Genomic DNA, 144,179 nt, shown 5'->3' with positions numbered 1-144,179 from the left:
CTTGAATAGGTAATCTAATATTATTTTATTATTTCCACTATTATTTTATAATATTCCTTAGGAGGCCCATTTTGTACCTCAAAATTTTTGTAATGCTAATTTCCTACACAACCATTCTCAAATCCGAATAATAAAGTAACTCGATTGTAATTCCTCCTCCCACATTAACCCACTTTTACAAGCTCTCTAGGGTAAACATGAGTTGAGTGTCACTATGATATGATCCAAACTCCAAGTTATAGTTTTGGATGTGGAGCCTTCTAAGAAAAAACATATTGCCATTCATGAAGGACCAAAAATCACCTAGGTGTTTGACAGCCACCCCTCGTGATCAATCCCTAAGCCGAAACTTATTTTTCTCAGGCTTGACGCCCCAACCACAACCATTAAACATTTTTCATGTAGTTATAATGCTCCAAAAACACCCACAATCCTTCCTACATGCGAATATGACCAAAATCTTCCATTTATGTGCATGTAGTGGTGAGATCTATGCCACTTTTTTAGGGATGGCCTATAGGACACTGCCCAGAAATGAAAAACTTTAAAGAGACAATTATCATGTGATAACAAGTCTAAAAAACCATCGCTCAAGAAATATATTGACTAGTACATGCCTAATACATGATACACATTTAGTCAGATAGATAGTAAACATAGAAGCTACAGGTCATGAATGCATATCTGATCATAAAAATATGAACGTCACCAAAGAATTATCAAGAAGCTCCAATTCCCTCTCAACGTAGTTGAAAAAAAAATTGTTAGAGAATGCATTCATCAACCATTCAATAACTTATCAAATCATGAACAAAATCAATAATAAGAGCACATAGTCTAACCAAGCATATAACCAAAATAGAAACCATGAAAAATCCACTATAAGATTAATGTAATAACCAATACATGTGCTCATTAATGACAATAAGAAAAAACTCATATTAACATATGAAAAACCCAACCAAGTCAAGGAATTCCACATATCACCCGACCATATATTGGGTTGAACCAAATCTCTCCTTCATCCAATCACTCACGGGCCATATTCTAAGCATGAATATGGGATCATATAGGTTAAACCAAAATAAAACCAACCAGGGGTTCCGAAGGCAAAACCACCTCAACCCTCAACCATAATGATTTCACCTAACCAGTCTATAAAACACTAATACCAAAACAAATCTTGTATGCCTTTGATTTCCTTCATCAGGTATAGAGTAATTTTCCTATCTCCACCCATCCATCAAGAGTTCCATGAGAAAGTTCACCTCCACCCTTGACCCTTAGGAATTTTCCCGAGACCACCTCAACCAGGATCCAAGTCTACCGGCCATCCAAATCTAAATCAAATAGAGAACCCACTACATCATGATTAACTAGGAATTTGGAAGGAAAGGATGAAACCACTGTCAATCCAAGAAAATCCCATGTCAATGAAAACAAAAGAAACAAAGACAAACATGGATGTACCATGTATCCAAATCTCAATAAGTAAATTACACATGCAATCTATTACCTACAATGAAGTCCAGTTGTAGCTATTAATCCATCCTTCTTTTCTCTTGTCCTCCAATTTCGTGCTTGTTCTTTGCTTTCTTCTCTCCAAGTCCAAGTGAATGCTAGGATGCTCCAAGAATGATCTAAGTGTGCAAGAGTGTAAGAGTATGGAAGAAGAGAGCCAAAATCTAAACTGAAAAAAAAAAAATTGAATTATTTCTCTTTGGCCCTTTCATCATTTATGTCTAGTCTCTTCTTTTCCTATTTCCTTTTTCTTTCATTTTCCTTCATTTTCTTTCTAATTTCCTCTACATGCATATTTTTGTCTCTTCATATCCCTATTCTAATATTTTTCTTTATTTCTCTTAATTAAATGTCATTTATTTCCTCTTTTCCTTTTCCAATTTCCATAGCCATTATTAAACAACAAGTGATTCTCACTATAATGTTTTCCAACCATTCATCTTGGAATAAGTGTCCCATGACCTTCATCTTATTTTATTTACATGGAAAATCAATTAGGGGTTGTTACAAGCCCCTCCCCCTTGGGGGAACATTGTCCTTGGTGTTCGATGACACTTATGACCAATAAACAATACTTCCCATGGAGCTTTATAACACAACCCATTGTAGTATTTACAATAAAAACTACTAAAAACCATGACCAACATGACTAACATGACAACCTTATCGCTTATTGGAACTTTATAAACACAAATTGATGTGGTATACACACACACACACACACAAAAAAAAACTCATTTTCTTCAACTAGACAATAAATATATAATACCCACATCTGATCAACCCTTCATCAGGACCAAAGTGATTCCACTACACTTTAACCTGCTCTATCTTGGTTCTAGAGCATTAGTTATTTCAACTGCAATATGCATCATTTCTTTGGATGGAACTCTCCATATAGTTCCAACTAAAATAAAAACCAATCAATCACATGATCAACATCCTACCCATATCTCTTAAGAAATGAAACATGGAAAGCATCATGGAATTTCATTGTTGGCGGAAGTGCAAGTCAATAGGCCACTAGTCCAATCCTCTCAAGGATCTCAAAAGGCCCACAATAACGAGGTGCCTACTTGGCACATGGTCCAACCCTCAAGTAGCTCCTCTTGGGCTTGATATATAAATACACATACTCTCCAACCTGAAATGCCTTCAATGCTCTACGATGATCTTCATAACTCTTCTATATTTCTTGAACTATGTTCAAATTCCTTCTAATAACCTGCATCTCCTACTCCATCTCAACCAACATATCTGCTCCAATCAACACCATGTTCATTGGATCACTCTAGCTGAAAGAAGTATTATAGCTCCGTCCATAAAGGTGCTCAAATGGAATCATTTTTAAGGATTCTTGATACCCATTATTTTAAGAAAACTCCACCAGTGGAAGATACTCCTCCCACTTCCTCTATTGATGCATGACATACATCCTCAACATATCTTCAAGAATCATGTTAGCTCTCTTTGATTGTCTATCTCTTTAAGAATGATAAGCTATACTAAAGGCTAACTCTGTCACCAAGCCTACAAACAACTCCTTCCAAAAGTTTGAAGTGCACTTGGCATCTCTATCTGATATGATCTTCTTTGGAACACCTTGCAACCTCACTATCTCCCTTATGAAGATCTAATCTCCCTCACTAGCTAAATTAGTAGAATTCACTGCAATGTAGTGAGCTACCTTGCTCAACCTGTCAACCACAACCATGATGGAAACATGTTGCTTCGATGTCCTTGAAAAACCTATAATGAATTCCATGGAATTGACCTCCCAATTCCATTTTGGAACCAAAATAGGCTATAATGGACCAGCGATATTCTTACAATTTTCTTTCACCTACTAATAATCCAAGCATCTTGCAACAAACTAAACCACCTATTTTTTCAAATTCGGCCAATAGTAGAACATATTGATAGCTTTCAAAGTCTTCTGTTATCCTAGGTGGCTTGAATACAACTTGACATGAAACTCCCTCATGATAAGCTTCTTGAGCTTACTACCATCTAGTACATAGATCTTGTTCCTAAATATGACGAAGCCATATTTTTTGAGGTGATACTACTCATCTCTATCACCTTCACCCTGTTGTTGCAATGTCTACTTCAAATACTGTTATTTCTCATCATGTTTTCGTTCCTACAAGATCTCCTACAAATATGTCCCATAAGAGCTCACAACTGAAATATGATTCACTTACACTCTCCTACTAAGAGCATATGCAACCTTGTTCTCGTTGCCCTTAATGTACGTGATCTCAAAGTAACAATCACGGAGGGTAGGAAAGCATCTAGATTTCCTCAAATTCAAATTGGGTTGGTCAAACAGAGACCTGAGTGCAGTGTGATCATTCATCAAAATAAACTCCCTTCCAAGGAGATAATGTCTCCACATCTTCAATGCATGAATGATAGCCGATAGGTTCCAACTGATCAAGATCATGAGTCACATTGTTCTTCACACGCTCATTCAACTTCCTTGATTCATAACAAACCACCTATCCTTCCTACATCATGACTCCACAAAGTCCTTTCTTACATGCATCTCTATAAACCATAAACTTCTTTTCAAGATATGGAATCTTCAAAACCAGAGCATTTGTAAGAAGATGCTTCAACTGCTCAAAACTAGACACACACTCCTTAAACTTCTTTCCTTTCCTCTTCAAAGATGTAAGAAGATAGCCAATCTTGGAGAAGTTCCTGATGAAACTCATATAATAACCTACTAGCCCCATGAATGATCTAACCTCATCCACATTCCTAGGATCTGGCCACTCCATGATAGCTTTAATACTTTTTAGGTCCACTGTTATCCCTTCCTTGGAGATAATATGTCCTAGTTAATGAATCTAAGTCTGAAAGAAATTGCACTTGCTAAGCGTAGCACACAACTGATGCTTTTTGAACAAACTCAATATTCTTGCTAGGTGGTTTGCATGCTCTTCCTCATTCTTTGAATATACCATTATTTCATCAACAAATATTATCACAAACCTATTCAGATAAGGGTGCAACCACAGGGGCTTCATTGACAAACCAATATGATATCATGTGTGTTCATATTGGGGCATAAAAAATGAGGAAAACATAAAATAATATATTGCCTATATAACAGGGGTTTAAAAGGTTTTTATATATTATAGAGTAATATGTGTATTTAAGATATTTTTTATTTGGTAAATTGGCCAAGCAAAGGAAAAAAATAGGCGGAGTAAGGGAAAAATTAGGCAGAGGCCGAGTTCTAGGGTTGGAAGAGTCAATTTTCTTAGTGGAATAGAGGCCACAGGTTTTCTCTGTGTATTGGGATTGCAAAACCATGGTGTTTATTTCTGGGCTTTGAAGAGTTGGTTTTCTTAGTGGAAAGGAGGTCATGGGTTTTCGAGATTGCAGAACCATGATGTTAATCTTGTTGAGGCCATGTTTGTGATCCCTAATTAGTCAAGTTTCCTTCAGAGTTGGAGTTTGAGTTATATATTTGTTCCTGGCCATAACTAGCCCACTCAACAATTGAAGAATGAGTTTCATAAGAGGTAGAGCTATACCAAATTCTCTGAGCATTTGTATCAGCCTTGAGTGGAAGTCCTGTAGCATGTCTTAGATAGAGCGAAGTGTCAAAGCGAAGCAGTGGAATGAATGAAGTCATTAAATATTATATATATATATATATATATATATAAACAAATCTTTGAGTTGAAGCATCACTGGAATCCTTAACCAAGTTCCTTTATTCCCTCTGTTATGTATTTTTGGCTTTGTTAAATGTGAAGACCATGTTATTTCTAGTTCATCATTTGTTATAAATTTTTACCAGTGAACCTTGTCAATTTCTTGAGTATGGTATGAAATATCAGTCACTGGTATGAGGTTTGCCTCCTCATATGTATGTCATTATATGTTTATATTTAGTACCAATTAATTAATATAATACACTTACAATAATATGTTCATGTTTGGTAAAATTCCTCACTGAAGAGAGCTATTAAACTCAGAAAATCCTTGACCCTTGGGAGTATTTCCTACTTGGAATCTGTGATGTAGGTAATGTTCCCTCTGCAGACAGAGGCAACCCCTCTAGCCATAGAGTGGGTCTAGTCACAGCAAGGCAAATACAATAGCTAATTTCCTTAAATAGTCATCGTTGAAAGAGCCTACCTTATGCCGGTGTTCGATGTAGTCTTCATTACGCTGCTCCAGCTATCGTTCCCTTCTCCTTAATGAGTGACTCACCTGAAACTACACAAGAGAACAACGAAACACATAATAGAGCACAACAATGAACTATTTACTTACAGAGTCAAGGAACCATAAGATATCAAATATATTTCATACAAGATATAGTAAAAAACCATTGATTGTATTAACATGAGCAAAAGTAAAGCTTACAACCATGCCTTGACATCGCAAGCTTCCTTGAAGGGTCCAGTTAGTCTGTCTCTGTAAGCATTCACTCTCAACAGTCTCCCAAAAAAGATGATCACCGTCTCTCTCACTCAAAAGCACTAGTATTAGGCTAAGGCAATCTTCCTTCTTAGAAAACCATTTTACGCTAACACTCCACAACCAATTGCTATGCTATCAGCAACCCACACTACAAACTATCAATCCAACACCAAGAACTTGCTAATTTGCTCACACCCAAAAACTAGTTGATCATAGCAATGGAGGATGCTTTTATAAGAGGAGGAACCTCCATAAATGAGGGAGAGGTAGCTTATCTTAATGGGAGGTTACTCAAAAGGCAAAACCACCATCTCAAAGGAGGAAAGGCGAACTTCCTTGACCCAACATCCAGTTCCAGAACCACCCAAAAGCATTTTGTTCGAACTAATTCGCCATATCTAGGTCGTCGCGAATCAAACACTAGGACTCAGAGATGACGTTGCGAAGCCACAATGTATTTAGAGCTATCGTCACAAGCAGGATGCTAATGACTTGCGACAATCTCTAAAATCCGACCATCACAGAGAACAGATGTATTCTTGCGATAGTGTCTCGAGGTTCTGGTTCACTTTGGTCCATCATCGTAGACAGAACACTGGTGTCTTGCGACGATCTTGAAACATAGGAAAAAGGGGTCAACTTCAGTATTAATGAACATGGTTGATCTTCTTGAGTGATGTGGAACATGTGGACACATATTTTGATGTATGACACAAAACAAATGCCATTCAGGGACCGGCTCTACCTGGTATCAGGGGATGCGGGGTTAGTGACAAAATACTATGTAACAAATGCGCCCTAAAGCATGAAGGCCAAGAGAGTGGTAGGGATGAAATGCTTTAAAAAACCATAACTAAACCGCAACATCATCGCGGAGAATCTGCACATGTAAGTACAACTGATATATCTGACAGTGAAATAAATACATGTAGTCTAGGTATGGACGCAGCCATCTAAAAGACAGATAGAAATGGTCTGTGGTATGGACACAACCATCCAGTCGATAAGACCATATGAAAATATAGGTATGGTCGCAGCCATATAGAAAGACTCAGGTATGGTTGTAGCCACCTGATCAAAGAGTCATGTATGCAATCATGAACCAATCCATGCAACCCAAACTTATGTAATCTTAGTCTGGGGTCTTGAATCCTGACCTGTCCATTGTACAATTTCTAATATGAAAATAAATGTGTTGAAGTAGAACATACTAGAAAATTTCTTGATTATTGGCCAATGATGTGGACTACTAACAAGCATGAGAGAGACCGCCAGCAATGTCCATGGTTCTCAAGGTATTTCTAGTACAATACATTAATTGTGAAGAATGATCTGGATCTGAACACTTGTGGAATCACCCAATCGAAGACCAATAATGCAAGTCTATTGTCAAATGCAAAGAACTTGCCATTGAGGCATGCAAGCTCTAAGGTACCCGAAAGGAGTCTCTAGATCAACTTCCTGGATAATGAGTTGATGTCGATAGGAAGCGATCCGTCGTAGGAGGGACATAATGTTTTCCACATCAACGACATGAGAAAAAGGAACAAGATGTAGATGGATGAAATAGAGAATCATGGGAGGATGTAAGGGTGCAAACTGCAGAAGGATTAAGCTCTTGACCATATCGGCGACACAACTCCAGAATGTGGCAACATTTTGGTACCAAGCAATTGACGGTCATGCGAAGACAGTAGGGATCGAATGGAAGGAGGAAAAATGAAGAACCCAAACCTCGGAAGGTGAATGACAAAGTGAGGCTGTCCCAAACCTAGCAAGAAGCAACAAAGGTGTTGATGTTCAAGAGCGACAAGCTGCCATAGTTAATCAATATAATATTTCCAAAATTTCCTCCCATCATTGTTGGTGAGTACCCCAATTATTTTTGAAACACAAGCTTGAAGGGGATAGCATATGTTTGCAATACAAGTTTGTCCTTCAGAAAAATCCAACCCAGTGAAATTTTAACAAGCCCTAGGGAGGAGAAGCTTGGGTCTCATCATGGCGATGAGTCTAATGTCGTCAGGGTTTAACGAGTCCGACATAGGTAAAAATTGGAGTATTTGTCATGTTTAGAGAGTTTGAAAAGACACGGAAAAGAAAACTCCAAAGGGGCCCTTTTCGTATGTTTGTGTCTCTCAAGTCCAGAAAGGTAGAAACTAATATCCAAGGCAACCTATTGACCATAAAAGATCAACATATACCTTTTTCGTAAATAATCTATCCCAGCCCAAAAGAGGGGTAAACATATACTAGGTAGATGACACTTTGCAGCCTTTAATGAGTTCAAAGTGACAAGAGCTTGACGATATTTTCAGTTTTGAAAGGGTTAGAAAAGAGCTTGAAAGCGTACCCCCCATTTTATTTCTTTTACGAGTCAAAAAGGGAAAAATACGTGGCAATATTTTCATTTTTTACGAGTTAGAAAAGAGCTTAAAGGAGACTCATCCTGGAGGAACGAGTGGTATAAAGGGTGGCAACTGTTTTCGGCAATGGTGGAACTGCTCAAAACATGTAATGGTCAAGAGGCTGGCTAATAAAACCACTCATCACTATAGTCCCTCAAGAAAGGACAAACAACTAAGTGAAAGCATACGATCGACAAAAGAGATGGTGATGATGGAATGAAACAACCAAGGCTCATCTTGCAGAATTTAGCAAATAAAAACGGTAATCATGAGATGTAAATTGGGTATGGGTTCATTTTTTACACAAGCTTGATCCATGGAGTACTCTACTTGGATTCGGTTTCATGTTTACACAAGCTTGAAAAAAAAACTATGCTTGTTATAACTTCACATGCCCCATCATAATGACTCAAATCAAGGTACATGGCCCCCAAGCTTCATTTCATTCAAGGAGTTGGATGGAATGAAGGTTCACTTTCGAGATCTTAGAAAGACTCGACTTAGATTTTACGAGATCTTAACAAAGACTTGATTTGGAAAAGGGAGTTGTGTCATTTTTTTAATGAGGTTGACACATTAAAAGAACTATCCTCATAACCCTTGTTTCATTTTTTAACGAGGTCAACACAAAAAAACTATCCTTAGGACTCCTTGATTCATTTTTTAATGAGGTCAACACAAAAAAAGAACTCTCCTCAGGATCCCTTGTTTCATTTTTTAACCAGGTTGACACAAGATTATGAAAACTATCCTCGGGACTCCTTGTATCATTTTGTAACGAGGTTGACAAAAGATCACGAAAACTATCCTCGGGACTCCTTGTCTCATTTTTTAAGGAGCTTGACACAAGACAAAAACTATGCTCAGGACTCCTTGTTTCATTTTTTAACGAGGCCAACACAAAAAAGAAACTCTCCTCAGGATCCCTTGTTTCATTTTTTAACGAGGTTGACACAAGATCATGAAAACTATCCTCAGGACTCCTTGTTTCATTTTTTAATGAGATTGACACAAGATCACAAAAACTATCCTTGGGACTCCTTGTTTCATTTTTTAAGGAGCTTAACACAAGACAAAAACTATGCTCAGGACTCCTTGTTTCATTTTTTAACAAGGTTGACACAATATCACAAAAACTATCCTTGAAACTCCTATTCATGGGACATACGAGAACATGACTCCCAAGAGGTCTTCACTAGAGGGAAGAACCATGCTCTGGGAGGAATACATGTCATTGGGCACCAACGAAAGATCGGGTTCTAATGCCCCAAGTACATGATGTACGAGACCATCTACATGATCATCAAGAGATGTGGAGATGGAACGGGTAGCCACATAATTGACCTGTGGCGAGGGAGGTACTGTTGGCAAACAAGAACTGATAGGGGATGATGGTTGTACAGGAGGTACCTGGTGACCAAAGAATGACAACTAATCTATAGTCACAATTCTTCTGTCATGTGGAAAACAAACCACACAGAAAAGTGAAGAAACAAGAGCTCCCATGGCATAAATATAGTCGCGGCCAAGGAGAAGACTAAAATCCAATGCACCTTGGATGACCATCACATCTATACAGATAGTTTTTCCTCCCAATGTAACCGGTAACTTCGGAAGGATACCTAAAGGTTGACTAGTTCCTCCGTTCAAAGCCAACAGATTTTGGGTGACAGGCACAAGCTATGGGAAGCCCAAAGCTTGCCAAGTAGTGGAAGGCATGAGGCTAACAGACACATCTTCATCCAAGAGAGTGCTAGGTACTGCCTTATTATAGGCGTGTACTATAATCTGGAAAGGCACATAATACGGGAGGTGGAAAGCAGCCACTGACTCCAATCAAAGGAAACGATAGAACTACTTGGTGGGGGTATCGTATTGTTGCCCCCATGCTCTGCAGGAATCAAAGAAGGACTCCATTGATCAGCTGGGAAAGGAGGGTCACTCTTTGATTTAGGAGAATCTGATGAGACGAGAACAATATGAGCAATATGATCATTATGCTCTTCCAAACAGAATGAACAACTGGTTGCGAACCAAGCCAACACTCTTTTCAACCAATGGTTGGTCGGGAATAGACATGAGAGAGTCTTGCTCAAAGAGAGCAGGATAAGCAAGAGATGGATCCAAGTCAATCTCTTTGTCAATCGAGAGAGGGTTAGAAGAATGCCTCAGATAACAAACTGGAAGTTGGGGTTGGGGAGCTGTAATATTTTCCAAAATGGTGGAAGCTTTATCCATGAGAAGACAAAGGTGAAGAATATGTTCGCCTTCACATAACCTACAGGGGAATCTAATCTTCCATTTCTTCTTACCACTGCTAGTTGAGGGTGTAACATTGACATGATCTTCAGAGGGTGATGAGGATTGACGAGTCAGATCTTGAGACCATGCTTCTAAGATCCTAGGAATACCAGGACAATCACGAAGAAAACAGTCACCCTTGCACAGCTTACAAGGAAATTTAACCTTTCATGGAGGATCAGAAGGTTTTTCTACTGAAGGTGTACTCAGAGCAATAGTTGCATGGGTGGCCTCTCGCTTATCTAGCTTCTTCTTCTTCGTCTTCCTCTTCTTCTTCTTAGCCTCCTGGTTACTAGATTTAGAACTTTCACCAAGTGAAGTAGGAGAGGAGGGTGAGGAAACAGGGGAAGAGGGTGAAGGCTCAACCCTAGAATCATCATGTCATGATTCAAACGAAGGAGATAGCAGAATAGGAGTCATGACGCTCAGGACCACTGAGGTTGAAAACAACCAAATGGGCAAACCGATGGTTAACCCAGGAAAGGACAACATTGCGATATAAAGAGCACCAACATTTTCAAAAGAAGGAAAAGGACCAAGACTCCCATCCGAGGGGAGATCTTGACCAGTAGACTTTGGAAAGGTTGTCATTGGGATCGACCTTGAAAGGAACTCTAACTGTAACCAGGGATATTCCATGGGTAGTAAATTTTACGACATTGAAAAAAAACTACATCTTTTTTTCATAGACAGAGGTTTACCGGACAAATTTCAAAACTACATATACACCTTGGTGATCAAATGAAAGAGAAATGACCAAGGACTTTTCGTACAACAGTTAATCTTCCCAAATGCTATGTTCGGTGCATTACGATTCATAAGGCGACAGACTCAGCTTCCTATGGATAATAGGATGATAAGCTAGTGGGGTCTCCCAATAGATACTCGACGGTATGGGGAGCACAAATCCGTACTAGTACCTATTGAATCACAAAAGGAGGAATCACCCAACCTTAGTGAAAACAATAGCAACTAGGTTTAACGACGCCAGAACAAGTCTCTAGCCTAGACCTCTAGATATGTGTGTGTTAGGTTCCAATGCGTTTTTAAGTTCATTCAATAGATTTTAATAGTTAATGTTGAATTAAGTCTTGGTTTCAAGGCCCTACCGAATGTATTTCAACAATTCCTAGGATGTAATTACAATGAATATAAAAACCATTCCTTTCAATGAACAACTACCTAAATGAGGGTAAAGAGTTCATTTCCAAGCGAACAAAAATGATAACAAGAAAATGTAAGAACAACAGTGCATGCAAGCATTCCAATCACTAGGAAACAAAATGCATCAATTTCGCTTATCTCACAACTACTTATGATGGAAAATGAAAGATTTGAACTTTGCCTTTTAATTTCTCAATCATGAAAAATCCACTAATGCAAACATGCTTTCTCTTTTGTATTCTAAATGAGTGCAATGTTTTTGATTTCTTGGACTTAAGAGAAAACAATGAGGGTGAAGAAACAGGGGAAGAGGGTGAAGGCATTTTCCAACGTTGATCGCAAAGATGTGCAAGAAAGCGGTACTACAGCCTACTCCAACTCAAAATATCCAAATGATGAGGTCTGAACCATGTGAAGAGGACCCCAATGTGAATATGGTGCTTAGAAGTGGTGCAAATATAGGGGACGATAAGGGAAAGCAACCCAAGGATGATACATGGGTTCGCAAGCCCCTATGAGGGAATTTGAGCTTGACTCGGAACTCGCAATAGAAACGGTTATGGAAGCTAAGAAAAGCGAAAGGCCACCCATGCAACTATTGCTCTGAGTACACCTTTGGTAGAAAAACCTTCTGATCCTCCACGAAAGGTTAAATTTCCTTGTAACTTGTGCAAGGGTGACCAATTTCTTCATGATTGTCCTGGTATACCTAGGATCTTAGAAATATGGTCTCAAGATTTGACTCATCAATCCTCATCACCCTTTGAAGATCATGTCGATGTTACACCCTTAACTAGCAGTGGTAAGAAAAAAGGGAAGATTAGATTCCCTAGAACTTTCACCAGGCGAAGTAGGAGAGGAGGGTGAAGAAACAAGGGAAGAGGGTGAAGGCTCAACCCTAGAATCATCATGTCATGATTCAAACGAAGGAGATGGTGGAACAAGAGTCATGACGCTCAGGACCACTGAGGTTGAAAACAACCAAATGGGAAAACCGATGGTTAACCTAGACAAGGACAACATTGCCATAAACGGAGCACCAAACATTTCCAAAATAAGGAAATGTTGGCTTATTGGGGCTTGACCCAGGTTTATAAGTGTTTTAGCCAAACAATTCCCACACTACCGGCTCTTTCGGCAAAAATCCACAGAGCGCGGACTAAAGTCTCACTCGAGGTAGTATGGGAGGGTCTTGGAACTAGGTTTTCACACCCTAAGGATGTCTTGATGAGGTCTGGAGAGGTTGCAAATTGATATGCACACTCTTGCTACGCGGCACAGCTCTCTGGCCCTCGTGTAGCTCTGCGACGAGGCACTTCCTAGATTCCTTATTATTATAGCATTTATTATAGATCTGATCCAAGTCTTACAGTCTTAATCAAGCATTCAATAGTATAACCAGTGCGTGTAATCATAAATCTTAAATATATGCTTAAAACCATAACATAAGAATAAAAATACAGTTTTGCGACCAGATGAAAAATAATTCAAAAAAACTTATCTTTATTAATCTTTTGGTTCAATACAATCCAATTCTGCCCTGCGCACTCAGCTGCAGGGGTCTGCGCACATAGCTGCAGACTCTACCAGGCCTCTACGCACATAGCTGCAGAGCCTGCACTAACAACTACTGACCACGACATAGACTTACAAACTCAAAGCAATCTCACCTTTACAAACCCATAACACTTGTGATCTTCGCCCCAAAAATTGACTTCTAAACCTAGAGCCCTAGTCTATTTATACATTCCCATGGTCCGTAGACCATGGGCAGGCTGACTCGCTTTCTATTATCTTACATTATTTTCAGGCAAACAACCCTTTGACTTGACTCATTACAATTCACGCTCCACGCATTTCATGGAACCCTTACCATACTATTACCCCAACTTGTGGGCTTTAAGCCCCGAAATCGTTACGTGGGGGATCCACTACCCAATAGGCCCCCAACACAATCATCGTGCCTCATCTTGAGTCACTCGGCTAGTGCGGCAATCGTTTCTCGGAGTCCATCCAGCAATGTCTGCATTGTGCTGACATCTACCACACATTCTTCCGTTGTCCACTGTATCAATTATGCATGGCTTTCTGATGCATTATCGGAGGCACCTTCTTGCCTTAGTGCATATGTGTCCTGCAACAGAGTCATCTTCCCCTCAATCGTAGTGGTGATCGTGAATGCTTCCTCAAGCCAAGGCTAGATGCGTGCTTTAAGCCCGGCTTCTTTCTGGCGCGCGGTGTCCACCTGTTCCTTCAGGGCTTGGGCCTCCCTCATCTTGGCTAAGCGCTGAGTGAGGGTGACCATTTGCACAATCCCTCGGACATTATCATAAGCTCACTGTAACTCCCATGCTTCTATCTCTACATTCTACAGTGTTGGGTCTTCTTGCAGTGATGTGAGTGTAAGAAGGGATTGATCCAACAATCTCGTGTAGTCCTCTACAACGCGGTCTATCACTTTCAACCTGGCTTGAATGGCGCCGTGGTGCTACTCTCTGAATTCCAGTGGTGTAGGGGGCATCGCTTTCAACCTTAGCTCTGTGATCTGCAAGCTCAACTCCAGCTGAGCTTTCTCGGCCTCCTCTTGGGCCCTACGGAATCCTACCACCATGTGGTGAATCTTCTTGGCTGTTGGGAGTTCTACTGGCACAGCCAGTTCTGGTACACTGCTACAGACCTCTGCCATGGCCTATTCCAATCCTTGGTTGTGTGCAACCAAGTCATCACACTGTAGACTGATCTGCTCCAGATTTCCCTTTTGCTCCATTAAGACCTAGAGGGCACAACCTTCCCAACTGCGGAGCTCAGTAGTTACCCCATCCTGCAGCTGGTATAGGGTCTCTCTAGGAAAGGTGGCCAAATTCAACCCCCAACCCCTCATGTCACCTTCAGCCTCTGCTAACACAGTGCCTGCTGGTAACACTAAAGTATTCATTGTGTGGGCACGCACCATCTGCTCAGCTGTGAATGTACCTTCTGCAATGTGTGGCATCATCCCTTCTGGGGGTCGCACCTGTAATGCCTACAACTGTACTCTGAGCAACCTCAACATAGTTGTCTGATCCGTCATCAACTCCTCCAGAGCACCCTTAGTGACATCACGTACTGGTTCGCTTCTAGCAAGAAAATCTCTTTCCAAGGTCTTTGCTGTCTTTGTCTTTTTGCATGCAGGTGGCTGCTCATGGACGTGCGGCCTCTTAGGTTGGGTCAATGCTTTGATCAAATCTGTGCGTTCCTGTGTCTCCACTTCCTCCTGTATGTCCTTCTCCATGGACATTTCTTGATCCCCCATGATATCTTCAGTGGGCATAGTGGTGGTTTCTATTACTTCCTCGGTCGCCTCCCATTGGGTGACTACTTTCTGTTCCTGGCACATTCTTTCCACCAACTTTGTTATGTGCAGCTTGATTTCCTTCTTCCACTACTGTGCTACAATATTTTCTAATTCGGCCAAGTCCAGGGCACACCACTGTGGAGGCCATGCCACCATTGCCTCAAAAATTGCATCATCCGTTGCAGTGAATGGAAGCTTTACCCATGTTTGAGTTGGATCCTTTCACGCCCAAATATACAGATTATGCATGTCCACCTTGAATTCGGCTGAGCTTTGTAGACTGTTGTATACTATCAGGGATAACTGCAATCTGCAGTTGATCCATGTCTGAATACTTGCCTCCATAAGTATCCAAAACACTTTGATCTCACAAACCCTCGTGGTGTCTTTTGTAGCCTAGAGCGAGTTATATATCACAACTTCAGGTAGGTTATTCTCAATGTTGGGAAACTGGCTACCCTTCGGTAGCTCCCCTGCAACCAGTAGGATTGACAGGAGTAGCCATGCGTAGTGGAAAGTCTTACCCTGCTCCTGGTCTTCCCTATAATTCGTCAAAAATTCGTCGCAGAGAAACTGTGCCCAGTTGAACTGAACCCCCTCTACACACTACACCGTGAGCGCAATGATAGATGCTGGAACCTTGTCTGCACAAAACTTCCTCATGAGCATACCTGCCAGTAACTGGGTGGTGATGTGCACCCCTCAGTATTTGATACTTGCTATTACATACCCTTGCTTCTGCTTCTCCAGCTTATATTTAGCCTTCATGGCTTCTGCGATACCCACATTGCTACTCATTCCTACTATGGCTGCAGGGTCATTTCCTTTAGTAGGTAGCTGGGAAATTCAGTGTATTAAATCGATCGTGATGGGAATAAGTTCCTCCAGCCAGAGATACCCATCATGTACTAGACATAGTAGCTGTCAGATAACAAAAATGGTGATGGTCGCGTGGTGATAGTGGGGTACCCACCTTAGATTGAGTAATCCCGCCTTCTCCACACCCCATAACCACTTCTGCTATAGTAATTTTTCCACAACCAATTGGGAGAACTTCTCACTGTCCACAAGGTCCCAATCTTCAAACCTGATATTGGTATCCAACCCAACGACAAACTGTCGAACCTTATTTCATCTGAAAGAAGCGGGGTCCGGAGCGTGTTCTTCGTGGCCTCCATGTCCTTCAGTATCTTGGTCATCCATTTCCATGAGGAGATGTATGGTGGTAGCATTATCACAGAAGGTACCTGGGAAATATTTTCCTCTTCCTCGTCTTGTGCTTCAATCTGAGCGATCAGGGCTTATAACTCTTCCTCGTCCTCCTTGGGTTCAGTGGTGATAGCTTTTCCCTTTTCACCCATTGATAGTTTACTGAATCGTGGTGATACCCGGATAGGCCCCATAGTCCAGTTGTCTTTCTGGGGTCACGATGTGCATGGAGACTTTGGCACTTATGGGGTAGTGACCACTTTTCTAGGCTCCTCCTAAGTCAGATGGGGCTGCTCCGTGAATCTCACTCTGGTTCTAGCAGCTGACATGGTTTCTATCCTGGATTCGCTCAAGTACTTAGTCACGGGTGGCAAGGTAGCTTAGTGCTTACTGCTCTGTACTGGCTCGAATCTCAAATATCCAAGTGTTGTTGTGAGGCTATCCCAAGGGGTTTAATAGTAACGTTTGACTTTGAATTCAACCATTCCCTCCACTTCTGAGTCATTAATATCTTCTTAGCTGCAGATCTTCTCGTATCTAGCTCTGAATTTCGGTCGTAATGGCCTGTCGCTCGCTCCTTTCTATCGTAAGTCAGACTTCTTGTCATGAATAGTGACATCAATGGTCACCTCCCAGCCTACCCACATGGCAGCACAGCCTCTTATGCGTGACCGCGATCCTGGTGACCTACTGGCCCTGCGCGGAACCTCCTGTCTGCGCAGCTCTCCTGTAGACTTATTTATAGTCCCGCACCTTCTCTCAACTGCTTGGAGCACTGAGATTGTGCTTTCCATAGATTCTCAGGTGGTTGCACCCCAGGTGCAAGACTTCAACTTCCCTGCTAGCCCGGGCTACAGGCACCCTTCACCTACCCTTGTGTCCATTAGTGCATCTCGTTCTTCTTTGTATGGTGCACCCCCCTGTTTGGTAAAGTGCGGTCGCAGCCATGATAGTAGGGTCGCAACTGTTTTTATAATAGTAGGGCTAGCCAAGCCTGGTCTCATCATACCTAGTCTCGAGTAGCCCGCTTGTGTGACTCCGGTTTCTAGTTTGTTGATTCCTTCACCCAATATTACTCTTTCCTCCTCAGCCGTGCCCATTCTTCATCGAGTGCGCAGAGTTTCAAACTCCCTTGTTGAATGGCTTCATGTAACTATTGTATTCCCTTACCTAGGTCCCAGTGTTCAGTCTGAGCTGCTGGGGCTGTGGTCGGGGGACTTCTCTTCGTCTTCCTGGTTTCATCTTGTCTGATCACTGATAGGGTCATCTTCACACACCTCTTTTTGCTTATGGTCCTATAGGCCCATCGAACCCTTGGTATGCACAGATTCCAATTGGTTTGTTTCATCCGGTGAACTCTATTCAAAATCCTGCATGTTTTCTGAATGCTCCATCGTGAACAACTAGCGGCATGGGTCACCTTTCCTATTGCTGCGTCAGGTTTTGATTTTTTATTCTTAGTTGGGAAGGTGGTTGCACAACATATGTCTGCATCCCTCACCATAGGTAGGTGCTCAAACCACTTCGTCCTTGTTGTCCTGAGTGCGGTCGATGCTAGGGACCTCCAAACCGTACACGCACCCACCTTCTACCTTTGCGCTAGTTCCACTTAGTCTTCTGATGCGTCCTCCACCCCTGTGCAGTTGTTGCGTGCAGTGCCCCTTTTTGCACACCACGCTACTTTGGTTTCGGCATTGGAATTTCGCAACGGTCTACGAATTCCACCATGATCGTTGCATCCCCATCTGTTGGTAGTTCCCTTGCTTCAGTCATCATGCATCACAGTGATCTAACCATCATATTACAATTCAGCGTTGTTACTTCATGCAATTGGTTCTTCCATCGCTCTATTTCTTCATCCAAATTCGATGTGCAAGAACTATCATGGTCCCATGAGATCCTCCCATCCACTGTCGGATTCACCTAATCCTAATCTTGCGTTGTTATCCAATAGATGCAATCCAGCTCATCGTTGCTATCATCTTCGTGCACAGGTTTGGTGTAGCACACCCCTTCAGCCAGATCAAGAGGAACTACTACCTGTAAGGACTTTTTCTCAAAAATCATTTTCTGCTTCTTCAGGTTGATGACACCATACATATCTGTGGCCTAGTCTATCCTTAACAATGTGGGCCAAGGGTTGCTATCATCCACAATCTCTATTACCTAAAAAATTAGTCTGCGTGCTCGCACCTTCGATATCCACTGTTACCCCTTGCTATCTTCCCATGGGAATGATCTTTTGTTGGTTCACCATCCGTAATTGAATAGGAGACCACTGTAATGCGGGCCTACCCATGCGTTCCCTAGTCTGCTTTGGTTACATGTTGGCATCCGAACCCAGGTCGAGGACTACCTGATCCATCTCATATTCACCAATTTGCGCCGTCAACTGCATTTCCCTCCTACTGCGTAAAGCATGCTTCCCCATATTTTGAACTACGCGTGGTTCCCCTAATCTTGCGTATCTAGTGATCAGCTCTTGAAGTCCTTTAACTGCCTTATTGTCTCGTAGCAGCTTCATACATGTCTCTAAAAAGGTAGTAAGCATAGACAGATCCATTCCTCGCTCTGGCTGATCCTTACTACCTAAAGTAGAGGCCTCCTTGAAGCTCTTCTTAGCTTCCATCACCAGTTTTGTTGCGCATTCTGAGTCAAGCTCAAATTCCTTCGTAGGGGTCTTGTGAACCCATGTATCGTCCTCGGGTTGCTTTCCCTTATCGTCCCCTATAGTTGTACCACTTCTAAGCACCATATTGATGTTGGGGTCCTCTTCGCATGGTTTAGACCTCATCATTTGGATATTTTGAGTTGGAGTAGGTTGTAGTACCCCTTTCTCACGCATCTGTGCGATCAACATCGGAGAATCTACTACTTTATGATCAAACTGATAGCAATACAAACAACATAGTCTATTCAGATTCATACAGTCACACGCATAGTGCTCGGATCCTCTGCAATTCTAGAAAATTAACTGTTCTCGCCCTCGTTTAGGTCCCATTCCTCCTCATCCTCGACCTCACCCATGAAATCCCCCCCGCGTGATTGCTATAGTTGGATCAAGGCCTCACAATTTTGTCTGCATTCAATAAGCTGAGGTTCTATCCATCATTAACTCATAGCTCTAACACATCTGCTCATCGTGAACCAATGATCTACAGAAATTATAGTACAGTTGCTGCGGAGTCTGGGTATACTTCTGCAACTGGTGGCAGTTGTCCGTCGCATACTTTAGTCCCACCTAAAAAATTGCGCACCAGAGTGCAGGTGCCACACTTGGCCCTACTTGTGCTTCTGGTCTCAATGGCATCAATTCCCCTCTTGCCAAATAGTTTGCAAATACAAGATAGTGATCCTTGTTGTGACCGTAGCCTTTACATTTTATACACCACACTTCTTCGCGTGCCTTTGGCCGGAGCACCCTATCCTGTTTCAAGCTTTGCATCTCTAAGCATAGGGTTTGTAGTTATGTGTGGATTTGTTGGACTCCCAACCCCGGGTCCTATATCGGTGTTTCATACAACCTCATCGCTGTTTCCAAGGCCTCCGCCTGGGTTGAGAGCTTCTAAAGTGACAGTGTCATCCTCAGGTGTGGTGTTAAAGACACCACAAACCATGCATGGTGCTGTGCATCTATCAGTGTCATATTAGCCTCGCGGATAGTACTTTTCAACCTCTGAACCAGATCCTAAGGGGTTTCACCTGGAAGCATCGCGATCTCCTTGAATCTGATGATCAACCGTGTTTCCAATTTCGGCTGGCTAAATTCTTTGTTCAATGCAATCTAGATCTCCACTATTCTAGCATTCGGGTGATCATTCGAGTGCTTGATATACCATGATAGCATGCAATCCTGCAGCACACTTACCAATGTGGCCTTCTTGATGTTATCATCCGTAACCCCTTTTGCTTCCCATACTGCTCTTATTATCAACCAAAACTGATCTGGGTCCTTGTTTCCTATTCCTCTGAATACAGGAACCTTGATCACACTCACCATGCTAAACTACTGGTTAAGAGGAGGTGGTGTGGGTGAGGACGGAGGTGAATGAGGTGATGTGGGTGGCGGTGTATGTGGGGATGGTAACTATGGTATGCATTGCTTTATCAAACTGACTACACTCCTTGGAGAAGCCCAAGCACGCTCTTACTCGCCCACTCATGGAGGTGAAATTAAAGGAGTATTTTCTAACCCTTCGATACCTTTGTAGGCCTTTGCACTCCGCATCGTTCCACTCATTAATGTATTCACATCACCCATTTTTCACATAACAGCATATGAATCTAGGTATTCAAAGACTTGATGTATTTACCTCACAGTCCCTTGAGAAAACATCTCTCTGCTTTGCTATAGCTGACAAATGTATCTACCACAAATTCAGTGATAAACCCTCCTATGATCTGATCTAGCCAGTGGTCTATAGCTCACACGATCTTATCTTCAGATGCTTCTAGCCTACGCACCAACTCTGTAGTCCACACTATAGGTTGATCAAGCTTGCACCCTCCTTGGTTGTCTACTAGCCTCGTGATCCACTCATATAGTTCTGAAGAGAAAGACACAAAGAAGATCTCATCGATTTCCATATATACATAGCAATCCAACCACCTCTTTTCAAATATCTACAGGGTTTTATTTTCCTGTACCACAAACTCGTGAAGCTTTTGATCTAACCAATCTTCAATTTCTTTCTTCATAGGGTTCAAATGTTCTAACATCAGACATCCCTTAGGCAGATCCTGGTCCCGGCAACAGAACCATTTGCTGTCTTATTGGTTCTTGACCGAGGTTTGAAAGTGTTTTAGCCAAACAAATCCTACACTACCGGCCTTTTCGGCAACAATCCACGGAGCACGGACTGAAGTCTTACCCGAGGTAGTATGGGAGGGTGCTAGAACCAGGTTTCTGCACCCTAGGGATGTCCTGATGAGGTCTAGAGAGGTCGCGAACCGATCTGCACACTCGCGCTACGCGGCATAGCTCTCTAGCCCTCGCATAGCTCTCCGACGAGGCACTTCCTAGATTCCTTATTATTATAGCGGTTATTATAGATGTGATCCAAGTATTAGAGTCTTAATCAAGAATTCAATAGTATAACCAGCGTGCGTAACCATAAATATTAAAGATATGCTTAAAACCATAACATAAGAATAAAAATACAGATCTACGACCAAATGCACAATAATTCAGAAACACATATCTTTATTAATCTTCTAGTTCAGTACAATCTAGTTCCGCCCTGTGCACTCAGCTATAGGGGTCCGTGCACATATCTGTGGACTCTACTAGGCCTCTGTGCACACAGCTGCAGAGCCTACACTAACTACTACCGACCACGACATGGAATTACAGACTCAGAGCAATCTCACCTTTACAAACCCATAACACTTGTGATCTTTTCCCCAAAAACTGACTTCTAAACCTAGAGCCCTTCTCTATTTATACATTCCCATGGTCCATGGACCATGTGGAGGCCGACTCACTTTTTATTATCTTACATTATTTTTGGGCAGACAACCTTTTGACTTGACTCATTATGATTTGCATTCCACGCAGTTCGCGGAACCCTTGCCATACTATTACCCCAAATTGTGGGCTTTAAGCTCTGAAACCATTACGCAGGGAATCTGCTGCCCAACAATGGTCACCCTTGCACAACTTACAAGGAAATTTAACCTTTCGTGGAGGATCAAAAGGTTTTTCTACCGGAGGTGTACTTAGAGCAATAGTTGCACGGGTGGCCTCTTGCTTATCTAACTTCTTCTTCTTTCTCTTCCTCTTCTTCTTCTTAGCATCCTGGTTACTGGATTTAGAACTTTCACCAGGCAAAGTAGGAGAGGAGGGTGAAGAAACAAGGCAAGAGGGCAAAGGCTCAACCCTAGAATCTTCGTGTCATGACTCAAATGAAGGAGACGGCAAAACAGGAGTCATGATGCTCAGGACCACCTAGGTTGAAAGCAAGCATTCAGGCAAACCAATGGTTAACCTAGGCAAGGACAATGTTGCGATATATGGAGCACCAGCATTTCCAAAAGAAGGAAAAGGACCAGGACTCCCATCCAAGGGGAGACCTTGACCAGTAGACTCTAGAAAGGTTGTCATTGGGATCGACCTTGAAAGGAACTCTAACTGTAACTAGGTATATTTCATGGGCAGTAAATTTTATGACATTGAAACAAAACTTCGACTTTTCATATTTTAAGAGTCGAGAAAAGGACGAAAAGGTGACTCTATCGCTTTCGAAGTTTAATGAGACTGAAAGGACAAGTTCTCAAATGATCCTTTTACTTTTAAAGAGTCGAAAAGGAATTAAAGTGACTGCTCTGGAGTACTAGATGAGGTTTACCTGACAAATCGCAAAACTGCATATACACCTTGGTGATCAAATGAAAGAGAAATGACCAAGGACTTTCCGTACGACAGTCAATCTTCTTGAATGCTATGTTCAATGTGTTACGATTCGTAAGGCGGCAGACTCGGCTTCCTATGGATAATAGGATGATAACCTATTGGGGTCTCCCAATAGATACTCGACGGTACGGGGAGAACAAATCCGTACTTGTACCTATTGAATCACAAAAGTAGGAATCACCCAACCTTAGTGAAAACAATAGCAACTAGGTTTAACAACACCGGAACACGTCTCTAGCCTATGCCTCTAGATATGTGTGCGTTAGGTTCCAATGCGTTTTTAAGTTCATTCAATAGATTTTAACGGTTAATCTTGAATTAAGTCGCAGTTTCAAGGCCCTACCGAATGTATTTCAACAATTCCTAGGATGAAATTAAGATGATTAAAAAACCATTCCTTTTGATGAACAACTACCTAAATGAGGGTAAGGAGTTCATTTCCAAGCAAACGAAAATGATAACAAGAAAATGCAAGAATAGTGGTGCATGCAAGCAATCCAATCCCTAGGAAGCACAATGCATCAACTTCACTTATCTCGCAACTACTTATGATGGAAAATGAAAGATTTGAACTTTGCCTTTTAATATCTCAATCATGAAAAATCCACTAATGCAAACATGATTTCACTTTCGTATGCTAAATGAGTGCAATGTTTCTAATTTTTTGGACTTAATAACAAACAAGAAAATGCAAGGCTAACTAGTCAAAACAAATGTAATCTATGTTCGATAGTGAACAGAAATCAAATCACCACAACAAACTGGTTCGATGACCAATCACTACAGACCAATCAGAAAGGATAGACAAGCAGTAAGGGAACAACTTCAAACAAGCCAATAAGATGTTTGTGGATGTAGCTCAGAATCTTGGAAGGACAAGCAACCCAAAACACGTGACTTCTTGACGAAATCCAAAAAGACTTAAGTCACTCAACCCAAACACCAAAACTCATACAAACGGAACCAAGATGTTGAAATTTGGTACCGGAGGACAGGTGGTTCCCTAAGGCTTTGATCTTTGGCCTAGGGAAAAGTGTCCAAAAGAATTTAATTTTTCTCCTAAAGTAACTTTATAATTTTTATAAAGTTAAATCTAATTTGAAAGTGACTTTAAGTGATAAAGTTACTAAGTCTAATTTTAAAGTGACTTTATAAAGTCAATGAAAAATTAGAAAGGAAAAGTGACTTTGGAAATAAATGACTAAGTGGGTCTTTATTAAAGTGGGGTGAATTAAAAAATAGAAAGTGAGATTTAAATGAGCATTTAATCTCAGCCATTGATCTAAATCTATTTCAGCCATTGGATTTAGGGATCACCCAAAAGTCATTTAGGGTTGGGTTAAGGGAGGAAAAGGAGGAAAAGATCATTCATTCTTTCATGAGCAGATTGGGAGAAGGAGAGCAAGAGAGCAAGGGAGATTTCTGGACAAGGAGGAGAAAGAGGCAGCAGTTTGGCACACACACCAAGGCAGCACTTCAGCAAATCCGAACAGCATAAAGAACAAGCAGAAAAAGGCAGTTTTTGTGAGCAAAATAATGAAAAAAATTATTTTTCAGCACGAATATCGAGGAGGCGATTTTCTGCACTTTTTCCGAGGGCTGTCCGTACAAGTCCGTACGGCCGTCCGTACAGTCCGTACGGTCCGTACGTCCGTACAGTCCGTACATCCGTACGGTCCGTACAGCTCTTCCAGCATTTTTCAGATTGTCGTTTGGGCTGAAAACAGATAAGTTTTGCTTGCTGGAAAATTTCTGTTTTGCTGATTTTTTTGCTGAAAAATTTTCTCTGTAAAAGGCATTTTCCAGAAATAAAGAAGAGCTCTCAAACTGGTTTTCCCCAAGAGTTGTAGGGGGTTTTTCCAGGGTCAAGTTGACCAAAAATCACTGAGTTTAAATGTGTTTTAATGGCTGTTTTAATTGCTGATTTTTTATTTCTGCAATTTCCAGCACTCTGAAAAATTTCCAGAATTTGTGTTTTCAGCAATATTTATTTTTTTCAGTCTGTTAAATGTATGGCTATGGGAATGGGCATTTAACTATATGGGAGAAATAAGGTGAAACTGAAAACCGGGGTGGGAAACAGAAAATTTTACATGGTATCAGAGCTTGAGTGCTGAAGGGCAGTTTGGGATAGCAAAAGAGAAAAAATACAGCTGCTGATTTTTCACTCAGAAAATTCCAGCAAGCTGATTTTTCATAAACAGCAGGTTTATCTTTACCAAAGCAGTGCTATTTTTCAGTTTTAGGACAGTAAGATGTCATTGGGATTGAGGGTGGAGGATAGGTTGGATGGGCATACAAATTACAGCGTTTGGAAGGAGAGAATGCAGAGTATCTTTGAGGAGGCAGAAGTCTGGGATATCATGGTGCATACAGCACAGCACCCTGTTGTTGTGCCTACTGATGCTACTCAGTTGGCAGCTTATAATAGAAAGAACAACAAGGGTAAGAGGCTGATTCTAGACGGAATCAAAGACCATTGCATTCCTCATGTGAGAGGAAAGAGCAATGCCCATGAGATGTGGACAGCATTGTCCAATCTCTACCAGAGTACCAATGAGAACCGGAAGATGGTCCTGAAGGAGAAGCTGAAGAACATTAAGATGGGGAATGATAGTGCAGCTGGATATCTCACAAAGATTACCAATGTGAGAGATGAGTTGGCAGCGATTGGAGAGGCCATTCCATCCACTGAGTTGGTGCGTATTGCAGTGAATGGCCTCCCCCGTTCATGGTTGAACTTTGCTGATGGGGTTTGTGCACGTGAGACCCTTCCCACATGGGAGAGGTTTTGGGATGATTGTATTCAGACAGAGATCAGGAAAGGACAGCTTGGGGCAGCCAAGCCAGTTGAGCAGGATGAGGACGTAGCACTGGTGGCAGGAGGCAAGAAAGGCAAAGGGAAGAAGCAGGCTTCCACAAGCGGTGGTGGAGGCAAAGGCAAAGGTAAAGGTAAACAGGGTAACTCACAAAAGGACTATTCCAAAGTGAAGTGTTGGAATTGTCAGAAGATGGGACACTATGCAGTTGTGTGTCCGGAGAAGAAGAAGAAGAAGGGGAAGAACCAGGATGTGGCAGCTTCAGCTGAGATTGAGGACTTTGCAGGTCGTTTTGACCGGGAGTTTGCGTTCACTACATGTGAGTCCTCTAGTGCAGGATCACCTGCCACACAGGTTCAGAGGGAGCATGCTTTTCCCTCGATTAGCGGAGCATCTACAGGTATCTGGTATGTGGACAGTGGGGCTTCACGTCACATGACAGGAGTCCGGGAGTACTTCTCAGAGCTTTCAGAGAGTGGCACTGATATTGAGGTAGTACTCGGTGATGACAGAGTTGTTAGAGCAGTCGGGGTGGGGACAGTGACATTTCAGAGGGAGTCCAAACCTCCCTTGAAGGTGTCAGAGGTTCTTTATGTGCCAGGGATGAGGAAGAACCTCATATCCGTCTCAGCTTTGGAGGACAGAGGATATGAGGTACTGTTCAGGGAAGGACAGGTGTTGATGTATCCCAGGGGCTCTCCAGCTGATTCAGCTAGAGTGATAGGTGTACGCCATGCAAAGGTGTACAAGTTTGCATTCCAGCCCCCTTTGGCATTGAGCTGTAGTACCGACAGCAGAGCTAGTAGTTCTGAGCTGTGTGAGATTTGGCACCGCAGGATGGGACACATGTATCATGGAGCCTTGAGGACATTGCGGGAGATCACCACAGGTGTGCCAGATTTCAGTACTGATCACTTCGATACTTGCAGAGGTTGTGCGATGGGCAAGTTTGCCAAATCCCCTTTTCCCAGCAGTGACAGCAGAGCGACGGGGATACTTGATTTGATTCATTCCGATGTGAGCGGTCGGATGTCTCATGTTTCCTTGAGTGGATATGAGTACTATGTCTTATTCATTGATGATCACTCCAAGAGGACCTGGATTTATTTCTTGAAGACCAAGAGTGAGGTCTTCAAGCGATTTCAGGAGTTCAGAGCTCTTGTGGAGACTCAGACAGGTCGAAAGATCAAGTCCCTGAGGTCGGACAATGGAGGAGAGTACACCCTTGGAGAGTTTGTTGACTATTGTGCGGAGGCAGGCATTAGGAGGGAGTTCACTGTTCCTTACAACCCCCAGCAGAACGGGGTTGCGGAGAGGAAGAATAGATCCATCATAGGGGCTGCCAAAGCCATGTTACATGATCAGGGGTTGCCATTGTTCTTGTGGGCAGAGGCCTGCAACACAGCTGTTTACTTGCAGAACAGGAGTCCGCATCGTGCCTTGGGGCACATGACTCCGGAGGAGGCTTTCTCTGGGAAGAAGCCTGATCTTGGTCATCTTCATATCTTTGGATGCATTACATACTCCTATATACCCAAGGAGGAGAGGACCAAACTAGAGCCCACCGCAGAGAAGGGTATCTTTGTGGGCTACAGTGAGACCTCAAAGGCCTTTCGGATTTACATTCCTGCACAGAGGAAAGTTGTTGTCAGACGGGATGTGAAGTTCGAGGAGGACAGGGCCTTTAGGAGGTCACGGGAGTTAGAGTATCTGGATCAGCCAGACCCTCAGCAGCAGTTGAGTCAGTCGCAGGGATCCAGTGGGCAGGGATCAGGAGGATCCGGAGGTACATCTATGAGGATGTCAGGTCCATCAGTGAGCAGTGGCTCGCCGAGCCAGAGGGGTGGTGCTCCGGGCAGCATGCAGAGCAGTTCACAGAGCAGTTCACTAGGGAGTCCACTGATGGACAGTTCACACGGTACCTCAGCTTCTACAGGTTCAGGTGCAGGCAGGAGGACAGCAGACAGATAGTCAGGAGTTCAGGCTACTGATGGGGATGAGGAGGAGGAGTTTCATTCTCCTATGGGAGAAGCATGCTCAGGGAAGAGGAAGCCCAAGTGGCTTCAGGACACCTTGAGAGATGCCACATCTGTTGCTGAGCCGAAGAGGCCGGTCAGAGAGAGTAGACCACCTGAGAGATTTTGTAGCTATATGGCGATGGTTACCAGCATCCTTGACTCTGAGCCTTCTAGCTATGAGGAGGCAGCTAGCCAGCAGGTCTGGAGAGAGGCCATGCAGGAGGAGTATTCTTCTATCATGAAGAATGATGTTTGGGAGGTGGTGCCGAGGCCTGAGGGCAAATCCGTGGTTACTTCCAGATGGCTTTACAAGGTAAAGCATGCTGCAGATGGCAGCATTGAGAAATTCAAAGCAAGGTTTGTGGCTAGAGGGTTCTCCCAGGTAGAGGGAGTTGATTATGAGGAGACCTTCGCTCCCGTGGCTCGATATACTTCGATCCGCTCCATTATATCGATAGCAGCAGAGATGGGTTGGAAGATCCACCAGATGGATGTGAAGACCGCATTTCTCAATGGCTTCATACAGGAGGAGGTGTACATTGAGCAGCCACAGGGCTTTGAGGTGCATGGGAAGGAGTCCCATGTGTGCAGATTGAAGAAGGCCCTTTATGGCCTGAAGCAAGCTCCCAGAGCTTGGTACTCCAGGATAGATGCATACTTGCAGGGGATGGGTTTCACAAAGAGTGAGGCAGATCCGAACCTTTACTTTATTGTGATTGGTGAGGAGCCCCTCATTCTGGTGCTGTATGTGGATGACTTGATCATTACAGGTGCAGAGAGACTCATAAAGCACTGCAAGAGAGATCTTGCGGCGGAGTTTGAGATGAAGGACATCGGCTTGATGCATTACTTTTTGGGTTTGGAGGTGTGGCAGGAGGAGGGGCATTTCTTCCTGGGGCAGGGGAAGTATATTGTGGACATCCTTAGCAGATTCCACATGGAGGATTGTAGACCCATGTCGACACCGATGATCACCAACTGGAAGAAGCTTCATGCTTCGGATTCCGAGTTGGTGGATCCCACATTGTACAGGCAGCTGATTGGTTCCTTGATGTATTTGGTCAACACCAGACCAGATATCTGTTTTGCAGTCAACACGATGAGTCAGTTTATGTGTGAGCCTAGGAAGGTTCACTGGGTGGCTGCAAAACACATTTTGCGGTACTTGCAGGGGACAGTGGATTATGGTCTGGACTACAGGCAGGGAGATGGAGTGAGATTGGCAGGATACACTGATTCTGATTGGGCAGGTTGTGCTTCTGATAGGAAGAGCACTTCAGGGTGTTGTTTTGGGTTGGGTTCAGCAGTAGTGTCATGGTTCAGCCGGAAGCAGCAGTCAGTAGCACTGAGTTCAGCGGAAGCAGAGTATATGGCAGCCAGTCTAGCTAGTTGTGAGGCCATCTGGCTTCGCAAGATGTTGTTTGGCTTATTTGGTCAGCCTTTGAGACCTTCAGTGATTTACTGTGATAATCAGAGTTGCATTAAACTCACGGAGAATCCAGTATTTCATGACAGGTCAAATCATATCGGGATCAGATATCATTTCATCAGAGACTATGTTCAGAAGGGAGCTGTGAAGCTTGAGTATATTTCCACTGATGAGCAGGTTGCAGATATTCTTACCAAAGCCTTACCACGGGGCAAGCATGTCTACTTCAGAGACAAGATGGGTGTGGTGAGGAACACCTTCCTCGGTAAGAGGGAGTGTTGAAATTTGGTACCGGAGGACAAGTGGTTCCCTAAGGCTTTGATCTTTGGCCTAGGGAAAAGTGTCCAAAAGAATTTAATTTTTCTCCTAAAGTAACTTTATAATTTTTATAAAGTTAAATCTAATTTGAAAGTGACTTTAAGTGATAAAGTTACTCAGTCTAATTTTAAAGTGACTTTATAAAGTCAATGAAAAATTAGAAAGGAAAAGTGACTTTCGAAATAAATGACTAAGTGGGTCTTTATTAAAGTGGGGTGAATTAAAAAATAGAAAGTGAGATTTAAATGAGCATTTAATCTCAGCCATTGATCTAAATCTATTTCAGCCATTGGATTTAGGGATCACCCAAAAGTCATTTAGGGTTGGGTTAAGGGAGGAAAAGGAGGAAAAGATCATTCATTCTTTCATGAGCAGATTGGGAGAAGGAGAGCAAGAGAGCAAGGGAGATTTCTGGACAAGGAAGAGAAAGAGGCAGCAGTTTGGCACACACACCAAGGCAGCAATTCAGCAAATCCGAACAGCATAAAGAACAAGCAGAAAAAGGCAGTTTTTGTGAGCAAAATAGTGAAAAAAATTATTTTTCAGCACGAATATCGAGGAGGCGATTTTCTGCACTTTTTCCGAGGGCTATCCGTACAAGTCCGTACGGCCGTCCGTACGGTCCGTACATCCGTACGTCCGTACAGTCCGTACATCTGTACGGTCCGTACAGCTCTTCCAGCATTTTTCAGATTGTCGTTTGGGCTGAAAACAGATAAGTTTTGCTTGCTGGAAAATTTCTGTTTTGCTGATTTTTTTGCTGAAAAATTTTCTCTGTAAAAGGCATTTTCCAGAAATAAAGAAGAGCTCTCAAACTGGTTTTCCCCAAGAGTTGTAGGGGGTTTTTCCAGGGTCAAGTTGACCAAAAATCACTGAGTTTAAATGTGTTTTAATGGCTGTTTTAATTGCTGATTTTTTATTTCTGCAATTTCCAGCACTCTGAAAAATTTCCAGAATTTGTGTTTTCAGCAATATTTATTTTTTTCAGTCTGTTAAATGTATGGCTATGGGAATGGGCATTTAACTATATGGGAGAAATAAGGTGAAACTGAAAACCGGGGTGGGAAACAGAAAATTTTACACAAGAAGGATATGCCTTAGCAAATACAGTCAAAACAAGCTTGATAAGATACAAGAGATAGCAAGGGACAAACAACACTGGCTAATTCAGGAGGTAAGGCTGTGAAAAACAACCTTACAGGAATTGTCACAGGGGTTAAACTAGTAACCTGAGATGAAAGCCAAATCATCACAGGCACAAAGCTAGCAACTGAGTGACGTTGTCGCAAGAGTACACCTGTCTTTGGCAATGGTCCGATTTTAGGAATCGTCACAGCTGTATGACGGGATATCCACGATGTATAGCTTGATCAAAGCAGACAGGCGCGACTCATCACGGCCGTTAAGAGCTAAACATCGACGATCTCAATTAAGAGGAAAAGCAAAGCAAAAACACCTGAAAGACACTAGACTAATCTCTCAGACAGTGAGAGGGACTACTAGATTTACTCAAGTAACCCAGAACACTGATGTTTCAGTGCCAAAACCAAGAGACACTATGTAATTCAATAAAAAACAAATCAAGAGAAAAACAAGAGACAATACACAAAGGACTCCCCAGCGGAGTCACGAACTTGTGATATAGGTAATGTTCCCTCTGCGGACAGAGGCAACCCCTCTAGCCATAGAGTGGGTCTAGTCATAGCAAGACAAATACAATAGCTAATTTCCTTAAATATTCATCGTTGAAAGAGCCTACCTTATGCCGGTGTTCGATGTAGTCTTTGTTACATTGCTCCAGCTATTATTCCCTTCTCCTTGATGAGTGATTCACCTGAAACAACATAAGAGAACAACGAAACACATGATAGAGCACAACAATGAACTATTTACTTACAAAGTCAAGGAACCATAAGCTATCAAATATATTTCATACAAGATATAGGAAAAAACCATTGATTGTATTAACATGAGCAAAAGTAAAGCTTACAACCATGCCTTGACGTTGCAAGCTTCCTTGAAGGGTCCAGTCAGTCTGTCTCCATAAGCATTCACTCTCAAAGGTATCCTATAAAATCTAATGACTCTCTCTCTCATTCAAAAGCACTAGTATTAGTCTAATGCAATCTTCATTCTTATAGAACCATTTTACACTAACACTCCACAACCAATTGCTATGCTATCAGCAATCCACACTACAAACTATCAATCCAACACCAAGAACTTGCTAATTTGATCACACCCAAAAAATAGTTGATCATAGCAATGGAGGATGCTTTTATGAGAGGAGGAGCCTCCATAAATGAGGGAGAGGGAGCTTATATTCATGGAAGGTTACTCAAAAGGCAGAACCACCATCTCAAAGGAGGAAAGGCGAACTTCCTTGACCCAACAACCAGTTCTAGAACTACCCAGAAGCATTCTGCTTGAACTAATTCGCCATATCTATGTCGTCACGAGTCAAACGCTAGGACTTAGAGACGACGTCGCGAAGCCACAGCGTATTCAGAGCTATCATGGCCAGCAGGATGTTGATGACTTGTGACAATCTCTAAAATATGACCGTCACAGAGAACAGATGCACTCTTGTGATAGTGTTGCAAGGTTCTAGTTCACTTTGGTTCATCGTTGAAGACAGAACACTGGTGTCTTGCGATGATCCTGAAACATAGGCAAGAGGGGTCAACTTCAAGATTAATGAGCATGGTTGATCTTCTTGAGTGATGTGGAAGATGTGAACACATATTTTGATGTATGACACATAATAGATGCCATTCAAGGACCGACTCTACTCGGGATCAGGGTATATGGGGTCGGTGACAAAATATTGTGTAACAGAATCTTACACCAATATCCCTTGAGGTTACAACATAGCATGGATTTTCTATAATTTTGGCCAGGCATCCATTAAGATTCTTTAACCTAGATTATGGCTTCCTAGTAGCTCTATTTTTTGTCAGGTTTCCTTGTTTGGCATTTCCAGATTCTACTAGAAATGTGTAAGAGAGTTGGGAGGTGCTTGCATCCCCCTATAGCAATTCCATGGGGCTTGCAACAAAAAATGAACCCAGTAAACTCTAGTGGTTTCTTCCTTTCTCTTGCTTTTCCCCAAAATTTGTGCAATATTTTTGAAGTTGTGGATGCCAATCAACAACATTTGCATTTTATTGATTGCTAGAGTCATTGAACCATGAAAAATTAACATTCTAAAAAAATAATTAGTCAAGGTCTAGACCTCCAGTTCTTTTATGCTTTTGTTACCAACTCATCCTTTGTAAATTCCAGTCTCTAGAGTATCCCTCCAATCTATTTCCTAAATTATTCTCTATTTGAATAGCAAGAGTAGTTACAAGGGAGCTGGAGGATCCACACTCTTCCTTCAATGTTGCCATTTGCATGGATTTTTTAAATGGAAGAGTGATTAACCATTGGATTGTGGCTATGAGTTGACCAAACTAATTTTTTGTAGCTTTACAAAGCTAGGAGGAGTTTTGATTCAATGGGCTGGCCTGTGATCAACTTCCATAACCTCTCATGATGCCTTAATATTCATAAGATTGGAAAAATCTCCAGCAAAGTGATAATTCTTCGAAGGTCAGAGGAGTTGGAAAAAGGGAAATACCAAATTAGGTAGTTGTTGTCCCTCAGGAAATTAATCATTTGTTGGAAAAAGGGAAATAAGAGCTTAAGAAACAAAGTTGCATGGGAAAAGTAAGGAAATATGATGGGATATAGGGTGGAGGAGGATCCTACAACCACATGAAGTAAAAATAAACACTAAAAGACAAAAACCTAAGCCTTCTCAACATTATCTTTCACTTTCTATTTGCAATATGTAGATGTTGAGACCTTAGTTCTCTAAGAGCAAAAATGATTTGGAGAGAATTAGCATAGTCATAGTGACAATCTAACAACATGCATTTGTAGAGAGGATTTGGCATAACGACACTCTCATTTAGTGAGTTTGAAGTGTATATTTGGCATATTAACACTCTCATTTGTTGAGTTTGGAGTGCAACGCATATAGAAATCTTCTTTTTCGGGTGAAAATCCATCATTTCTATGATATGATTATGATTTATGAATATATGATGTAATTTATAATTGCTAGTGGGGGCCCACAAATTCAACTCCCTTAAGATACTGGTTGATCTACATGGACTATCTGTAATTCTAATGCTAGAAATAATGATTTTGGGAAAGAAAGCAAGACAAACCTTTCAAAATCTATGCCCTAGATGGAATGTATATTCAAAAATATTTGTGATATTGGCAAGAGGGCTACTCTCCATGTAGGATCACATGGTTGCTAATTTACAGGCCTTTTCATCCTCAATAGGAATCATAATATGAGGTTTTTAAAGGGGTTTGTCACATCCTATAAACTTGGCCAACTGTTATGGGACTTATGGATAGATAAGTGGTTATTGGGACCATATACAAGCTAGTGATTTTCTAATGGATCAATCCCTTATTATGGTAGGGGATCTGAACTTCACTACCTCTACTAGGGAAACTTTAGAGGCTAGAGCCCATTATGATCCCCATGATAGCCTAATTTTCAGAGATGTTAAAAGAACAAAATTTCCTTGATGTTATCGCTAATTATTTGGAATCTAACTAGAGAAATGGAAGGGTTGGATGAAGTAATAGCTAATATATTGGAAAGGTTCTTGAAAGTAGGCCATCTTGCTGCAATTTTTATAAGATATAGATCATGTACTAGTCCAGAAAGAAGTTTAGATTACCTCTTTGTTTTCCCTAAATTTGTATTTCGAAGATCATAATCTTAAATACCCTTTTAAATTCAACCATTCATGTCTTGAATTGGATTCTTTAGGTCACTAGTCAGGAATTTATGGCATAATAGTATGTTATTAATTGATTCTCTAATATGTACTCCCTTTTTTGGAAATAGAAGAAACATAAGAAAGTTTTTGTAGGTTGGAAAAGAAAAAGAAAAGTAGAGTTGAAAGAAGAATTGTTAACCCAGGAGGATGAATATGCAAAAATCTCATAGTCTTTCATTAATTCTAATTTCTCAAATTTCTCAAATTTTGATCAAATTCGGTTGACCAAGTGGGACATGTTTTTCTTATCTGTTTTAGAGACCTACTCTTTTGAAAAGGGATCCTTATTGGTCACATGCTTATTAGTTTGATAAGAGATTGGATCCATTGCTTAATCAATTTGATCAAGTTTGATTGATGATGGAGACAAAAATAACCCATAGTCATTCAAGAATGACCTAGATTAGGGAGAATTATTTGTTTGAAGAAAATATTGAACCCCCTCATTCATAAGGTGGAACCTATTTCATTTCTAGATCGAGTGCCAATGAACCAATAATAACTCATCCAAATGTAGGTGTAGATTTAGGGTACAAATGATTTGTGGTTGATCTAGTTTTGGTAGCTTGTACTAATGAAAACTTCCACATAGTCAATCTCTTCTTCTATAGAGGTAAAAATATCAACTAAAAGCTTAAATGTGTCCACGATTTAAATTCCAAGCAAGCCCTAGCTTTCAATCACATCTATATTGGTATCTAATTGTGTTCAAGAATCAATCAAATTTGAATGAAAAATGCTCCTCAATGCATTTATTCATTATCTTCACTCATAAATTCTTTAGTGACTTTTATTATTTCCATCACAGTTCTAGGATTCCCACAGTTTGTTTCTAAACATGCTTGAGTTGTGGAGCAACAAAGTTGTGAGTGGAGACAAGGAAAGGTGATCCAACAATAACCCCAAAGTTGAAAATTATTTCCTCTGAGAAGAGTTTGTGACCTGTTCGAGGTATGTTGGGCATGGGATCCCCCGCAGCAAGTTTTGGGGCTTAAAGCCCAAGTTTTGGTCAAAGATGGTGTAGAACTCCGTGAAGTACGAGCACGGAGCGTGAATTGTATAATTGAGTCATAGGGTTGTTTGCCCTAAGAATTGTAATTTAATGTAAAGTTGTGTTGGCCTACCCATGGTCCATGGACCATGGGATCATATAAATAGAGTGAGGCTCCAAGTGTAAAGATAGCTTAGCTTAGTAGAGAATAGATAGAGATGCGAAGGCATGGTTAGAGCCTAGAGTGGAATTTGAAGTGTACTTGATCATAGTGGTAGAAAGAGGCGCTGCAGCTAAGTGAGCAGAGGACTAGTAGAGTCCACAGTTGAGTGCGTGGACCCTTGCAGCTGAGTGTGCAAGGCGGAGTCGGGTTTGTACTTGGAATTGAAAGTTAATAAAGAGAAGTTTGTTCTATGCACCTATTCTTGAATCTATATTTTGATGTTATGCATTACTTTTACTCAGTTATTTACTACGCGCACCTGATGAATACTCATATGAATGCTTATATGTGAATTTAATCTAAGTAATCAACTAACGAAGACTAATTAAGGAAGACTTGCGTAAATAACATGGGTCACATTGTGGCTAGAACTGCACGGAGATAGTATCACAGGGCGCGGGGCACCCGCAGTTGCGCGTAGCACAGTAAGTTCAAAGGTTGGACCGCGTACCAATCACCACATATCAGACATCCCCAAGGTGTGGAAACTTGGTTCTAGCACCCTCCCATACTACTTCGAGTGAGACCTTAGTCCGCGCTTCGCAGACTGTTGCTGAAAGGGATAGTAGTACCAGGATTTTCTTTGCTAAATCACTTCCGAACTTGGGTCAGGCCCCACTAAGCCAACAAATGGTTCTGTCGCCAGGATCAGGATCTGCATAAGGGATGTCTGATGTCGTGCCACTGGAACCCAACAAGGAAGGAAATTGAAGAGTGGTTGGACAACAAGATTCATGAGTTCGTGACACAAGAAAACAGAACTTCGCAAGTATCTGAGAAAAGGTGGCTGGATCGCTACGTGTATATAGAAATCCATGAGATTTTCTTTACATCCTTTCCGTCTGAGCTATATGCGTGGATTGCAAGGTTAGCCGATAGCCAGGGAAGGTATAGTCTCGACCAACCGATAGTGTGGACACCAAAACTAGTGCGTAGACTAGAAGCATCAAAAGATAAGATCGTGCGAGCTGCGGACCATTGGCTCGACCAAATGATAGGAGGATTTATCACTGAGTTCACGGTGGACATGACCGTCAGTTACAGTGAGGCAGAGTGATTTTTCCTCAAGGGACTGCGAGGTAAGTATATTAAATCTTTGAACACCTGGATTAAGATGTTGTTATGTGAAAATCAAGTTATGCGAATAAATTAATGTTTGGGACTACGTGGAGTGGAAAGATCTACAAAAATGGAAGTAGCGAAGAGTTAGAAAATGGTCCCTTAATTTCACCCTCGCGTGAGAGCAAGGATGAGCCCGCAAAGGTTTCTCTGAGAAGCACGGTCAGTTTGGTAAGGCAGCGGATTCCGTAGCTACCACCTCAACCCACACCGCCACCCGCTCCACCTCCCTCACCTCCATCCCCACCCACTCCACCTCCACCACCTCAACAGTTCAGTATGGCAAGCGCAATCAAATTACCAGTGTTCAGAGGAGTAGGGAATGAGGATCCAAACCAATTATGGTTCATGGTAAGAGTAGTATGGGAAGCACAGGGCGTCATGGATGACAATATTAAGAAGGCTACATTGGTGAGCACGCTGTAGGATCATGCATTGACATGGTATATCAAGCACTCTAACAACCACCCAAATGCAGGGATAGCAAAGATCCAAAATGCGCTGAATAGGGAATTTAGCAGGCCAAATTTAGAAACACAATAAATCATCGGGTTTAAAGAGATTGCAATGCTCCTAGGCGAGACTCCTGGGATCTGGATCAAAAGCTGAAGAGTACAATCCGTGAAGCCAATATGACATTGACAGATGCATAGCATCATTCATGGTTTGTAGCATCACTAGCACCACACTTGAGGACAAAGTTATCACAACAGAAACTTTCTACCCAGTCCGAAGCATTGGAAATGGTGATGAGATTACATGAGACCCCGATACAAGACCCTGGGTTGGGAGTTCAACAAATCCACGTGCAAGTACAGAATCTGTGTTTGGAAATGCAAAGTTTTAAGTAGGATAGGGCACCGCGGCGAGAGGTGCGCGAGAAAATATGGTGCATAAAATGTAAAGGATAGGGTCATGACAAGGATCACTGTCCAGTGTTCACAAACTACATAGCAGGAGGAGGGCCAATGTCATTGAGACCAGAGGTGTAGGTAGGGCCAAGTGTGGCACCTGCTTTATGGTGCGCAATCTATCAGATAGGAGGGAAACACACGACGGATAATTTTCATTTGCTACAAAAATATACACAGACACCGCGACAATTGTTTTATAGTTTCTGCAGGTCGGTAGGCCACGATGAGCACACATCCCACAGTTATGAGCTAATGATGGATCGGACCCTAGCCTATAGAATGCAGACTGAAACACGAGCTCTTCACCTAGATGCAAAGATGGTGCGTGCTATATTTCAGGGCTGAGGTCAAGGACGAGGTGGAATGGGACCAGGAAGAGGCCGCAGACAGTTAATTTGTTACAATTGCGGAGGACCAGGGCACTATGCCCACAATTGTACCAACCCAATGATGATATCTTGTACGTATTGTGCTCAGTTCGATCATGAAACAATAGACTGTCCTATGTTGATCACAAATATGCATGAAAAAGAGATATTCCAACCTCCACCGACTCAGAATATACGAACGATGAGGTCTGAGTTGCGGGAAGAGGACCCGAATGTAAACATGATGCTCATAAGTGATGCGACCATGGGAGAGGATAAGGGGAAGTAGCCAGTGGAAAGTACATGGGTTCACAAGGCTCCTGCAAGGGAACCCAAGTTTTACTTAGAACGTGTAAAGGAGACATTCATGGAAGCAAAGAAGAGCTTCGTGGAGGCCTCCACTTCAGGTAGTAGGGATCAAGTAGAGCTAGGAATGGATCCTTCAATGCTCACTACCTTTTTGGAGACATGCATGAAATTGCTGCACGAAAACAAGGCGGTTAAAGGACTATAGGAACTAATCACCAGGTGCGCAGGGTCAGGGAAACAACGCATAGTCCGGAAATTGGGGAAGCATGCATTGGGCACTGGAAGGGAGATGAGGTTGACCGCACAGATTGGTGAATATGAAATGGATAAGGTGATCCCAGATTTGGGTTTGGATGTGAATGTATTACTGAAGAAAACATGGGAACGCATGGGCGGGCCTGCATTACAGTGGTCTCCTATTCAATTACGAATGGTGAACCAATAAAAGATTTTGCCCATGGGAATGTTGCAAGGGGTAACAATTGATATTGAAGGCACGAGCACACAGACGAATTTTGAAGTTATAGAGATTTTCGATGACAACAATACCTATCCCACGTTGTTAGAAATAGACTAGGCCATCGATATGAATGGAGTCATCAACCTGAAGAAGTGCAAAATGATCTTCGAGAAAAATTCGCTACGCGTAGTAGTCCCACTGGACCCAGCCGAAGGAGTGAACTACACTGAACCAGTGCATGACAATGATAGCGACGATGATCTCGATTATATTTACAAGATAACGGCATGAGACTAGGATTGGGTGAATCCGACGGTAAATGGGAGGATTTTGTGGGAGTGTGAAAGCTCCTGTACTTTGGATTCAGACGAAGAAGTAGAGCTCTGGCAGAATTGGTTGCATGAAGTGACAATGCTGAATTGCAACATGATGATTAGATCACTGTGTTGCGTGACAACAGAAGCAAGAGATCTGCCGACATATGATGGATTAACAGCGGTGAATGAATTCCTGAGCAAATTTGAAAGTGCAGTACCAGAACATCAGTGGTTCGATGCGTTGAAATGGGCACTGCGTGAAACACCCAGAAGATGGTGGGATACACATCAAGGAAATTTTGAGGACTGACACAGATGTATAAGGATGATGCACCTATGGTTTGGAAGCCCCTTGCTTCGAACAAAAGTTGGTCAGCAAGGACAGAACAACTTGCGCACCCACCTGTCTCTATGGGTACATACATGTGCTGTGCAGTCCACACAAGCACATCCCATATTCAGGATCAAAAATTGGAACAGGACACAGCATCAGGAGAGGAGACATGCACCACAAACGATCCACATAGAATCATTCAAGAAGGTAAGCGGAATCTTGAACAGAGTTCACCAGGCGAGACGAACTGATTGGGACCTACACGTAGAAACGGTCTGATGGGCCGATGGGGCCATGTGCAAAATCCTAACCATGGAGATGATTCCAAAGTTGAAGAGTAGGGTCAAGACCATAATTTTGGAGAAAAGGAGTCCTCATGCAATAGCTCCCACAATTGGGACAGTACAGGAGGACCAGAATGAAGGAATTATGTAGCTACGTGAGGGCAAACATATGCAGATTTAGGAAGCCATTCAGCAAGGGAATCTTAAGCTTCGTGAACTCGAAGAGGATCAGGTACGAATGAGGAAGAAAAACATGTTAATGGATGCGGAGATCAAAAAACTGGAAAACAAAATCACGTAAGCATGTCGCGTCAATAAAATAACAGGTCAAGATATGGGGCAGCCATACTACTACGTTAAAAGATTCTCGTTGAGCAATTGTGACTTTCCCACCATGGCTACGACCGCACCTTACCAGACAAAGTAACTAGGGGAGTACACTGCATAAGGAAGAATGCATGGCACTGACTATTGTAAGGATAATTAAGGAGTGCCCATAGACTAGGTTGGAAGGTGAATTGAAGTCTCACACAGGTGGTGCAACCACTTGACTAGCCATCAAAAGCATAGTCTCAGCACTCCAAGTAGTTAAAAGAGAGAACGAGACTATAAAAGAGTCTGTGTGGGAGCTGCGCCATAAGGACATTGTGCGCAAGATCAGTATGTCACAGGGGTCACGCCTGTGCATAGGGGGCTGCCTTGCCATGCAGGTAGGCTGGGAGGTGACTGTTGGTGTCACTGTTCATGAAAAGATGTCCAATTTAAGGCAAAGAGGAGCAGGCAGTGAGTAATTAAGACACGAATTAAGAGCTAGATTTGGGATGATCTGCCACCAAGAATGCATTAATGACTCAGAAGTGGGGGGAATGGTCGAATTCAAATTCAAAAGATGCTATAAAATCCCCAGGGCTAGCGATGAGGTAACACTTGGTTGTTTGAGAATTGAGCAATTACAGAGTAGTAAGCACCGCGTACTCTTACCACCTTTGACTGTAGACATAATGATTGCTACCAGAAAAAGAGTGTGATTCGTCGAAGATACCTCAGAGTCCCATATGGCCCATGAGGAGCCCGGAGAGGCAGTAGTTGCACCAGAAGTTCCAAAATCACCACAAACACTACGGACAAAGAAAGATAAGCAGACTATGGGACCAGTCCATGTATCCCCAAGAAACCCACGGTTTGGTAAATTGTAAATGGAAGAAAAAGGAAAAGCTATCACCGTTGAATCAGATGAAGAGGAGGAATACTTGCAAGCTGTAATTGCTCAAATTGAGGTGCAAGACAATGTGGAGTAGTATGTCTCACCAATGTCTTCCGCAACGAAGTTACCTACATACGTTCCCCCATGGAAAGGAAAAGTGAAGATACTGAAAGACCTGGACGCCATGAAGAGTGTGCTCTAGACCCCGCTCCTCCCCAATGCTATAAGGTTTGAAGGTCCACCTTTGGTACGAGTACCTACCATGAAGTTCGAGGATTGGAACCTTGCGGACAGCGAGAAGTTCCTACATTTGGCCACGGAGAGTTTAATGAAGCAGAATTCAGAGGGGCCCGAGCCGCAAAAATGGTTGCATGGTGTGGAGAAATCTGGGTTACTCCATCTGCGATGGATACCCCACTACCACCGCACACCCATCACCATTTTCATCATCAGCTAGCTAATGTGTCTAGTGCATAATGGGTATCTCTGGCTGGAGGATCCTGTTCCCATCATGGCCAACCTATTTCATAGAATTTCTTGACTACCCTTCAAAGGACACAACCTCGTAGCCATAACGGGAAAAAGCAGCAACCTGGCCCTCGCAGAAGCTATGAAGGCCAAGTATAAACTAGAGAAGAAAAAGTGGGGGTACACAATTGCAAGCATTAAGGACAAAGGGGTGTGCATAGCCACCCAGCTGCTGGCCGGCAAGCTAATGAGGAAATGTCGCGCCAATGAAGTGCCAGCGTTTGTGATTGCACTGGTAGAGAAGTGCGCGGAGGGGGTATAGTTCAACTGGGCATAGTTCCTCTACGAGGAGTTTCTGACGAACTGCAAGGAGGCCCAAGAGCAGGGTAAGACCTTCCACTACACGTGGTTTCTCTTATCCATCTTGTTGGTTACAGGGGAACTACCGAAGGACAGCTAGTTTCCTAGTATTGAGCATGATTTGCCTGAAGTTGTGAGGTACACCTCGCTTTGGGTTACAAAAGATGCAAAGAGGATTCGAGAGACAAAGGTTTTCTAGGTGTTCGTGGAGGCAAGCATCCGAATGTGGATCAACCGAAGGCTGTTCCTATCTCCCACGGTTTGTAACAGCTTGTAAAGCTCGGCAGAGTTTAAGGTGGATATGCATAACCTGTATATCTAGGCATGCAAGGATCTAGTACAGAAATGGGTGAAGCTTCCATTCATCACAACGGATGATGCGATCTTCACAGTGATGGAGTCATGGCCTTTAGAGTGGTGCACCCTGGAGTTGGCAGTGATGGAGAAGGTTGTAGCCCAGCAAAGGAAGAAGGAAACCAAGTTGCGCATAGCACAACTGGCTAAAAAGAGGCGACAGGAACAAGAAGCAGCTACACAGCAGAAGACAGCTGATGCAGCAGTAGCGGCACAAATGGTAGAAAGCACAATAGCGCCAACAGAAGAGCCCAAGGAGGGCTAGGAGATGTCCATGGGGCAGCAGACCAGGGAAGTGGATAGGACAAAAGAGTGCATGGACCCCAGTTCAGCATCGACCCAACTCGAGCGGTCACATCTCCCTAAGAAAGCAGCTCCCAGGAAGAAGGTGAAGGTGACAAAGAAGTTCGTTGACTCGATCACGCTCACAGAAGGTGATATGTTTGACATCAATGAAACGGTTCGTAAGGTCACAAATGACATGCTCCAGGAAATGAGGATGGAGCAGAACACTGTGTTGGGGGCGCTCAGCATGGAGCTACAAGGCTTATAGGTACAACCCCCCCAAACATGTACAATGGCTCCGTACATCACAGCAGGAACCGTAGAGGTTGAATAGATGCTGCGCATCCGTAGGGACAACCCTTTTGTGTTTCCCGAAGTTGCCCTAGTAGCAACAAGCAAGGTTGACCAAGTTGCGATGAGCAGCATGAAAGACATCGGCTTAAACTTGGCAGTGCTGCTGCGTGAAACCCTGTACTAGTTATAGGATGGGGTCATCACAGAGCTCCGCGCCAGGGGAGGCCACATGATCCAGGTCTTGAATAAACAGAAAGTCAACATGGATCAGCTAAGCCTCTAGCGTGATGAGCTGGTTGTGCAGGCTCGCAGACTGGGGAAGGCGGTAGAGGATGCATATAGGAGCATCTCAGAGTTGGCAATGTTGGAAAAACTACCAGCAGCAGAGCGAGTCCACCGATTGGCGGCCAGATTCTGCGAGGCCAAGAAGGAAATGGCGAAGGTTCAATTGGAGCTGAACCTACAAATCGCCGAGCTACAGTTGAAGGCATAGCCTTCCACACCCCCAGAGGTCAAAGAGCAGCATGCCCGCGCTACCCAAACGGGGTTGGAGCAAATTGGCCAAGCAGTACAGGACTGCACAAGGATGTTGGATCAAGCATTAACCATGTTTACATACATGCAGGAAGATCCAAACCTACAACGCCTAGAGATAGAGGCGCGCAAGCTGCAGAAGGAGTATGATAGTGTCCGGGGGACCATGCAGATGGTTGTCCTTACTCAACGACTTGCAAAACTCTAGCAGGCATGGGCACTAAAGGACCAGTTAGACGCCACGCAAAAAAAATAAGCCTTGCTTAAAGTGCGCATCCAACCATGGATCGATGAAGCTTTCACAATTACAGCTACCATTGAAGGAAAGCTTGCACAAATGTAGCGAATTAATGCGGTTAGACAGGAATGTGACCCTGCTCACGAAGGTTCAGAGATACGTGTGCAACAAGTACAGTAGATAGCAGAACAGTGTGCCATGGACACCCAAGCTGCGCGAGACCAATTGGATGGACTACGCGCAAATATCGCCGCACCAACGGAGTGACTCGGGATGAGTCACAATGATTGTGTTGGGGGCCTGTTGGGCATGGGATCCCCCGCAGTAGGTTTTGGGGTTTAAAGCCCAACTTTTGGTCGAAGATGGTGTAGAACTTTGCGAAGTACTGGCGCGGAGCACAAATTGTATAATCGAGTCATAGGGTTGTCCGTCCTAAGAATGGTAATTTAATTTAAAGTTGTGTCAGCCTACCCATGGTCCACGGACCATGCGATTGTATAAATAGAGCAAGGCTCTAAGTGTAAAGATAGCTTAGCTTAGTAGATAATAGATAAAGATGCGAAGGCATGGTTAGATCCTAGAGTGGAATCTGAAGTGTACTAGGTCATAGTGGTAGGAAGAGGTTCTGCAGCTCAGTGCGTAGTGGCCTAGTAGAGTCCATAGCTGAGTGCGTGGACCCCTGCAGCCGAGTGCATAGGGCGGAGTCAGATTTGTACTTGGAATTGAAAGTTAATAAAGAGAATTTTGTTCTATGCACCTATTCTTGAATTTGTATTTTGATGTTATGCATTACTTTTACTTTGTTATTTACTACGTGCACTTGATGAATACTCGTATGAATTCTTATATGTGAATTTAATCTAAGTAATCAGCTAAAGAAGACTAATTAAGGAAGACTTGGGTAAATAACACAGGTTGCACTGCAGCTAGAACTGCACGAAGACAGTATCACAAGGCGCGGGGTGGCCGCAGGTGCACATAGCATACTAAGTGTGAAGGCTGGACCTCGTACCAATCACCACATATCAGACATCCCCGAGGTGTGAAAACCTTGTTCTAGCACCCTCCCATACTACTTCGGGTGAGACCTCAGTCCGCGCTCCATGGATTGTTGCCGAAAGGGCCAGTAGTACCGGGATTTGCTTGGTTAAATCACTTCCGAAACTGGGTCAGGCCCCACTAAGCCAACAAGGTAATTCTACCAAACTTGAGTTGTAATTTATGAATTGTCTTTCTAGTTGAATTGTAGTAAGTAGGTTCTTTTTGGTAGAAGCCAACACCCCTCATTTGTTGATCTCGAATTATTGAGAAAATGACTCAAATTGATGAGTTATTAGAGTTACTGAATACTCTAATACTCTCTGCTATCAACAAAACAAACACACTCAACAAAGCAACTTTTATATATGTCCTAAATTGTTTACAATATTTATAGAACAAAATTGAATTTATCCATCTTGAATTATAGCTTGAACAAGATGAATTATATTAGAAGAATAAACATTATAAACTAGTACTTGTTTAGAATGATTCTTTGTTTGAGTTTGAGAAAACATTCTATGAATAGCCACTACATGATCAAATCAGTGATGCCACTTTAGGAGCACATTCAAATAAACATAAAAAAGTCACCTCACTCTTCCTAATGTCATCATCATATCTTGGGAAGAAGTCATTAGCAACATGTGTATAATTAACTCTTGGATATGAAAATAAAGTGATATTTAACATTTTAGACTGCTCCAAACCAATCTAGCTCAAGAGTATTGGGTTCTTTCAAGAAATCTCATCTTTACCCACTCCACTTTTGCATCATATTCCTAAATTCCAATATTGTCATCGAAATGGCCACCTGAAAGATCAATGTTTCAATATTCATTCTTGTGAGTATTTTAGAAAGCATAGCCATCCTTCATATAGACTTTCCAATCATAAAACACCTACAAGGGTAAATATTCACCTTGATTGGATCACTTTTTTTATGAATGACCATAGCTAGAACTAGAGTTGGTAGCCAAAGCCTAGAATCTTGAGCGCAATTTGGTTTGTGGTCTTCTAAAAATCACCATTCAATAGAAGACTTACAACTTCTACTAGACAACAATTTGTGGTCATCTTTGAAACAACATTAGATAACACTTTCTTTTTCGCATAAGACATCAATTTAGAACTATATTTGTAATTATTCTAAGAACTATTTCAAGTTAAGTTCTAAAGTTGCTAGTTAACCTTAAACAATCATTCATCAAAACAATTTGGCTTCTCCTACCATTTGTTTGTGATCTTCCTTAAAACAACATATTCCTATAATATATTTATTCCTAGAGTATATTTAACTATTGGATACTATCTGCTTACATTTTTCAGCTCTATTTTTTCACTCTCATACACCTTAAAAGAAAAAAGGTTTCAAACCTTATATTTAAACATTATGGAAAATTTACATTATTCATCTGCGAGGAATATGAAAAGTCATAAATGAACTTGAATAGTCTTTGAGAATCCCAAAGGCCTCTTAAAAAAATAAAACGCAAAAACTAAAAGTCACATAATATTATATTATATTTGAATCTATGTATCTGGTTAAGACTTATCCTTCCATTTATGCCTACCTGACACTTTTCTTATCCAGCATAATCTCAAGGACTCTTTGTAAAAATTAAACATTTTGTAGAGTCAAAGAAGAGAGAAGCAACTGAATGTCTTTAATATAAAATTTCAAGCACATTTATCTCATACACCTTCACTTTTGAACTTTGAAAATGGTGGACACTCTCTCATAGGTTTTTGAGTTGCCAAACTATTTGATTGAAGAGATGTTGACATGTGTGCTAGTAGAATATATCTGGAAACTAGGCACCCTCCACAATGAATGGAACAAAAGTCCATGGTTGATCGCAAGTGATGTGAACAACAATTGGGATTGTGAGGCATACTCCACCCACTCAGGAAAATGGAAGAGCACCCCTCTATCCCTTCCCTTCATGAATTTGTATCAAGAAGATGCAAAGCAAATTCTTGCTCCCTTCAGTTAGCTAGCATCAACCACAGGGTTGTTCTTGTTTCAAAGAAATGTGAACCACTCCAAATATAGTTTTAAATTTTGGAGAAGGCATTTATCTTAGCAAGTGCAGATTCTGAAATATTTGAAAACTTTCAATTACGCCATCAAATTTTCAAAAATTCTCTTTTTCAAATTTGGATTTTGAAATATTTCAGAAATCCAAAGTATATCATCAAACTTTCAAAAATTATTTTTTTCCTGATACAAATTCTGAAATATGTCGAAAATGTTTAGTACACCATAGGAGCTAAACTTCCTCGAAATAGTTCTCTGAGCATCATGGCTAGCTAAGACTTGGTTGTCATAGGGGCTGCAATAATGCTACAATAATCTTCCCCATTGGAGCCGTCCAAAGTGGAATTTGGCCCTAGTTGCCAATTTTAACAACTATTTACGTGGTTGAAATAATTTCAAGATGCATAGATGTTTGGCCTATCTAACTTAATAATGGGCAATTTTAGAAAAGCATTTGAAATTATGGTTACAAATCATGTTAAGATTATGAATTAAAAATAGTTGTATAATGTTTTGTCAAGTTCTGGTGCAACAATAAATCAACTCTCAAATCTATTTTAGTAATATGTTTTATTTCTAGTTTTAGTTCCATTTGAGGAATCCACTGACAGTACATTTTGAATTAAGGTGTTTCATCCAAATAGTAATATTTCTTCATGTTTTTTGGAGCTTTGAATTGAAATTTCATACCTTGCCAATATGCTTGTGGAATTTTACTTACCTTTTCATTTATTTATGTGCAAAAATAGACGGAGTTCTTTTATAAAATTACTATCAGTGAAGAGAATTCTATCGTTGGAGTGGCGAAGTTTCGAGAAGGTTGTACATTTGTTGAAACTCGTGATTTGCTTTTATCTAGGATGGAACAAGTTTAAATCCAAAGCAATAGAAAAAATGGAAAGTTTATACAACACTTGTAGGCATCACTAGGCACATTTGATGTGGAATAAGAGTGTTGAAATGTAGTGGAAATAATACCAATGTTTGAAAACATTTAAGTGAATGTGGAGGGACCTATGCATAAACAACCAAGAGTTGAAAATATTTCTTTGTTAGTGGAACAATCCATAGTTGTTATCCTAGTGTATTGGCATCTTGGGAAAAAAAAAGTTAAAAGTTTAATGGAAGAGTTTGTCAATGAGAAAATTACTCTCAAAGTATATTCAGAAAAGGCAGAATCTAAAATATAGAGCCATTGTGAAATTTGTGGCATTGATTATGGAACAGGTGATGTATCCTTGGTAGTGCGAACAACACACAACTTGAAAAACCATCATATGAAAGCAAGGTCCCATCGATAATGCCTATCAATGCCAGGTGGTACTGAAATTCCTTCATGTAACGAAGTACGATAGACAATGATGGTTGGAGATCAATTTCATATTGATCAAGAAATCAAACTTCTAGATGATTTCAAAAATACACAAGAGCCTAATTTGTTCAAGGCGGTGGAAGCAACACTTGCATACTATAAGGAAATGAAAAAGTGAGAGTGGAATGTACACGATGCAATAAATGGTTTTGTTTAATGCCAACAATTGGTAATATTGTCAGTTCTCTAAATGAACATATGAAATCAAAAAAGCACACTGCTACTACTACAAATGAGGGTTCACGTGAGGAGATTGGGCTAAGGAGTGTCATAGTTGGAAGACCCAAGAAGCCTACCAATGATAAGTCCCAACAAAGTTTGACTAGGTTCTTGGTCCGATTATCACCATCAGTATTACATACACTAGTACAAAATGGATAATTAATTACTAAAAACAACTAAAATCTGCATATAAATGACCATTTATCAGTTGTGTTACACTAAAATTTGTCACCATGACTATTTGCAGTTAGTATGGCTCCATCAATAACCATACTGTCCTCCTTGGCAAGTCTTATACCTCTGCTCCTCATGTCAAACTCCAAAAAAGAGAGAAAGCCTTTAAAAAATCAATATAACTCTGGTTCCGCACTTTCTCTTACTTTTACCTGTGTGCCCACACCTCAAGTACATGATACCTACGTACTTGTACGCTTTGTCTGTAAAGGGTTGGGTGCGTACCCCTGTAAAAGTCAAAAGGCGCAAGTTTTACTTCAAAAAACTTACTTGCGGTCGATTCTAGAGCATTCTAGAAGATGGTTTGACGTGGATTGAGCGCCTCCAGATGGTTCATGCATCCCAATGAAAGAGGAACTTATCCCATGAAGAGGGGAGCTATCCCTTTGAAAGAGGGGCTTATCCCATTGATGGTGGACCTGATTAACTTCCTCCAAAGCATTATAAATACAGGCATTGGGCTAGAGGCAAGAGAGGTTGAAAGCTGAACATTCCTAAGGGTAGATGCTGCTGAAATTAGGACTCCCTTATAGAGCTTGAGAGGAGAGATGACATTCCTTTCTTAGCTTCATTTGGAAGTGGGTGAGCTGATCAAAGTAGAGGAGAACTCTTGCTGGACCCTGGGAGGGACCTGCACAACACCAAGGCATTGGTTGTAAGGTTTCTTTTGTTTCCAATTAATACAGGTGTCCGCGAGGATAGTTCCTTTTCCTGTGCCAACCTCGTTAAAAAATGAATCAGGTGCGAGGATAGTTTTTTCCTGTATCAACCTCGTTAAAAAATGAAACAGGCTAGTATGAGGACAGTTCTTTTCCTGTGTCAACCTCATTAAAAAATGAATCAGTTGTTATGAGGACAGTTCCTTTTACTGAGTCAACCTCATCAAAAAATGAATCAGGTAGAGTTTAGGTTATATAGGTAGATATGAGCATAGTTCCTTGTCTTGTGTCAAGCTCATTTTCAAACATGAAACAAGGGTTTGAGGATAGTTCTTTTCTTGTGTCAACCTCCTTAAAAAATGAAACAACTCCCTTTTTGAGTCGAATCTTTTCAAAAACTTGAAAGTAAACCTTCATTCCATCCACCTAGTTGAATGTAATGAAGCTTGGGGGGCATGTACCTCGCTTTGCATCATTATGCTGGGGGCATGCGAACTTTTTGAGCATGGTTCCTTGTCTTGTGTCAAGCTCGTTAAAAAATGAATCAAGGATTTACGAGGAAAGTTCCTTGTCTTGTGTCAACCTCGTTAAAAAAATGAAACAAGGATAGGTTAAATAGGTAGATTGTAGAGAGTAGAAGCGAGGATAGTTTGTTCCTCTCTCAACCTCGTTAAAAAATGAAATTGGATGTTTCGAGGAAAGTTCCTGTTACTGAGTCAACCTCGTTAAAAAATGAATCAAGTTCGAGGATAGTTCCTTGTCTTGTGTCAACCTCGTTAAAAGATGAAACAAGGATAGGTTATATAGGTAGATTGTAGAGAGTAGTTATGAGCATAGTTCCTTATCTTGTGTCAAGCTCGTTTAAAAAATGAAACAAGGGTTTTGAGGATAGTTCTTTTCCTGTGTCAACCTCACTAAAAAATGAAACAACTCCCACGAGTCTTTCCAAGATTTCGAAAGTAAACCTTCATTTCATCCACCTGGTTGAATGCAATGAAGCTTGGGGGGCATGTACCTTGATTTGCATCATTATTCGGGGGGCATGCGAACTTATAACAAGCATGGTTTTTCGTTTCAAGCTTGCGTAAACATGAAACCGAATCCGAAAATAGTTCTTTTTCTATTTCAAGCTCGTTAAAAAATGAAACAAATCCTCCTCTAATTAAGTCGAGAGTTTGACTAGATCTCATAAATGTTAAATTGTATATTTAGGTTAGTTATTTCAGTTTTTGCATAATTTTCTTACAGTTTTAGGTCGAGTCTTACAAATGATCTCGTAACTGAACCTTCATTCCATCCAGCTTGTACTTAGTTGAATGAAATGAAGCTGGGGGGCATGCGCTCTAGCAGTTACGCTTAGGGCGCATCAAGCACAGTTTTCTCTCTGTTTCAAGCTTGTGTAAAAATGAAACTACTTTGAAGCATAGTTTTTCTCTGTTTCAAGCTTTTGTAAAAATGAAACCTATCTTGAGTCAATTTCAGTTATTTTCAAGACTCGTTAAACTCATGAAAATCTCGAGAATATTTTGCTATCTTTCATTCTCGTAAAACAAATGAAAATGCCGAGTTCTTTCCGTCTTTTCCTGCTCGTAAATTAAATTGAAAGTCGGCCATATGAGTACATTTTTATCATTTTTTCGAACTCATTAAAACTTACGAAAAAGTGAAAACCATGAGTACATTTTTATCATTTTTTCGAACTCGTTAAAACTTACGAAAAAGTGAAATCGTAGAGTCATCTTTAAGCCCTTTTCTGACTCCTAAAACATGAAAAGATTGCCGAGCGTTTCTTTTACACTCGTTAAAACGAAATTAAAAGACGGTCCACTTATAGCTCTTTTCCGACCGTAAAAACATGAAAAGATTGCCGGATTTTTGTCGTTTCAAATTCGATATTGGTTATGAAACGACGTGTCATTGATCGTTTTTTTACTTTTTCGGGTCAGTGACACTAATAACGAAAAGTGCTCCTTGGTCGTAAAAGATCAAGCGGTTCTCTCAAGTATTATTTTATACTTTTTCGGGCTTGGGAGACGCAAATTTATGAAAAAGGTCAACCCTAGAGTCTTCTTAAGTTTTTCAGACTCTCTAAAATTGAAAAACACCGAGTTTCTCCTATACTGGACTCATTAAAATTTCACAGTAAAGGACCTGTTCAATTACAAACAAGAACGAACCACTCCTTCTTAGGGTTCGAATCTAAACTAAGTTGGACTCATCCAAAGGATGAGCTTATAATCAAGCAAATGTTATCCTCCTCAAGCTTGTAAAAAATAAAGAGGTACTTGCCAGAAATGGTGGGGGAAAAGAGAGAAAAATGAGCCTATTTGTTATCCTTTGTCTCAGAAAAACCTTATCACCACTCTTGAACACGACACTTTTCATTCACCTGGGTTGGGAAATCCTTTGCCTAACAGTTGATCAAACCACATTGAAAGTCTTCAGCCGGTTTCTGGGTATTAACTTTGGGTCAATTGTCACCAAGCCATCTGTTGTGTCGTTATGAGCCAGTCCTTACAGCTACATTTCTTCAACTTGACCTATGATTTCGTGTTGTGGGCTTGCCTACGACAGATCGCTTTCTATCGACATTAGCACATTATCTAGAAAGATGATCTAGGAATCATCAGTACCTTGAAATCTGCATGCCTCAATGGCAGGTTTCTCGCCTTTGACGACAGTTTACATCATTGACTTTCGATCGAAGGATTCCGTGACATGTTCGACATCAACACATTCATTCGCATCTCATGGATTGTACTGGGTACTTTGAGAACCATTGACATCACTGGTGGTCTCTCTCACACTTGTTAACATTTTACATCATCGACTGGTAATCAAGTGGTTTCTACCATGTTCAAAATCAATTCATTTATTCGCATGGATAGAATCGTACTATTTTGGGAAGCAGAAATGAAGACCCTGGATCTAGTTTCCGCCATCCAGGCTGCGAGGAGTTTTGTATTCATTATACAGTAGACTAATTATAAACAGATGGCTGCGTCCATACTGTGTCTACATATGTCTATGACTATGATGTACTGCGAAATCATTCCTATATCAGAGTAGTAGTTAGTTTGTTAGTTAAGTTTTTGATCTGAGTATGGGAATGCCTACCTCAGCGATGATATGATCTCATATATGTATTTTGTGTTGAATATTTGCAGGTTCCGACTGGGCTCTCCACAAGATAATCCTCGAAATGATAAAGTGCTTCACCCTTCCTAGATGATATAAAACCCTGATTTACTACAGACCTCGCACTTTAGGGGGCAATTTGTTACACTAAAATTTGTCACCATGACTATTTGCAGTCAGTATGGCTCCATCAATAACCATACTGTCCTCCTTGGCATGTCTTATACCTCTGCTCCTCATGTCAAACTCCAAAAAAGAGAGAAAGCCTTTAAAAAATCAATATAACTATGGTTCCGCACTTTCTCTTACTTTTACCTGCGTGCCCGCACCTCAAGTACATGATACCTGCGTACTTGTACGCTCTGTCTGTAAAGGGTTGGGTGCGTACCCCTGTAAAAGTCAAAAGGCACAAGTTTTACTTCAAAAAACTTACTTGCGGTCGATTCTAGAGCATTCTAGAAGATGGTTTGACATGGATTGAGCGCCTCCAGATGGTTCATGCATCCCAATGAAAGAGGAACTTATCCCATGATGAGGGGAGCTATCCCTTTGAAAGAGGGACTTATCCCATTGATGGTGGACCTGATTAACTTCCTCCAAAGCATTATAAATACAGGCATTGGGCCAGAGGCAAGAGAGGTTGAAAGCTGAACATTCCTAAGGGTAGATGCTGCTGAAATTAGGACTCCCTTATAGAGCTTGAGAGGAGAGATGACATTCCTTTCTTAGCTTCATTTGGAAGTGGGTGAGCTGATCAAAGTAGAGGAGAACTCTTGCTGGACCCTGGGAGGGACCTGCACAACACCATGGCATTGGTTGTAAGGTTTCTTTTGTTTCCAATTAATACAATTAAGTTCATTTTTCTCAACAAGTTGTTATATATAATTTGTTTCATAAACTCCTTGGTCTTTATGATGAATATGTTTTATTATATGAGTTATTCAGGTGCTATGTAATCGTTTGCTTCTTTGTGTATGCAGGCTTCAAAGAGAGGAGCTCATCTGGATCGAAGAGGCTTGGCTGCTACAAACAGCGTTGGACTAAAGGTAAGCCTTAAACACCTGGTTGCTTTTATTTTAAATGCATATTTAGGGAAAGATAGTGCTTGTTTTCTAGGGAGGTCGGTTTTGTCCGCAAAATTGACACTCACCATGACTATTTGCAGTCAGTATGGATCCATCAATAACCATACTGTCCTCCTTGGCTAGCCTTATGCCTCTGCTCCTCATGTCAAACTCCAAAAAAGAGAGAAAGCCTTTAAAAATCAATATAACTCTGGTTCCGCACTTTCTCTTACTCTTACCTGCGGGCCCGCACCTCAAATACATAATACCTGCGTACTTGTACGCTCTGTCTGTAAAGGGGTGGGTGCGTACCCCTGTAAAAGTCAAAAGGCGCAAGTTTTACTTCAAAAAACTTACTTGCGGTCGATTCTAGAGCATTCTAGAAGATGGTTTGACATGGATTGAGCGCCTCCAGATGGTTCATGCATCCCAATGAAAGAGGAACTTATCCCATGAAGAGGGAGCTATCCCTTTGAAAGAGGGGCTTATCCCATTGATGGTGGACCTATTTAACTTCCTCTAAAGCATTATAAATACAGGCATTGGGCCAGAGGCAAAGGAGGTTGAAAGTTGAACATTCCTAAGGGTAGATGCTGCTGAAATTAGGACTCCCTTATAGAGCTTGAGAGGAGAGATTCCAATCCTTTCTTAGCTTCATTTGGAAGTGGGTGAGCTGATCAAAGTAGAGGAGAACTCTTTCTGGACCCTGGGAGGGACTTGCACAACACCAAGGCACTGGTTGTAATGGTTTCTTTTGTTTCCAATTAATACAATTAAGTTCATTTTTCTCAACAAGTTGTTATATATAATTTGTTTCATAAACTCCTTGGTCTTTATGATGAATATGTTTTATGATATGAGTTATTCAGGTGCTATGTAATCGTTTTCTTGTTAGTGAATGCAGGCTTCAAGGAGAAGGAGCTCATCTGGATCGGAGAGGCTTGGCTGTTACAAACAGCGTTGGACTAGAGGTAAGACTTAAACACCTGGTTGCTTTTATTTTAAATGCATATTTAGGGAAAGATAGTGCTTGATTGTTTTGTTTGTCACTAGAAAAGCCTTGTTTTCTAGGGAGGTCGGTTTTGTCCGCAAAATTGACTCTTTCCGCATGACAAAATGGCGACTCCACTGGGGAATCCATGGATTTGATTGATTTCTCTTTTGATTGATACTTTGACCAGAGAAACTGTATTTTCTGTTTCTGTTTTTGACTTGATGATTGTGGGATTGGGTGAATTTAGTTAATTTTGAGTTAGTTTTTATTTTTCATAGTTTTGGGAGAGGTACGCACCCTCTGAGTTAAGCACAGTGCATACCTGTATGCACTTTTGCTTTGTGCACAGAGCGTGGACGCACCTGTGTAAACAGGTTGCCTGCGTACCCTGTCAAAAATTTGAAAATTTTAAATTTTTCTCTTTTTTATCAGTTTAGAATTTGTTTATAGGTTTTAGCCATTGCCCAGACCTGCTTGTTCCCTGTCAAAAAACTTTCCTTGGTTAATTTCATTGGCATTCCTACTTTAAGCTTTTATCAATTGGGTGTTTTGAGTCTCTTTTTTGAGAAATTCTTAATTTGATTTCCTTTGGTCATTACTTGGAGGTTTGTCTCAGTCTTTTCACAATTTTGCATCTTTTTGCTTTTGTTTTTGCAAAAAAATTTCCCCCTCATTCGCCGGGGGAAATTTATGCGCATAGTTCCTTATCTTGTGTCAAGCTCGTTTAAAAAATGAAACAAGGGTTTTGAGGATAGTTCTTTTCCTGTGTCAACCTCACTAAAAAATGAAACAACTCCCATGAGTCTTTCCAAGATTTCGAAAGTAAACCTTCATTTCATCCACCTGGTTGAATGCAATGAAGCTTGGGGGGCATGTACCTTGATTTGCATCATTATGCTGGGGGCATGCAAACTTATAACAAGCATAGTTTTTCATTTCAAGCTTGCGTAAACATGAAACCGAATCCGAGCATAGTTCTTTTCCTATGTCAAGCTCGTTAATAAATGAAACAAATCCTCCTCTAATTGAGTCGAGAGTTTGACTAGATCTCATAAATGTTAAGTTGTATATTTAGGTTAGTTAATTTAGTTTTTGCATAATTTTCTTACAGTTTTAGGTCGAGTCTTTCAAATGATCTCGTACATGAACCTTCATTCCATCCAGCTTGTAGAATGTAATGAATCTTGCGGACAAAACCGACCTCCCTAGAGAAAAAGGCTTTTCTAGTGACAAACAAAACAATCAAGCACTATCTTTCCCTAAATATGCATTTAAAATAAAACCAACCAGGTGTTTAAGGCTTACCTCTAGTCCAACGCTGTTTGTAGCAGCCAAGCCTCTCCGATCTAGATGAGCTCCTTCTCCTTGAAGCCTACATTCACTAACAAGCAAATGATTACATAGCACCTGAATAACTCATATCATAAAACATATTCATCATAAAGACCAAGGAGTTTATGAAACAAATTATATATAACAACTTGTTGAGAAAAATGAACTTAATTGTATTAATTGGAAACAAAAGAAACCATTACAACCAGTGCCTTGGTGTTGTGCAGGTCCCTCCCAGGGTCTAGCAAGAGTTCTCCTCTACTTTGATCAGCTCACCCACTTTCAAATGAAGCTAAGAAAGGATTGGAATCTCTCCTCTCAAGCTCTATAAGGGAGTCCTAATTTCAGCAACATCTACCCTTAGGGATGTTCATCTTTCAACCTCCCCTCCCTCTGGCCCAATGCCTGTATTTATAATGCTTTGGAGGAAGTTAATCAGGTCCACCATCAATGGGATAAGCCCCTCTTTCAAAGGGATAGCTCCCCTCTTCATGGGATAAGTTCCTCTTTCATTGGGATGCATGAACCATCTGGAGGCGCTCAATACACGTCAAACCATCTTCTAGAATGCTCTAGAATCGACCGCAAGTAAGTTTTTTGAAGTAAAACTTGCGCTTTTTGACCTTTACAGGAGTACGCACCCACCCCTTTACAGACAGAGCGTACAAGTACACAGGTATAATGTACTTGAGGTGCGTACACGCAGGTAAGAGTAAGAGAAACTGCGTAACCAGAGTTATATTGACTTTTAAAGGCTTTCTCTCTTTTTTGGAGTTTGACATGAGGAGCAAAGGCATAAGGCTTGCCAAGGAGGACAGTATGGTTATTGATGGAGCCATACTGACTGCAAATAGTCATGGTGACAAATTTTAGTGTAACAAGTTGATGACCAGTAGTAGCTAATTTATAGTATATTATAATGCGTCCAACTTTTAGTCATTTTTAACTTAGTCATAAATTGGTTGTCTCAATTTTATCGTCAAGTAGTCTATTTAGTCATAAATTTGGTCATTAATTTAGTCATTAATTGCCACAATTAAAAACCAAATATACAACAAAATATATTACTATATGATCAACCGATAAAACAAATTAATGACCAAATAGATATGACCAAAATGTTGGCCTTGTTAGAAGATACTGTAAATTAGCTACTAATAGTTGTATATATGCAAATTTTAGTCATCGTTTGAAACCAATTAATGACCAGAGAAATATGACTAAATGTTGATCGTGTTATAAGATATTGTAAATTAGCTACTAATAGTCATATATATGCAAAATTTAGTCATCATTCGCAATCACAAATTTATCATTTTCGGTAGTCATTTATCTTCTTTTGGTAGTTTCATATTCATTATATAAACGAATAATTTAGTAGTTTATATTAGTTTCATTTACTTCCATTAATAATTATTATAAATGACCAATTTAGTCATATATTCATTTTATTTGTGTTCATTATTAATCAATATAAACTACTAATTTAGTAGTTTCAGATTGATTTTATGTGTTCAATATTAATCAACATAAATTAATTTGTATTATTTTGCGACTAAATTTAAAAAATGTCATACAATGTGCATGTTCATCTAATATGAAAACACAAAGTTGCATGTTAATTACAATACTAAACAATATCAAATGCAACTATAAATAATTTCAACCACAAATTATATTATATGAAATGTTAAAGTATTACACTATGTTGATGGTGTTGGACCCGTAAACATGTCAAGGGGATCTCCCCTGTAAGAAGTCCCAATTAGACCTCAGACCATTTGGTGTAGGAGTCCCAATAGTGGGTCGTAAGGTAATGTCTTGACTGTGGTGTCACACAGAGGCAAGTAGAATAACTCTGTCAGCAGCAAAGGGTGTGACTGATGTAGTGAATCAAGGAAGGTGTATGATAGGTTCCTACATTTCAAAGGGGGAAGGAGGTGAAGGTGAGTTCTAGGTTGAAAGGGAAGAGTCCCAACTCAGCTAGGAATACACAACACAAAGGACATACACAGCTTCCGACAGAGCAATCAACTTGGATGCGGCAGTCACATCATACAAGGTGAGATAACACATACAACACTCATGGATCAGTCTGGTATGAGTGTGATGATTTTTATAGCAAGGTTCAAGTGAAAGGTTTGTCTGATGTCCTGCAGAGCAGTCGACACAGACGGTGACAACATTAACAACATATGCAACACATTAACAAAAAGATTCATATACTTGCATGTAAATCAATTCATACACAAGTACATAAGTTAAACAACACATATAATTAAAGAAAGCATAGCAATCCAACTACACTAACAACATATGCATGAAAATGTGTTGCCCCTTATTATATAAATAAGTGTAAGTCACAATCATATAATACATCCATGTAAACCTGCTAGCCCCAACAATGGAACGTTACAACCATATCTGCCTACTCCTCCAAAGAGATGTACTAGCTCCATGCAGAGGAGAAGCCAAGGCACATTACAATACTATCCAAGCCTTCTTCAAAACAACCTTAGTAGAAGCTTGGATGACCAAAAGCCCATAAAATGAGTTATGAGGGACAATTTATAGCAAAGGGTTGGGTGACACTTGACATATCCCTTTGTGACAGTTCAACTACCCTCATGACTCTTCACCTACCCTATGACTGTTACATCCAACTGTTGACACTTGAATTACACTTGACATGACTCAACATTACAATGGACATGTACTCATGTGAGACAACATGGCTTGACCAAGCTTTGCAAGACATCAATGACACTCGGTTCGTTGTGGTGAGACCAATTCTTTGACATGCTTGTGATGGTGAATGTGGTGAGATGATGCCAAGCTTTGTCTTCCATGATGGTGTGAATGCACCTCATGGTGACATCTTGCTGGAGCAAATTCTTGCCTCCATTGCAACCGATGCATTGGTTTGGCCCCTTTATCCAACTTGTTTGCTAACATGTGCATGATCTTCTTGGGTATGGTTGAACTAGAAACACATTGATGCATAATGTCTATGCTAATCTTCAAGTGTGTGATGATGGTCATGCGCATCAACTTGCCAAAGTACATGTTCAACCCCAATAGGACTTGCTTCCTATCTTTGCCTTGGTGAGTGTGTTGAATGTGTTGGATTGCAAGCATGCACTCAATGACATGCATGCTACTAAATCCCTTGCATGCGATCAACAATAGTTCTCACTATGTCTGCTCTATGTCAGCTGCTGGGATGGATCCTTAACTTGTACGAGTGCAGTTTCATCCATGAGTGCATGTTGTGCCCATTGCTGTTCCTATTCTTGTTGCAACTAATTCGTTTGTCTTTGCAACTTCATGTTCTTCCTAAGTTACTGCTTCAGCTCATGCAACTCCTTCTTTGTTCCATCTTCTACCTTCATGCGATCTTCATGTCGCGTTGTCACTTCATAGCCAGAGTTTCCAAAGTTGCTTTCATCATCAATGGACCTGCTTCAGCTTGCAACCTTGTCCCCCCTCCCTATTGTCAACAACCCTCCTCTTGCATTCATTGCATTTGGTATGTTGACTTCAGTTGTTGTTCATGATGTTTCTTATTGTGATAATGCTGTTGTCATATCTTGATTTCCTTGTCTATGAACAACTTGATGTCTTCGAGGGTAGGAAAGTCCATAGACACTTGATCGATTGCATCCCCAAGTGTGCTCTGAATGGTGTCTTCATCTCTACTCTCTTGGAAGCCATTGTACCTATACTACTGAGAGGCAAATGAACACCTGTGATACCTGGAGACATGGCAACACTCATGAAAAGCAATCTATCAGTCGAAAACTAAAATGAACATGAGAACTAACTTGCAACATACTTGGGTGAATGATCACGAAAGTTGCACAGTTTCGGCCGGGCTGCTGGGTGTTATAGATCTGATCCAAAAATATATGATAAATAACCCATAGACCCAAGAAATAACAAGATCTGAATATAGAAATGCTTCACTTTATTAATCAAACCCTTAAGGTAGGGCAACACCATGCATTCACTCCTTAAGGAAGGAGAACACTCCACAAGCCTTATGCCTGTTCATACAATATTCCTTGACATCCATCAATGGGGAGTCTCTAGCCTCTATATAGGCCTCATGCATACAATACCATGGGTCATTACCATGGTTCCCTAAGTACCATCTATCTAATGCCATGGGATTATTACATTATTTCTAACTACTGTGATCCCTTACATGATATGGGTTAACCACCTTATTTATTACTATGGCCCATCCCATTATTACATTATTCCCTTGGGTACCTCCCTCTGTACCCCATACTATCCCCCCTAGGTATACTACATTCCACCCCCCTTAAACATGTTTTGTCACCAAAACATAAGAAGAACACAAATAATAAGATCTACTGGTACCATGCACATGCATCTAGCCATCCCAGAGAAAGGTGAACCATCGATCTAGTTGGTGCCTCACTCACTTGAGATGGAAGTTGACCCTGGAGGCTCTTCTGTGTTGATGTGTAGTAGGTGGATCAATACCCCTCTCTATATGTCATGCGGGGGTTGTTTTCCTTGTGGCTAATTCGTTGCCATCTTGTTGGTTGTTTTCTTGCGAGGTGATGTGGGTGGTGATATGCTAAAGTGTTAACCAATGGTGTATCTTTCTTTAATTCACCACCTAATGGAGGCTAATTAGTATTTGGTACATGTTGTGGTGCCTGTTGTTGTTTCTTATCTTCCAATATTACTTCAATCACTAAGTCCTCATCTGATGTATCAGTACTTGTAACATTTTCTGCTTCAGCCTCCTTAGATTCTCCCTGTTTTTCTGGTACCTGGTTCAATGTTTGTGTTTGGTTGTCAACCATTAAAGGCTCATCATCTTATGTGTCCGTGTCATTAGAGCTTTGTGCTTCTGCCTCTAGAGTCTCTGCTTGGGTCTTAATAGAAATATCCTACAATGTTATTTTCTTCTTTTTATACCAGAGTTTCATGAATTTCTTCTGCACATTAATATTGACAGTACACACAGATTCCATCCAAGGATATCCCAAAACAACATCCATGTTATCCATATTTGAAATATAAAAATCACAATGCAACACATACTTATCCATAGAAGGCTTCAAATCTTTATAAACTTGCACCTCCTCATTATTAACCTCTGTGTGCTCCATTTGTTTTGTTGGAACCCGCAATTTTTTTGCCAAATTGATATTTATAGGATTTTGCTTGCAACTAGGATTTATAGACACAATCCTATAAATATCCTATAAAATATCAATTTGGAAAAAAAATTGCAGGTTCCAACAAAATCCTATTTTAATAGGTTCAATATTGCTCAGAATCCCTATTATGACCTGTTTTCGGAAATGGAACAACCATTCTACATCTTCCCATGTAATAGAAATCTTGATCTAGGCACTGAAATTTCAGATTCGTGCTGCAACTATCCTGCCATCACAAAAATTTCTTAAAAAAGAGTTGATTTTAAATCAGCGATATCTCCCTCATGCGCACTCTAATTACTGATTTTTTTTTTTATTTTGAAATTGGGTATTTTTATGCAAAGAACCCAGATCTATAATCATATTCTGAAAATTTTGCACCAAAATGTACAGATCTGATATGCAAACTCGTCACCCTGAAAAATGTTTGCAACACAGCTGATTTTTAAATCAGCGATATCTCAGTCATCCGAACTTTGATTCGGCCGATTGTTTTTTTCAAATTGGGTATTTTGTTGCAAAGAACCTAGATCTGTAATTAGATTCTGAAAATTTTGCACCAGAATGTACAGATCTGATCTGCAAACTCGCTGCCCCGAAAAATGTCTGCAACACAACTGATTTTTAAATCAGTGATATCTCCTTAAATCAACGATATCTCCTAGGTACACTACACTAGGAGACTGACTGACTGTTGGACCTGTGTAATGCACAGTCCAGTTTGGCTACTGACTGGTGGGATTGCACAATGTGCAATTCCAACTGGGAAGGACAACTTGCCTAGGGACAGATTTGCGCAACTTCTTGGGCTAGGCAGCGACTGTCCTCCAAAAATGTGAAAAATAGTTCTGGAGGTCAGTGCTAGGCAATAATGTGCAAATCTGGATAGGAAGGTGAGCCTCCTTCCCCAGATTGCGCAATGCAGCCTTGCTGAAGGCAGAGCCCAAGCCAAGATTGGCCCGAGTCGCCGACGGGCAACTGAAATCAAGTCAGTGAATGCATGGTGACACTAAGTGATAGAAGAAGTGATTAACATTGCATGCAAAACATGAATGAAAGATTCAACAAACAGATCAACATGCATGTGGGTGAGGCAGTTCACCAGTTGGATCAACGTCCATGCAAAACATTTTCATGCATGTGACAACAGTGAGATAGAAACGAAAACTGAAACAGAGCTAGGAAAATCTAGTATACATATAAATGATAGCAAGTGTTCAAAGAAATCAAGAAAAATGTGCTCCCACAAGTGAGAGCACAAAAAGCGATAGAAATGCAGCACTAAGCATGGGAAGTGGGCTTACCCCAAAAGTACTGAGCTGGATGTACCTACCTCTCTTAGATGTGATGTGGGATGTTAGAGCTGCAAGGTTGATGTGAGGAATGAGCTCTGCAGTGTCTGGTTGATGAGTTTTGATAACATCGAGGTTGTGAAATGCATGCCACGAATCTAGGGGATGTGACACTTGGTGGGAGGTTTCAGAATTGCTCCTTGCATGTAACCTCCAATTGCTAATCATAGATCCCTAAAAAAAGGGATGCCTTTCCATGCTGCCTTAGGAGAAGCAACCCATGAATGCATGTCTAGTTTTCTCAGTCCTAGAGCGAACCAGTCAACTCAGTTTCACATGAAAGAGACTTCTCGACTGCTGGAGAAAAATGCACATTTCTGGCTGGGAGCTAGGTTGGCTGCCTAGGAGAGTTGTGTAATTTCTGGGTAGAGCAGATGACTGCTGCCTAGATTTGTGTAAATCCTAGGCTGAATAGCCTGCTGCTGGGAAAATTTGTGAAAATCTTGTTGGGAGGGTTGGCTGTCAGGATTGAGCAATCTTGGAGCCCAGCAGGCTGTCAGATAGGATTGCGCAATTCTTGGAGGGAAGGCTGGTTGCCCTCCAGAAATACACAATTTTCAAGGGGAAGCTGCTCAGCCTGTGAGGGAAATGCATCAACTATGATCAATAGGCTTCCTTTGTGCGAGGAAAACACTGATGCTTGAGTACTTGACGAAGCAAGACAAAGTTTTATGTAAGGTTGGTAGGGAGGCTCCAAAACATGCTAAGGAAAAATTTTGGAGGGTCGTTGTAGCTGCTACAACATTTTGCAACACACTGGTAGAAATCTAGCTCTCTACATAGACCTTGTTCATGAAAAACAAGTCCAACACCTTCAGAAGTATTGTTTAGTTCTTAGCTCATCTTGGTTTCGCACTAACTTGATTGTAAGATGTAGCATCTTCCAAGCCCTTGGTTGATTGACAAACATTCCAAGCTAAGGAAACAAAGTTGTTTTGATTGGGGTTGAGGGGTATATAGGTGCACAAGTAGTATAGTCGTTATAGTCTTAGTTTCATCTCTGGTGTTCCTCCACTGCCAGTAGACCTGGACAGTACCCTGGTGGAGTCACATAAGAACACAAGCATGGCTCTGCTGCTAGTGAGCCTAGTTAGTACCCTGGCAGAGTTACTTGCATCACCTCCTTGCGTACAAAGCCTTTCTCTTCTTTTGCCTTTTTCATTTTTCATTTTTCATTTTGAAATTTCTCTTCTTTTTTTTTCATTTTTCACTGTGCATAACATTTATTCATTTGAGAGGCCGAAGAGGGATCCCAACTTATTGAGAGAAGAAGAGGTTGTTCGAGTAGAGAAGTAGTTTATTGTATCTCTAACGTGCTTGTTAATATTTTCCCCCTTACCTTACTCTAGTTGACTGAGCTGACAAGGGTTAACCCAAAAACAATTGACTAGAGAAGGTGACACTAGTTAGCGTGCAAGCCTTGTGTTTACACCAAGATCCACATCGAACAGTACGTATTTTCCTTCGATGTATCATGGAATAAAAGTAACAAGCTCATCATATAGAGGCAAGATGACATATAACCAAGTAGTGATAGCTGTACAAGCCCTCTTGTACTTAACACGGCTTGCTTCAAGAGTCATACATGGTTTCATGCAAAGCTAACCTATGAATGAAACAAGTGAACAAAATAACAATCAACAAAGTAAAGCAAGAGAAGAAGTAAAAATGAAAGCGAAGCAAGTAAACAAACAAGCAAACAAACAAACAAATAAGAAAACAAATAAGCAAACAAAGCACGCAAGAAAACAAGCATGCAAGCAAACAACTGAAAGCAAACGCTACTACTACTGCTAAACTAACGGTACATGGGCCTGATCACGTGAAGTGATGCTTTCAATACATCCACTAGTGCATTGGTAGACCCATGTTGGTGAAGGCATGGTCCTCAAGAAACCCAATTGTGTGAACCAGCAAGAAAGAAAGATATAACAATGAAGACAACCACACTTCGTGATTCAAAGTGCCCACGGGAGATAAGTGAGTGCATGTGCATGAAGGGTAGTCCGTGGAATTATCATGGTGTTGTGTGACACTACATGTAACTTTGAATAAAGAAGACACTGTTGACTATGACATGCAAGCAAACGAAAGAAGCAAAGATAACTTGCAATGCGGACGAGTGCTTGCAATGTAAAACTCCTCCAATGCATGAGCAATGGGATCATGTAGTTTGAGTGGACGAAGTAAAATCTAAGTGTTAGATTGATCTTGAGTGCATACATATAAGTGATGAGTAGCCTTGAGTGTTTGAACAATTTCTTGATCAGAAGCGAAACCAATCTCAGGACAGCGAGGGCCTGATATAACCATCAGTTCAGGCTGAAGTGCCTTGACGGTCTGTGGGGTTTCGAATTCGTTGACAGATGAATCTTTGTAGACCAGTGGCTTAAATAGATTAACGACGAGTGAATCAACATCGTGATCAGATGATGAGGTGAAGAGATCACGAAAACCAAGATCAGAAAATTCAGGATGTCGGTTGGCATCCTCATGGTTTGATGAATCACACAGAGGGGTAGATGAGGAGGAAGGAATTTCACCCTCTACATTTCTGGAAAAAGCAGATGAAAGATCAAGTGGATTTCCAAGGAATGATTGGTCCTCTTAGTTGTTGGATGATGGGCTAACATACAGTGTGTCCTGCGAAAGATCAATAATGGGTGCATTCGTGGAAGAAGACACACATGCAAAATCATGGATAGCAGGTTCACCAACGATGTTAAGAAAGAACAGAGGGGGCTCAGATGGAAGGGATTCATCCTTCGCTGAGTGTTGATGCTCAAGCTCCCACTCATACTCTTCATGAATGACATCATATGTTGGTTGTGCAACACCAACTACATCAGTGGGTTGTTCGTCGTTCACAAAAAGTGAAGAGAGCGGAATGGATGAACACAAGACAACATCATCTGGAGGAACACCTGAGTGAGAAGATTGAGGTCGAAGAAGAGAATGCATATGAGAACTCGAAGGACTCACAAATAAATCTACGTGAAAATTGAGTGGAGTGATGTTGGGAGAGTGTGAAGGATGAAAAGGTGTATGAGCATGATCCTCAACATCGCTAGGTAGTGGTGGAGCTGTTGAATGAGAGTGAGGTAGATAGTTAGTTGAGACAGTGCCTGCTCCCACATGATATTGTGTAGTTCCATCAATGAAGAACGTTGAGCAAGGCTTGATAAAAAAGTTCCTCTTGGGACGGGAAAATTTATTAAGGAAATACTCGAACCAATCCCAAAGACAAGAAAATTTCATTTGGCTCTTTGGAGCTTGAAACTGCAAGTCACGAAAGCATTGCCAAAAATCAATAATGGATTCATGCAGAACCCTTCGTTGCTGTAATAGTTTATGATCAAGATAGTATGGATCAAAATGATAGAATGTATCTTGATTGATATCACAGAAGTGCTCAAATGAGTGCATGGTGTCAACTGGTAGGTTGAGCACCCAATGAAATGGAGATTCGCAAAGTGTGTATGCAAGCAACAAACCTACCTATTCGTCAAAAAGCTCATCTTCCTCATAAATCATGAAAAGAAAGTTATATAAGTGCTTAGGCAAGGCCATTTCACCTTCACCATCATATGTGTGAGTGGACAAGAGATTGAAAAGCTTCCCCAAGATGGAGACATCTTCACGATTTGAAAAACACCGCAAGAAAGGAAGAGTGCAAGAATCCATGAAAGATATGCAAAGGTTCAAAACTAGATGAGAGGACACAACCTGTCATCAGGCGCTCCTTCTAACACCAGAAATTTTGATGGTGTTGGACTCACCAACATGTCAAGGGGATCACCGGGGTAAGAAGTCCCAATTAGACCTCAGACCATTTGGTGTAGGAGTCCCAACAGTGGGTTGTAAGGTAATGCCTTGACTACGGTGTCACATAGAGGCAAGTAAAATAACTCTATCAGTAGCAAGGGTGTGACTGATGCAGTGAGTCAAGGAAGGTGCATGAGAGGTTCCAACACTTCAAAGGGGGGAGGAGGTGAAGGTGAGTTCCACATTGAAAGGGATGAGTCCCAACTCGGCTAGGAACACACAACACAAAGGACATGCACAGCTTCCGGTGGAGCAGTCCACTCTGATGTGGCAATGACATCATACAAGGTTAGATAACACGTATAACACTCACAGATCAGTCCGAGACTAGTGTGATGGTTGTTATAGCAAGGTTCAAGTGAAAGCTCTATCAGATGTCCGATATAGAAGTCGACATGGACAGTGACAACATTAACAACATATGCAATACATTAACGACAAGATTCATATAATTTCATGTGAATCAGTTCATACAAAAGTACATAAGTTAAACAACACATATCACTAAAGCAAGCAGAGTAGTCCAACTACAATAACAACATATGCATGAAAATGTACTGGCTCTTATTATATAAAGAAGTGTAAGTAACAATCATAGAATACATCCATGTAAACCTGCTAGCCCCAACAGTGGAACATTACAGCCACATCCGCTTGCTCCTCCAAAGAGATGTACTAGTTTCGTGTAGTGGAGAAGCCAAGGAACATTACAATACTGTCCAAGCCTTCTTCAAAGCTGTCTTAGTAGAAGCTTGGATGACCAAAAGCCCATACAATGAGTTATGAGGGACTATTTATAGTAAAGGGTCGGTTGACCCATGACATTCCCCTTTGTGACAGTTCAACTACCCTCATGACTATTCACCTACTCTATGACTGTTACATCCAACTGTTGACACTTGACTTACACTTGACATGACTCAAAATTACAATGCACATGTACTCAAGCGAGACAACATGGCTTGAGCAAGCCTTGCAAGACACCACTAACACTCCATCCGATGTGGTGAGACCAACTCTTTGACATGCTTGTGATGGTGAAGGTGGTGAGCTGATGCTAAGCTTGGTTGTCCTTGATGGTGTTCATGCACCTCAGGGTGACATCTTGTTGAAGCGAACTCTTGCCTCCATTGCAACCGGTGCATTGGTTTGTCCTCTTCATCCAACTTGTTCGCTAACATGCGCATGGTCTTATTGGGTGTGGTTGAACCAAAAACACATTGATGCATAGTGTCCATGCTGATCTTCAAGTGTGTGCTGGTGGTCATGTGCATCAACTTGCCGAAGTACATGTTCAACCCCAGTTGGACTTGCTTCTTGTCTTTGCCTTGGTGAGTGTGTTAAATGGGTTGGATTGCATACATGTGAGATTGAGTTCTCAATCTCTCAAAAACCGCTCCACAGAAACTTGCAATCCAAAATTGCATACATGTGCTCAATGAAATGGATGCTGCTAAATCCCTTACATGTGATCAAAAACAGTGTTGACCATGTATGCTCTATGTCAGTTGTTGGGATGGATCCTTAACTTGTATGAGTGCAATTTCATCTGTGAATGCATGTTGTGCCCACTACTGTTCCTATTCATGTTGCAACTCATTCATTTGTCCACGCAACTTCATGTTCTTCCTGAGCTACTGCTTTAGCACATGCAACTCCTTCTTTGTTCCATCTTCTACCTTCACGCGATCTTCATGTCGCATTGTCACTTCATAGCCAGAGTCTCCAAAGTTTCTTTCATCATCAATGGACCTGCTTGAGCTTACAACCATGTCTCGCCTCCATGTCGTTAACAACCCTCCTCTTGCATTCATTGCATTTAGTATGCTGTCTTCAGCTGTTGTTTAGGATGCTACTCGCTATGATGTTGCTGCTGTCATATCCTGATGTCCTTGTCTACGAACAACTTGATGTCTTTGTGGGTAGGCAAGTCCATACACACTTAATCAATTGCATCCCCAAGTGTGCTCTGAATGGTGTCTTCGTCTCTTCTCTCATGGAAGCCATTGTACTTGTACTGATGAGAGGTAGATGAAAACCTGTGGTACCTGGAGACATGGAAACACTCATGCAAATAAATCTATCAGTCAAAAACCAAAATGAACATGAGAACTAACTTGCAACATACCTGGGTGAATGATCATGAAGGTTGCGTAATTTAGGCTGGGAGTTTGGTAGAACGATTACCAAAACTTCACAAGGCATATTCTGGGCTGCTAGGAAACTGACTAATTGCTGGAATTGCGCAATGCACAGTCTAGTTTGGCTACTGACTATTGGGATTGTGCAATGCTCAACGACAAATTTGTGCAATGCACAGTCTATTTTGGCTGCTGACTATTGGGATTGTGCAATGCTCAATGACAAATTTGCGCAATGCCCAGGGACAGATTTGCATAATTTCTTGGGCCAAGCAGCCACTGTCCTAGAGAGGAAGGTGAGCCTTCCTTCCCCAAATTGCACAATGCAACCTTGGTGAAGGTAGAGCCCAGGCCAAGGTTGGACCGACTTGCCTATGGGCTGCTGAAAGCAAGTAAGTCAGTGAATTCATAGCAACACTAAGTGATAGCAGAAGTGATTAACATTGCATGCAAAACATGAATGAAATATTTAGAAAACATATCAGCATGCATGTGGGTGAGGTAGTTCATTTGTTGGGAAAACGTCCATGCAAAATAGTTTCATGCACGCGACAACAGTGAGATAGCAACAAAAACTAAAATAGAGCTAGGAAAAGATAGTATACATGTAAACGACAGCAAGCTTTCAAAGAAATCAAGCAAAAATTACTCCCACAAGTGAAAACACAAAAAGTGACAGAAATGCAGCACAAGGCATGGGATGCAGGCTTACCCCAAAACAATTGAGTTGAATGTGCCGACTACTCCTAGATGAGATGTGGGATGTCAAAGTTGTAAGCTTGATGTGAGGACTAAGCTCTAAAGCATCTAGTTGATGAGCTTTGATAACATTGAGGTTGTGATGCGTGTGCTACGAATCCAGGGGAAGCGACACTTGCTGGGAGGTTTTGGAATTTCTCCTTGCATGTAATCTCCAACTGCTAAAAATAGATCCCTGAAACAAGAGATGCCTTTGCATGTTGCCTTGGGAGAAGTAGAGCATGCATGCAAGTCCATTTTGCTCGGTCCCAGATGGAACCGGTCAACTCAGCTGCACATGCAAGAAACTGCTCAACTGCTGGAGAAAAATGTGCATTTATGGCTAGGATCTGGGTTGGTTGCCTAGGAGATTTCCACAATTTCTGGGCAGATCAACTGAATCCTACCTAGATTTGCATATATCATGGGTTGAACAGCCTGTTGTTGGGAAAATTTGTGCAAATCCTGCTGGGAGGGTTGGTTGGCAGGATTGAGCAATCCTAAAGCCCATCAGGCTGTCAGATAGGATTCTACAATTCCTGGAGTGAAGGTTGGTTTCCCTCCAGAAATGCACAATTTTCAAGGGGAATCTACTCAGCCTACAGCTAGACCAAGTCTCAATGAGAAGCCTATGAGGGGAATGGATCAACTGTGATCGACAAGCTGCCTTTGTGCGAGGAAAACACTTAAGCTTGAGTACTTGACGAAGCAAGACAAAGTGTTATGTAAGGTTGGTAGGGAGGCTCCAAAACAGGGTAAGAAAAAATTTTGGAGGGTGGTTATAGCTGCTACAACACAATATGAATTTCCAACTTAGTATTGTTTGGACTACAATTTACACATGAAATGATTTATCATTGTGTTGCCAAAGCATTGCAAGTGAATTCACCAACTCTGAAGAGTTGAGCATCAGTATCCATGTGTGTGTCTTATGTGGGATATTGAATCTAATGGTATCACTAGACTGGTTCTCTTCTCTCTCTATTTTTGCATATGTCACTCCATTGTTATTGCTCTCAACCTCTTTCTTCAATCCCTGCTTCTTACCATCAATATTGAGTTCCTTTTCTAAAAACAAAAAAAAAAATACAATGCAAAATGTAAGACATGGAATACAATGAACACCATAATATAAACTAAAGTAGACTATAATGATTTTACACTAGGTATACCTTAACAGCGGCAATGTCAAAGTCATTTTTCCCCATACAAGTAAGAAACTCGAACAAGTTTTCTTCAGTTGGGCGATAGTAGCCACTATAATGTGGTGAGATGACCTATATAAATAAAGAAAATAAAATGTCACCTTATAAAATAACACCTTAGTAACTTAGTATTCAACCTTCAGGGAAAGCTTAAGCACAATCATGCCAACTAGGTTACATGCTAAAAATCTCAAGTTGTAGATAAGATATGAAAACAAATAATCTGAGGTGTGATGTTTAATCCTTGTCATTTTATTCGTAACAACATTTCATTTTCTAATGCATGAACTTGGTCAAGTATATAAACAACATGTGCTCAAATAACAACATGAAAGTAAACTTTTATGATAGCCTTGAAAATATTTTAACACAAAATAGCTATAAGGATTTCAATCAATATCGTGTAATACTAATTTCAACTTCAAGCTTTAGTTGTTGTTTAAATGGACATGATACGAAGTATTTTCAATTTCCTAGTTAAAAGACAACAAAATCAAAAGAAACGTTCAAAATATAATCAAACAATAAAGAGAGGATATCATGGAATGGACATTGCAATTATAAAAAAATTGTTTACCTGTCCACCAATGTCTTATCTGGCATTCCTAAAACATTTTCTTTCCCAAAATAACCATGAGGTGAAATAACCACAACATTAAAAACCATAGGAATCCCTACTAGAAACATTTCCAAATTCAATGGCTCAGGTGCCTGAAGGATCTCTAACAAAAAATGAATCATATCCAAGACATGCTTTGCATTGTCTCTCCATAATTTTTCGAATCATATTTCCTATAACCTACCCACACCAGAGTCAAGTTACAATCAAACAAAGGCATGGACATTTGTTTTATCTTTTATATCTTTAAAATTTGAATCTAATTTGCTTCAAGAACATACTAATTCATATTTAAAGTCTTCCTGACATATAACAAGGTAGCAATCAAGCATGACATCAGAAAAATCAACCTCAATGAGGTCCTCAAACTTGCGAGGGCATATTTGTTCTGCTCAAAAGGGAGGGATCCCTCTTTTTCAATTATATCAAGGTTCTCTACTATTTCCTCCTTGTTTTCCTAGATATTAATTTGATCATCCATAACCTGCAACACAAGAAAATGCTAGTCAGTTCATTATATTGTAGTTCTTGCCAATGAAAATGACATATAATTCTTTACAAATGCAATGAAGACAGACTTAAAATGAAAAATCCCAATATAAGTGAAGTGTTTTTTGTTTCTTAGCTTACAAATTGGAACATTTCCTGGGTAATTGTCAAAGAATTGAACATCGGCTAAGAAGTGACCTTACCAAGTGAAAATGAAAGATCTCAATGTAAGTGAAGTGTTTTCTTCTTTTGAGCTAACAAATTGGAACATTCCATGGGTAATTATCAGAAAATGAAAAATCAACAAGGAAGTGCCCTTACCAAGTAATAAAGTTTACTAGGATAAAAATGCAAGGTTCTAAGAGTGGCTAAGATGATGGGGTCCTGAAAGGGTTTTAACTTCACCAGGGTATGTTCTTGAAAGATTATCAAAATTAGACTTACATCTAGTTTTCAAAGTAAAAAGAGAGAGACCTAATATACAACTTGTTGCAAGAAAAAATATGAAGGAATGGGGTTAAAATATACCCTTACATTGGATTTAACAATCAAGATGACCTTTAGATAGTTTTTGCGGATGGGTGATGGAAAAATTGATATCTAAGGATCAAATGCAAATGTAGTCAGTAAAATAAAATCCTGGAAGGCCTAATAATAGAGACTAAACCAAGTAATCACAAACAAATGAATCATATCCAAAAGGTTTGTTACTAGGTCATAAAGTAAGAAACAAACTGGGTTGTGATAAGAAAGTGTTAGTAAGTAGTCATGCAAACGTGAAGCATATCTATATATTTCTTAGCAATTTCATTCTTGAGTATCTAGATAGTCAGTGTCTTGAGAGGAACTCAAACAAGGAACCTTATAATTATAACAACTCATTTGTTCCATTTTAAAAGGAGATGCTTGGCTCTTTGACACTAGTTGAGGTGCAGGCTTGAGTAACAAAGATTCAAATCTATTATTTCAAGTGACAAGTATATAGAAAAGATGAATAGATAATTGGATCCTCTTGTGTAAGAACCTTTTTTTGAGAAAAATGACAATCATAGTTGTGGTGACCAATTAGCTAGTAATAAGGATTCATTGCATGTGTAGCATGTTCCACAACAATATTTGGAGTAAAGCAGGGACCACCTGCTTGAATGGCATTGCAGTCTACTCCCTGTCCACATGCATAATCTATATTGTCTTGGAGTACTTTGGGATATTCTTTTGGTTTAACAACACACCAAGACTTATCTGTTCTTATAACTAGTGCAGGGGTGGTTGGTGTTAATAGTGTTGTATAAATAGGTGTAGGGTTAGTCGGTGTTACTGACACTATAGAAATAAGCACATGAGTTGTACTCTAGATCAAAATCAATTTTGTTAATCATTTAACAACAATGACTTTTATCAATCCAGAAATATTAATTCACATGGAAATAAACACGAGGAAAAACTCAATAAACCATGAAGATTTAGTATTTTACAATTACATAGCTGGCTGAATTTTCTCTCTGAACAAGTAAATATATAGAGAATGTTTAGAACTTCAAAACATGAGTATCAAAAATATAAATATAACATGTAAATACAACCTTGAGGTAATAAATGGCATAGGTAATGCACAAAATTCTTGTAGAAAATTTTGTTGTAAGAATCGGTCTCTTGATGAAGTAATTAGAAATATTATGTTCTATTCTTCTAATAATAACCTTGATAACCTCACCCTTCCTTTTGTAATTTCTTGATTTGCTCTATTCCCAAATCTGACATTTGTTGAAGAAAGTGTAACTAGGTTTGGTATTTACAAATGTAATTTTGATCTTTGCACTTGTCAGGAAAAATAAATATTATTTGTGAATTATAAGAATGTGTTTCTTGCTCATTTCATAGGTCTAATAAAGTAAAATATTCAAATATCTCTTCTTGATCGTATTTGTAATGTATATAAGTCTATCTAGTGACTAGATTAGCCCTACAAGACCAACAAAATCCTCATGAAGAAGACAACAAGAAAAATGATAAGGAGTACGGTCATATTGACCTAATATATATATATATATATATATATATATCGTGTTAGCTCAATAAACAAACACAACATTTCACACTGTATGTTGGCTCATTTATGGAGATGTGACCACTATAAATACCTCGCTGGGGTCACCACAAGAAAACACAGAGCTCAAATTTGTCTATGAAACTTTGGATGGGTACAGGAGGTGCAAGAAGACAATTTCAGATAAAAATTTTGGAGGTTTGTCCACAAGTTCAGCAAAATCAAATGGGTACAGTAGACACCTCTATAATTACCGTGGAGAATTACAGTGAGAAAGATGATAGAATTCTCCTCACTGGTGCACATCTCAGTGAAGGAAAAATAGTCATTGTTTTCGGTGGTGAAGAAGATCTCCAATATCCCATAGTAGCACAAAAAGTCTTGGCATAATTGAAGGTAAAGATCTCGATGCAACGAACTCTAAGTAATGCATTCTTAGCATTACTTTCTAAACACAATCACAATCTCAGCATGATTGTGACCTCACAGTTATACATTTTCGGCATTCTAGACACAATCAAGATCTCGGTGAAGTAGAAATCATGGTCTTGTTCTTCAATGAAGACAAGGTCATGATCAACATCTCGATACAGTTCACATTCAAGTAGAAATACCTCATTCACATGGTGATGAAGCAAGCAATGGTGCAACTAGAAGGACCTCTATGGTACTATGATGATGATCTAGATGATGCAGTAATGATGATGATGATGTCAACAATAAGAAGAGGATTGGTGTCTTGGGCTTGGACTGGCCTAGTAGGTCAAGGGTAATGGTATTTGCTTTCATCAAGTAGTATCTCTATAAGAAGAATTTTGTGCACGTTTTCCTCTCCAAGAGGGAGAGTTTTTGGCCCCAGTAGAGAGTTAACATCTGGTGTTCTTGTCTCTTGTATTTTGGTGACTTTTTGATGAAGTAAGAATTACACACGCTAATGATATCAAGATAAGATTGTGCTAATAAGCAAAATGTTAAAATACCTCAATAATAGTTGTCATGCTAAGAAGAATCACATTAACTGCATTTTCCCTAGATTCTTCAACAACATCAACTACCAAAGGGATCCCTAGGTATTGCACAATATGTAAACTATTTTCTAAGAGAGGTTGAGCCAGTAGGGAAAAGAATTAGGAACAATAAACTAGAATTCTGAATTGGCCTCACTCACCATGATTATAGATGCTTTGCAAATGATATCCAAACACTCAAAGGCATTGTTGACTAACTCCAGATCAATTTGGAATAGAGAAAGGACTCATTTTAAAAGTGGCTACCAATCACTTCAGTGCTATCCTGGATTAGAATGTCATGAAACCTATCTCGAACTTTGATGGCATCTAGCAGAAAGTCCAAAGTGTTAGTTGCAATCATGTGTAAATAGGGAGCTAAGTCACAACCTTGTTTGGTTAACTTATGTAGTACAATTATGTTAAATGGTTTCCCATTCACAAAAGAAATGTTTGATGTGTTACTAAAGAGAGATTTGACCATTTAAACAAACTTGTTGCCAAACATAAAAACATGTTAGCATATGGAGGATAAATTTCCAATCTACCCTATTGTAGGGTTTATCATAATCAATCTTCAACAACAACATTTCCTGGCCAGTTTCTCTAGACAACTCCATAGATTCCCACACTGTGATGATAGTAACCAAATTGAATTTGTCCTGAATGAAGTTGGTATGCTCAAACTAGACAATACATGTAGCTACCTTTTGGGTCCTCAAAATACAAGGGTCTTTCCTAAAACCCTATAAGATACATTCAACCTAACGATAAGCCTCCTCCTACTAATGGATTCCTTTACCGAACTCCTAGGAAGAACTTGATAAAGGCATGATTCTAAAGGCCACCCATCCAACCATAATGGAAGATCTCCCTACCATCATTAGTAGGTCATCCCAACAACATCCCACATCATTTTGGAAAATTCAAAAGGAAAACAATTGATCAAAAATATTTCTTTTCCATCTTGTAGATAACTTTAAATAGTTTTTAGAATAATCATCACTAAGCATGTATCTTTTTTTAGAACCAACCTTGGTTGGAGAAACCTTTTGGAAGACATCCTTTGAAGCCTTGACATGATCAGTGCAATCATACACAGAAAAAAAATTGTGGAAGTGAAAAAAAGCATGGACCTCAAACTAGAACATAAGTGAGCACATGTTGAAGTTAAGAGTGATCCTTACAATGGTCTCTTGTAGGAGCAAGTTTCCAGTCTTGAGCATTTAGTTAGGTGACCTGGGAGTATAAATTTAGGGATGCTATTGATAGATTTCAAAAAAGTATTGACCATAGTTATTGAGTTTCTCATGCTCACATTCTATCAGCCCTGCATGTACTATGATGTCAAAGCATTTCTCTTGATAACAAAATGATATTCCTCCTTTTTGTTGATTTAGAGTTGGCTCTAGAAAGAAGTAGTGAAGGAAAGTCAAATATGCAATATTAGAGACAAAAATGTGACAATAATTTCCATTAAAGAATTTTTTTTTGAATATAACTCATGATTTTGAAGTCTTCTTTTCCATCTAGGATAGGTCCATCACTTTTCTTTAAAGTTGAGAAATCTCTTGACCCTATCTTTTGCTAGAATATGCTCAAAGATGATACACGTTTATGCTGCAATATATTTGTTATCATCTCTGTGTGCTCTATCCTTGGCTCTTTCATCTTCGTCAAATTCTAGAAAACTACAAATGTTAGAGATTTTTTAATAAATTTGATGGAAAGTTTCATTTGGAATGATGAGTTGAGATTATCATTTATCTATGGATGAAAAAGAGAAAAAAAGAGGGTATCAACAATAGCTCCAGAAATTTTTTGATATAGATAATCATGTTACAGTGCCAGAGCTCAGTGTTTCCTATACCCAGGGTTTTGATTTTGTTGAGAAGTATACAGCCCCGTTGGCTACCACCCCACCTCTGGACCTTTCTTTTCCTTTATGGAAAATCCATGTTTTGAATTACAAATCAGCAGAAGTTGAGGCCAATGTCATTCTTAAAATACATTACTGCATAGGAGACTGCATATCTCTCATGTCCCTATTATTGGATTTTACCAAAAAAAATTGTCAGCCTCAATCCATGCCCTTTATACCACATATTAACTGATACAGTTGAAGCAATCTTCCCATATGTAATGTAACGAGAATTTTGCAGGCATTATGGGGTGTCATGTTTTTGGTTTGGTGTATAGTTTTGGATATTTTCCAATTTATGTATATGTTCTTGTGGATGAAAGACAACAAAATGCTCAGAGGTCCTCCAAGAGTAACTCATCATCTAAAGACCCTTGCTCCTATCAATATTGATCTTGAAGACACTGCCATCATGAGAAAGTCTATTGACAGGGTTTTCATATGTGTTTCCATACTCAGATATTTCATTTCTTTTGGCCTTGCGTTTTGAAATATTTTGGGTAATAATAACATCTGATCTGATAATCAACATTTCATTACTGTGCATATGGTTAATGATGGTTGTTATTAGGATGCTTAGTACAGTATTTTCACAGTATTTTGACCACTTATATCGTAATTTGTCATTAATTTGGGGTTATTATTCACATGTCATTTTAATTTATCTGTAAACTATGTTATTTTAAATGGGAAAACGAACAAGAAATGGGACTAGAGGGTTTCATGGGATAAATATGTGTCAACCCTGTTATGTATATAAAATGTCTTACAATATAAATAAAAGTGTCAAGATAGGAAAGGAAACCAGAACATAATGAAAAACAAGGTCTCGTGATCAATTTTATTGTACTATGATATGTTCATAAGTTTATACATTAATGTGCCACTACCAAGTGTTACATGCCCTTTTCATGCTGGGTATCCTTAATATACATGATCAAGAGTTGCATTCCCTTTTTATACTTATTTCCCTCCCCGTATGGCTTAGCTAGCTACATGCCCTTTTCATATTGGGTAACCTTGTCTATTGTTGGGCTAGGAACATGCCCTTTTATATTAGGAAGTGGGCACCCTTGTGTATTATTGAGCTAAATACATGCCCTTTTCATGTTGGACACCCTCATTGTATAATTAAGCTACCACATGCCCATTTGAAGTTAGAATCTCTGAACACACTGCTAAGCTACATGCCCTTTTCATAGCAGGTAGCCTTACCAAGTTCCTTACCACTAAGCCACATTCCTATTTCATGTCATGCATCCTTACCATACAATCATGCCCTTTTAATTCCTATTTCATGGCAACATCCTTACCATACGATCATGCCCTTAATCTACCACTACCAGTTCAGTTATATGCCATCGTTAATGCCAGGGATTGTTGTAACAAAATCTAATTCTATGCCAATTTCACACTAAACACCCATATGGTACCACGACCATTCAGATCCATGCCCTTTTCATACAGGGCACCCTTACTATACCACTGAATATAACATGACAGATCAAAGTTTTATTAATGTCCATGACACTGCTTGGTCTGTGGGACAGAAAGTTATTTCCTTTTAAGGCCAAACCTTTACAGAAGTATGAAAAGTTAAATGTAGGTATGTTATATTAAGGAAGCAGATAAAGTCTATAAAGCCCCCTTTTAAGTCTCTTTGAATAAAGACATTTGACTATTTATGTGGGAAACCCCCTTGGGGTACATTAGCAACTCTTTTTAGGTGCTCCTATACCAATTTATTCCTGACATGCATCACCCTTGATGCCCTTCCTGCAATATCATCCATTTTGTTGTCATGAGATACCTTTTTCCCACCAATTATTTCCAATATCAAGTGTTTTTTAATGTGGTTATATGCCTTCAATTGGAGAAAAAAAATTTCATTTGATCTCTACTCCCCCCCCAAGGAAACAAGTCGTGAAGTTTCCCAGTAAGAAGTTGAAGAATGAAAGAGTCACAAACCTGACAAGTCCTGTTGTCCCATTCCTCTTTGGGTTCCCTCTATCTACTTGTCTCAGACCGTAACTGTAACCTGTGAGCTTTTCCTCAATTGAGCTAATGCATGTTTTCCTCTCCATGGTATATTTAATTTAGATATCTTTGTATCTCAATCTAGCATATTGTGGGGTTGAACTGGTTGATATGCTATTGTTACCTTTTCTACAGTTTAATTGTCCTATGGCAATGTTTTATGTAGTTTTTCATCTCCTTTTTGTGAGTTGAGCATTCTCTCTTTTATGAACCAAATTTTGATCCATTTTTTGCATTGTATCTCCCATTTGTTTTTCATTATATGAAGGAATTCCTTGATGATCTTACATGGGAGATGCTTGCTATGCATATTATCCACTATTTGTCTGTAAAGAATCAACATCTTTATCGCTTCCAGTGCAAGTGGGTATGAACTTAAAAATGTTGGTTTATCTATATCGACCTCCCAAGAAGAAAGCCTCTAGTGCTATGCAGTGATCTATTAAGCTTCAGAGTCTTCTTGCTGCTAAGATGGCATCATCTGCACACAATTAGATTTCTAATATTACTGTGATGTTCAGCTCTTCCCTGCTTTCTCCTTGATCCATATCTCTACCTAGTTGATGTATAGTTAGAACAATGTTGGGAAGAATAGGTACCCTTTCTTAACTCCTATAACACTACTAAAATAGTGCAACACACCCTCCTTGGTTCAAATTTTGGCCTCATCCTTATCATGTAAATCATGAACTGTTGCTTTCCCCATCGGCTGGGAAGCCTATCTTGGAAAATTGATCCTATATCTCTACGGACCACATTAAACACTTTTATAAAGTCTACTAAGTAACACCACAGGTCATCCTTTGTTGTCACTAAACTTAACTGGATTGCAGATTCTGAGAATATTATGGAATCTAATGGAAAGGAATGAGGTCAATTCTTTGACCTCACTCCTGTTCAGTAGATTCTGGAACATTTCCAGAATCTACAATCAAGATAAGGATGGCCCTCACCTTCCATGTCATCTCTATCATGTACCATCACCGCTGAGTTATACATCCTTTTCATGTTGGGCACCCTTACTGGTTCAATGTTAAGGCTAGGACTAGAAAAAATATAAATCAGTAAATTGAAGAAAATTGGTTGAGTACTCTACAACTTTTGTTTTCTCAACAATCCTAAATTGCATTACTTTGGATTCTAGAGCAGATGATGTTATGGAAATATTTGTTTTGATGTTCAGGAAATATATCTAACATCAAAACACTTGACTTTCTGTAAAATCGACAGCCAAGGATAGATCATCCTACCAGAAAGCATCAAACTTTCGAATCCAAGAACTCGTTCCAGTGAATATGAGACTGTCACCAAGACTCCATATGAGAGAACACTGCATAATGAAGACTCTGTTCAATTCTTTTGCTTCTATCATTCACTTCATTCATGTTCATGATTTTCTTTTAGCATAAGCTCGAATAAATGATGGATAATCCCCAAGAAGCAAGATGGGGAAATGAATTTTCCTTTTGGATGCTCCCTGTTCGAGTATAGAAGCACTAGCAGGAGGATGTCTTCCTCGAGTGTTGCCTTGTGGCGAGAGCCGAATTAAAGAGGAAGAAAGAATCTTACCAAACTTGATTCAACTTGTTTCTCAAAGGTTTATTTCCCCGCATTTTTGGAGTTGATGTATTCACTGACCATTGCATTAAATGTTATCCAATGCATTTTGTTCATTGATTTATGGATCAAATTTGATAAAATAATAAAATCTGATCAATTTATTGATGATAGACTATAATGAAGGAACTATACAAAGTATGCCATAACACAACTCTTATATTTTCAAACATAATGGGCCCAATGGGACCAGTTCAATTCCTTGACAACCCGGTAACTCATATCGTCACCACTATCACTAGAATGCCTTAGGTGGATCTTTAAATCTGAGTTCCATATGTAATTTTCGAGGTTTCAGGACATATGATAATTATACATGGTGTATCTTTTTTAAAAAAATTTATAATTATACCTAGTGTCTCTTTTTTCAAAGTTTCCCTTCTGGTTTCAAAGCCTGATAGTACATTTCCAGAGTTATGCTGGGAAAGAAAAGCTTATATCAAAGGCTGCAAAGGATATTAGCACTTTTCTTCCCGCAGAAAGAATCTCATTTTCCACAGATATGACAATTATATTTGTACCTGGAATGAAAGGAGACACATTTTTCTGCACCTACTCCTGTGCTACAGACAATTTGTTAAGGCCACATGAGACCCCACAAAGCCGAAGCTCCAATAAGCAGTGATATATTGATAATATTTGGGTATATCATACCTGTTCCCACGTATGTTGTGCTCAAATCGAAGTAAAAATTGCAATGGGTAACTTAAATGACATATTGCATAAAGCCCAATTCAGAAAACATTTTCATCAAGTTTGTAATCATAAAATTTACCTCCGTTTCCAAGCTTTCATGCCAATGTTAGGGAAATTTACGAAGCTGCAATTATCACCACTAGTGAAGAACCACTAGAAAAAATCCGCAGAGGAAACTGAATGTGAAGTATTTAGCAAAGCATTTGATTTGTTTCCTGCATATAGATCAACAATGGCATAAAAAATATCACATGATTAATCCTGTGACTTAAACAATTTCATTAGAAAAAGGGATTGAACTCGATTTCAATCTCATAAACACATGCTACTTCTAACTACTCTGCCTGGATTCATGTTAAACTTGAATTTTATTAATCACAATGAACAATTAGAAAAAATAAGAATCCATCTTAACTCCAAATATCTGAATCTATTAAGCACTAAGGGATTTTAAAAAATCAGGACCAAAACCTCTCTATATGAATCTATACCAGATCCCCCATTAGAGAAGCAATGATAAAACTTATATAAACCTTACCTTACTAATTTGTCTCCATGAGGTGTGTGGAAACCATTGATGAGCACAGTTGTTGTAGTACCACTTGGATAAGTTAGCTTGTTGTTAATAATTAGTACTTGAAACTAGTACAGTCCACTAAATTCAAACAATCTGGCAATGCCATTCATAACCAACATTAATATGTTGTGAAAACTGAGTTCATGGCTAGTAATCATCATCTTTCTTAGAGGTACCAAAAGTAAAATACCACCGAAAGTGACCAGGAAAAGGAATCACCAAATAATTATCAAATAATGGTGCTAGAGGATCCACTTACTGATGTGGATTAATGCTCCCATATAAAGGATATTATGTTGAAAAATACTCAAATTCATAACAGTGGAGATTATGTATGAATTTCTGAAATTGAAAGCAATACGCAGAGTCATCCACCACAAAAATTCATCTTTCTTCCTTCTCACCTTGAGAGTTGCAACAACTCATGCTCTAATTGGAATGACACTAAATTTTAAATATATATGAAAAAAGCAAGCTAGAAAGTGCCCTACGAATATAAAGGGAAAACCTACCTACCTACCCTAACTGATACAAAATGTTGATCAAATAGAAAACATGAGATCACCAATGGAGTTGAGCCAACAAATTATTTAATGTATTGGACTGAATCATGCATTTGATTTGGAAACATGCACATGAAGGGATAAAGTGTAGAATGAATGAGAAATCCATACATGCCACTTATAAAAACTACCCCAAAAGGTCCAAAAATACTTAAGGCCTTAACTTAAATGACTCTAAAAATGACCAAATATGATCAATGAAAACACGAGAGTGGTGTGGGTGAAGAACATAAATAAAAAGTGAAGATACCTTTCCCTAAGATGCCTTTGTCATTCTTGTATGCAAACATGTTTTCCTTTCCCTTTATTCCTGCAAGTGAATGCATCATAGGTATGTTGTTGTCCCAAAATAGGAGAAGCCTCCTCAAGTATCTCATTCATGGAGTGGATGTTTCCTTGACCCAGAACCTCATGGAAACCAATCACTGAATCTGATGTTGGTATGGGATTGTGAAGATAACAACCTCTTCATTCCTTTTGAAGATTGGCACCAAGTATCAACAATGAATCAAACTATAATTTGAGTTGCACCCTTTTACATTACTTTGTATCAGTGTCATAAAAAAAATATATCAAGATGAAAATCAGAACTATCCTTTTCCAAAGTTGGGGAAATGTCAATGACAACTTTAGAGACAAGTTACAACTTCTAGGAGATTTCCAAAAAATTTTTGAGTCAATTGTTTCATCATGAACAACATGATTTTCTCATACTTCAACACAGTCTTCCAGCTGAGAAATACTTTTGACCATAATCTTCGGCTCGATAGAGACTTTTGAGCTTATTAACAACCATAACCTTAGCATAAAAATCATACACAGGTTGGCTAACTGTGTTTGATAATGGCCACTCTTTCTCTTCTTCTTATTTACATCCTAGGGTTGATTCTTGGCTATCATTCTTTTAGTTTTGATCATCATCCACATTAAAAACATGATCATATATAATCATATAAACAATGAGGGTTGATTCTGAAGGCATATTGGGTCAATGAAATGTGAGGTTTCTTCATCTCCTAATATTCATCGGCTTCATTTAGTTGTGCTTGAGATGAGTCCTCAATCATGTCACAAGAAGGGATGCCACCTGCTGGCTTAATGCTAACTCTAAGGGAATCTAAAAATGCAAATTGTAAACATATACCCCCCTTTCACTAAAATAATATATTTGATTCTTCCAATCTGCCTTTGGCTTGAAGAGAGCTCTCTTTTCATTCTCCTCCTTATTACCATTTAGACAACCATCAAAGACCCCATGAATATGTCCCTCATTGACACATTCAACATGTTCCTCTATTGACTTCTCTGTCTTAAGTAAATAGCATGGAAGAGTAAGGTTGTTGCAATTCATGTCAGACTTATATGATATATGTCGTGTTGCAAGAGGTCTTACAACTTGGTCCTTGGGCCCAATCGTTTCTTCATCATAATGCTCATTTTGGTAAAATGCTTCTATAATATTAACATTTGAGGGTGGGAAGTCTCATCTCTTGGGCATATTCATCCTCATTCTCAGCAAGGCTAGTAGTTTCATGGTCCTAAAGTACTCATTAGGCATGTAACTATTTGGATTTGAGAAATTATCTTCTATTATGAGAACATGTTTGGGAAACATTTTATTTTCTTTAAAATTCTTGATTGTATTTCATGAGAAAAAGTTTTTGACCCTTAATTTCATTCATTATTTTCCCCATGTCAATTTCCTAAACTTATGAAGGAGAGGAATATGCTACAGATTCATCTTATTCAAGAACACCATCATTCTCACAAAAATAGCAGGATTGTGCAGTAAGATGATATTGTTTAGATCCTTGAATCTCCTCCTCAGAAAGAGAATTTGGCCCTCTAGTTCATGCATCAATTGTATTAACTCAAACTAATTCATCTCATTCTTTAGAAAATGAAATTGAGTTGTTGTCTCCACACATCAAATCCCCTATGCCCTCTTCTTAGTTAGGAAGGGATGACAACTCATAAGCCATTTTTAATGGGTCCTGATTCCAGTAATTTTGGAGTTACCATATGAGAATTCCTTGCCTTAATTCTACTATTTTTTCTCACCACAAGCAGTAGAACATTACATTCAGTAGGAAAAAGGTTTATTCCTTGGTGGAGTTGACAGGAAATATTTAGTTGTGTTTCCCAAAATATATTAATATTATACACATAAGAGGAAATAAGAATGGCATGAGAACTCTCTCCTTTCCCTCAAGACTGTTTCATAAACAATTTTATCTTCCCAAGGAGAAAAACTCTCCCTATCAGCAATTCCAATTTAAATGTTTCCCATCTATCAATTTTCTCCAATGCTTTCTCAGGAGATTGTTAAGAAAACTCTAGCTCAAGAATTAAGATGATTTCTCTAGTAAAGAGGGAAATCCAATTCCAAATATTTCACTTGGTTAATTGGTCTATTGTCTAGGAACCCAAATCTCATGGTGGGCTTGGAATCAAGGATTCTAGAAATGGGTGCTAAACTCCTATGAAGGCTAGTGTCAAGGAAGTATGAATGGTGGAAAAAGGTTTTGCAGTTGCACAAAAAATATTTCATATGGGAAAGAAAGTAGTCTCTAGATGATATTCTCCAAGTGAGATGATGGCCATCTATTTGGAGGCTTTGGAAATCTACCATACCAATAATAATGGATCAATCTACCTAGATTTTAGGAAATGGTAAAAATATCAATATTTGGAAGAATAGCATCATGGGTCATAGTTGCTTGACTCTCGGTGTCTTACGCCTTTAAATATATGATTGGAAAATAAGGAGAAAATTCCCTCGCTGACATTTCTTCATGGGATAGAGATTTATATTATTGAGAGGATGGGACATTGGGGCTCCACCTTCACACTTGTTCCATTTGGTGGTCTCAATGGAACAAAAATTGCATGGTTTTTCCCTAAAGAACCTCGAGGAATCAAACTGTAGAGGGTGGGGTTTAACTAAGTATTCAGTTAAGCAGAGCTATGCCCAACAACTTTCTCACTCTTCACTTCCCCACAAAGCCTCGATCTAGAAAAAAATATGGCATTCAGATGCCTTGCGAAATTAAATATTTGAATAGTGCACAATGAGGTGCTATTTATCTACCCTTCAAATAACACCCTGCCAATTTTCAGAAACTCTTGAATGAATTCTTACTTTTCAAAATAAGCAGAGATTCTTCAAATTGTATGAGAAAGGAAAGAAACAACGCAGTTTAATAAAGTATCCATGAAGAAAGAGAGTATAAAGACACCTACAACTCACAAGATAATTCCAGAGATGGTGTGTAAAGAAGCAATATGATATTTTTATTTTACTTGCAATGTCAAAAGATATGGTTTCATGGTAAATATACAAATATGTTACATTAAAGTTACAACTTACAAGACATCATATGAATTCCAAGATTCTCTACATATTTACTCAGATGCCTTTGCTTTACAATTTTTCTCATAATGTTGAGGTTCTCTGATAAAATAGTAGCCGGGAGAAGGGATGGCTAGCTTTTATCATAATATGATAAATTCACTTCACTCACCATAGGCAGTGCAATAAAACAGGTCAGATTAATGGTTTGGATTGATATTGCACGTCTCCTCCATGCTTAAAGAACCTCATAAAATTAATATGTATTTTATCTCATATGTACCTATGTGTCCTATAAAAGTATGAAGACATTTTGAACCTCTCCAGAGCTTCACAGTGGTATCACTTGAGCCTGTAGCAACTTCTCTAGAAGGTAACTTCAAGATTACCGGAATGAGTGCTTGATGATCCAGCCAGGATTCAATAACCCAGGAGGCAAGTTTGAGTTCAGAGCTTTGAATTTGAATTGCCTCAAACCCAAGGCCAACTTATAGGGTAGATAAATTAGAGATTTTAGGGTAGTGATAGGTAAAGTAGAGGAGATAAATTAGATATTTGAAGGACTGTGAGGGCATAATGACGTGATTTTAATTGGCACTAAATATTCATATCATGCAACCTCATTATGTTTAGATTCTAGAGACTAGGATACTTCCAAATGATACTTGAGATAAATTTATGCTCTACAAAGACTCCATCAAAGTGAGTTTTTAGTTAAAAAATATATCATGGCATAATGAAAATCCCTGAGCCACAGTTGATAAATTCACCAATTGTGGCACATGAAGGGAGTGGAAATCAAATTAAATTCTATGGAACCAACAAGAAAAGAAATGCTTGACAATAACAATCTTCCATCTTACCTCTGATTAGATTAGGTAAGTAATTGTGTTCTTCAGAACCTCCATAGGATGCCATAGAAAAACAAATTCCTTTAACTCTGTCTGAGATAAGAAGCCACCAAATAAAATGGATCCACTGGATAATGAAGAAACTAAATGACAGAACTAATAGTGTATCAAATTATCAATAAGAAGCAGAGTTTTTCCATAATGGCATACATAAATCATCATGGAATTCACTCATCAAACACCAACAAGCTTGCAAATACAAGCTCTGTCATCAAACAAAGTATACCATTGTTCTCTACCATTCATCTCTGTAATCAGAACAAAATATTTTCTACTACACTGACTTATCTTAGATATGGAGGCATCCACATGAGTTACAATCTTTAAAGTGTACATCTTGAGCACCTTGTCTTACTATATTATGGCCATACTCATAGTTCATCAATCATTTTCATGAATAGTTATGCACAAGTTTGTGGCCTAAACCTTATCTCCATAACACAAGTACTGTTAAACCCTAGCACCCAACTTGAGCAACACCAGTTCTAGAAAGAAATAATGATGACCTAGCTATGCAAGTGGACTTAGATTTTTTATCTCTAAACATAGTGTGCTATACACTTCAATGTACCTCAATCAATCACAATGCACATATGATGTCCAATCCTTCAAACTAGTCCAAGTTTCAATAATAGCTCAAATTCAACTATATCATCATACCTCAGATTTATTGATAAATATTGCTACACAACAACTCTATCTTATATCTTGGCAAGCTTTGTTGGTGAAGATATGGATCTTCACGTTGATCCAATGAAACATTTATTGTCAAGTATCAGCTTTTAATGCTTCAATTTGAGCCCTCATGAGCAAATTATATTTTGCCTTCAAGTTCAATACAACAAGTATATTCTCCAACAAGGGTTACTTCTTATTAGGACTGATCTATAGATATGTGCCTTGAATCTCTAAAAATACTATTTATGTCCTCTATTGCAAGACAAATCTCTGAACAAAACCAATGATCACAGAAATGATGCAAGAGAAAGGTCTGCAAAATTGTTTTATGGAGTTGCTACTTAATATATCAATACCAGTCAAATACTAACCCTAGGAGCTCTGGAATGTCCCACCGTATGAACCTTAAGGGTGTTAAATATGTAAACAAGGAGAGAAATGATGTGCTATAATTAAATCCTTCCTTCTACACAATTATAGGCTTCATATCATCTAGAAAAGGATGCAAATATACCATACTCAAGGCTACAAAAATTTCACTTGAAATTGCATGACAATTACAGTGAGAAAGCTAAAATTTCATAGGAGTGACTTCAGAGGAACATTTCTTCCCAAAAACATAAATTAGCCCTGTGTCAAAAATACCTTAGAACAATTACTAAGTTTGCACACATAAACTCTGTTAGGTGTTAAAATGGGTCTCCATGTGTGCCCAAATTTGAGCCTTAAGAGGGCCACAAATATTTCCTAGAAGAAGATTCCACCAATTCAAAATAAAGGACTACCATAAAAATTCCAGATCATCCTAATGAGAGTCGCATACATGCTACAGAAGGGTAGTGTATATAACCCATAGTTCAACTTGAAAAATTGCATTCAAACATTTCATTTCAGTCACTTTGTAAGGCAAGAACTAAGACTTAGGATTTTTGAATAACCTCCATAAAAACATGTCAAAGATAAGCATCAAACCTCAGATAAGGGAAAGTGACCTCAAACAATGCTCCAGTGAAACCATAATATAAAATATAAAGATTAAATACTAAGAAGTGTTTCAAAACTTTGACCTCCTCACATGATTTTTCTTTACTACCCAAATGCCATAGAGAATTAGAGATGTCTCAATGAATTAGATGTCACTGCACCATTAGCACGTCCATGCATATATTAATATCCATTTTTTGGAAAAACAGTAGGGTGAAAGGAAGTAATATGAAACATATATTTTAATGAGGCAGAAAGGCACAAGATCCTTTCGAGAGACCTTCCCTTTCGATATATCTAAATCTGTAAATCAACTCCATCCCATGAATGAGAAAACAATAAAGACATGGAGGGACTCCATTATGGGAAATATTCCCTTAGTGCAAAGGATTTTGCAGAAAATAATGGTGTTCAGATTCTTGTTGATATCTCCATTTGAACTAAATATGATAAAACATTTTGGAAAGGATGGAAGTAGCCTTCAAATATTCCTCTTCATTTGATAAAGCACTGGAAGGAAATGACCCTAGCCCTAAAAGGTTTAGCTCCAATTTCTTTTAGAAAAGATAAATACCCCTCACTAGGAAACACAAGGACAATACATTGTAAAGCAAGTTTACCTTACTATTTTGAAACAACCTACTTATGGATTCTATATGTTTCCATCATGTGGAACAAGTTCTTGCTCAAAATGTAGATTTCTTATGCCTCATAGTGCATATGAAGCTACTAATTATTGATAGCTAACTCAATAATTGTATGCTCTGTCCACCCTAGTGGGTTTGTTGCAAAGATCATGACGTATCCATGACCCATATCTTCCATGACTACCCTTTAATGATCTCATTATGGAACTTTATTATCTCTGAGATAAATATCCATTTTTCTTCTAGACCATCCAGTTGGGATCAATTTTTTTTATTATCTAATATTAGAACTACCCTAGAGTCATGCCAGGAAATACCATAAACAAATCCTTGTTACCTATCATCCCTAGGTTTGCTTTGTGGGAAGCCTAGCTAGGAAAATTAAATCCCATTTAGTTGAGCACTTAAAAAGTTCCATGTGTTGACATAATCAGAGAATTGATTATGACATATTACCAAAGAATAAAGGACATAGAGAGGCTCAATCCCAAAGTGAAATAGTGGATCAATGACTAGCAACCTGCAGAATGGATAGTGGAAGATGCGAAGCAAGAAATAGTAAGAAAAACCTTCATTTCATCTTAACCTCTCTGGGAAAAGCATAAGAGACACAAATACAATATTACATTGAGGAATGTACACAACTATAATCTTACATTGCGGAATGGACACAATACTAAAAGCATAAAATTCAGCAATCAAGGTTTGTACCTGAGATTGGAAATTCTCCAACTGAAGCAAAGGAAAATGGATGGAATTCTTTACCTTCCATAATATAATTTTCAAACCAAAACTTTTAAATGTTTCACCTTCAAATCAAGAACTTTTTCAAGGCCTATAGGAAATAAGGGTATGCTTTTTCTAGGGATCAATAAATGTATAGTATTCCCCTGCACCCTCGTGTAACATAGGACCATCATAAAATAATTTTTAGAAGTTAGTTTCTAATTAGGTTGGAAGATCTAGCACTATCTATATCCATTATAGTGAAATTGTGCAGAATTAGGGGACCATCATTTTCCTTATGAAACAAAATCCATCAAAGGTTTGAGCTTTTAATTCCTATATATTATAATGTTTGCTTTCTATCTTGAACAACCTTTCCTACTAGTACTGCATATTTCTTTTCTTTGTGCACCAAACTTCTAACATTCCAATAATTTTTATTTTTTTCGTGGTCAAAGATCTGTTAATTCATTAAATCATTGAAAGAGTTGTGAAAAGGAATTGTAGAAGGTATAATTGTGTCCTTAGGCTGACTTTTGTCTATATCCAACATATTTTCACCATTTATCCTTCTAGCATGGTATACTTATTGTGTCACAGGTCTTGAAATTTTTTCATATTAAAGTGATAGGAAGAAGTGGCTTCTATATGCTGACCATTGAAAACTCTAAAATGCGCCACATTTTCTCTTCTCCCCCACCCCCTTGGATGTTATGAGAGTTTTTCTTCCTGGCTCTTGTTTTCCTAATAGTATCGTTTAGTCACTTCATCGAGGACATCATTTGCCAGTACATAAGCCCTTTTACAGTGATTAATGACTCTAATGAGGAGCTTGCCTCTCACTCTATTCATTTTGCCTCAATACCTAGCTTCAATGTCCCTAGACATACTCTTTATTGTATTTACCCATTCACCCAGATTTAGTTGTTAGCATTTCTCTTGTACTCCTATCTTCTCTTAAAGTTTATTTTAGCTAAGGAATTGATCCTTATCTTTATCTACTTTTTGGTAGCATTGATTTGGGAGTTTCTTTCACAGTCCCACTTTTTAATTACATTGGATATTCTCTCTTAGTCCCATTGACCTAATTTTGTGATGATTAGTTAGAAACAAATAAAATAATCTTATCTTATTCTATTTGATTCTAACACCAAGAATTTTCCCAAAGGCTTCAAAATGAGTTCCAGGCAAGGAAATCTATAAACCAGTCAAGAAATTTTATTCTATCCACAGAGAATATCTATTTTGAATAGCATTGTTGATGTGGCATATCAGTCATGTTCCATAGCCCAGCTTGTATAGTTACTTTAGTACTACTCTCATTTAAAAGTTGCACCGATGCTGGCACTTCCTAAGCCACACATTGATTCCACATTCCAGGAGTTGGCCTTTTTCCACCTTTCACTATCTTCATAAGAAGGCACTCTTCTCTTGGATTGAAAAATTATTGCCTGCCTGGTTAAGTTATCATAGATTTTTTGAGCTATAGGAATCTCAAATAAATCACCCATGTAGTAAGCACTTCTCATAGAACCTTATTTTCTTGATCATTATAGAATATTTCTGAACTACAATAGAGGCTTTTGCCTCATTAAACTCCTTAAAGTCATCATTGTCTGCTAAAGAGTTAAGAGGATACTCTTTTTCAGTACATTCAACAAACGACTTGAACTTTCTTTTGTCTTTCATCTCCAGTAAACCCTACTCCATGATCCAATGTATCCTAGAGTCATTAGCAAATGTCATCATTTTATTTATGTTTCCATTAATGTTAACTTTTGTTGTCTTAATTTTCTTGAAAGAAGATATTTTTGAAGATGTTACAAACCTGCCATTCTAGGGAACAAAACATTCCACCCAATTATCATTAGACAGGAAAACATGGTTGTTGAAGGAAATGAGCAAAAAGAAAGACTTATGTGTCGTCTACTTTCGTTAACCCCAATTTCTGAGAGAGTACCAACTTTTTCCCATGTGGATGCTATGGTTCATGAATGATATGGAACCTTAGATGAGTTTTCTAAACCATGAGTAATTGTCTTTATTTTTCTTCGCCTCTTAATATGTTGTTTTGAGTGCATGAAACTGAGAAAATAGGAAGAAAAAGCAAGAGATATTACCTGTATCAAGTGATGGCTTACTGGGAGAATCTTGGAGAGTAGCCTCATGGAGGCATTCACTCGTTTCATGGGAAAGAGATTTTATTTATTAGTGGACCCAACTGAGAGCCTTAGGATTTATCACTGGTGTCAAATATTCAATTTCATGTATGAAGATCTCTTCCCTAGCATATGTCAAATAAATAGAAGTCTATGTAGCCCTCCAACGACAAGCACATAGTCCTCTCTTCATGTCAGCTTCCAAATAAGGTGACAAACTCATGTCGGCTCACATTAAGGAGACCCACCCACTCAGATGCTCAAGTTAGCTTAAGTATATGGAGGAATCACTATATACAGGAGGCTAGGCTCTTTGCATTACCACAGAACATACTTCACATACCTCTGAAATTTTCAGTGGATAAGATAGTAAAACAACTTCATATATCCACAGAAATGTCTCTCTATATTTCAGATAGTATGGGTGAAAAAATGTTGAAGGGAATCAGATCCCTATAGAAGCTCGGATCACAATGGAAACAAGTCTAGGGTGGTAGCAAGACAGAAGCTCGGATCACAGGGTCAACAAGTCTAAGGTGGTAGCAAGACTAAAGCTCAGATCACAGTGGTAGTAATATCAATTAATAAGTTTGGATCTATGAAGTGGATATATTCACAGTGAATATAATCACAGTATATATGATGATCTACAATACTTTTGTCTCGATGTTATATCAAGTGAAAGGCACCATTGATGACATAACAGTTCATTTTTGGTAATCCTATTGTGATAAGGTCTCATGAAGGAAACAAATTTGTGAAGGCGGTAATGAAGATATCTGTATCAAGACAATGATGAAGATCTTGGTAGAAGAGGATTCAAGAAGAAAATTGTCAAGAGAACGCATGTCTTGGTCTTGGAGTGGCTACTAGGTCAAGGGTATCGGTCTTGGTATTCATCAATTGGAATCTCTATAAGAAGAATTTGTGCGTGTTTTCCTCTCAAAGAGTGAGAGGTTTTTTCCCTGGATCGTAGCCTACATGTTGTGTCTCTTATCTATTTATGTTCATCCATTGGTTAATGTTTGATGAAGAAGAACATTAAGAATGTAACATAAAGAAGTTCCTAATCTAAACAATTAAAAAGCATTCACAAGAAGTCACTAATAGAAGAGAAATTAACTAATACTAATTCCCTAGATTTCTCAACATGGTAGTAATCTTAGTGAAGAAGTTTGGATCTATGAAGTGGATATATTCACAGTGAATATAATCACAATATAGATGCTTCTCTACAATACTTTTGTCTCGGTGTTATATCAAGTGCAAGTAAGGCATCATTGATGACATAATAGTTCATTGTTGGTAATCCTATTGTGATAAGGTATTATCTCTGTGATAAGGGCTCATGAAGGAAACAGAATTGTCAAGGAAGTAATGGAGATCTCAGAATGGAAACAATACTAAATGCATAAAATTCAGTAATCAAGGTTTGTACCTCAAATTGGCAATTCTCCAGATGAAGCAAAAGTAAATGGATGGAATTCATTACCTTCCATAATATAATTTTCAAACGAACACTTTTAAATGTTTCAACTTCAAATAAATAAAATTTTCAAGGAATATAGGAAATAAGGCTATTGTTTTTCTAGGGATCAATCAATGTAGGGTCTTCCCTTGCACCCTCCTATAACATAGAACCATCATAAAACAATGTCTAGAAGATAGGTTCTAATTATGTTAGAAGATCTAGCACTATCTATATCCACTAGCGTACAATTGTATAGAACTAGTGGACCATCATTTACCTTATGAAACAAAATCCATCAAAGGTTTGAGCTTTGGCTTACTATAGATTATAATATCTGCCCTTCTATCTTGAACAACCTTGCATGATCGTACTTCATATTTCTTTCCGCTATGCACTAAACTTCTAAGAATTTAATTTTGTTTTCATGATCAAAGATTTGTTGATTCATTAAATCATTGAAAATGTTGTGAAAAGGAATTGTAGAAGGTATAACTATGTCCTTGTGCTCACTTATACCTATATCCAACCTATTTTCACAAGTTATCCTCATAGCATGTGATACTTACTGTGTCACATGTCTTGAAAATTTTTCATATTAAAGTGATAGGAAGAAGTGGCTTCTATATGTTGACTAAGACAAACTCTAAAATGTGCCACGTTTTCTCTTCTTCCCCACCCCCTTGGATGTTATGAGAGTTGCTTTTACTCACTCTTTTTTTCCCTATAGTATTGTGCAGTCACTTCCTTGAGGACATCATTTCCGAGTACATCGGCCCTTTTACAGTGATTGATGACTCCAATGAGGAACCCGCCTCTCACTCTATTCATTTGGCCTCAACTGTTAGCTTCATCATCCTAGGACATACTCTCTATTGTATTTCACCCATTCAACCAGATTTAGTTGTTATCATTTCTCCATTCCACATTCCAAGAGTTGGCCTTTGTCCACCTTTTCACTCTCTTCATAAGAAGGCATTCTTCTCATGGATTGAGAAATTATTGCCTACCTAGTTAATTTGTCATAGATTTCTTGAGCTATAGGAACCTCAAAAAAATCACCCATGTAGCAAGCGCTGCTCATAAAACCTTCTCTTCTTGATCATTATAGAATATTTCTAAACTACAACATAGGATTTTGCCTCATTAAACTCCTTAAAGTCATCATTGTCTACTAAAGAGTTAAGAGGATACTCGTTTTCAGCACATTCAATAGAAAACTTGATTTTGTCTTTCATCTCCAGTAAACCCTACTCCATGATCCAATGGATCCTAGATTCATTAGAAAATTTCATAATTGTATCTATATTTCCATTAATTTTAACATATGTTGTCTTAAATTTCTTCAAAGAAGATATTTTTGAATATGTGACAAACATGTCATTCTAGGGAACAAAAATTTTCACCCAATTATCATTAGACTGGAAACCATGCTTGTTGAAGGAAATGAGCAAAAAGAAAGCCTTCTATGTTGTTGGATTTCATTAACCCCATTTGAGATATATTCCCAATTATTTTCTATGTGGAAGCTATGGTACATGAATGATATGGAACCTTGGCTGGGTTTTCTAGACAATGAGTAACTGCCTTTATTTTTCCTCCCCTCTTAATATGCTATCTTGAGTGCATGTAGCTGAGAAAATAGGCAGAAAAAGAAAGAGATATTACCTATATCAAGGGATGGCTTGCTGGGAGAATCTTAGAGGGTAGCCTCATGGAGATGTTCACTCGTTTCAATCTATTGCCTCATGGAGACGTTCACTCATTAAAATCTAACCAGCATGCAATTACAATTAATAGAAAATCTTCTGTGTCATCTTTGGAAATCTTGTGAATGCCATGAAGTCCCTTCCGGATGAAGAGGAATGGAGCCCAACCAAAAGGGAAATCCTCACATGTGTTTCCTCATCTTTCACTGCACTAAAGGCTGGACTCACCTGAGGGATCACTGCGGAAACCTCCACTGACAACATCTCAATGCAAGGCACCCTCAACTTATCCCTCAGGCAGGGGCTAATCTAGTTTCACTCTTCTGGGAAGAGGATGGAAATGGATTCAACAATCTTGAGGATTTTATCAAAGAGAGGAGGCCTCAACCCATATGGGATCACAATGTGATGGAAATTTCAATTTTTGGGATTTGGTTTCCATAGAAAAATAGTTTGGAGTGTCAGATTGGGCTCCAAATGGAATGTACAAAAGTAATATTTGGTATTTATCTGCGGCTTCATGTCTGGAAGCGAGAATGTGGGATAGTTTTTATAGTATAAATCAAACCCTAATCTGTACCAGAATGGTAGTCTTATGCTTTAAAATATGAAGTAAAAGCTAGGCTCACCAGGTTTTAAATATATCTAGAAGAGAACAACTACTTGAGGAAGATAGATATTTCTAACGACAATGAGAATAGATGCCTCCGAGTTTTTGAATGAAGATTCAATGGTGGCATTCGATATTGGATCTGCCATGATCAATGGATTGAAGATTGGAGGCATTCGATATTGGGTCTTTTGTGATCAATGCACTAAAGATTCTATGGTGGTATTCATATTTGGTTAGCTAGTCGTAAAACCATAATAATTCACTACTCTCTCAGATGTCATTTTCTTGCACTATGAAAAGCTTTTCCCGCACTATGAAAAGTTTGTAGTTAGGAGGGGTATTGTAAAGAAAAATTAAAGTTTAAATTTTTAAAAAGTGTTAAAATTTTCCAATGCTAAAAAAATAGATACAATATTTTATTTGCACTTATATATTTTAGTTGTATTTGAAAAACTAATAGGTTTTTACATGTTTTTGGTTGTGATATTAGGTGGTATTTATTATAATAATAAAAATAAAAATAATTTAATTTTAAGGTTATGTTTTTATGTAATGATTTTTCTATTAAAGTTTATGGAGGAAAAATGTGAGTTGTTGGAAGGAAACAAGTTCTTTTAACTTGGTTGTATTGAAAACATTTAGGTGTTCTTGCATATTAGGTGGGTAAAAATAAAATAGAGTAAATGGATTTAATAGTTAAAAACAAATGTTAGTTTAGTAAAATTCATATGTCAAATTTGGAAGGAGTAGGATATACATATTTCTTTAGGTTAAATATACTCAAATTGTTGTGTGAATGGGGTTGTAAGACCCTCTGTTTTCATCTTGAGGAAATGGAGTTCTCTCCTAGTCATCCACAATAGTTTAGGTTGTTATAAGCAAAGTAGGTGTTTTTCCTTAAGACGTGAAAATTTAATTTTAGGAAGTGCAATAATGTGGTTTCAATGAGGCATTAAAATAGGGAATGAGAATGCACATTTAAGATACTAGTGTTAGGTTTTGCTTCAGGTATGAGTTTTGTCTAAGAAGAATCTAACAAAGGTTGAAGAGTTTGAATAGTTAGAGATGTTGGAGGGTTGTAGTATCCATTAGAGGATTAGATGAGTAATTTAAGCACCATGAGAAGTTATGAAGAAAATGTAAGACATTTGACAAGTTGCACGAAGGAAACTTTGTAGTGGTACTATGTGAACATTCGTTGATCAAAGTTCATACCCTCTCCTTAGCACTACCACTTTGCAAGATGAAGAAGAAATGTGAAATAGATGTGCAACCCACTAAATAAGTTGGCAAGGTTGTTGAAACATATATAGGTGGTCGTGTCACGTTGCAAAAGGAGGTGTTGGCTCACTCCCATTTTCGATAATTTGTCAACCTTTGAATTTAATTCCCTGTGAATGTGATCAAATGATATGAGCCTAAAGATTCTAATAAGCTCCATAATTATAATCATCCTCAGATCCAATAAAGAAGTGTATAAGGAAGTATAAATTTTCATCCAATCTATAATAGCCTTTTAATCCATTATGCCTTATAATTTTACATTGTTGAAGTGACAAAATTAAGATGACTAACATAAACGAAAGATTCATATTATTTTAGTTCTTGTTAGGTAGTCATATTTTTGTTCCTTGACTAAATTAGTCATTCACGATAGTAATTTTTAGTAGTATTACTTATTAGCTAGTCGTATAATTTAACTCGGGACTAAATTAGTCATTTATGTTAGTCATTTTTAGTTGGATATCTTAATATTGCTAATTTTTGGTAGTATTTCACTTGGAAAAGTTGTGGTGACTAACCTTTTTAGTTACCTAGTCACTAATTTCACCATTTTCTACTAGTGATAGGGGTTCTACAAGTGCAAATCCTTCTACTTCAGGTATGTTAATTAACATCTTAGACTAAACTTGAATATGAATTTGTATGCTATTTTATTTATCTTACCTCATATTTATTTGTTTGTTGTCATCTTATTACAACTCAATTATCTCCCTTGTTACTACAGTGTTGGGGGTATTGGTATCCTTATATTGATAGAAATGGGCAGAGATTGGAGAAAAAACTCCTAATGGATGATCAAAGGGGTGGAAAATTATGGGCCATAGAGAAGCATACCAAGTTTATGTTATTTTATGAGGGTATTGAATGTCATATTGATGGCAAGGAAAATTTTCTTGAAGTTTAAGAACATTGGCGAATCTGACTAATCCCTAATGTTATGCAAACTATAAAATGTTTATTGATATATTTGTAAAATTATTCAAATTTATAATGATTTTATATAATAATAGTCTCTATATAATGTTGGAGATTTTTAAGGTAAAATAATTTTATATTCTAAAATTTGGGCGAATCATCTTTTATAAAAATTGGAAATTGGTGAATCTTTTTTGTGGAAAAATCATGGAAAATTAGCCCACTAGGTGAACATTAGCCCCTAAAATTTTCCATGATTAATGGTACATATAGGTATATTCATTGCTAGAGGGATTCTAAAATAGGGATCCCATTTGATTCATTAACATGCAAATTTTGTAAGTTGGTTCCAGAATGTGATGACTTCAGGATGCGATTATATCGTGAATCAATGTGCACCAATAAAAGAAATGAACGAGATACATGAAAAGGTAGAAGACTCGACTATTTGACTCAAAATGAACTGAAGAATGTTGCAAGGGTTACAAATGCTAACCATATATCAACAATGCGATCTCTTTGGTGGGAGAGGACAAAGGTTGCTACACTCTCTATTAGAATGAGATCCCTAAAGGAAAAGTTGTTTGAATCAACATAAAGGAAGGATGTCTTTAGGTTTTGAAAGGACATGTGTGAGGCACATAAGCAAGGAAAATTACAAGGTAAATATGCAGTTTAGGAATTTTTCAAGGATATTTTTCATAACTTGATGCATGCAAAAGCAGGGAGAAGGTATAGTACATCCACAAAATCCCTTTATGAGATGATCAAGTTATGGGGAGGCCCTAGATTACATAGCTTTATTAGCTTGAATCTAGATGGTCCTTCAATATCTATGACTTTAAGGCAAGTTAGAAAGTCATTATCATATATCCCATGGGAGCACAAGCATATTTTTGAGGCAATTGGAAAAGTTTATGTTTCTTATCAAGCCAATCATGGTGTATATGGCCCAATTCCTATATTGCACGCTGAAGATGAAACAATTGTGAAAACATATGTTAGATGGGTAGAAAAAAGGGATACACTGGTGGGGTTTTGTGGTATGAAAGACGAACATCAATGCTAATCACATTTCTTGGTGAGAGTTGGTGACAGAGATGTAGGCTATGAGATTATAACAGATTATTTTAAGAACAATGTTATCGGCCATTATGCACGTGTTACTATTGCAAACCCTTTACATGAAAATCTTCCAAGTTTGGTTGTGGTTGTTCATCCAACATGCAATAGGTTTTGTTACACAAAAATATCGTCACCATGACTATCTACAGTCAGTATGGGTCCATCATAACTTATAATGTCTTCCTAAGCAAGTCTCAGACCTCAGCTCTTTAAGTCAAGCTTTGAAAATGAGAGAAAGACATTGAAAATCATTAAAAGCTCTGGTTCCACACTTTCTCCTACTGTCACCTGCGGGCCCGCACCCTTTGTTCGTGTCAACTGCGTATCTGCACGCTCTGTCTGTAAAGGGGTGGGTGCGTACCCCTGTGAAAGTTAAAAGGCGCAAAGTTTATCTTAAAAAACTCACTTTGGGTTAATTCTAGAGGATTCTAGAAGGAATTTTGACGTGGATGGTTCGCTCTCAGGTGGTTCATGCATCCCAAAAGAGAAGGAGCTTCTCCCTTGACTAAAGGAGCTATCCCTTTGAAGGAGGGCTTTATCCCTTTGAAGGAGGACCTAGTAACTTCCCTCCATTGCACTATAAATACAGGCATTGGGGTGAGGACTAAGGAGGTTAGAAGCTAAAGGTTTTGAGGGTAAATGCTAGTGAAATTAAGACTCTTTGGTTGAGCTTGAGAGGAGAGATCACATACCTCTTCGTTCCATTGGAGAGTGAGTGAAACTTGTCAAAGTAGAGGAGACATCTTGTTGGACCCTGGGAGGAGCTTGTACAGCGTCAAGGCAAAGGTTGTAAAGTTCTTCTTCTTTTGAATTAATACAATCAAACTCATTTTTCTCAACAAGTATCTTATGTTATTTGTTTCATGGACTCCTTGACTTTCATGTTAAATATGTTTTATGCAATTGGTTTTTCAGGTGCTATTTAATTTGTTTGCCTTGTTTGTGTTTGCAGATTCGCGAAAAGGAGCATTTGGATCAAAGGAGCGAGGGCATCCACAAACTTGCGAAGGACCCAAGGTAGGCCCCAAAAACACTTGTTTGCCATTGTTTTTAAAAGCATATTTAGAGAAAGATAGTGTCTGGTTGGTTTGCTTGTCATTAGGTCTTCTTTAGATTCTAGGAAGGTCTATCTTGTCTACAAGATCGACTCATTCCGTGTGACAAAATGGTGACCATACTGGGGACTTGATTGTTTTCCTTGTTTATGCTTTGACCTGAGAAATTGTATTTTTTGTTTCTGTTTTTGACTTGATGATTGTGGGATTGGGTGGATTTAGTTAATTTTGAGTTAGTGTTTATTTTTCATAATTTTGGGAGAAGTACGCACCCTCTGAGTTAAGCACAGTGCGTACCTGTACGCACTTTTGCTTTGTGCACAGAGCGTGGATGCACCTGTGTAAATAGGCTGCCTGCGTACCCTGTCAAAATTTTGAGAAATTTTAAGTTTTCTCTTTTTTATCAGTTTAGAATTTATTTATAAGTTTTAGCCATTGCCCAGACCTGCGTGTACCCTGTCAAAAACTTTCCTTGGTTTAATTTCGCTAGTGTTAGGGTTTTAGGTGAAATTCCTAGGTGTTTTGCTTGTTGGGTTTGTTTTTCATTTTGGTTGTGTAGTGGCTCTGAGCTTAGAAGCGGTAGGGACTTCAGATCACCTTAGTGTCTACTAGCCTTCTTATGAGTCTGACCATGTATGAAATCTCCCCTTGTTGAGGATTCCGCTTTGTGTTTTCTCATTTCAAAACTTCGAAAAGCTTGTGTTTCAAAGTTTGGATTTTCATTTTTAAAAAGAAAACGAAAGACTGGTTGTTTTTTGACTAATTGTGATTGTGCATAAATTAGTCCTTAGCTCACATTTAGCTAAGTAAAACATCCTCAAAAAGACACTTTGTAAGCTTTGACTTCAAATAGGTTTTTTAGAGTTTGTAGCTCTCAAAGTTAGTCATTTTCATTAGTTTTGTGTGTTTTATGAAAAATATAAAAAAAAAATCTCTTTTGGAAAAAGTTTGTTTTTTGTAGTGATTTAGTGCTTTGAAACGAAAAGGGAAATTTTTGTGAAATAACTAGTTGTCTCGTTTTGAGTGCTTTGGAAAGGAAAAGCTCTTCTTTTAATTTGTTTGATTAGGAAAGATTTGTGTTTTCAAAATATTTGCATTCTCAAACTCTTTCTTAGTTTAGAAGTTCATCGAAGAGAAAAGATTGTTTTAATCATCTTAGGTGCATTTTTTAGTGATTTCGAGTCGAGTCTTTTACACCACAAGTTTCATCTCCACCACCTTTGGACTTAAACAACAACCACTAAAATTAACGCTTAAAGTAAAATTCACCTAGTAGCATTTTTATTTCTAGGGCTCTGATACACCAACTTAGCTTAGGCTAGTGTCTTGGAGTAGGAGAGTAATCAACTCTTCAAGACAGTAAAAACAAACAAGTAGCTGTATCTTGTGGTAGGAAGAAATCCAATTGTTGCATTTATGCTCTGGGAAAGCTCCTCTTAAAGGAGAAGCACGAGATCGTGTCCGAACCAGTGTGGGAATCAATCCTTCCTCATTGGGAACGACGCCAGATATTCACGTATTAAAAACGGTAAACCTCGGATTAACCATTGTCGAGGAGCCTGGGGTCACTTGTTGGTAAACCTTGGATTATGTCAAGGAGCCTTCAAGGGGATTGAGCTTGCTACTCTGCCCTTGCGTGCGTATCAGATCGTAGACTGTTCCCCTAGGTGTATTTGTCTCAGTTGGTAGCCTTAGTGACCATATTCTTTAGGATTCTTCCTAAGGTGACAGTGGTGGGAAGATCCCACTGTACCTGGAGCAGACGTCGGCTAGACTCACTTGGATTTTCTGGGGGGTTCACTTCACTCGAGACAGTTAAGTGGAGGAACTTGGTCCAGTCTATTCATTAAGCAGGTTGTCGGGGTAACTGTTCCAACCGCCATTTCTGTATTGAATTCTGTGACGTTGGTTTTCATCACCAACTAGTGTTTTCGGTCCGGAAAGTTACTGTTTGTGTGTGTTTGATCTCTAGATTCTTTAGGCGTGTGATTCAAATTTGTTTGGTTCTTTAGAGACTTTAGGTGGTTTTCATTGAGATTTTACTTTGTTTTCGTGTGAAGTAGTTAAAGTTTTTAACTGTGGCTGAATTACCGAGGAAGTCCCGTAGACTTCGGGGCCAACCTCCTGAAGAAGTCCCGAGCAAGCTTGAAGGCCTGAAAGTCCTTGTAACTCCTAGTGGCAGTAAAGTTGGGTCACCTGAAGAAGGAGAGTCTTCATTGGTTGTACATCCTGATTACCAAACTCTAGTAACAGGCTATAATCCTGAGTCTATTTCAGTTTCCGAGCTTGCTTGTAGCTTTTCATCTACTAGCGATATAGGTGAAGAACCTGAGATATCTGAACCTGTTACTCCAACATCGGGGTTTGTCTCTCCAACTTCTAGTGGTCCTGATTCACCTAGGGTAGAAAGAGTAATTACCCAAGATCTTCCTTCTGGACTTATTGCTATTGAAGAACTTGCTCCGGAAGAAGAAGTAGGCATCCCTATCCCTGAAAATCAACCTGTTCTTGATCTAAGGGAGCGTGAATCAATTTTTTACAGTCCGCCTAGGAGTACTACTTGGTATCTTTCTTTGACTAATTATTTGGAAAACCCAGGGTTAAGTTTTTCACCACCTCGTACTCCTTATCATCCTAGAGGTTTTTATACTCCTGTAAATATGTCAGGTCAGTCGTCCATGTTTACTCAATCGCCTGAATCCTTTTTGTACGGCGGTCCTTCTATTCCCTCTGGGTATCAGTCACTTTCTGGTACTTTTGCGGGAGCTTCTCCTCAACCCATTGAACAAGGGTTATTAACTGGAAACAATGGTAATAAACCATTGAGTGTAGAAGACATTCTCATGATGTCAGGTTCTATTCCCAATTCTCAACCTCAAGGTGGCCAGTTAACGCCTGGGGGGCAACCTCAAGGTACACAATTTGCATCTGGGGGGCAACCTCAAGGACAGTACATACCTACGGTATAGTACGTTCCTCAAGGTCAACCCTAGACTCAATATGTACCCCAAGGTCAACCCCAGTATCAATTTATCTCTCAAAGTCAACCCCAGTATCAGTACGTGCCTCAAGGGTATCTACCCCAAGGTCAGTACTCGAACCAAGGTTTCCAACCACCCCAAGGTCAATCGTGTGTTCAAGGAACGGGGAATGTACCTTTCAATTATCAATCCTACCCTCAATCCGATTATGGTCCTCAATATTCTCAACCTGTTATGGGTCAGTACCCCGGAATGAACATAGTGTGGGATCCATCGCAAACTCAACAGGTGTTGCAGCCAAGTGTACAGTTGTCATCTCAAACTGGACAACCATTAGTTTCTGGTTCACCCCAGCAACCAGTCCAGTCTAACATTCAAACTTCTGTACCTTCGGTAGTTTCTCAGTCTGGGCCTACTGCGCCTCGTACTCCATCTCAAACGACTTCTGCAACTGCCGCAACATCTGTTCAATCTACCCCACCTACTTCTGGAGTATCGACAGCTCTGGTTTCTACTGTTCCTGTATCTACTCCTCAGACATCTTTACCACAGTCTGGATCTACGATTCAAACTACGGTTCAGATGCCTGTAGGACAACTTGGTTTAAGTACAGTTGTCACAAGTCAACCACAATTCACTTATCAACCGTACCAGGGACAGTACCAATTCGGTCCTGTTGTCCAGCAGCCAGTCTATCAGTATCAACCGTACCTTGGGTACACTTATCAACAACCTCAACAACCCCAGTACGGTCCGGTTAATCCTGGTTTTCCGGGAGGATACAATATCCTGAACGCAATTCCTATTCCAAGTTATCCCAGATATCCTCCTCCTGGGGCTGGTCTCATGACCCAGAGTTTTAGGGATCCTAATCGGCAGTTACCGTTTATCGCAACTTTGGACTTGCCTGACTTGTCACGCCTAATGAACAATCTGATTAATTATCTTCCGTTTTGGCCGCCAATGCCAAATAAGTTGCCCAGTGACATTCCCAAATTCGAAGGTAAATCAGGAGAGGACCCGTCGAACCATGTGATGACTTACCACCTCTGGTGTGCGTCTAACTCCATCACAGATGATTCGATCTGTCTTAGACTTTTCTAGCGCACTCTAATTGGTCTCGCGGCCAAGTGGTACATTGAGTTACCGCGAGGCACTTTTTATAATTTTAGTCAGTTAGCTACCTCGTTTTTAACACACTTTCAGTTGCTAGTCAGATATGACAATGGTACGGAATTACTAACTTCATTAAAGCAATCGATGTCTACTTATATTTCCGATCATATACATGAATGGAGACGTCGACGGCGTTTAGTGAAGGTATTTATTCCAGATCAGATCTTGGCCGAGTGGTTTGTAAAATATTTGTTGCCAAGGATCACTGAAGATGTTGCTAAAGCCGGAGTTGTTACTGAGGAGCAAGTGATTGCTCAAGCACAGTACCTTGACTTGGTCTATACTCAGTCAGGTACGTTACATGAAAAGATCCCTGATCTTCCCAAGTCAAATCAAATCGCTGCAGCTCCTTCGGGATCTCATGCCGCTGATGGTATGATTGGTATGGTTAACACTAAAAGTAAAAAAAAGTCTTCCAAGAATTCTTCTCCTATCATAACCTTGCCTGATTCCCCAACAGGAGATTCTTCTACAGAAGTTTCCGCCGATATTCACGTTGTAGAGTCATCTACAGCTAAATCAAAATCCGGTGGGAAGAAGAAAGGAAAGAAGAAGAATAAAACGGACAAAAGTTCAAAGGAGAAGCCTGAAAAGGCGGAATCCAATGATGAAAAGCGCAAACCTCATTATCCTTGTCTCATTTGTGACGAATAACATTTTACAAGAGACTGCCCTCATCGTGCAGAGGTTGCGAAGATCGTCAAAGGTTCCCAAACTCCTGCTGTTTTGAAGGATCCATTTCCAAGTCAAGACAGCAAGATGATAGGTTCTTCCTCGAGTGCCAATGAAGAACCCATATTGATGATGTCCCATGTTAGGATTGCGACTCGATCGCAAGATTATGGTAGTAAGAGTCCTGTTGATGGTAAAGAAGCAGAATCTTCTCATTCGAATCCATCAACCTCAGCTCCCGGTTCCGATCCACTACAGATCGAGAAACCTAATCCAGACTTAGTAATCAAATCGCCCGCCAAGGGTATACTTCGAAAGTCAGCTTTCAATCCACATGCGAGAGCGGCTCAGAATTATAACATCATTGAGGATTTAGCTATTTCACCCTCAACAATGTCGGCTTTGGAAGTGCTGCAATCATGCCCAGCACAACGGAAATTACTGTTGTCGGCTATAGGAGCTGTTGATGTTCAGGACCCGAACCTAATAATTTTCGATCTAGAAAATAGTACACCACGTTTGCCTCATCAGATGGCTTTCCAAATTCCAGTGATAGTCAAAAATAGGCCTATTCATCGGACTGTAATTGATGAGGGAGCCTCAACGTGTATTATGTCGATACAGTGTTGGAGATCGCGTGGTTCTCCTTCACTAAATCAATCCCCGACAATTCTTAAGGCCTTTGATGGCCGTGGGTTTCATCCTTTTGGCATTTTACAGGATTTGCCTATAGGGGTTGAAGGAAAAACCGTTAATCTAGATGTGGAGGTGGTTGATGCCCCTCTAGATTACAACCTTCTCTTGGGTCGAAGTTGGTCTTACGCTATGACAGTTGTCGTTTCATCGGTCTTTCGAGTAATAAAGTTTCCACATAATGGAAAGATCCTAACAATAGACCAGCTGGCTTACTTTTCATCCGACCCAGCCTCTTCGAAGAGTATTCAGCATGTCGGTAAAACGACTATCCCGTATAAGGATGTTGGAGTAGGACTAGTTAAAGATGCCGGTCTACTGGGAACTTTTCCTTTTCCTCCTATCAACGCATCGTCTTCATTTGCTTCCATTCATATGATTACATCAGACACCATTGTTTATGATGATCCTTGGATCGTCCCTTCTGAATCTGAGATAGACTCATTTGGTGATGCTATGCCTTTGAGTCCATATGAAATTGCATATGAAGCCGTGCAGTCGCTTTCCGACCCATTTTCAACCAAAATCGACTTAATGAATGTGGTCCGTGAGGAATCACTTTTCACATCAAGCTCGGACTCGACTACGTTTCCTGAACTTGTTCACTCTGATGAGAAAATTCGTGAAATCCTATGTGTAGATGATTTACCATGGGAAGATCTCCATCATAGATCTTCGTTCTTGCCCGAGAATGATCGTTTTGAAAATGATTTTTCATCAATCTTTACGACTGAATATGTCAAGGAACCTCAGAATCCAATGAAACATCCTGATTCAGAGTTGAATTTGGGAAACATCTCCCAGACTGTTCCTATTGACATTTCGGTTAAGCCTGGAATTGTTGAGAACATTCATATAGGTGCCTCATGTACAGATGACGAAATTCAAATATATAAGGCCCTATTCCAAGAATTCCATGACGTGTTTGCCTAGTCCTATGAGGAAATGCCAGGAATTGATCCCGCGATTATTGTTCATGAGATCAAGACTTACCCGGACGCTAAACCCGTTCGGCAACGTTTGCGTCAGATTCACCCGAGAAAAGCTGCTGCAATTAAAGTAGAAGTTGAAAAATTACTGAAAGTAGGGTTCATTTATCCGATCCCGTTAACGGATTGGGTATCGAATATTGTTCCTGTGAATAAAAAGCAAGGGACAATAAGAATATGTATCGACTATAGGGACATTAATCGAGCCTGTCCGAAGGACAATTACCCAACTCCCTATATCGATCAAATAATTGATGATTGTGCTGGCAGCAAAATATTTTCCTTCATGGACGGTTTTTCCGGATACAATCAAATCAATATTCTACCTGCCGATCAACCAAAAACGGCTTTCATTTGTCCATGGGGGACATTTTCTTATTGCAAATTACCTTTTGGGCTCAAGAATGCTGGAGCAACTTTTCAAAGGGCGATGTCTTATGCGTTTCATGACATCAAGCACATTGTGCAACCTTATCTCGATGACTTGCCTGCTCATTCATTACATCGAGCTGATCACCTTGTCCATTTACGAGCAATCTTTATGAGGTGTAGGCATTATCGGATTCGGTTGAACCCACACAAATGTGTTTTCTGTATAGAAACGGGTCGATTGCTGGGGCTTGTAGTTTCGAAAGCCGGCATTCGCGACGATCCCTCGAAGGTTGAAGCTATCATCAATTTGCCTCCTCCTTCGAGTCTTCGCCAACTCCAAAGTTTGCAGGGGAAAGCAAACTTTTTACGACGATTCATTCCTAACTACGCCGAGGTCACTAAGGGTTTTACCCGGTTGTTGAAATAGAATACTTCATTCTATTGGGATGAGATAGCTCAGAAATCTTTTGATGCACTCAAACACGTGTTGACCCATGCACCGTTGTTGCATCCTCCCAACTACAACCAGGACTACTTCTTATACCTCGCAGCTTCGCATTCCACCATTGGAATGGTGTTAGTCCAGGAAGATGAATTCGGAAGTGAACATGTGATATATTACCTTAGTCGCACTTTAAATCCCACTGAGCTAAAATACTCACATGTGGAGAAATTGGCATTGGCAGCTGTTCAAGCTGTCCAGCGTTTTCGTCACTACATTTTACTTCGTAAGACTACAGTAATTTCGGATTGCAACCCTATGATCTACATTTTGACCAAGCAATTGCTAGGGGGCAAGTACTCTAAATGGATTGTTATCCTGCAAGAGTTCGACTTGGAATTTGAGAAATCTAAGTCTAAGAAATCTTTAGTCTTTGCAGAGTTAATGTGTGACTTCCCGCGTGCTGACACAGAAACTGTGGCGGAGGAGCCCATTGCGGACGAATCCTTGTTTCTCATCAGCACTTTAGATCCGTGGTATGGGGATATCATCGTTTATCTCCAGACCCAATCCTTTCGGCCAGAAATTTCAAGGTCGGAACATCGGAAAATACGATTCCAGTCCCAACAATATAGGATTATTGGAGATACTCTTTATCGCCGTGGGGCGGACTCTGTTTTTCGACGCTGCTTAACTCATGAGGAAGCTGAAAGGGTTCTAAATGACTGTCACTCTGGAGCGTGTGGTGGTCATATGTCTGGGTATGCCACAGCCCAAAAGATATTGCGCGCTGGCTACTTCTGGCCGTCCTTGTTTAAAGATTGTATTACCGCGGTCCGAAAATGCCACAACTGCCAAGTGTTTGATCGAAAGATGCATGCTCCACTTGCTCCTCTCCACCCTATAATTGCCGTTGGTCCTTTTTCCAAATGGGGTATCAATTTTATTACATGTAACCCTCACTCGGCCGGGGGGCATGCGTATATCATCCTTGCGGTAGATTATTTTACCAAGTGGGCCGAGGCGATGCCTACATTTGAGGCAGATGGCAAAACAGCTGCAATTTTCGTGTTCAATCACATAATTGCTAGGTTTGGTGTCCCACAAGTGATAATCACTGATCATGGGTGTCATTTTCGAAACGTTATGATGACCGAACTTACAGGCCAGCTTGGTTTACGTCATGATAGTTCAACTCCTTATTATCCACAAGCTAACGGTTTGGTTGAATCCATCAACAAAGTTTTAGTTATCATGATCCGGCGAATCATTGGTATTCATCGGTCGAATTGGCACAACATGCTATTTTCAGCGCTTTGGGCGTATCGAACCTCAGTGAAAACATCAACAGGGTTCACTCCTTTCCAACTAGTCTATGGTTTGGAAGCTATGTTACCCATTGAATGCGAAATCCCGTCACTGCAAATGGCCATCGAGTTACTTCCAGCTACTTCCGAAGAGGAAAAGCATTTGTTATACTTAGCTCAATTAGATGAGAATCGACGTGATGCTGCATTGGCAATCGAGACTCACGCAAAACGTATGAAAGCTCAGTATGATCGAAATGTGACCCCTCGAAATTTTTCGGAAGGAGACCTAGTGTTATTATATGATCAAGCTAATGATAAATTAGGCGCTGGGAAATTCGTTCCTATGTGGCATGGTCCCTATATTGTTAAGTGAAAGCTAGCAAAAGGGGCCTATGAATTGGTAGACTTTGACGGGGACTCTTTAGGTAAACCCAGAAATGGTCTTTACCTGAAGAGGTATTATGCTTAAATGATGGGTATGGAGATTTTTTAGCTAGGTTAGTTTTTCTTTCTAGCTGGTGTGTTTTAGTTTAAAAAGTGTGCTTAGCTTAGAGAGTGTTTTTCGTCATTATTCCTGCTTATCTTGGTTTTACTCTTGATATTGCAGATGTCGATGCCTCTCCAAACATACATTGGATTTGCTGATGGTGCTTGTCGTAATACACAGAACATCTCTTCCGCAGCTTGGGTTATCTATTCGCCCTCTGACGAGTTAGTTTCTATGCATGGGGTAAGCCTCGGTCAAACAACAAACAACATTGCAGAGTATAGCGCAGTGATTGAGTTATTATCTGAATCTATTTCATTTGGGATTCGGAGTTTGATAGTGAGGTTAGATTCTGAACTCGTTGTATTACAGCTTAATAGAGTATATGCCATTAGAAATCCAGTGTTACTGAGATTGTTTTTGAGAGTGCGTCTCTTGGAACGTGAGTTTGATTATATTGAATATCAGCATATTCCAAGATCTTTAAATACATTAGCAGATGCAATTGCTTCTCGAATGTTAAGTAGACATTTGCAATAATCATACATGTAAATTTAAAACCATTCCATAACATGATTTACAAGATAAGCCGGTAATAGTGATATATATATAGGAGTGTGTCAAAAAATACATCGTCCTCGATCATAGGTTGAAAAACACCTTATGATCGGCAAAAATGATAAGTACAAAAAACAAAATGTCACATGTGCCCACAATAGGCGATCATCCTATCACTGGTGATGATCTCTATAAGAAACCACTGCCCGGGCCACCTTGCAAAGGAACCTCCTAAAAGGTCCTGGGACCCCAATCACATAGCGTTGAAGTCGACGAGGAATGTCATCTATAGTGGTCTCGGGAATATCTCCTGTCAAACGCTCTAAATGACCCTCCAACTCGGCCAAAACCTCTGTTGATTCATCCTGTGGGGCTGGCAAGGGTGCAACTGGTTGTTTCCTCTCAAAAGGCCGGAGAGCGGCTGGTCGCTATTGACCCACATCTGCATTTTATATTTTTACTATCAGTTTTGAGACGATGGAAAAATAAAAAAATTACAATAGGAAAAATGTTGAAAAGGATTTTACATGAGTCATCCCACTGCTCTCCTGGTGGAAGAGCCATGTCTAGGTCACCATGAAAATCTACCCCAGCGTAAGGGAAGTCCTGGATAGAAAAAACCTGGTTTTCCAGCCATTGGAAATACTCAGGTTTGAATCGAACAACCTCTGTCCCCTCCTCCGGATGATGGGCCATAATTGCGACCCATCGCATCAGTTTGGGCTCTCGAGGAAGCCCAGCTCCAATAGTAAGGTGCTGCGGGATCAACATGGGAACCCTCTCCAGGCCAAAACTCACGACGAAAGCCCCATAACCAAAGGTTTTTAGTCGTCCTTCTTTGGCCCTGGTAAGTTGGCCTTTCAGATTGGCCAACACAGCATCGCACCAGTTGAAGATGGTGCCTCGAGAGCAATCAACTGCCATAGGCATCTGGGATCTGGTGGCAATATGTAATGCGGCAGCTTCGCAAAGTCTGGTGACAGTAAACGCAATCACCATGAGTTCAGGACGGGATATGGTCTTTATGTCTATCCCTTTGTCTCTAGCCTGGTTGTTGCAGTACTCTAGCCGGAGGCTATCGACGGACTGGCCACCCGGCCTAGTCCCGGAAAGAGTCAAGTCTTCGCCTCTCTTAGGCAAACCAGTCAAGAAATATATGTCTGCTGGCTCGATCTCGAGCTGGTGGCCACCAATGAAGAAGCACTGGTCCTGTATGCTCCATCTGTTAACCAGCCACTGTAAGAAATCCACCTGAGCCCTCATGCCAGGAATGGTCCAGAATTTGTACAAACCGCACGCCCTCAAAGCATCAAGCGAAGGTTGATGATTCCATGCGGCAGCATCCACGTCCTCATGCTCTCTTTCACGCCAATCTAGCATGATGTACTCTCTGCATCAAGTAAAAAGACAAATCAAATTGCTAGAAATCATTTTGTTTGGTCGGTTTTTGAGAATTTTTGGGTTAAAAACCCTCGCGCGGGGTACGCACCCTCCAGGTTAGACACAGTGCGTGGGTACGCGCTTTGTCTACATGGAAGGTGCGGGCCCCTGGCTTTTTCCCAATGGAGAAAAAGTCGGGGCCCGCGGGTTACCAGTGTTACACCTGCGGGCCCCCGCGCGCGGAATTTTAGCCTAAAAACCCTCCAAAAAATGAAATGAATGACTAAAACAAGAAATGAAATGGTTAAAAATGAAGAGTAGGATGATGTGGATTACCTGGAGAAGACGGCGTTCGATTCCGACGGTTGGATTTTCCGCAATCTTCACGGGAAGTTTTCTGAACAAAAGCACTATTTTCTCACCCAAACTCAAACGGTAAAAATGAATTGACAAAGGCCCTTTTTATAAGTTTTTTGAGTAAATAAATTGCAAATTTGTTTATGTTTCACTTTGAAAAGGTATTTTTGCGACATTTTTATCCATTTCAAACAGGTATGAGTAATGTTTGTGTTTTTTGTGCAGAATAACGGATTATTCAGGTGAAATCTATCATTTTCGACGGAAAAACATGTAGAGTCATCTTTAAGCCCTTTTCTGACTCCTAAAATATGAAAAGATTGCCGAGTTTTTCTTTTAAACTCGTTAAAACGGAATTAAAAGACGGTCCTCTTACAGCCCTTTTCTGACCGTAAAAACACGAAAAGATTGCCGGATTTTTGTCGTTTCAAATTCGATATTGGTCATAAAACGACGTGTCGTTGATCGCTTTTTACTTTTCAGATCAGAGACACTAATTATGAAAGTACTCCTTGGTCGTAAAGATCAAGCGGTTCTCTCAAGTATTATTTTATACTTTTTCGAGCTTGGGAGACACAAATTTACGAAAAAGGTCAACCCTGGAGTCTTCTTAAGTTTTTTCAGACTCTCTAAAATTGAAAAACGCCGAGTTTCTCCTATACTGGACTCGTTAAAATTTCACAGTAAAGGACCTGTTCAATTACAAACAGGAACGAACCACTCCTTCTTAGGGTTCGAATTTAAACTAAGTTGGACTCATCCGAAGGATGAGCTTATAATCAAGCAAATGTTATCCTCCTCAAGCTTGTCAAAAATAAAGAGGTACTTGCCAGAAATGGTGGGGGAAAAGAGAGAAAAATGAGCCTGTTTGTCATACTTTGTAACCACTCTTGAACACGACACTTTCATTCACCTGGGCTGGGAAATCCTTTGCCTAACAGTTGATCAAACCACATTGAAAGTCTTCAGCCGGTTTCTGGGTATTAACTTTGGGTCATTTGTCACCAAACCATCTGTTGTGTCGTTATGTGTTCAAGAGATCACTGCTAATAAGCCATTCATCTGCAAAATATCTGTCATCCATATTGACCATCCCTGAGTCAGTCCTTGCAACTAAATTTCTTCAACTTGATCTATGATTTCGTGTTGTGGGCTTGCCTGCAACGGATCGCTTTCTATCGACTTCAGCTCATTATCTAGAAAGATGATCTAGGAATCATCAGTACCTTGGGATCTGCATGCCTCAATGGCAGGTTTCTCGCCTTTGACGACAATTTACATCATTGACTTTCGATCAAAGGATTCCGTGATATGTTCGACATCGACACATCTATTCACATCTCATGGATTGTACTGGGTGCTTTGAGAGCCATTGACATCACTGGTGGTTTCTCTCACACTTGTTAACAGTTTACATCATTGACTGGTAATCAAGTGGTTTCTACCATGTTCGACTTCAACACATTTATTCGCATGGATAGAATCGTACTATTTCCGGAAGTGGAAATGAAGACCCTGGATCTAGTTTCCACGATCCAGGCTGCGAGGAATTTTGTATTCATTATATTGTGGACTATTCATAAACAGATGGCTGCGTCCATACTGTGTTCACATGAGTCTGTACTTGTGATGTCTTACAAGATCATTCCTATATCAGAGCAGTAGATAGTTTTCTAGTTAGTTTTGATCTGAGTATGGGAATGCCTACCTCAGCGATGATATGATCTCATATATATATCTTGCATTGAATGTTTTTACAGGTTTCGACTGGGCTCTCCACAAGATGATCCTCGAAATGATAAAGTACTTCACTCTTCCTATATGATAAATGAAATCCTCATCTACTATAGACTTCGCACTTTAGGGGGCAATCTGTTACACAAAAATATCATCACCATGACTATCTGTAGTCAATATGGGTCCATCATAACTTATATTGTCCTCCTAAGCAAGTCTCAAAGCTCAGCTCTTTAAGTCAAGCTTTGAAAATGAGAGAAAGACATTGAAAATCATTAAAAGCTCTGGTTCTGCACTTTCTCCTACTGTCACCTGCGGGTCCGAACCCTTTGTTCGTGTCAACTGCGTATCTGCACGCTCTGTCAGTAAAGGGGTGGGTGCGTACCCCTGTGAAAGTTAAAAGGTGCAAAGTTTATCTTAAAAAACTCACTTTGGGTTAATTCTAGAGGATTCTAGAAGGAATTTTGACATGGATGGTTCGCTCTGAGGTGGTTCATGCATCCCAAAAGAGAAGGAGCTAATCCCTTGACTAAAGGAGCTATCCCTTTGAAGGAGGGCTTTATCCCTTTGAAGGAGGACCTAGTAACTTCCCTCCATTGCACTATAAATACAGGCATTGGGGTGAGGACTAAGGAGGTTAGAAGCTAAAGGTTTTGAGGGTAAATGCTGGTGAAATTAAGACTCTTTGGTTGAGCTTGAGAGGAGAGATCACATACCTCTTGGTTCCATTGGAGAGTGAGTGAAACTTGTCAAAGTAGAGGAGACATCTTGTTGGACCCTGGGAGGAGCTTGTACAGCGTCAAGGCAAAGGTTGTAAAGTTCTTCTTCTTTTGAATTAATACAATCAAACTCATTTTTCTCAACAAGTATCTTATGTTATTTGTTTCATGGACTCCTTGACTTTCATGTTAAATATGTTTTATGCAATTGGTTTTTCAGGTGTTATTTAATTTGTTTGCCTTGTTCGTGTTTGCAGATTCGCGAAAAGGAGCATTTGGATCAAAGGAGCGAGGGCATCCACAAACTTGCGAAGGACCCAAGGTAGGCCCCAAAAACACTTGTTTGCCATTGTTTTTAAAAGCATATTTAGAGAAAGATAGTGTCTAGTTGGTTTGCTTGTCATTAGGTCTTCTTTAGATTCTAGGAAGGTCTATCTTGTCTGCAAGATCGACTCATTCCGTGTGACAGGTCCAATGAAAATTTTGTTTATCAACAATGGGAAAAGGTAGAATCTATGTGGAATAAACAAGTGGAAAATAATTTGGGACCTATTGTTGGTCATTCCTCGAATGGGGATAGCTGGAGAAGACAACTTATGTTGAAGCATTATTCTTCAACATCAAGTCTTCAATATCAAATTCCTTGGGAAGGGTGGAGGCTAACCAGGTTGTACAATGGTTGCAATGTAACAAGATTGCATGACCAAAATTACATCCACAATGACAAAAATCTAGTGATTCCTTTGTTTAGCAGTCGACGAGAATTGGTTTTCGGAAATGATTACATAAGTTTTGGTCATGTCAGAATGGTTTATCACACTTTTAAAGTGGATGATCACAAGCTTAAGGGTGATGATATAGGGAGGATGGATTGACAAAATTGGGGATTCACACAACACATTGCTTCAAGGCATGTTCAGAGGTGTTTGAAAGAGTTGAGAAGTACACCAAGTGGAAAGTTAGAGAGGACAGTAGCTGTAGAGACTTATCTAATGATTGTTGCTGACTACATTGACATCTTTATATCTCATAGTTTGAGCCTTTGGGAAAGGGTGCAAAATGCTTCATGAGTTCATCATTTCTTCACATTATGGTTATGTTGGGTACAGAAACAATCTCATACTAATGTCAACATAAATTTCATCAGCAAAGAAGCATATGAAGATGTGAAAATTTATTGCCATTTTTCATTTTTGTTGATGAGATTGTTTCAAGATCATTACTCTAAATTTCGATGTGTTTTGCACCTGACTGGGTCAGATGTATGTGAGAACTTCTTTAGTAAAGTTGGTTGGATGGTTGGAGTGGAGAGGGCCTATGATTTCACTGACTTGCTTCATGCTATTGGAACCCTTAATAGAGTTGCTAAAGAAGAATCAAATCCCCATGGGCTTCATTTTAATAAATATCACAAGAAGCAAGAAAGCATTTGGAATAGATTGCACCAAGAACAATACAAAACATTGACATATTTTTTCAATATGATTCAATATCCATAGACACTAAAATTGTAGAATCCCTTAAGATTGGAATGAAGGATGCACAAGACATTTTATCAACTCTTGGAATGCAACCAGAAAATTACACTCAATATTCTTGGTGGGTTAAACCATGGACAACCGATCAAAATTATTTAACATTCAAAATTGTGGATGAAGTAGTTGATGCTTCTCCACCGAGTTGATCCAACTCTATATTCCAATCTTTATCATCATTGGTACACAATGAAAGTGAATTGCAAGAAATGGAAAGTGAGTGGAGACATGAGTTAGATGAAATTTTAGACTTAACTGATGAAAATGGAAGAAAAATTATAAAGCCAAGGTGGATCTTGATGGTAAGGATATGTTTAAAGCATGTTTGGTTATTCAGTTGAATGGAAATCTGACATTATCCAAAGATAGGTTGACAAAAGTGAGAAATGGGGTTTACTTTAGGTGAGATGGGAAGGCTTCACAAAAGGGTGTTTCAATTGGCTTTGGAATTGGATCAGATTGTGGGGTGTTGTTTGAAAGCAACTCAATTCCCCCCACTAAACATATTGCAATAAAAGGTGTTCCTCGAAGTACAAAACAAGATGTTTCTTGTGGAACCTAGTTCATTGGAAGGGTTCAAAGAATAAGGAAGAAGGATGGTAGTAGGGTGTTCGATTACCATAATGACATTGACCTTTTGGATAGATTAGAAGGCATCGAGCTTCAATTATGTTGGTATAGTAGAATAAAGGGGAAATGCATGTATAAGTATGATTTTACAGATCATGGTTTTCTACAACTTGAATCTGTTATAGCAATCACAAACTTATCATACAATGCTAGGAATGATACATACAAATTAGAAGAGTGTGATTACAAAGTTTTTTCAAATTTTGTGAAAAATTGAACAAGGTATATTTTCAGAACATTCTACTTTCTCTTTCCTTATGTATTTCCATATGTTGGATCATTTATAAATAATTATTGGTTGTATTTATGTTGATTTGTTTGTATGAATTTGATGTTAATTTTGTACTTTTTGGTTTTAGGTCTAGTTAATAGTTCAAATGGTGAATGTTCAAGATAACTCAACCTTTTTCTGCTACCTACTTTTTGGTGTAAGTTTCTTTCACTAGCCATTCATCCTTTTGTAGTTGTGTTTCATTCAAACATTAATTTGGTCCATCTGAAGTTGGTCCATTTAATCATGAAAAACAAGAAGAGGTGGTTCCTTTTTCATGAATATGTTTTGTGGATAAGTATATGGTTCTTCTCACTAATGTTAACAATTTCCTTGAATTTTTAGATTAATTGTTTGCTTTCTAGAAAGGATATCCTTGATCTGATGGCACAAGCTTCGGTCGGGATGGTTTCTACTCACTCAAGTCAACAGATTTACACCAAAGCAACGTCTAGCACATGAAGTGCATTTTATTTTGAAGGTTTATGTGGTAGTTGGCTTTCCTATTTTTTAAATTGGACATATAAATCAGAGTCTATAGTTCAAATGTTCCATAAGAGTCTTTTTGGAAGTATTTATGTTTTAGCCATATGCATGGGGTCTACAACAGTTAAATTGCACTTGGTTATTATTGTCAATTGTGTCCTCAATCATATTTTGGGCATTTCCTTTCAGTTCTTTCACTAAACGACATTAACATTAATTACTATCTGTAAAGGATTTTGGACCTGTGATGCTAGTTTGTTTTTTAATTTTTTTGCAACTTTATTGAGATATGTGCTTCTGGTAGATTGTTTGGGTGATGGCACTTTGCTTTCTTATTTTTTCCTACATTGATATATATGTGTTTGATGGGCTTTGCAATGTGTACGTATGATCCAAAGGCTATTTTAAGGTGAATGGTATTTGATTTTTTGCAACTTTTGGATTGATAAGATTTTGATACGGTGAATGGTATGAAAATTTTAATTGATTTTATTTTTCCAAATAAAGAATGCATAAGTTTCTATTGCATGGTTTGGAAAAGGAAAATACATAGAAAAGTGATTATAACATGACATATCATCTCTGAAAAGGAAGATAAGGCCACTTGGTGGCCACCTTTCACAAAATTTCATACATAATATACATATGATCTCTCCCGGGAACACAACTAGAAGAAAAAAAATATGCGTTGTTGAGCGAGGCAGGTTGTCAATGGGAAGTGATGTATAGCTAGTTCCCAATTTTTTTTCTTATTGGTATCTCCATTATCCTATAATCTTCAAGATGGCTGGTAAGATTTTAGAATCTTGAATTATTGCAATAAATGATATTAACTACATAAGCACTCTGAAAGGGCACTTCTGAATCAATTTGAATATCATGTAGTTCATACCCTTGTTACTGGGCACTTGTTAGGTCCCTATAATACTAGTGTAACCCCTTACTTTTATTAGTACAACCCCCTTATTATATTGTTGTGCCAATATATTCCCCATATTATTATTATTGTGCCCCATAGAAGCCCTCTATTGTTATTATTGTGCCCTTACATTATTACTGTTATGTCGACTCTAATTATATTATGACCCCTTAGACTCCTATATATAGAAAGGAGGTCTTGTCATTTGTATCATCTAACAATTGCTCATTTGTGTAATGTAAAGGAGGTTGCCCCTTCGAAGAGGCTTATTTCTAAGGCGTTCATCTATATTTTCTATCTTTTTGTGAGCTGGTTTCATAACATTTGGTATCAGAGCTTTGGATTCTAGGGTTTCACTGCTCTAAACAGGTCATCATGGAATGTTCACTATAAATATTTTTTTGCAATGTTTCAAAAGCTAAATAAAAACCCATTTGAGGCAAAATCTCGGTGAACCTTAGGTCCGAATTTCCGATCTTGTCTTGCTACATTTTCAGAGATATGATCTGAGGAAGTTAGGGTTTTTGCAAGCTCCAGCATTTCATCTAAAACAGGTTATCTTGGAATTGTCGCTATAACTTTGTTGATACGAAGTTTCAAAAGTTAAAAAAAAAAACCATTTGAAAAAAAAATTATCTGAACCTCGAGTCCAAATTTCAAATCTTGTCTCGCTACATTTGTGGATATATGATCTAAGGAAATTAGGGTTTTGGAAGACACCCGAATTACATCCAAAACATGTGACCTGGGGAAAAGCATCATAACTATCTCTCTGAGCATTATAATGAAATTTCATAAGAAGTTGCAGAAGGAGGATGGACTGTAGTTTCCTATATATATTTTTCAGATCTGAAGGTATAGCACTTCATTGAAGTTCGCTCTTCTAAAAAGGTATATAATTAGGTCATCTTGGGAGATTGTGCATAAATCTTTCTTGGAGAATCCAATTTCGATCAGATTGGTGGCATTGGAAGGAGGATGCAGAGGGCTACTGCAGGTCACGATTTCAGAATTAGAAGATCTGAAATTATAGATTTACATTCATTTCAATATCGAGCTCCTAAAATCAAGAAAAAGCGAGATGAGGAAGTTTGACGGCAAGCATTGAATAAATTGGATACTACAAATGGAGAAGTATTTTGATCTACATGGTGTACCATTGTTACAAAAGGTACGCATTGCATCTAATTATTTAGAACCGAATCATTTTTTATGGTATAAAGGGCTTTGTTCTTGTAAACCACTTGTCACGTGGTCAATTTTCACGGAGGAAATGATAGCACATTATGAGGATACAAAGAGAAACACCTTCTTTAGCCAATTGATAAATCTCAAACAAAAGGGTTCAATGATAGAGCACATTGAGGACTTCCAAAAATTGACTATAAGGGTAAATGATATTCCAGAGAAGAAAATGGTTGATGTATTCATAGGGATTTTAAATGATAACATTCAACACGAGGTTCATCTTTTGGAACCTGATTCATTGGAGAAGGCATTCAAGTTGGCAAGAAAAATTGAAACTAAAATTATGGAAACAAGGAATCCCACCACTCACAACTATAATTATGGAAGTGTTTTTTCTCCTAGCCTTCCACAACCTACAAGGTTTACACCACAAAAATTGGAAGAAAAAAGAGAAAAATGGCTTTGTTACAATTGTGATAACAAATACGCTAAAGGTCATAAGTGTGTTGAGAAGAAATTATTTTACATAGATTATGAAGAGGAGGACGGAAAGGATCAAGAAACATCAAAAGAATAGGATATACACCAAGAACCCACCCCAGAGAAAGAAGAAATGAATCTGACAATATATTGTAAAGAATTGGAAAGAATTACCACTCCTCAAGCTCTCAAGATAGAAGGACATATCAAGAAGAAAAAGGTTCAAGAAGTGAAATATCACATCAAGAAAGAAGAAATGAATCTAACCATATCTTGTCATGCATTGGCCGGAATTACCACTCCTCAAACTATCAATATAGAAGGACATATCAAGAAGAAAAATGTTCAAGAAGCGAAATATCATATCGAGCATCAAGTAATGAATCCGACCATATCTTGTAATGAATTGGAAGAAATTACCACTCCTCAAACTATCAAGATAGAAGGACATATCAAGAATAAAAAGGTAATAGTGTTGATTGATTCAGGAAGTACCCATAATTTTATTCATTGTAAGATAGCTAAGGAATTGAATTTCTTCCTATATCCAGCACCAAAGTGTCAAGTGATGGTTGCAAGTGGAGGAACCATAAATTTCTCTGGAAAGTGCCATAATATCAAGCTATCCATTGGAGAATATGTATTGAATAGCCCAATTCTTTCCATTCCAATGGGTGGTGCTGATGTTTTACTAGGAGTCCAATGGCTACAATATTTGGATACGATAGCTTTTAATTTTCAAGAACTTTTCTTGAAATTTTTTTGGGAAGAAAAGGAAGTTGAATTGAGGGGTATCGAAGGGAAACTTATAAATATAATCAACTCTAACAACATGACAAAGCTTCTAAATAAAGAACAATGGGGTGTAATTGCACAATTATGTTCACTAGAGGATCCCACATCGAAATCATGTATTTGTCAAGATCTCCAAAATGTTTTGGATAATCATTCCAAGGTATTTGAGACTCCCAAAGGCCTCCCACCTATTCGTGATCATGATCATGCTATTCATTTGATTCCAGGAAGTGTTCCTCCAAACAATAGGCCTTATAGATATTCATATGCCCAAAGGAGTGGGAACTCATTCAAAAGTTGCAGAACATGCCAGTTCAAATAGTATTCGAGAACTTGATAAGGAAGGAAAAATAATATTGGAACCTGAAGTAGTCAAAGAACCAAGAAATTGATAGCTATGAAATAGATCAATTTCAAAGTATCTCATCAAGTGGAAGAACTTACCCGATGAAGATTCCACATGGGAGGACAAGAATTTATATAGAAGCATCAAGAACTACTCAAGCATTGAGGACAACACTTTTTGAAGTAGAGGGGAATGTTAGGTCCCTATACTACTAGTGTAACCCCTTATTTTTATTAGTACAACCCCCTTATTATATTGTTGTGCCCATGTAGTCCCTATATTGTTATTATTGTGCCCTTACATTATTATTGTTATGTCGACTCTGATTATATTATGACCCCTTAGACTCCTATACATAGAAAGGAGGCCTTGTCATTTGTATCATCTAACAATTGTTCATTTGTGTAATGTAAAGGAGGTTTCCCCCTCGAAGAGGCTTATTTATAAGGAGTTCATCTATCTTTTCTATCTTTTTGTGAGCTGGTTTCATAACAACACTTATGAATCAATTTGAAAGGATCTTAGGTCATTATGAAAAGATTTTTTTTATGAGGCTAATTCGTATCTATATTGCATTTCCTTTTGGCTCATTCAAGGCACAGACTAGCCCTTTCCTGAGGCCCTTATTAACCTTTCTGAGACGCCCCCTGTCTGAGGAATTTTTGTATTAATTTCAAGCCTATTCTGGGACCTGTTTGGTCCCTCTTCTTGGTAGACCCCAGTAGTATTTGACCTAAGTATTTTTAATGGCATCTTTGTGGACAAAATTTGGGATTATTCTAAGTGAAGTTGGAGGAAATTATTGTGTTATATCTCTATGGTTTATAGAATAATACGATGGTCATTTAAGCCTCTGTTATAGGCTCTTCTGAAAGAAATCTATATATATTCAAAATACCTCCAAGGTAGATTGTTTGTAGCCTTATCCTCACCTTTTGTAAGATTTATCATTTTTCCAAATTTGAAGGGTTTGCTAAGCTATATCTAGACCTCTCTAGAGTTGCATCTAGGACTGATCAAGGGCATATTCAAAGAAATTATAGAAGCATATAAGGAAATGATGGCTATAATCAAATCGTGCCTTGGTTCTAAAACAGTTGCAAGAAGTCTATTATTGGCCATGTCAAGAGAAGATCACTCTTCATTATTGGTATTGGTGTATTTTCTTAAATTTCAATTTGATTTTATGTTTTTCAATAATGATTATTATATTAGAAAGTGTATTATGTACAATTTTGATTACTTTCTATTGCCTTCCATGAATTAAATATTTTTTTAATCCACAAAGTTTGACTATCTCAAGGTTATCTTGTAGTCGTATCCTAATATTTTACATATTGCTTAACTATTTTACACGGTAAATGTTGGTGCAACATAGAGCATGGGACTTCCATTCCAACAACATGTTATCTATAGGTGGATGTGGCAGCATAAGGTAGATGTGTTGTAAATGGCCATCTTTTGGTTAGCTATTTGGAGCATTACTAAGAATAACTTTCTATTGAACACAATAACTATATCTATTTTCTTTTGCATTTGCAACACCTTATTGATTGTTTATGCACTGTATCAATTATTAAGAAAATATTGTTTTCAACACCATGCCTACTGTGTCTATTGTGTTTCCATTCATTACAAATAGCTGTAATTTATTATTTTAACATTAATCTAAACTATAAATAATACCATTGAGTACCCATATACAAAGAAATATTGGTTCATGTTCTGGGTGACATTGATTTTTCTTTCTTTCATATGCAGATGAAAATGGCGAAACATGGCTTGTTTGTGTGCTTTTCATCCTACATCGCATGTTGTTACTACAACATGCAAATGGAGGTGAACACATAAGTCTGAAGACAGAGATGAAGATGATCCATGAGCAATTGACAAGTAGAGATGAGGTGATAGAAACACTTTTACGTGTGGACTCCATCAGAACAAGGTCTCAACAATACAAGAATACTTCTTATCATCACATGAGGCTTGGAACTTTAGGCTTTGAAATGTCAATAGCCTCTGGTGCAATAGACATGGGAGATGCTCTTTACTTCATGAGTGTGAATGTGGGAATGATCTGATAATCACCCTATGAGTGACTTCAGTTGAAGATTTATTAAACAAAAGGTATTACAGACTCATATGATGGTGTGTGTGTTCTGTGTTATTGAAACAACGGATCGATCAGATTGCCAATACATAGAAAATAAATGGAAAGACAGCAGAGAAATATAGTAAGCAACATGAAGACATAAGCAGTTTTTAATAAGGAGTTCACCCTATTCTCCAGGGCTACGTCTCCGGTCCAGCTTCAGTGGTGGCCTTGTTTTATTGTGTCTTTCAACAGAGAAATTACAATACAGGGACTCAATATGAGATCTCCTGAAGCATATTTTTCTTGGCAGGGTGGTTCTTGGATTCCCCAAGCCACTCGGAGTTCACAGACTCTTTTCCTTCCTACCAGCTCTGTGATCCTCATTCTACAGTGGAAAGAGCCAACTGTGATGCTCAATCCGGATAGATTCCTCTATGGGAAGGCTTGAATATTCAAGCTCTCTGGTGCTTGATGCTGCCTGTGGTCAGCTCGGCCCTCTATCTCCTCTGCTTGGATTTACTACTCTTTGTACTCAGTCCTCCTCTCCAGGTTCACTGTTCACTGTCCCTCTTGGTCGCTTGGGCTCTTCTCTATTCCTCCTCTCTCCATCTCTATTTGACTCTCTCTGTTCATGGCTTTAGTCATTCGATCTCCATGCCTGTTTGGTTCCTCTCCTGCCTACATTGATTCGCCTACCACTTGTGTGCTTGGAGTTCCCTGTTCGGTGTCAGCATGGAACGCTCGGGAAGTAGCCACGCATCCCCATCGGAACAGCGACAGCCTACTCGTCGATTCGTTTCTTCGGTTATGTCATGGATACGTTCTTTCTCCACCATGGCAGTCAACAGATTCCAAATCCCCTTAAATCATGGCTTAATTCCCTGTTGATTCTACTTCTTTCTATCGAGCGCAATCTCAGCCATCTGATCTGGGCTCCTCAAGATCTGACGTCATACGCACGTCGAGTGCGGTTGACTTGCTCGACCGATAACACACGATCACGATGGTTTTTCTCTCACCTCCACTGCCACGCATCGATTGCTGAGTGGGATCACTCTGCTCTCCTCCAAAACCTCTTACTGTTCAAGGGTGCCCCGATCAAAACCGTCAGTTTCCAGGTCGTGGGTCCCACCTTCTTACGTTGGTGCTTTTCGTTTCTCTACCCATGGTCCTCTGGCTCCCAACGTGACCAAGGGCTTAAGGCCCCTCCATTTCGGCCCTATTTTCAGGGCTCCTAGGGGCTACATAGACCTCCTGCGCAGTCTACATGGGCCTCGGTCAGCGTGCTTTGACCGAGGTCCTCGTCGTTCCGTGTCAGCTGCCATGGCCACTGGTTCAAGGTGTTTCTGATTGCTGTTTTGGATTCTTCAAGGATTTGTTTCGTCTCGATACATTCAGGGTTCTTTGACAATCATTTATGGATCCGATTTGGATCACGACCTCCCTACTGAAAAGCTTTTGGACCACGAAAAGTTGGTTTTCTTCAAGCATCGACTAAGTAAGGAAACTACTGTCTCACCTGTCCAATCTTAATCCACTTCGCACTGCTTAGCTTTGAACATTTAAGCCCAATCCTGAGGTATTCCACTTGTTCACTACATGTCATCCTTACCTTCCTGTCCAGCATTGTATCTTCCTACAACTCATTAAGATATTCCAGTAGCAGGTTGTCAACAAAAGGTAATTGACTCTGCTCTTCAGGGTCCTCAATCATTGAAGGTTCATACAACCTCAAGAAATCTGCGTTCACGACTGAGTAGATGTGCATGTAAGCTGGCAGATCAAGGCAAAAAGCACTTTCACCAATCATCTCACGTATCCTGAAGTGTCCATACCTGATAGGTTTTAGCTTCTTACCATCACCTTGCATCCTATCCTTGCTGATATATAGCCAGAATTGGTCTCCATCTTGAAAACTATGCTCCATCCAACGCTTATCATGCCTAGCCTTATACTTGGCCTAGCTCTTTTCCAGCTGTTCCTATACCGCCTAGTGGATCTCCTGGATCTATTCAATGAACCTAGTTGCCCTGTCCACATCATTGTGTCTATCAACCATGGTATCTTTACCAAAGACAAAATCCAAGGGAGACCTTGGTATGAAACCAAAGCAGGTCTCAAAATGAGATCTCTGGGTAGAAGAGTGTTTGGCTCTATTGTAAGCATGCTGCACATAACACAAGTGTTCATCCGAAAGCTTAGGGTGTTTGCTGCAATATCCTCTTAGTAACTGGATCACTGTCCTGTTAACTAATTCTGTCTGTCCATCTGTTTGTGGATGAAAAGTTGTGCTTTTCTTTAATTTGATGTCCATTAGTTCCCACAGACTGGACCAAAAATTTCCCACAAATAGGGTGTCTCGATCAGATATAATAGAAGTGGGTAATCCAAAATGAACCCATACATGTTCAAAGAATAATTTTGTAGTTTGTTCAGCTATAATCTGTTTATTACAGGGTATCAAAATACACATTTTGCTGAACCTATCCACAACAACATATAGATAATCATGACCTTTCCTAGATTTAGGCAGTCCTACCACGAAATCCATGGAAATGCTTTCCCAAGTGTGAGAAGGAACTGGCAAGGGAGTGTATAAGCCTAGTTTTCGGTTGTTGGGCTTGCTTTTAGCACACATAGCACACCCCTTTACATATCTAGAAACTGTCTCACTCATTCTTGGCCAATAGTAGAACCTTTGCAGCTGTGAAACTTTTTTACTTACCCCAAAGTGGCATGATATTAGAGAAGTGTGTGCTTCCCTAATCATCTTTGCTCTCTCAGTTTGTGGAATGCAAAGTTTCCCACAATGATATAAGAGTCAGTCCTTCACATGATAGTCCAATTCTTCTACTCTTTTGCCTTGACTCAAAGTTGCATATACATCTTTAAAGTCCATATCCTGAGCATAATGTTCTATGTAGCTTTCATGCAGCACAAAATTATGCTTAAGTATGGTAGATGCATTTATAATGGGTCTAGATAACATGTCTGCAACCTTGTTATGTATGCCATTTTTATATCTGATGACTAAATGAAACTGTTGTAGAAAACCCATCCATCTGTAATTTCTTGACTGTTGCAACTTAGTTTGGGAGTGTAGGTACTGAAGTGGCTGATGATCAGTATGTATTACTGTTTCTTTGCCCATTAAGTAATGTTTCCACTTTTTCACACTCTGAACTAATGCATACAATTCCTTATCATATGTAGGATAGTTGAGTACTGCAAGATTAAAAGTCTCAGAATGATAACATATGGGTTTACCATGCTGTGTCAACACTGCTCCCATGGCATAGTCACTGGCATCAGTTTGGATCTCAAATGGTCTTTGTAGATCTGGAAGTGCTAGTACAGGTGTTGTACTAATTTTTTCTTTCAAGGTGTTGAAGGATTTCTGCTATTTGCCTCACCACTGAAACACCTTGTTCAATCCTATTAAAGCATGTAAGGGAGCTGCAATTGAGGAAAAATTTGAAATGAACTTCCTCCAATACTGTGCTGCTCCTAAGAAGCTTCTCACTTCTGTAGCAGACTTGGGTTTAGGCCAGTTTACAATGACTGCCACTTTAGAGGGATCTATTTTCAATTCATCTCCCCCTACTATATGACCCAAATAATTTAGAGAGGTTTTGCCAAATTCACATTTGGAGAGTTTAACATAAAGTTTTTCTCTTTTTCAAAACATCTAATGTCTTCTTAGCATGCTTTAAATGTTCTTCCCACATTTTACTAAAAATCAGAATGTCATCCAGATACACAATAACAAAATCATAAAGAAAAGGTCTGAGTACATCATTCATTAATCTCATGAAAGTAGCAGGGGCATTGGTCAAGCCAAAAGGCATAACCAACCATTCATACAATCCCTGCTTTGTTTTGAAAGCAATCTTCCATGCATCTTGCTCTGCAACTCTAACCTGATGGTATCCACTGTGCAAATCCAGCTTAGTGAAATAAACAGCTTCCTTCAGTTGATCTAAAAGATCATCTATGCGAGGAAGGGGATAACGATTTTTGATTGTTATTTTATTCAGTGCTCGATAATCAATGCACATTCTCCATGAGCCATCTTTCTTTCTCACCAAAATGATTGGTGACCCACATGGTGATGTGCTAGGCCTGATGAACCCTTTCTCGAGAAACTCCTGCACCTGCTTCTTGATTTCAGCATTCTCTAAAGCAGATAACCTGTACATCCCAATGTTAGGCAAAGGAACATCTTGCTACAAAATAATATCATGTACTATTCCCTTTTTGGGTGGCATACCTTAAGGTTCTTGAAACAAGACATCATACTCTAAAACAATCTTTTTTATATCAGCTTGTTGATCAGAATTACTGCCCTCAAATTCATTGGTTTTATCAGTTTTCTTTTCCTTTACAACCATTAGTAAGAACTGTTTGCAGGAGTTTATCATTCCTTTCATCTGTCCTGAGTTTATGAGAGTATAATTATTCTTGAGCTTATGAGCTCTTACAAAGTATTCGATTCCATCTTTAACAAGTAGATACTTGTTCTCGGCTCTATAGAAAATAGCCTTTCTATCATACAAGTAAGGACTTCCTAAAACAATTCCACAGATATCCAAAGGAATTATATCTAACTCAACCTCATCTACAAATGCTGACCCAAAAGAAAACTTGAGTTTACACTGTCTAGTCACGTGTAGTTGTGCTTTATCATTCAACCATCCTAATGGGTATGGCTTCTTATGAGGTATAGTTGCTAGTCCCAATTTCTTTACAATTTCTTTAGAAATCAGATTTACTTGTGATCCACTATCAAACAAAGTATCAATCTTTTGATTTTTGGAAACAACTCGAATATGGAAAAGCTCATGTCTTTTTCTCTCATGTTCTTCATCAATAACAGATTGAGCAAAATTACTAGTAGATGCTTCAGAATTCTTACCTTTTATACCTGTGGCTGCAATGATTGTTTCATCTCCCGAGTCTGACCCCACATCTTTCTGAATAGCTGCAACAGTCTTCTTCTTGCCCTCGGACTTCTTAGGTCTCAGCTCTGGATGCAGAATCCAATAGTGCTCATCATCATGCCCCTCCTTTTTACAGTGAGTGCATGAAGCTTTGCCTTTCTGTGCAGTGTTAGCCTTCCTTACTTTCCACTTCTGCTTTCTTTTCTCCTTGCTCTTGCTTATAGTGGGTTGGGATGGTCCCCCAACTTTTGGATTTCCATTCTTTCCTCTAGCTTCTAGATGAGTAGCTTGTACATATACCTCATCTATACTAGTGGGATTAAACATGAGGATGGTATGCCTCATGTAGCTGTGTAGACCACCAATGTACTTCAAAATAGTTTCTGGTGAGTCTAATGAGATACCCAATGTCAATGCTCTCTTTCTGAACTCTTGAGTATACCCTTGCACACTTTTTCCTTTCAACTGCCGAAGAGTTTGCCAACTCATCATGGCTTGTTGCATGTAGGCCAATGGATAGAACTGCTTTTTGATTGTAGTAACAAATTCACTCTAGACGGAGATGGTCTTACCATGCTTCCTCATATTAGCTTGGGTTCTGCCTTCCCACCAAACCAAGGCAGTGCCCCCTAGGCATAGGCTTGCTAGCTGAATCTTACTCATGTCTGAGTCTATATTTTGTACAATGCAATACACATAAATTTGTCTTATCCAATTATCCAACTTTTCAGCATTTAGCTCTCCATCATATATAGGCAAATCAAATTTAACATCTAACTTAATCAAAGATGCTTTCTTATTATGCACAGGGCTATTAGGAGGTGTGAGAAAGCTTTCTTCTTTCCCCTTTCCTTTGGAGTGGTCATGGGAATGAGATTCATCTTCTTATTTATCTTGCTTAGAGCCTAATGAATCTTCACCCTTATGCTTTCTAAAGTCCCTATACATTTCTTCTACCATAGACTTTATAGCTGGGAAACTTTCTATGAATTGAGGGTCTGGCGCTATAGAACCTTCTTCTGACATTGTCTTCCTAGAATAGACTCTCCCAATTTCAGGATTAGTTTCCACCAACTCTCCTTCTCCTAATTTGAGCTTTGATCTAGTGATCATTCACAGCTAAACCAAGACAAGCTTGTCTAAGCTTACAACCTAAAGCTCTGATACCACTTGATCTAATAATCACCCTATGAGTGACCTCAGTTGAAGATTTATTAAACAAAAGGTATTACAGACTCATGTGATGGTGTGTGTGTTCTATGTTATTGAAACAACGAATCGATCAGATTTCCAATACACAAAAAATAAATGGAAAGACAACAGAGAAATACGGTAAGCAACATGAAGACACAAGCAGTTTTTAATAAGGATTTCACCCTATTCTCCAGGGCTACGTCTCCGGTCCAGCTTTAGTGGTGGCCTTGTTTTGTTGTGTCTTTCAGCAGAGAAAATACAATACAGGGACTCAATATGAGTTCTCCTGAAGCTGATTTTGCTTGGCAGGGTGGTTCTTGGATTCCCCAAGCCACTCGGAGTTCACAAACTTTTTTCCTTCCTACCAGCTTTGTGACCCTCGGTCTACAGTGGAAAGAGCCAATTGTGATGCTCAATCCAGATAGATTCCTCTATGGTAAGGCTTGAATCTTCAAGCTCTCTGGTGCTCGATGTTGCCTGTGGTCAGCTCGGCCCTATGTCTCCTCTGCTTGGCTTTACTACTCTCTGTGCTCAGTCCTCCTCTCCAGGTTCACTATTCACTGTCTCTCTTGGTGGCTTGGACTCTTCTCTATTCCTCCTCTCTCAATCTCTATTCGACTGTCTCTGTTCATGGCTTTAGCCATTCGATCTCCATTCCTGTTCGGTTCCTCTCCCACCTACGTCGATTCACCTACCGCCTACGTGCTTAGAGTTCCCTGTTCGGTGTCAGCATGAACGCTCGGGAAGTAGCCATGTGTCCCCATCGGAACAGCGCCAGCCTCCTCGTCGATTCGTTTCTTTGGTTATGTCGTGCATACGTTCTTTCTCCACTGTGGTAGTCAACGGATTCCAAATCCCCTTAAATCATGGCTTAATTCCCTGTCGATTCCGCTTCTTTCTATCAGGCATAATCTCAGCCGTCCGATCTGGGCTACTCAAGATCCGGTGTCATACGCACGTCGAGTGCGGTTGACTTGCTCGACCGATAAAGCGCGATCACGACAATTTTTCCCTCACCTCTGCTGCCACGTGTCGATCACTGAGTGGGATCGCTCCGCTCTCCTCCAAAACCTCTTACCATTCAAGGGCACCCCGATCAAAACCACCGGTTTCCAGGTCGTGGGTCCCACCTTCGTACGTTGGCGCTTTTCGTTTCTCCGCCCACAGTCCTTTGCTCCCAACATGACCAAGGGCTTAAGGCCCCTCCATTTCGGCCCTGTTTGCCCAGCGATGCGCATCGAAAATCAACTCCTTTTCCTGTTCCAAGGCTCCCAAGGGCTACATCGACCTCATGTGCAGTCTCCATGGACCTCGGTCAGCGCACTTTGACTGAGGTCCTCGTTGTTCCACATCGGCTGCCATGGCCACTGGTTCAGGGTGTTTCTGATTGCTGTTTTGGATTCTTCAAGGATTTGTTTCATCCAAATATAGTCAGGGTTCTTTGACAATCGTTTATGGATCCGATTTGGATTAGGGAACCCCTCCTCAGCAAGTTCTACTGGTTCCAAACATAGGCAATGATCTTTTGTGGTTGAATTGCAACCCTAAGATCTGATCTACTACCACAAAGCCTCTTCCCACTTTCAGACCCAAAAATTCTCATCTTTAGCATATGTTTCTTGTAAGTCTAAAGATTGCAGAGAGATTTCCCAAACCCCATCAATAGCATATTATGGTTCCATGAAGGCCTGCAAATACAACCAAGGTTACTAGGATGGCATGACCACTAGTGCCCCTTATATTTGGGATAGCATAACCTTGAAGTCCACTAATGCCAATGGTAGGCTATTTGGGGCAAAAGGGGTATTGATGGGATATGGAATGCAGAACTAGCTTGCAGATGTTTCAGCATTAGTTGAAGAGTGTACTGGATAAGATAGTGTAATGCCCACCTTTAGTTAGATATCAGGCCTCCTTTTTTAGTTGATTTTCAACAAGTGATATTTGTGTGCTTACTGCAAGACATTTTCCTTGATATTTTTGTGCTTCCACCATCACTTATATGCGACATGAACTATAGAATGCAATTGTTAATGGTTTATTCCACCATATAACCTGATTTTTTTCTCAGTGGTGTATACTCTTATACCTATCTCATTTCCTTATGTGTCAGTTGTATCCATCCATGATGAGTATTCCTGCTAACCCCGCACATTTCTCTTGTACAATGATTGGTGGCATTGTCAAGAGTGTTCACATAAATGACATCACTTGGAAATGCAGGTGCAAACATAGAGGATAATGTGGGTGCTGAATAAATAGGCACTGGGTGCTTAATAAGCATGAAGTGAGGTTTTGAGCCCCATGTTTCACCAAATCAATTTCAAACTTTAGGAGTGATAGAGAAAATAGTGAATAGATAAGGTGTTAATGTGGGCCTCTCAAGTTACAATGAGAACGCAAGTGCTTGAACATGATGTTAAGCTTTCATCCCTAAGCTTTGCCGACTCAAATACTTAAATTTTCTTTTATGTCATTCCCAAAGGAAGTTATTGCCTTCCTGTCACAATGCAAATCGAAATTTTGAGTGGAAAATTTAAAATATTAAGCCCTAACTAGCTGTCAAATAAATCCATGTCCTAAATATTATTTATTGCTCAATTGTTTAAGAATTTTTATAATGTAGATGCAGTGTGCATAGTACAGGTTTTGGATCCATATATGAGTTACTCTTCTAAATTTCTAAACTAATTGTAGATATTCAATGGTATATCTTGTATTGCGTTGAAATTCTGGAAATTCTTTTTCCAGCTTATTCCAAAGAAGGATGGGACACCCAAAAAATATGAAGTTGTTTTTATCGCCCCAATAGGTGAAGAATTGAAGACAAAAAATGCAATAGAGCAGTACTTGAAGGAAAATCCAGGAGGGTCGTCTATCTTTGAATTTGATTGGAGCACAGGTAAAGTTTGTTATTTTATTGGTTTTTCCTGACCTGAACTATCTTCGGAGCACATGTAAAGTTTGTTATTTTATTGGGTTTTCCTGATCTGAACTTATGTTCTTACATGTCTTTGTCTTTTTTGCTATTTGAAATCCATACCCTTTTTGTGAGGATATTGGCATGTATCTTTTAGAAAATATAATTTGACATTTTCTTTGTACCATAGGTGAGGTAACACCAACAAGGAGATCTTCAAGGATAAGTGAAAAAATAAAGGAATCACTAGTCAAAACACTAGAAAGTGAATTGAAGAAAAAACCAAAGAGATCCAGAAAATCAAAAGGAGATTCAGAAGATGCAGAGAAACAAGAATCACAAGTAGAAGCTAGTAAGGAAGAGGAAACGCATGATACCCATCATGCGGAAGATATGGCTGAAATAGGGGAAGATGATGATCACAAAAAGGAAGAAGAAGGGAAGGGAGAAGATGATCTTGATAAGAAGAAGGAAGCAGAAGAAGAGAGTGATGACAAAAGGGAAATAGAAAACAAAGAAAAAATACATGGGTCCAAAACTGAAGAAATAAATAAAATGGATGAGAAGGCAGAAGAGATGGCACCATAAGGGGTAGAAGGTGCAATAAAGAAAGATCTAGTGCTGGAGAATGAAGAAAGGAACAGGGATTTGGAGAGTAAGGGAGAGCCTCAGGAACCCAAGGAAGATTCAATTGATGTAACAAAGGAGAATGGTTTTGATGGTACAGGTACACTTAAGAACTATGCACAGGTCAAACATAGAGAGTAGTGAAGAAAGTCCATGACCCGAGGGAAAAAGTACTTGAAGTTCAAGCTAGACAAATGGCAGACGAGATTGGTTTTCTTTCCAACCACACCACAGTAAAACTGACCCCTGAGCCCCCACTTAATGCATCCAGCTGAACTTCTATGGTTTAAATTTGTGCATTGTTGGAGGTTAGCTTCTTAATTTACACATTATTCATTGAGAGTTCTACCCCAGGTTTAGAGTTTGAAGAGAGGAGGAAAAATCTAGGAGTGTTTATTTAATATTTCAATGATGGATTATTGTTACCCTACATATCATAGTGAAAATGGAACCTGGCTTTTGCAGAGAATCTTGCTACAGTTGCATAGTCACTGATTAGTTCCCATGGTTTTGGCTCTTTGAATTGTATTTCTCATCAATTTACTTTTTGTAAATTTAACTTATCTAGTTCCTTTTATAAATGTTCACTACAGTTTTTAGCTTCTTGCATATGATTTTATTAGTCTTTTCTTTATGATGTAACAAAATATCCATCAATTGTTATGTAGCTATATTTCGTTCTCAATATATTCAATTTATCAATAGTATGGAAAATGGTTAGGTTTAGATGCTTTATAGTTCTTATTCCCTGTTATACATTCTCTGAAGCAAGGATATGCAAAATGTTATTTCTCAGAGTCCATTATATCTGTAGCTTTGAAATCCTAGAGGTGTTTGGGTGTACCCCCAATATTCTAATTTTCTTGTTCAATATTTTGTTGATTTTAGCTTTTTAACCTAGATGAGGTCTCTATCTTGTTTCATCTCATTAAGCTTGAGACCTAAACATAGCAGGATTCAAGAGAAAATCTCAAATGTAACACCGATGCAAAATCTGTTTGGGGTGAGTCTTTCTAGGAATTATGTGTTGCTAATACCTTCTTGATTATGGTTCATTTGTCTTTCTTATTCTACAAAGACAGGCTTCATTATATTTGTTTTAGTATCAGTTTTAAGTTGTTGGATCATGTTCTTTGTTTTAATGAGATAGCTGATTTATAGGCATTTTATTGGGAACCCTTAAAGCATCTTAAAAATTAAAAATAAACAATTCCCACATTTTTGATATATGTTTTACTGTTGGAGTGGGTCCTAAAGCTATTTTTTTGTGTTTAACCTTGAATTCTTTTGATTTAGTGGTGCATGATTTGTTGATTTGAAGTGTCAAATTTATCTTCCACAAGCCTTTCTTTGCATTCTTCATGTATTATAATAGATGTGACTTATGTAGACCATGAAACATTTTTTGTGATGGAGTAAGGATAACATTCTATTGGAGTGAATGTGATAACTTATAGAAATTGAGGTGGGAAAAGAAGGGAACGATACTGCTTTGGTTGGTGGTATTATTTTTGTATATAATTATGTTAATAATGTTTATGGGCTATTGTAGTTTTTATAGCTACTTATCAATGTTTTGGTACTTATGTGAATTGTATCTTCTCTCTTTATAAATTCTGGTCATGGAAAATAGAAAGGGGTTCACTGTATTAGTGGCAAGAACCAACGTCCTTGTAGAGTTTATGGGAAGTGTGGATTTACTTTTTTCTTGACAGCACAAAACTATATGCCTTCTGTTTCATTGAAATTTTAGGTAGGCTTCCAGATTCTCCTAAAGTATTAATTCATTTCAAATTTGATTGGATGCTAAGATTATAGCTTGTAGAAGCTATCAATTTTTTAAACTATGAAGGGTCATGAAATAGAAGAATATGGGAGGATCCATACCTACAAATTTAACCAATACATGATGTTGATGGATGAAATATGTACATTATTTTGACAAAATTCTCAATAAAATATTATATATTTTGGGCAGTGTTTTTTATATGTATTAGAGAAGTGTAGAATTTAATTAAAATGTAGTGGAATAATTGAGTTAATTATTTTGAAATTCTTTTCCCCAAAAAATTATATAATATATAAATAAATATCTATTTTTAGAAATTTGATATACATAAAATTGTAAAGTTTAAAATAATTTGAATGTTGTAAAAATTTTCCAGACTGTTGTTGAATTGATTTATACAAAGTTAGTTGATTTAAATAACTTTCAATGAATGTTGGCCCATCCCAAATCATTAATCCATGATCAAACTTCAATCATAATTACCAGTGAAAAACACTTATTTGCATAATAGAGTAATTTCATTTAAATAACTTTTAATGAATGTTTGCCCGCCCAAATCATTAATCCATGATCAAACTTCAATCATAATTACTAGTGAAAAACACTTATTTGCATAATAGAGTAATTCGGTTAATTATTTGGTGGTTCTGTTTTCTTGGAATTAGTGTTAATAGTGTTTTAAATCAAATATATATTATAAAAATTTCACAATCATAATTACTAGTGAATAACACTTATTTGCATAATAGAGTAACTGGGTTAATTATCTGGTGGTTCTGTTTTCTTGGAATTAGTGTTAATAGTGTTTTAAATCAAATATATATTATAAAAATTTCACAGAGGCTAATTCCTAAAATTTCAAATCTTAATTGTTGAGTTTCATTTAAAAAGTTGGATGCTATCGATTTGAAAATAATTTTCAATGAACATAATATTGCATCTGAATCATCAAACCATTATCGGAGTTCTAATTAAAATTATGAGTAAAAAACATCGGTATTATTTGTCAGGGTAATCATGGTTGTATATAGAGAAAATGGTTGTTCTCTATTCTAATCTTAACACTGATAAGACAGTATTAATTGAAGTGCTATACAACAATATTAAATGAAGTGTTTATATAAACAATTGGCTTAATCCCTTGGGAAAGAATAGTGAAAGGATTATTTTCAATTTCTGGTAATGCTTTTCTCCTATCATTTCCTCCTTGGACATTTAAGCCCATCTTGTGAGAACCTCCATTCAAATAATCGTTATATAAAATCTTGGAAGTCTGATACCATGCTTCTCAACTGGTTTTCGAATTTGAAAGTCCCATATCATGATTTTCAACTCATTTTGGCATTACAGATGTTTTCTCTTGCATGATTGTGTACATGGATGTTCTCTGGCAGGTATTTTTTGTAAATTTGATCTTGCATAGGTTTCTTCGTTATAGGGCGATAACACTCTTGTTTCTTGGTGTTCAAGACATTACTTTAATATTGTTTAGCTTAAATTTTCAAGAGATTCTCTGATTATAGAAATTCCAGGGTCATTTCTATTTCTTATATGATGTTAGTTCCAATGTGGTTCCAATGTAATCACTCATTATGTAAAAGAGACCTTAAAGAGAAATCCACTATATCTAGATTGAGTGGGCCTAATGGTTAAGAGAGCATGTGGTTCCTCCTAAGAAGTCATAGGTTCAAAACCAAAGGGGGTAGAGTATGTATGCCTTCATTGACTTAGTGGTCAAATCACTATGTGGAGGTGGGTACCTTGTCCCATAAGTAAGGGGATCTCATACACCAATGTGGGGTCTGGCTTGGTTGTGACCTTTAGAATTTTATTTCAAAGGTATGACAATGCAAGGAAGCCTTGTCTTTAGTGAGGTGCATGATAAGGTAATGATTGCCTTCAACATGTAGAAAATATTTTATACATTTGGAGGTTTATTTTGAAATACACATTTGTTTTGAGCTAGCCAAATGGAGCAAATCACCTCTACAACCAATTTTTTGCTTATGTTCTAGTTGTAGTCCATTCATTTCATGCCTTTGTGTTATTTCCAATTCATTGTTTCATTTTACATAGTCTATGAGTGATAGTCCATATCTCATTGGTGAGATGACAGTGAATCAAAAGGTTATTCATGCTTTTGTGTTATTCCCTTAAGAGTGCATGTGTTGGTACTTTTCCATCCTCTTCTTCTAAGCATGTCTACGTTGGGATTTCACCCTTGATTTGAGATTTGGGGCCCCAAACTTGGTTGTAGATAGTTGTCTTGCATCTAGAGGGTCTAGGCTTGTGCTTGAACACTTTATTTGGTGCAAACCTATTCATAAAGATTCATCAAATGATTTTTCATCATCATAAAGATCAATTTATATGTTATTTTATATACATTCACATAATCAATATTCCTAAAACATGGTTGATCTTTGTGTGCCTTAAACCATTAAATGCCACAAATCATAGTGAGATGTGCTTGATTGTGGGTTAAGTAGTTGCATTGTGGGAGAACTAATATCCATTTATAATGTCTATCAAAAGAAGAAAGGCAAAACTAATATGCATTTACAATGTATATCAAAAGAAGAAAGGTGCATTTTGGAATGCATGTGGGGTCATAAGAGAGGCATCATGTCACTATACTAGGGATATAAAAATAAAAGGGTATAAAAAATGTGAAGAAAAAAATGGATACATACAATATTTAGTGAAAATAGGGGTTTTATAAATTGGGAAGGTGTATTGGATTTATATTGGTAGGGGGTTAAATAATGTGATTTTTAGAGGTATTTTCCAATATGTAGTCAAATTAAGGGTATTGTTTAGTATGCCATGAACGCACATGCTACGTCAAAGATTCAGTGAGTGAAGGCCTCGTGGGTGTGACACATTGTTCATCAAACACATGAAGGTGGTTGGTGCATTGGTAAGACCAAAAGGAACCAACATAAAATCATAGTGCCCATACCTTATACAAAATGAAATCTTGTAAATGTCTGCTTCTTTGATGCAAACTTGATGATATCTTGATCTCAAATCAATCTTCGACAATCCAAAAACTCCCTTTAGTTGATCAAACAAATCATTAATACATGGCAGTGGATAACTATTCTTTATGGTCACCTTGTTCAACTACTTGTATTCAATGCAGAATCTTAGAGTACCATCCTTATTCCTTACAAACAGCATTGGTACACCCCAAGGAGATAAAATTGTCCTAATGTATCCCTTATCAAGCATTTGTTCAAGCTACAAATTCAATTCCACAAACTCTGAAGTACTCATCCTGTATGGTGCCATAGATGTTTGTGTTGCTCCCAACATGAACTCAATAGAAAATTCCACCTCTCTATGAGGAGGAATGTCTGGAATCTTTACAGAAAACACATCCTGAAACTACTGTAAAACAATATATCTCTTTAGGACTTCATCATAATCATCCCCTTTCCCTTTGTCACTATAAATATGAACTGTAAATAATACACATCGCTTCCAAAAAATGCACTTTTCCTACATAGATGTAACCATTCTCACTAATATAGGATTCTTATTTACCTCCAAGATTCTCTTTTCCCCATCATCATGTAAGCACTCAATGACATTATCATATAAATCTACCTTGGTCTTGTGAATGAATATCCAATCCATGCCCAAAATCATGCTATATGATTACAAAGGAAGAACATTTAGATGTGTTGATGTAGGAATACCATTAAGATCAAATGCACAAGATCTCACCCAACGATGAATTCTTCTCCTAGTTTCTATAGCTAACTACACCAACCAATATTCTGCATGCACTTCTTTACTCAACCATCACTGATCCACCAGGTCAGGACTAGTATAGTTATAATTTGATCCAGGATCATTTAAAATAGAAACAACATGATCACAATGCTTACCTTCCATCTTGATAGTGGATCCTTGATGATCTACCTGCCTACTATACACTGCTGCATAAATCTGGGGAATACTATAGCTTACATGTCCACCTATATATGCCTCCTTAGCACTGTATATCTCATACCCTCCACCCTAATCTGATTGACAATCCCTCCTCTGATGCTCTCCAACACAATTCCAACACATCAAAGGTTTCCTACCATCACCTTTATTATGTTTCTCCTAACATTGAGACCCATGTCCTCTCTCAGCTACATTAAAATTATTATGAGGTCCCAAATTATACTTGTCACCTGCATCCTAATATCTTCCTCACTTCTTAGGCTGTTTTCATTTTGTCTTCTCATTTCCTTTCTAGTTTAACTTGAACTTAGGCTTGTGCTTAGACTACTCATAACAATTCTTTAGCTTCCCAATGAGTTCCTCCAATGATCAAGGCTCATCGTACTTGATTTGATCTTTAAATGCTAAAGAAAATCCACTAATGAATATTTGGACCTTTGTTTTCTCATCCTTGAGGTAGGGTACATACCTAAAAAGATATAAAAGCTTGGTTGTGTACTCTTCATATGTCATGGAACCCATTTAAGCTCATAGAAATCCTTGGCCTTCCGTCATAATATGTCTTAGAAAATTACTTCTTTCTTAAGAGTCTTTTACACTCATGGCAACTTAGATCCTCTTCCATGATGCCTCTAACACACTTAACATCTTCCCACTATATATATTATTTTTCCTTGAAACTGAATATAGCTATCTTGGATTTCATGTTCTCTAAATAATCATGTGATCTAAAGAAATTCTTCATCCCAAGTAACCATGCTACTGCATCTTATAGTTTCTCAACTTCCCTGTCAAAAGTAGGAGGCTTGGATTTCCTAAACTCATCTCAGAACACCCCCTCTCACTTCTCTTATAAGGATGCTAGTGATAATGATGATGATGTCTCTTACAAGTAGAGCTAGAATAAATTCCATGACTGCTACCCCACCTATCAGGTGTATCCAAATATCTGCCACCTTTGACTCTATCATCTTTTTCCATCATGTTTCTTCTCTGATACCTACTACCATATGACCCATTTTCCTTCTCCTCCTCCCTATATCCATGATTATTCCCTACTTTCCCCATCTTCTCCAAATATATAAGGCTTTGAAGAATCACTGCATTGACCTCTACTAGCTTTTCCTGAGCCCTTATAGGTCTTTCATGTGCCTCAATCAACATGTTATTATCTCCCTTGCAACTTTTGATATTTTCCCTTAGACTCCTTATTGTATCTTCTACATTAGGAGAATACTCTTCTCCTTGTTGCTCAACTGACCTTTCCCATTCCACTAATTTCACATCAAGCCTGTAAAGGGAGTCATGTGAACTGTAGTCCACTACTCTTCTCTTCATCTCTGATATTGTATTTCTTTCAAACATACCATGTTAGATAAAGCAAATAGAAGAAATAATCAAAATCATACCTCATTGTATCTCAGCGGAGGCTATCACATCTACACAACTCAAACCATATTAACACAATACATATATATAACAACACATATCAACATCATGAAGCATACATAATAAAAATAAAAACTACAACAATTACTGCAAACATGATAACCATAACCATCTACATGTACCCCAAGGTCTAGTTCTGCAACCTCACTCTAATACCACTTTGTAACACTAGTATCAGTGGAAAGTTTGCAAGGAACATAACTCGCTCTGATACCACTCTATAACGCCTCCTACCACATTTACTTTCTTTCACAATATCTCTAGGGTAAACACAAGGTGAGTATCACTATGAGATGACCCTACGTCCAAGTTCAAATTATGGAAGTGAGGCCTACTAACTGTAAACATGTCGATATTCCTCAGGGACCACAAATCTCCCATGTGCCTAAAAACCACCCCTAGTGATCAATCCATGAGGTGGAACTTCTTTTTCTTAGGCTTGACACCTCAGTCACGCCACAACACACTGTGCATGTGGTTATGTGACTCAAACTACACTCGTAAACTTTCTTGCATGCGATTATGACGACAATATTCAAGTTTTGTGCATGTGATGGTAAGATCTATGCCAATTTTTTAGGTATGGTTTACAGGCAACTGCCCAAAATGCCCATAAATTTCTAGATTCATTTCTTAGGTGATGAAAATTCTAAACCACTGATACTCAAGAAATGTCTTAACAAATACATTCTTAATACACAATACACATTTCACCAAATAAATAGAAAGCATAGAAGCTACAGGTCATAAATGCATATTTCATCATAAACATCTAAACTTCATTAGAGAATTATCAAGAATTTATAATTCCCTCTAAAGGTAGCTACAACAACACTTGTTAACATATAAATTCATCAACCATTCAATAACTTATCAAATCATGATCAAACTCCATAGTAAGAGTACATAATATAACCAAGCATATAACTAGTATATAACCATAATAGAAACAATGACAAATCAACCATAATATCAACGTAATAACTAGTAAATGTGCTCATTAATCACAATAACAAAATAACTCATATTAACATATGCAAAAACCAACCAAGTCAGGGACTTCTATGTACCACCCGACCATAGATTAAGTTGAACCAAATCTCTCTTTCAACCAATCACACGTGTGCCATACTAAAAGCATGAATCTAGGATCATATGGCTTAAACCAAAATAGAACCTACCAGGGCTTCTAGAGGCAAAACCACCTTAACCCTCAACCATATTTATATCACCTAACCGATCCAAGAATAATTAATACCAAAACAAGCTTGGATGCCTTTGACTTCTTTCACCAACTCCAAAGGATTTTCCGTATATCCATCCATCTGTAAAGAATGTCAGGAGAAATCCCATCTCCAGCCTTTACCCTTGAGAATTTTCCTGAGACCACCTCAACCAAGATCCAAGTCTACCATCCATCTAAAGCTAAATCAAATAGAGAACCCACTACATCATGGCTAACTATGAATTGGCAAGGCAAGGTTGAAACCACTGTCAATCTAGGAAAATCCCATTCCAATGAAAATAAAATAGCCAAAGAACTACATGCATGTACTATACATCCAAATATTATCAAGGAAATTACAAAAGCAACCTATTACTTGTAATGAACTCCAGTTGTAGTTGTTGATACAGACTTCTTTACCGCTATCCTCCAGTTACTTACTTGTTATTTTCTTTCTCCTCTCCAAGTCCAAGTGAATGCTAGGATGCTCCAAGAATGCTCTAAGTTTGAGAGAGTGAAATATTATGGAAGAAGATAGCCAAAATCTAGATTGAAAAAAGTTGTGAATTGTTTCTCTTATTCCATTTTATCATTGATGTCTAGTCTCTTCCTTTCCTTTTTATTTTTTCTTTCATTTTCCTTCATTTTCGCTCTAATTTCCATTTCATGCATTTGTGTATCTCTTCATATCCCTTTTCTCCTATTTTCCTTTATTTCTCATAATTAGATACCATTTATTGCCTCTTTTCCTTTGCCAATGCCTTTTCCAATTTTCATAACCATTATTAAACTACAAATGGTTCCGACCATTCAGCTCGAAATATGTGTCCCATGACCTTGGTCTTATTTTATTTACATGGAAAATCAACTAGGGGTTGTTACATCAACCCACTTACAATGTTGATATACAAAATTTCCAAAAATATATGATTATTCCCCTTGATATAAATGATATTCATTTAGATTAATAAGAGCATTGAAAAAATTTTCCCATGTAGTTATCGAAGAAAAAAAAGAGGAACATATTCCTAATAAAATAGATGATAAAATAGTAAGAAAACCTTCCCCTACTTCTTCAGTAGATGATAACCTTCTACATCTTCTCAAAATCCTCCTTTTCCAGATAGATTAATAATAGATAAGAATGTAGAGAAATAATTATTTTCATTAGACTATAATATGCTCGATGAGTTAAGGAACATTTGTACTATAATTCCTTTATTGAAAATAATAATATAAATTCCTATATATGAAAATAAAAATAAAGGAACTATACATAATAAATGAGGAAGAAAAAAAAAAGATCCTCATAAAGTACATCCATAGGAATGCTAGCAGATATAATGATCAAAAGAACTTCAATCGAAAAATATCTAGATCAAGGAAGTCCCATTGTTAAAATTTGTATCAATAATATTTCTATTCCAAATAAATTTATTTATTTAGGAGAAAAAATAAATGTAATGACCAAGATTATTTTGGATACATTACAATTAAACAATATTCAATATAAACCAAAGTTGTTACAATTAGTAGATAGATCCACTATAAAAATAGAAGGTGTACTAGAAGATATCCTTGTAACTTTGTATTCTTAGGAATACCCCATTAATTATATGATTAATACACCTAAAACGAATCTAGGAGGTCATCCATTAATATTAGGAAGGCCTTGGTTAGCCATGGTCGATGCATTTATTAGTTGTAGATATAGTGATATGACCATTTCCAATCACAATGCAACAAAGAAGTTTACACTATGATCCTCCTACCAAAGAAATTGTTGAATTAGAAGATAATGAATGGATTGGTGATGAAAATGATCATGAAGTAATACAAGATTTTAAAAAAAAATCACAACTAATACCTTTTAAATAAGATGATGAAGAAAATAAAATAATAGATCTTATAAAAAATTATGATTTTCCTCACTATCTTGATGAACAAATACAAATTATCATGTGAATAAGTTAGGTGAGGATTTTAAAGAAAATTTTAAAATATAAGATTTTTCATCATATAATTCTATACTATCATTAAATTCTATGGAAAATTTTGGTAGCATTCTTGTAGAAATTAATTCAATTAAAAATCTAAATATTAATACTAGCTTGGAATAATCTAAAAAATATTAGTTGATAATGATTCAATAGAGACATTCCTCTTGTTTTTCATGGGAATATACATATACGAGAGGTATGAATCCCAATACAAGTGTATGCATCACACACACACACACACACACACACACACACACACATATAAGAAAATTCTAGACCAATTAGACAACCTCAGAGAAGGATGAATCCTAATTTGAGAGAAATTATAAAGGAAGAATTGCAAAAGTTGTTAAATGTGAACTATTTTAGTCCAATTGCTAATAGCTAGTGGGTTTAATCAATGGTAATTGTTCCAAAGAAAGATAGTAAGTGGCAAGCTTATATAGAATTGTTGAAGCCTCAAAAATTGCTGCAACAACATGGGGAAAAACCACTTGGTTAGGGATTTTAATACCGTCCCTTATCCGTTTGGATTAGTGGTTCCGACTGGATATAATGGGACCAGTTTTCCAATAAAAATGTGATAGGATGGATAGGGTGTTGATGACCAAAAATTAAGTGATAGATGGGGTGGTTTTAATTTGGAATACATGTATATTTAACCTATCTATTTATTTACCTAGGATTTTACTTATACTTATGCGATATACAGTGATTATGTTTAGTGTATGATAATCAAGATTAGTCAAACACTAACAGAAATAAAAAGCCTTAAAATAATTATTTTGATTAAATAGTTAATCAAAATAATTGATAAACATATATCACATTAAATATCGTTCAAACATTTTCTCATCTATGTATTAAGGATAACAGTTCAAGCATTTTTAGAAGTGAATGGATACATAACTGCATTAAAAGATATACATATAACAAACAATACAAAGAGAAATGGCTATCAATTTATGAACAAATAAGTATACAATGATAGAAGTACCCGATGCATATAACTCTTCTCATGAAGAAAATATCTCCAATCCAGTCTTTTTCATTAAGATGGTTTCAAAAGTACAAAAGTGCAAGCTTTCAAAATCCTTCTTCACAAAACTTCAAGACTCTGATCCAATCATTCTACTAAGATAAACTTTAAAAGTACAAAAGTGAAAGCTTTTAAAGGATTTCCTTATAAATTGGGGACCCTTTATTTATAGACATGAAAGGGTTTATATAATAAAAATAAAGTACACAAATAGATATTACATGAAAGTTCTGAGGAGGTTTGAACAACTCTCCTTAAAATAAGTGACAGGAACAAAGAAATAGAAATTGTTGTAAGGACAAGCTTAAAAATGCAATGGTCTCTAACATTTCATTCATTATCTGAGCTTGTAGATATACATCATCAACTTGACTACAGAGGCTGACTCGTCCTATACACCGCATCTGAAAGAGTAGGAAGCATGTGCAAGGATGAGTCAGTAAGGTAGCGCAGCATTAGGTACTGACTCTGTGGCTTCACCAGATATCTACAATATACCTCCTAGTCTATTTTGGTCAGTTGTTAATCACCTCTTCCCTCGATTTTGAGGTTTCTTTCCATTGTGCTTCCAGGACTCTCATATCGGGGAGACTCCTAGGTGGGTATTCCTGTATCAAATTAGCATTATGCAAATTATCATTAATGGTTTGAATGATATTATTTGCAGCATTGGTTGCTCTGGAAACTTCTCTTTCTTTCTGTTTCAGTTGAATGTTCCAATTGGTAAAGAGGATTTGTTTATGAGATTCTTCTATCCTGGGGAGGTATGTTTCTCTGCCCTCTGGAGTATCCTACCATGTTATATATCTTGAGATATTATCATCAATATCATTCAACGTCACCATTAGATTGGATGCTTGATTCATCAGTGAATCACTTGTCTTACACATTGGATTGATGATAGACAAATTTTGACAGAATGTTGCTTATTCCTTGATAATAAAGAGTTGAGCTCTAATGCTTCCTTTATAAAATCCTCAACCTTAGGATTATCCTTCAATTGATCTAGTGAAAACTGTAGATGATGTATCTAGATAACCTTAGCACTTGTTTCTGCTTGATACTGGAGCTTCAATTGGTCAAAGCTCTGCTATAATTGGGACATTTGACTCTTCATTTGGTTGTCAACATTATGTCTCTCTTCTGTCAACTGTTGCTCTAGCTATTGGATTCTCTCCTATTTCTCCCTTACCAGTTATCTAACTTTGGTTTCCTTGTCAATAGTAGAAGATGCATAAGCACCTCCAAACTATGACAGTTTTGTCAAATTTTCTTAAGGATCCATGGGGGTATCATTCCATATTATATCCATAGGTTCATTGGCTAGGATTATTGCTAATAACTGTTATGTTATCCTCCTTTTCCTCTGTTTTTTTAC

The 144,179-nt window shown here is 38.9% G+C and overlaps 1 pseudogene; it reads left to right on the top strand.

The window, feature by feature from the left end:
• Positions 1 to 42,208: 42,208 nt before the first annotated feature.
• LOC149219533 (uncharacterized) lies at positions 42,209 to 131,614 on the top strand (annotated as a pseudogene).
• Positions 131,615 to 144,179: the final 12,565 nt, after the last annotated feature.

Source organism: Pinus tabuliformis, chromosome Q, assembly GCF_031772625.1.
Source record: "Pinus tabuliformis cultivar Carrire ecotype Pingquan chromosome Q, CPIR1, whole genome shotgun sequence".
NCBI lineage: Eukaryota > Viridiplantae > Streptophyta > Pinopsida > Pinales > Pinaceae > Pinus > Pinus tabuliformis.
The sequence above is the reverse complement of the archived record's forward strand: the minus strand, read 5'-3'. Positions and strand labels throughout refer to the sequence as shown.